At 37.6% G+C, this 144,179-nt stretch overlaps 3 protein-coding genes, 8 non-coding genes and 2 pseudogenes across 17 annotated transcripts in view; 9 read left to right on the forward strand and 4 right to left on the reverse strand.

Moving 5' to 3' along the window:
• Positions 1-31,147: 31,147 nt before the first annotated feature.
• Positions 31,148-59,054, reverse strand: LOC106873864 (ATP synthase mitochondrial F1 complex assembly factor 2). The gene is made up of 8 exons (XM_089358987.1): positions 58,924-59,054; positions 55,175-55,219; positions 52,943-53,088; positions 48,227-48,324; positions 41,015-41,095; positions 38,364-38,476; positions 36,058-36,173; positions 31,148-32,408 (listed from the first exon to the last, which is right to left on the reverse strand). Exons 1-8 carry the CDS (start codon positions 59,033-59,035, stop codon positions 32,256-32,258), a joined length of 864 nt encoding a protein of 287 aa, XP_089215113.1. The 5' UTR covers positions 59,036-59,054; the 3' UTR covers positions 31,148-32,255.
• Positions 59,055-59,079: 25 nt separating this feature from the next.
• Positions 59,080-111,223, forward strand: LOC106873867 (glucose-induced degradation protein 4 homolog). 7 transcript variants are annotated; one of them, XR_001409931.3, is made up of 8 exons: positions 59,080-59,370; positions 80,414-80,581; positions 82,008-82,109; positions 92,367-92,497; positions 94,637-94,755; positions 96,979-97,133; positions 99,948-100,109; positions 108,888-111,223. XR_001409931.3 is itself a non-coding variant. In XM_014921385.3 (6 exons), the coding sequence occupies exons 1-5, from the start codon at positions 59,227-59,229 to the stop codon at positions 94,698-94,700; spliced, it is 609 nt and encodes a 202-aa protein (XP_014776871.1). In that variant the 5' UTR covers positions 59,080-59,226; the 3' UTR covers positions 94,701-94,705; positions 108,888-111,223. The 7 variants fall into 7 exon arrangements, 3 of the variants coding, with proteins under 3 accessions (XP_014776871.1, XP_089215126.1, XP_089215118.1); XR_001409930.3 differs by lacking the exon at positions 99,948-100,109; XR_008264944.2 differs by lacking the exons at positions 96,979-97,133; positions 99,948-100,109.
• On the reverse strand, positions 79,919-80,014 carry LOC128250124 (U6 spliceosomal RNA; annotated as a pseudogene).
• Positions 111,224-125,316: 14,093 nt separating the features above from the next.
• LOC128250069 (U6 spliceosomal RNA) lies at positions 125,317-125,423 on the forward strand. The gene has a single exon (XR_008266185.1). It is a non-coding gene; the product is annotated as a U6 spliceosomal RNA (small nuclear RNA).
• Positions 125,424-127,007: 1,584 nt separating this feature from the next.
• LOC128250070 (U6 spliceosomal RNA) lies at positions 127,008-127,114 on the forward strand. The gene has a single exon (XR_008266186.2). It is a non-coding gene; the product is annotated as a U6 spliceosomal RNA (small nuclear RNA).
• Positions 127,115-128,660: 1,546 nt separating this feature from the next.
• Positions 128,661-128,767, forward strand: LOC128250071 (U6 spliceosomal RNA). Its single transcript, XR_008266187.1, has one exon. It is a non-coding gene; the product is annotated as a U6 spliceosomal RNA (small nuclear RNA).
• Positions 128,768-130,062: 1,295 nt separating this feature from the next.
• Positions 130,063-130,169, forward strand: LOC128250073 (U6 spliceosomal RNA). Its single transcript, XR_008266189.1, has one exon. It is a non-coding gene; the product is annotated as a U6 spliceosomal RNA (small nuclear RNA).
• A 1,112-nt stretch (positions 130,170-131,281) lies between these two features.
• On the forward strand, positions 131,282-131,388 carry LOC128250079 (U6 spliceosomal RNA). The gene has a single exon (XR_008266203.1). It is a non-coding gene; the product is annotated as a U6 spliceosomal RNA (small nuclear RNA).
• A 6,557-nt stretch (positions 131,389-137,945) lies between these two features.
• LOC128250099 (U6 spliceosomal RNA) lies at positions 137,946-138,052 on the forward strand. Its single transcript, XR_008266222.1, has one exon. It is a non-coding gene; the product is annotated as a U6 spliceosomal RNA (small nuclear RNA).
• Positions 138,053-139,260: 1,208 nt separating this feature from the next.
• On the forward strand, positions 139,261-139,361 carry LOC149137741 (U6 spliceosomal RNA; annotated as a pseudogene).
• Positions 139,362-139,636: 275 nt separating this feature from the next.
• Positions 139,637-139,743, forward strand: LOC128250086 (U6 spliceosomal RNA). Its single transcript, XR_008266210.1, has one exon. It is a non-coding gene; the product is annotated as a U6 spliceosomal RNA (small nuclear RNA).
• Positions 139,744-140,833: 1,090 nt separating this feature from the next.
• On the reverse strand, positions 140,834-140,935 carry LOC128250150 (U6 spliceosomal RNA). Its single transcript, XR_008266271.1, has one exon. It is a non-coding gene; the product is annotated as a U6 spliceosomal RNA (small nuclear RNA).
• Positions 140,936-143,096: 2,161 nt separating this feature from the next.
• The window catches only part of LOC106873868 (SUMO-activating enzyme subunit 2-B), a 41,472-nt gene continuing 40,389 nt past the window's right edge, over positions 143,097-144,179 (reverse strand). Inside the window, exon 18 of the mRNA XM_014921386.3 lies at positions 143,097-143,365. Coding sequence (XP_014776872.1) covers positions 143,172-143,365 — 194 coding nt within the window. The 3' untranslated portion in view covers positions 143,097-143,171. The remainder of the gene's footprint in view (positions 143,366-144,179) is intronic.

Below are 144,179 nucleotides of genomic sequence, written 5' to 3' on the forward strand. Positions count from 1 at the left end.
AAGGTTCGGCCTTGTCACACTGTGTCACGCTGAATATCCCCGAGAACTACATTAAGAGTACACGTGTCTGTGGAGTGCTCAGCCACTTGCACGTTAATTTCACGAGCAGGCTGTTCCGTTAATTGGATTAACTGGAACCCTCGACGTCGTAAGCGACGGAGTGCCAACAACAACATTATTGCAGGTACAAAAGCCTTATTAATATTTACTGTAGTTAAGGCGGCGAGCTGGCAGAACCGTTAATATGCCAGGCAAAATGCTAAGTGGCATTTCGTCTGTCTTCATTTTCTCAGTTCAAATTCCGAAGAGGTCGACTTTGCCATTCATTCATTCAAGGATCGATAAAATAAATATCAGTGAAGCAGTGGGATTGATCTAATTGGTTTATCCCATCCCCCGAAATTGCTAACTTTGTGCCAAAATTAGAAATCAATATTTACTGCTGTGTAAGGCGGCGAGCTGACAGAATCGTTAATACGCCGGGCAAAATGCTCAGCGGCATTTCGTCCGTCTCATGCTCTGAGTTCAAATTCTGTTGGGGTCGACTTTGCATTTCATCTTATCGAAGTCGATAAAATATGTACAAGTTGAATACTGGATGTCGATGTAATTGACCTACCCACCTCCCCAGAAATCGCTGGCCTTGTGCCAAAATTAAAAATTAATATTTAATGTTGTAAAATCATATTTTGCCAAAATAATATACCCCAATATTGTTGCCTACGCTACTAATAGAGCAAATTCAACTTCGATAGTCGCTATCATAATTTTACTGCATATTTGTAGAAGTTGCGGCCGTTTCGCACATTCATTGTGTGTTATATAGAAAACAACTTGTAGAAGAAAAAAACGCATTTAAATACATGCCTTCAGTCATCATTAAGTATTATAATTATAGATTTAAATTAAATAAAATCGAATGCTAAAAATTATAGGGTGTTTCGACAGCAGTACCAGGATATTAATGAACAGTTTATTAGACTGCTGATGCACAAAAAAGTTCATTGGCTCTCTAATGGTGCATGTTGGATTCGTTTTGTCGAATTAAGTGACTGAGGCATAGAGTCTTTGTAAAAATGTAATTGAAGCCGGATTCTGTCAGTAATTAAAAACATCAAATATTTTTTTGTTGACAAGCATTTTAAAAGTGTTTAATAGAATTAACTTGCAGCTACATGGAGTCAGTATAACACGTGTAACTTGCAAAAATGTCGTTTCATTATTCATCGGAAAACTTGATCTTTCTCGTCATAATATTTCGAAGATGGAATTCTGTTAGTTCTGATGTAACACCAGAGGAGATTGAAAGGTTCAGCAATCGCATCAACCAACTTGAAGTAGAGATGATATAAAATGATTAAACAATATTTGTAACTTGACGTATACGACTGCGTGACGAATCCTTTCAACGCGAATGCTGCCGAAGCTGTGCCAGCATACCATGAACAGCTTTTAGAATTTAACGCAGGCGTGGCTGCGTGGTAAAAAGCTTGCGCTCCGACCGCATAGTTCCAGATTCAGTCCCACTGAGTGACGCTTTGGGCAAGTGTCATCTACTATAGTTACAAAAGTGAGCGTTCTGTGTTTAAACTATAGAAGAGCACTGGTATAAAGAATTAAGATTAAAGAGTTAAACATCTCTGAACTCGAACAAACTAAGTTATGAATGAAAAACGATAAAATTCAAAAGGTTATAATAGAGAAAAATAACCGAAAGAAATTGAACAGGAAGAAAATTCGGAAAATGTCTCAAAATTCTCGGAATATCTTGGAAAGTGTAATGACTGCGGTACATTAATTTCTTCATAAAAAGTTATAACAAAGGTGAAAATATTGTAAAGAAAAGCATCATGATGGCGAATGTGTTATTACTAATTAGAAAAAAAAAAACAAGTAGAAAGTGAAAAAATATACCATTGTATTTAAATATATTTTTTTGTATTTATACATCATTGCGTTTAAACATAGAAAAAGCTGCATGAAAAGCTATTGACGCGTCTGTTAACAAGCAAAGAGTTAATTCAAAAAATACATTACACTACAAAAAGAAATAATGTAATAAGTTTAATTAGAACAATATAAAAAGAGCTGTGACATTATAATTACAGTATAGATAAAATGTAAAATACTTTCACCGTGCAATTCGTCGTTTCCAATCTGTCAGAATTTTTTTCAACGTAGTATACAGTTTCATTGCAGTACAATAATATATAATTTCGAGCGCACAGCTAGTGTAACTAAAAAGAACAGCTGTTTCCAGTGTGAGTGAGCGAGTGTGTGTGTGTGAGTCTGCGAAATATGTATGCAGATGAAGAAAGATGAATAGAATAAATCCAACGTTATTTCTATTTATCTTTTCCTTTTCCTTTTTACTGTCTACTTTAATTTACAATGAAGTCTATAATCTGAATATACTCGATATACGATATAGAGTAAACTATGAATTATTAACCCTTTGGCTGTGTAATTAAATTTCATGTTAGTTATCCGCCAAAAACATAGAATTTATATTCTCTACTTTTGCAATGCATTTTCACTATCTTCTGTACGTGCGGTTTTCATATCCACCACCCCAAAACATTTGATTCTTGCTCTGTAAAGAGATATTTTATTAAATATCTGAAAAAAATAAGGAAAATCTGAAAAATCATCTTTTGTAAAAGGTGTCACTGAGGGTGTCTCCACTTCTCACAGCATAAGGAGAGATGTTTTGAAAGCTGGCAGGTAAAACCGCTTTCCAAAGTTAATTAGTAATAAAATTTCGAGCGGATGTATCCGTTTTCTGCGTTCAGAGGGCTAAATAAATTTCTATTTAATTGTGTAGACATTACGCTTAAATTTTTATTTTCCTTTTCCATTTTTCGTATTTTTATTTCTTTCATTCCCTTTCATACAAAAAATAGAACTAGCCAATCAATATAATGCTCTTCAGAAAACTAGAAATCAGTTGTTCGGCAGACGTTACCATAATGTTAGAAATAAAAGAGATAAAACATTTATGACGAATTAATGAGAAATTTGCAGATTCTATAACCGGTGTATAACTTTAGATTTACACCTGTGCTTAAGAATGAACCTGGTTATGTAACTGTCTCTACAAAAGTGTGAAATATTCCAGAAGTTTAGCCTGTTGTATGAACAGCTACATACGTGTAGATACACAAATAAATGTACATGTATGCACACACAAGTGAAAACACAAATTTGCATACGCAAGGCATACATGCTTGCAAACATGCATGTACACGAATGCGTACGTGAGCAAATACATACGAACATACATACAAATATGCCATACTTTTCTCAAGTTCAAAATGTGAATTTATTTTATCACCCACATTTCAACGATGGTACTTTGAATCTCTGTTAGAGACCAACTCCTTCAAGAAGACTTTAAACAATTATCAAAAGTCAACATACATACATACATACATACATTGTTGTTGACACTCCGTCGCTTACGACGTCGAGGGTTCCAGTTGATCCGATCAACGGAACAGCCTGCTCGTGAAATTAACGTGCAAGTGGCTGAGCACTCCACAGACACGTGTACCCTTAACGTAGTTCTCGGGGATATTCAGCGTGACACAGTGTGACAAGGCTTGACCCTTTGAATTACAGGCACAACAGAAACAGGAAATAAGAGTGAGAGAAAGTTGTGGTGAAAGAGTAAAGCAGGTTTCGCCACCACACTCTGCCGGAGCCTCGTGGAGCTTTAGGTGTTTTCGCTCAATAAACACTCACAACGCTCGGTCTGGGAATCGAAACCGCGATCCTATGACCGTGAGTCCGCTGCCCTAACCACTGGGCCATTGCGCCTCCTACATACATACATACATACATACATACATAAATTCATACAATTTGCAAAACTTCTCTAAAGTTCAACATGTAACTCTTTACTGTTGTTGTTATCCAGCGCTGGAGCTTAGATTTTTTGTTAGAAACCAGCTCCTTTATTGGAAGAACTCAAATAATTAAACAAGAAAGATAACATAGGCACATAACTACTTGATTAATTTCATCTAAATTACATTTCCATAAAAGTGCCTTCTGTACGAGTGAGAAATTGGCTCTTTCGATATTAGAGTGAAGTTTAAAAACTAAAATCAGAAGAACAGGTATACACAAAACATGGTGCCGGTCAAAAGTAGCCATGCAACTGCTGAGGAACCTTCAAAATTACGTTTTAATATTTTCTTCTACAATTTTACCGGCCTAATTCAATTCTAACCGTTATTAGTTGTTTATTTTGTTACGTACATAGAAAAGAGAAGCATCTTTTACTGAGCAACTTAGCGCTATTTAAACCAGATTGTATACAATACTTTACACCGAGTAGGATTTTGTTTTGACAATTATGGATGACACTGATAGAAACATCAACACCACCAACACTACAAAGTAGTAAAGTTCCTTCCTGAGTAATATAGACTCAAAGGACCGATTTCCCGGTTTCCGTGACGTATATATCCTCCACGTGGACGGGATGCGGGTCTGACACAGGATTACTCATTTTCGCCAGCTGAGTGGACTGGAACAATGTGAAATGAAACGCTTTGCTCAAGAACACAACACGTCGTCTGGCCCAGGAATTGAAACCACAATCTTACGATCATGAGTCCAACACCCTAACCACTAAGCCACGCGCTTCCACCAATACCAATAGTACTACCGACGGTACTACCAAATCTGTGAGCTATTTAAACTGGTCTAAGTACCCTGTTCATTTCACTTGGTCTTTAATTTCAAGTCAAGATTTATTCTGATGCTATCAAAAAACTCCGCGAGAATCATTTGATCGTCTTTATGAAGCAGTTAAGGAGATTGTTCTTGAACAAACTTAACCCAAACTTAAACCACTTCACATCTAAAACAGCTTCGACAACAAATATTTTTCGTTACTCAAAAAAAAAAAAAATTGCTTGAAATTGTAATTTTAGCTCCTGTAATTTCAATCGATTTTTTGAAGACATCCGACTCTAGCCAAAAGATACCATAGAAGAGGACGATATAAATGTAAACAAACCGCAAACTTCCTCTCCACCATTACTGCCATTCCTCAACACTCCTGTATTTCTGCATAACAACAATAATGGACAGAGACTAACGTAGAATACATAAACTTAAAAACAATTTGCAATTAGAGTCTGAAGAGAATTATTCGAAATTCTCAAAACTGTCTTTAGACAACAAGCTGTTTTTGACGAGAATTAAAAACAAAAGACTAACCACGCTTATGTCAGAAAATATCGATAATATCGCTAGAGACCAGAAACATGATAACACATATCGGACCATCTATACTTATCTGTATACATCTCTTATCGCTCTTAAACAACACCTTGGACAGTGGGTCTCAAAATGAAAAATACCAGCCACTACCTTCACCCCTAACATCCACTCCCACCAAAACAGAAATATTTCGGAACCCTCTCCTTCTTTATTTATGAGAAAATACAATTTGAATCCATATTATTCTTCATTCTTCATCATGGTGTTTGACAAATTAAAAAGTTTGGGAAGCATCTTAATTTCATTATACATAGCAGTTTGTCCACCACTTTTCGATCCTCTCACCCCTAAGAGAAACACTGGAAACGCATACAATACACGGGGAGATGAAGTTATTCAATGTCTGCCACCAAAGTAGATAACAAAAATTAGAGAAAAATATCAATAATCTTCGCTGCAGAAACGGAAATTTAGACGCTAACACAGCATTGATGGAAAACATTACTTTATTCACACACCAACTAGGTGTTATGAAAACAAAACTTACTAAAATGTACGGAGCTTTTTTATCATTTCACATATTTATGGGGGAAATAATAACCTTAATGAACGAACTCAAGACCTTGAGAAAAAATATTCCGTTATCGTAAAAAGCAGTTTCAAAGAACCAGTATCAACCAAATTGCATCGAAACCACTCTCCGCATACTAGGGGACAAAAAGAAATATAAAATCTTTAGAGTCTCTTTTCGATATTAAAATCATTTGGGACTAAGATCTAAGATGAAAAGAAGATTTCAATTGTAAACATCATAACTGAATATAACTGGTGAAAATACTGGACCAACATCAGCAGTAAAACATATATTATCGACTTCAAAACATTTACTAAAGTTGTAGAAAAGAATATAATGGGAACGCATTCAGGAGTGACTGGTACAAGATGTTAAACGTTTAACAGATCACCATTTGCGTCCGTTTAGATAAAGAACAAATTGACGTAACAAACTGACTCACCATAGCATGGACACATATAGAAGCTAAGGATGTTAACACTGACTATGCAGAAAACTATACGATTATAGCTTGCCTTTGACTTAAAAGAATTTTTAAAGAGAAAATAATAAACTCGACGCTTCACAAACGTTAGACGAAAGCAAGCCATGAAATTGATAAAAGTGAAGATAGGAGGGATTTGCAAAATGTCAATTTTTTATTTTTCGTTTTGATGCTGGTTTACATAGTGCTGCCTCGATAGAAATCCATAGCGAAGTTTGGATGTCACAGAGAAGAGTTATGTTTGTGAATGTTTTGTGACAAGTAAACAGCCCGATGATAGTAGCGTACATTTATGTCTTTATGAGAGACAGACAGACAGACAGGCAGAACGTCACTAAAGAACATCTTAGGGAGTGATTGTAAACGAAGTAGTTTCTTTTGCCAGAAATAGTAGCTTAATGTTTGCTGTTTTGAAGGTTTTGTCGTGAATGCGCATTAAATAAAAGACTTAAAATGTCATTTTAATGCAACAAATAAGAAATGTGAGTTTCTATCAAAGAGAGATAAAGTTAGGCTATCTCATGCATCATGGATCAAAGTGACACGCAAGATGTGGCTATAAAACCGAGAATTGTCGGGTGAGACCCGAGATTTCGGATCTTTTCAGTATGACTGCCAATTTTCACAAATTCAAAGTTTATTAAAAAAAATTTTAATTTGGTGCATTAATGTAGTATTCCGAGCTAAATCTCAAGAGGTATTTTACTTTTTCGAGAAAAAAATTTTTTTTAAGTTATAGAGGTTTAAAGTTTGATAATTTTCACCAAGTCAAAAAACAGGATTTGCATATTGTCATTTTGTGCGTGGTGTGTTTTAATATGAAACTATAAATGAATCAACTTCTGCTTTACGCACGACATATAACCCCTCATAACATTTTTTTATTCTTGTGAATCTTTAGAAAATTTTTGTGAATCTGTATTCTACACTCAGGAGTTCATGCAAAAACCAAAAGTAAATTAGTAGGGGTGCGTGATTTAAAGCCTATTTGGCTGTTATTTTTAGCACATTTTAGCAGTAGAACACAGCATCGACGCATGTGATTTCGCGTAGAATATATTTGTCGACATGTGCTATCTCGCAAACAAAAGAGTTCGTGTTTGGCTTGGAAACAGGCATGAATGTGTCTATGGCTTACGATTGGCTAAAATTACCCAAAATGATCAAACATTAAAAGCTAATAACTTTTTATTTATTGATTTATAGCGAAAATGAATTTCAAAGCAGTGATTGACATATAAAACCACATCATTACACCGAATATGAAATCAATTCGAGCAGGAATTGAAGAGATTGGAAATTGGAAGCCAAACAGAAAAGATCTGAGATTTCTAGGTTTTATAGCTACTCAAGAACTTTTGAGAAAGTTCTCTCGGGATTTTAACACTAAAATTAGAAAAGTTTATTTTGATCACTGCCGACGCCAATTATATCTGCCATCGAAAGTAATTGACAGGCATGGTGATCAACTTGCATAGTTGCCCATCCCTAACTGCGTCAGAATTACCAAATATGGCAAAATTGACGAAACGTAGATTCGAACTAAAACCGGAATATTGTGGAATCAAATCCAGAAAACGATATGTTATGAATTCTAAAGGAAAGATATCAACCAACCAAATGAGTTCTTATATATTTGTTAATACAAGGTCATACGTTTGAGGGAGAGGGTGAACTGTCGATTAAGTCGCCCAGAACTTGACTGCCCCAGAAAAAAATGAAAGACCAAGTTAATCCTGATAGGATTTGAACTCAAAACAGAAAGGAGTATGACTAAATTTTGGGTTCATATTTTGGCACAAAACCAGAAGTTTCAGGGGAAGGAGTAAGTCGATTACATTGACCCTAGAGCTCAACTGGTACTTATTTTATCGACCCCGAAAGAGTGAAAGTTGATCCCGGCGGCATCTGAACTCAGAACGTCAACACGAACGAAATGAAACTAAATATTCTTTTTTATTCTGGGCACAAGACCCGAAATTTGAAGGGAGGTGGCCAGTCAATTAGATCGACTCCAGTACGCAACTGCTACTTAATTTATCGACCCCGAAAGGATGAAAGGCAAAGTTGAGCTCTTCGGAATTTGAACTCAGAACGTAAAGACAGACGAAATAACGATAAGCATTTCGCCCAGCGTGCTAGCGTTTCTTTTTTTTATTGCCCACAAGGGGCTAAACATAGAAGGGACAAACAAGGACAGACGAATGGATTAAGTCGATTACATCGACCCCAGTGCGTAAGTGGTACTTAATTTATCGACCCCAAAAGGATGAAGAGTAAAGTCGACCTCGGCGGAATTTGAACTCAGAACGTAACGGCAGACGAAATACCGATTTCTTTATTACCCATAAAGGGCTATACAAAGAATTTTTTAAGACATCACAAAACATAAAGACAGTACAAAACGCAAACATAAAATCGGGGTAATTAAAATAAAATGATAATATGCAAGAATGAAAAAAATGAGGCGCAATGTCCACTCGATCCCCGAAGTCGGGTGGTTACATTTATCCAGTTTTTCACTTTTACTTAAACATCATGTATACATTTTAACGGTTTTGCAACTCAAAAAATTGAAATACTCGCGTTATTTTTCTTCCATTAATCACTGTTACTTCCGTCTTTATCAACTGCAAATAATCAGTTTTAGCGGGTGGTGTCTCCAACAACCACACCCGTTTCGTTATTAAATTTTCACCAAGTTCTTTTATGTACTCCCAGTAGTTTTCCTCGTGTATCAAAATGCATTTTTCAGCACATTTCTCTGGCATTTTCACTCTTATTATTTCTCCCAACCTCTCGACTTTTCTCTCCATCTGCTCGCAATTCTCGTACTTTATCAAAACCCCCTTGTATTTCACATCTTTATCCGTTCTCTCCTCCTCTTCTTGTACATTATTAGTTTCTGGCTTTTTTTATCTTGTTTTTGTTTTCTGTTGACCGTTCCTTTGACTTATTTTTCCTTCGCTTTTTAGGGTTAGTAGCTCCATTTTCGTTCTTCTCCTTTGTTTTCTCTGTTTCACACTTGTCTCTCTTTTATTTCCTCAGTGTGGTCTACAATTTTTCCTCCTCTGCTTGTGCTTTCTCTTGCTGTGGCTGTGTGAACTCATATAGGGGGCATTTGGTCTTCATATGACCTCTTTCCCTGCATATGTAGCAATTTGGTTTCTTTCCCTCGACTACGACATTTAACGTTTTCTCGTCCTCCACTTTTATCTGGTATGGAATTCTTTCTATGTCCTCGAATGTGGCAAAAAGCCACATTTCGAGTCCAAATCCCCACCATTTGCACACTTTTGTTTTCGCCACTGATCCCATTTCCGGCTCCTCCTTCGTTGCAGCCAGCACTGTTACAACCAACCACTCTGGTTTAATATCTGGTGTAACTCTGGGAATTCGTATTTTTACACTTCTTCTTCCTCTATAGCTTGGTAGCAATGCTATTTTCTCACTTCTTAATATGTTGGTTGCCTCTTCTATAGTGGCGAACCTCACCTCAACCGTACCGAACTTTCTTCCTCTGTTGATGTACGTGGCTTCATTGACAATTTCACCCAGGCACTCCTCGATTTCTTCTTCCGTCACCATTTCAATTTTACCGGTTTCGACAGCCTGTGTACGATACACTACTGTCCTCAGAATCTTACTTTCTTTAGTCTCTTTTGGGGGACACAATCTGTACGAGTCCCCCTCAACTTCTATCAAATTCCTGCTTCTGGTCACCTCCTCCATATCCAACTTGATTAACTTGGCTTCCAGCGGCACTGGCTTCCTCACCGCAGTGGCTTTGGCGTAGCTCTCCATACTGGAGACACTACCACTTGCCATAGCTGGGGAAAATGCAGCAGCTCACGTGAACTGCAACCGTAATAATTCCACAAAAATCACAATTATTCACCGAGACAGTTTTCACAAAATAACACATCAGTATTCACAGAGCCGTTATACCGCGAAGCATTTCGCCCGGCATGTTTACGTTTCTGCCAGCTCACCATCCTTTCGCCCAGCGTGCTAGCGTTTCTGCCAGCTCAGCGCCTTCAATTGAAACTAAATATTTATTTCTTTATTGCCCACAAGGGGTTAAACATAGAGGAGACAAACAAGGACGGACAAATGGATTAAGTCGATTACATCGACCCCAGTGTGTAACTGGTACTTATTTAATCGACCTCGAAAGGATGAAAGGCAAAGTCGACCTCGGCGGAATTGAACTCAGAACGTAACGGCAGACGAAATACCGCTAAGCATTTCGCCCAGCGTGCTAGCGTTTCTGCCAGCTCGGCGCCTTCAATTGAAACTAAATATTGTAAGGTATCTTCGTGTTGCTATGAATTATTTGGAAATTTTCTTAGGAGCTCATGTCAGAGGAATGATAAATAATTATTAAGTGATGTTAACTAGTGCCATTAATGAGGTGTTGATTACAGCAACATTAAGCCTGTTTTTACATGTAAGGAAAACTTTGGAGGTTTTTTTCTCCTCCACTTCGTTCTCACTCATCTAAATTAATTTTAAAACACTGTCAACCATACTGGAGTCTTTTGGCCAGGGGAATGGGTTCTTTTTTCACGTTTATTGATGACAAATAAAATTTGAACTGCGATAAAAGAAGCGAATGAACTTTAAATCAAATAAAAAGAGGGAAAATATTGATAAACATGATTGATGACAAGGTCATTCGGGTTTCTTTTTTTTGTTTGTTTGTTTTTCCTTTATTATTCTCATTTTTGGTTTCCTTTGCTTCTTAGAAACATAGAAGAAAAGATCCGTTTCAAATAACCGAAATACGATAACACCATTTGATTAATATTCTTTAAGAATCAAAGCAAGAAGAAAGGAAAGAAGAAGAAGAAGAAGAAGGAAGAAAGGAAGAAAGGAAGAAAGAAAGAAAGAAAAAACAAAGGAAGGAAGGAAGAAAGAAAGAAAGATTTCAAAAGTTCTCAATGAAATTAATAAAGTATAAACATAAATACCTGCAATTTTTATTTCTGTTGCTGTTTGCGTTTTCCAGCTTTCTGTCTTTTTAACGGAAAGCCACATTGTAATTAATAGCAAGAAAAGTCGAATAAAAGATTAGGCAGTAGAATTTTTCTAAGTGCAGAGAAATGTCTCAATGACATGCGTGAAGTCGGACTTAGTACCATTTTGTGATTGAGTTTGTGGGGTTTGCAGAGTCATAGAACATCTAAATATCCATCTGGGATCGATGGATGTTATTGTCCTGGCTCCTAGCATTTGTTGTTGGCACTCCGTCGCTTACGACGTCGAGGGTTCCAGTTGATCCGATCAACGAAACAGCCTGCTCGTGAAATTAACGTGCAAGTGGCTGAGCACTCCACAGACACGTGTACCCTTAACGTAGTTCTCGGGGGTATTCAGCGTGACACAGCGTGACAAGGCTGACCCCGTGAATTACAGGCACAACAGAAACAGGAAGTAAGAGTGAGAGAAAGTTGTGGTGAAAGAGGACAGCAGGGTTCGCCACTATCTCCTGCTGGAGCCTCGTAGAGCATTTAGGTGTTTTCGCTCAATAAACACTCACAACACCCGGTCTGGAAATCGAAACCGCGATCCTATGACCGCGAGTCCACTGCCCTAACCACTGGGCTATTGCACCTCCACTTGTCTTTAACATAACACTATGTCTATGGCCAGTACATTTAATTCTCATCGTCTTAGTTCGCCTCATTGTCAATATGGAATGAGACGAGTGGGCGCAGCTTTAGGCACTGGCGATTTGGACGGCCGACTGGACATTCAGGCTGTTTTGGCCACAATGCTTCCGAGCACTTGAGATAAATACGCGCACACATGTAGAAATATACGCATTCACATAGAAAGAGTGAAATGGAAGGAGGGACAGACAGACAGACTACAATTCACTAATTGAACATGATTAACATAACTACGTTCCCTTTCCTCATACACATGAAGAGAAATATACTCACACACGGGAAAAGCGATAGATAGATAGATAGATAGATAGATAGATAGATAGATAGATAGATAGATAGATAGATAAAGAGAGACCGAAAGTGAGAGGACGAGAGAAGCATTAAAATGAATGAAAGTTTGAAACGTTTGATGTCAAATAAGTCAGCGTCAAATCAGAACGCCAAATAGCCGGCAGCGCCAAAACGGCAACGCCAAAATATCTCTTACTCGTGTCAATCATACGTGATCTTGTCTCTTACCCGTGTCAATCATACGTGATCATGTGACCGATCAGGCTATCAGATGTTGTTACACATCGCCGGTCACAATTGGCTTTTGCATTGTTTTGGCCTTCAAATGAAGCCACTAGGCGAGCCGGCCAACAATCCCACCTGATCGAAGAGGGACTGGAACAATATGAAATGAAGTGTTTTGCTCAATAACACAACGCGCCGCCCAGTCAGGAAATCGAACTAACGATCTAGCGATTGTGAATTCAACAACCTAACCACTAAGCCACGCGTCTTCACACTTGTGTCGACAGTAGCCCCAAAGTTTAACTGTTTACTACTGGAAACAGTAGCAAGCATCGTAAAATAGTTGGGTATTTTTGTGGTTGTTTTTAGTTACTATCACCGAATCTGGATTCCGTTGTGGGAGGCGAGAGTGGGTTGTGGAAATACTAGCTACAAAGCATTCTTTTAAATTCTGTTAATTTATACTGAATGATAATTTTGAATGGGTTTTACAAGTTTAAAAGTTTACTGCACTACTAAAAACTGTTATATTATTGCGGCTCACAGTCGAGTACTGCTCACAGACCCGGACACACACACACACACACACACACATATATATACACACACGCACACGCACTCACACATACACACACTTGCGCGCACATACACACGCGCACACACATGATTTGTGCATTGCAGAAGTATGAGCAATTTATTAAATAGAAATTTTAACGACAAAATCTTATGTTGGCCCCCAAGGGTTATATGGACCCACATTGAGAATCACTGGTTTAAGTTGTCCTTGGCGCCACAAGCAAACACCCTCTCGATCCTCTCTCACTTAGCCACGCCGAGGAAGTAAGAGTTCGTGGGAGAAAAGGCTGCTCTAGTATTAGGTTGGTACTCGTTTTTAGCGAATTAGACTCGAGAAATGTGAACTGAAGCCTCTGACTCAAAGACACAACACACTGCTCGATCCAGAAATCGAACCAAAGATCTTAAGGTCGTGAGCCGAAAATTCAAACCATTATGCCACGTCTTCCCATATACGAACGAAACACTCTTTAATTACATTATTCTCTCGCTGTGCCTTCGTCAAACCAACGAGAACTTCTGTGTGGTAACTTAACTTGTTAGAAATAGTAACCAAATCCCTATTAGGTCCTAACCTACTGTCTTAGGAAAAGAAAAAGACGCACTAAGTAATAGGATCCTAGATGTACCCTGCCATCTGAAGAAAGGACTCATTAGATTATGTAGTCCCGGGTTCCATGCGCGTAGAAAAGGTGGGGTAGTCACGGCTGGAAAAACTTTGATCATAAGTTTACTCAATCAAGGATGAGTTTATTCTTTTATTCTTTTACTAGTTTCAACCAGATGCTGGGGCACCGCCTTGAATTCTTAGTCGAATGAATCGACTCCAGGACTTTATTTCGTTTTCTTAAGCCTGGCACTTATTCTATAGTTAACTTTTGTCGAACCGCTAAGTTATGGGGACGCAAACACGCCAACACAGATTGTCAAGCGGGGTAGAGGGACAAACACAGACACACACACATATATATATATATATATATATATATATATATATATATATATATATATATATATATATATATATATATATATATATATGTTAGGGACGACCGTGCGAACTCAAAAAGGAGATATGGTGACGAATGGAAGAACAGAGGACTCCTTTTATTTAAACGTGTCACACGGTCGAACATACAAATATATATCAAATGATGATATACAATGATATGTTATGCGTCGATAACATAGATGACCAGTAATGAAAGACCACAACCGAAATAAGATGAATAACAGAGTATATTTATTGTAGCGTTAAAGATGTATGTCTGTGTGAGAGTGTGAATGCGACATATAAGAACATAATCAAAGACAGGCCGTCGTACAAAGAAAAGTGTGTATGTGAGTGATACATGTGTGTATGAGTGTTTACAGCAGATAGAAAGAGAGTCAATAACACGTGGACAATTATACCAGATCGTTAGTACACTATAGGAAAAGTTCTGTATGTGAAAGTGAGTGAGGCTGAGTTTGGCAGAGTTGATCACTAGTTGTGATGTCGAGGCATCGATGCCTAGCCGTGATTCTTGTTATACAGATGTTCGTTGCTGGCTGTGGTTCTCTTGTCTGTTTGTTTACTGTGGTGAAGCTAAGTCACCTAACAGAATCGAAGAGAGAGATGGGCCGCGGTGTTTGGTTTGGTGTACATAGTAAATCGTGTTGACGCTGGTAGAGATTGTTGCTGGTTAGTAGTAGTCGTAGAATCGTGTTGGTCATGATGATGATGCTGGATAGTAGTAGTAGACTCTTGTTGCTGATGTGGCGACGGCGGAGGTCATCGTGGCTGGACGAAGCTGCTGAAGTGGTCGTTGGAACTGCTGCTGCTGTCGTGTGGTACACGGAACAGTTCTCAAAGAGAAACTGGACCGAGACGAATTATTGGGTATGAGTTGATCTATATATAGCGTTAAGAGGGCTCCAAATGCCTTTAGAATTTTACTCCATCACGTGACCTTATTAGGGGCCGTGATTGGTCAGTTAGCGTTCTGGCGGGAACGGTTCGAAGAAGTTGCCGATTCGAATAATGATCAGTCACGTGATGGACAAGGAATGGGTTCTCTACTACGCTCGCATTTATTTATATTTAAATGAGAAGATTGTATGTAATGGCGATAGTAGTTTGTATCTAATGGCGGGAGGTAGTTTCACTACATATATATATATATATATATATATATATATATAAAGTGTAGTATATTGCCACTTAAGTGTGGCTGACCCCTAGGGGTGGATGTTACTGTTGCTTTTAGCCCCAGGAGGACATCTCCTCCAGCTGGCTTATCGACACACGACTGTGTCCTGTTTGCCAAGGGAGTTATCCCTCTCACCACGACCAGCAGCACGAACGTATCCGGATTTCAGGGTTATTTCCCTTCTTCGGCGTTCGACAGCTGATGACCTTGGTGAGAGACCTTGGTTTTTCTCTCTCACCAAGGTCATCAGCTGTCGAACGCCGAAGAAGGGAAATAACCCTGAAATCCGGATACGTTCGTGCTGCTGGTCGTGGTGAGAGGGATAACTCCCTTGGCAAACAGGACACAGTCGTGTGTCGATAAGCCAGCTGGAGGAGATGTCCTCCTGGGGCTAAAAGCAACAGTAACATCCACCCCTAGGGGTCAGCCACACTTAAGTGGCAATATACTACACTTTATCGTGCAGTTACTGTTAATACTTCATTTAGAGAATTAACATTGCTTGTTTTCACCTTTTCAATATCAGTGAAGAATGTCACTGGAAAAGAAGATATAAGATTTTGCCAGGTTTTTCTCTCTCACCAAGGTCATCAGCTGTCGAACGCCGAAGAAGGGAAATAACCCTGAAATCCGGATACGTTCGTGCTGCTGGTCGTGGTGAGAGGGATAACTCCCTTGGCAAACAGGACACAGTCGTGTGTCGATAAGCCAGCTGGAGGAGATGTCCTCCTGGGGCTAAAAGCAACAGTAACATCCACCCCTAGGGGTCAGCCACACTTAAGTGGCAATATACTACACTTTATCGTGCAGTTACTGTTAATACTTCATTTAGAGAATTAACATTGCTTGTTTTCACCTTTTCAATATCAGTGAAGAATGTCACTGGAAAAGAAGATATAAGATTTTGCCAGGTTTTTCTCTCTCACCAAGGTCATCAGCTGTCGAACGCCGAAGAAGGGAAATAACCCTGAAATCCGGATACGTTCGTGCTGCTGGTCGTGGTGAGAGGGATAACTCCCTTGGCAAACAGGACACAGTCGTGTGTCGATAAGCCAGCTGGAGGAGATGTCCTCCTGGGGCTAAAAGCAACAGTAACATCCACCCCTAGGGGTCAGCCACACTTAAGTGGCAATATACTACACTTTATCGTGCAGTTACTGTTAATACTTCATTTAGAGAATTAACATTGCTTGTTTTCACCTTTTCAATATCAGTGAAGAATGTCACTGGAAAAGAAGATATAAGATTCTGCCAGGTTTTTCTCTCTCACCAAGGTCATCAGCTGTCGAACGCCGAAGAAGGGAAATAACCCTGAAATCCGGATACGTTCGTGCTGCTGGTCGTGGTGAGAGGGATAACTCCCTTGGCAAACAGGACACAGTCGTGTGTCGATAAGCCAGCTGGAGGAGATGTCCTCCTGGGGCTAAAAGCAACAGTAACATCCACCCCTAGGGGTCAGCCACACTTAAGTGGCAATATACTACACTTTATCGTGCAGTTACTGTTAATACTTCATTTAGAGAATTAACATTGCTTATATATATATATATATATATATATATATATATATATATATATACATATATACGACGAGCTTCATTCAGTTTCCGTCCACCAAATCCACCCACAAGCTTTTGGTCGGCCCGAGGCTATAGTAGAAGACACTTGCCCAAGGTGCCATGTAGTGGAACTAAACTCGGGACCATGTGGTTAGTATGCAAGCTTCTTACCACACAGCCACGTAGGAGTATGGGATAAACATAGTTAGGGATAACCAACAACATTCAGGCTTTCGTTCTCCATTTATCGGGTAATTTGGGAGTTAGAATTCATTCTATATCCCTGCTTCTCTGAGCTATCATGTACTTAGCCCTTCTAAGCCCAGTCGATACACCCATTTTCCTTCTTAAAGCCACTCTTACGATGCCTCGTTCCCCAAATACAGCTCTAAACATTTCACCCAATTCTTCAGTTCCACTAAAGAAACTTTGCAGACATTTGAGGGGAAGTCTTCTTCTTCTTCTTCTTCTTCTTCTTCTTCTTCTTTTTAGTCTTCTTCTTTGTCTTCTTGTTGTTTACCCCCACATCATTCCTAAACTAGAGCGTCTGTGATGGAACATCCCATAACAACTCATGTCATTCATTTATTTAGATTTACTGTACCTAGAACTATATTATATAATGTTTATTTACTTTCCCAGTAAGATAGAATGTGATTTGAGGAAGTTTTGGCTGCTATTTCCAGTGATCATGAAAAGACCATCTCCATCATCGTACGAACACCATTCACGTCAATTCCACCAACTCGAGTGAACCGGCAAAAGCAACAGGCTCTGCCAAACCTTCACCTCCTCTTCCTCCTCCTCCTACCCTTCGCGCTCATACGTGCATTTATATTAATTAATTTTTAATTAATTTAAATTCTGGTGTTATCTCCTCTGCCTTTCTTGCTTGGAATCAATCATTAAGATAGCGCTGAGAAACAAACATTAAGATAATGTTTGTTTCTCAGCACTATGAGATTGATTGAATTTTATCGCTCCACTACAATAAATAAATATGGTAGCGCCTACTTTACAACGTAAACAAAATTTTGTCACAGTGCATTCAACAGTATCAGTACTAACAATATTCATTGTTTGGTCAAGCGAAATATGTTACACTACCTTATATGAAATTCACAAATACATTACAACTGTAACTACTTGACACAGGGCTGGGTTAAGACCCACTGAGGCCCTAAGCGCTTAAAAGATTCTGATGCCCTCCAAGTATATGTAATTCAAAATATGTTGTCGGCACTCCGTCGCTTACGACGTCGAGGGTTCCAGTTGATCCGGTCAACGGAACAGCCTGCTCGTGAAATTAACGTATAAGTGGCTGAGCACTCCACAGACACGTGTACCCTTAACGTAGTTCCCGGGGATATTCAGCGTGACACAGTGTGACAAGGCTGGCCTTTTGAATTACAGGCACAACAGTAACAGGAAGTATGAGTGAGAGAAAGTTGTGGTGAAAGAGTACAGCAGGGTTCGCCACCATCCCCTGCCGGAGCCTCGTGGAGCTTTTAGGCGTTTTCGCTCAATAAACACTCACAACAGCCGGTCTGGGAATCGAAACCGCGATCCTATGACCGCGAGTCCGCTGCCCTAACCACTGGGCCATTGCGCCTCCACAATTCAAAATATAAACAATAATAAACCATAAAATAAATTTTTATTTTTCAAAATAAAATAAAACTAACAGTAAAATAGAAAATAATGTTTATTTTTGGATAATAAAAGTTTTCTCCTGTTTTTCTAATTGCAAAGTCTTTGATCAGATTTTCACTACGACCCATGAGCACTTCAAAATTATATTCCCGACCATATAAACCACTTCGAATATTATCTAAGCAAGTTTAAAGTGATTTCTTCTGTGCCAGAAACCATTTGCCCTTTCTGTGCCCCCCCCCCCATTCCCCTTCATACCCTAAGCACGTGCTTATTTTGCTTAATAGTTAATCGAGACAAGTTAAATAATATTATTATTTACTAGCTGGCTCCGTGCCATCAAAAATGACGGCTAAATGTAGTATTTTATTTACTCTTTTACTACTTTGCTTGTTTCAGTCATTTGACTGTGGCCATGCTGGAGCACCACCTTTAGTCGACAAAATCGACCCCAGGACTTATTCTTTGTAAGCCTAGTACTTATTCTATTGGTCTCTTTTTGCCGAACCGCTAAGTTACGGGGACGTAAACACACCAGCATCGGTTGTCAAGCGATGGTGGGGGGACAAGCACAGACACACAAACACACACACACACACACACACACATATATATATATATATATATATACGACGGGCTTCTTTCAGTTTCCGTATACCAAATCCACTTATGTGGTTGGTAAGCAAGCTACTTACCACACAGCCACTCCTGCGCCTATTTTATATATAAATAAGGTACAAAATAAGGTACATAATAATCACAGATACAAACATTCTCATACTTTCCTTGTTACACGCACACACATACACACGTATACTCACAGAGTTGAAACGCTGTTTGATTTTTCTTTTCAGCGTTGAAAGTTCAACATTCTATTTCCATTGCACACTCATACACACACACACACACACACACACACACACACACACACACACACACACACACACACACACATACACACACACACATTCACATACCTTCCTTTTACATACACACACATATACTCACGCAGAGTTGAAACGCTGTTTGATTTTCATTTTTTTTTCACCGTAGAACTTCCATCATTCTACTACCAAGTTTGCCATCACCCCTTCCTTCCTTCCTTATTCATCTATCACCCTTCTTTTCTCATTCATATGATGTGACGGAGAAATACACAAGAGTATTATTATAGTAGATATCTATTGAAAATATATAAATATACCAACCGTTGATGGTTTGGTCATACTCAAAATGTTACGCTGTTTTATACGGAGTTACTACAAGGAGTGCTGAAAAGTTCCTGGCTTTAAGGATGTGTGTGTGTGTGTGTGTTTGTGTGTGCAATGGAAGTGGAATGGTGAACATTCAACACTGAAAAGAAAAATCAAACAGCGTTTCAACTCTGTGTGAGTATGTGTGTTTGTGCATGTGTGTGTGTGTGTGTATTTGCATCTGTTTGTCCTCCACCTCTGCTTGACAACCGATGTCGGTATGTTATATCCCTGTAACTTAGCGGTTCAGCAAAAATAAACGATTGAATAAGTACCAGACTTGAAAAAGAATATGTACTGGAGTTGATTCACCCGACAAAAAAAATGCTTGAAGGCGGTGCCCCAGCTTGGCCGCAGTCTAATGGCTGAAACAGATAAAATATGAACGATAAAGATGTGGCCAGTATCTGGATATTCTTTTCTACTCTAAGGACAAGGCCCGAAATTTTTGGGGAGGATGCCAGTCGATTAGATCGACCCTAGTACGCAACTGCTACTTAATTTATCGATCCCGAAAGGATGAAAGGCAAAGTCGACCTCGGAGAAATTTGAACTCAGAACGTAAAGACAGACGAAATATCGATAAGCATTTCGCCCGGCGTGCTAACGTTTCTGCCAGCTCGTCACCTTAGGTGAAACAAATATTCTTTTCTACTCTAGGCACAAGGCCTGAAATTTTGGAGGAGAGGGCCAGTCAATTAGATCGACCTCAGTACACAACTGGTACTTAATTTATTCACCTCGAAAGGATGAAAGGCAAAGTCGACCTCGGCGGAATTCGAACTCAGAACGTAAAGGCAGACGAAATATCTATAAGCATTTCGCCCGGCGTGCTAACGTTTCTGCCAGCGCGCCGCCTGAGCCAGTTTCTGGATATTGATAACTATTTTAGCAGCCAAAACCTGGCAGAAGTTGGGAATGTGTGCACCGATATACGTGAACGATGTTCTTTGCATTTCGTTTTTCAAGTAATTGCTTTGATATTTTGCTTAACCTCTGCGTCGGTTGCAATTAGTTTTTCAGGTAATCCGTAGCTTATTCAACATACTACTGCTGCTGTTGCTGCTGCTGCTGTTAATTGTGATGAGGATGGCGAATGGGAGGGAAAATAGGAGGATGGGAGATGAGCTAGAGGGGGAGGGGAGGGGAGGAGGAGGAGGACGTGGAGGAGGACGACGACGAGGACGAGGAGGAGGAGGAGGACGTGGAGGAGGACGAGGACGAGGACGAGGAAGAGGACGACGACAACGCTGATAATGATGACGCTGATGATGATGATGACGACGATGGCGCTGATGATGATGATGATGATGATGACGATGATGATGAAGACGACTACAACGACGATGATGATGATGATGATGACGATGGCGATGATAATAATGATGACAATGAGGAAGATGAAGATGACGACGACGGCGACGACGACGATGGTAACGACGACGACGCTGGCGCTGAAGATGATGATGATGGTGATGATGATCGTGGTGGTGGTAGTGGTGGTGGTGGTGGTGGTGGTGGTGGTTTTTGATGGTTCATCTGATGCCGTGTGACACAAACGGCTTCCATATATTCATGCCAAGTGTTTCTGTCCAGAATCTAATCTTCGACTACGCGCATGACGTGCTCTCTCTCTCTCTCTCTCTCTTTGTATTGTTTTTCAACCACGTATATCTTCCTCTTCCTCCTCCTCTTCTTCTTCCTTCTGGCCAACACTTCGCAGTGCCCCCATAATATTCTATCTCATTGGATACGTTAAAATGTCTCCATTTGTTTCTCATAAGCCAGAGATAACTTTGGTGACCTCTCTTATTCTTTCAATTCATATAACAAAAACATTGGAAAGTTGTTTGGTCTTTTTTTTTTTGTGGGGGGGTTTCGTTTTCTTTTTGCTTCGAAATCATTGATGAAAAAAAAATGGCCGTCCTACTTACAAAAGTTTCTGAGATATCGGAGAAAACACTCAAACAATTGAACTGTAAAAAAAAAAAAAAAGAAAGCAACAACAGAGGCATATAATAATGTCTTTGATAGTTGGATACGTTGAATTCAGGGATTGGGTGGAGTGATTATAGGCGCGCACCAAAACAAAACAAAAAACAAAATTAACTAAGACACAGAAATAGTTCGTATTAGTTTAAAGAGGCACTCAGCAAAATGTTAGTTATACTAAACGAATCAGAGATAGTTTCATATAAAACAACGAACAGTAAAGCAATTTAACAACAAAAAAAATGTGAAAAAGAGAAGTAAAGAAAAATAAACACATTTTTTTAAAAATCGATGAATAAAAAAAATGAAAATCAATTTTATTTTTTAAACATTTTACAATCAAATTATATTTTAAATTTTTATTTGTTTTTATTTGCTCTCTCTCTCTCTCTTTATCTCTCTTCCCCCTCTCTTTCTCTCTCTCTCTTTCTCTTTCCCTCTCTCTCTCTTTATCTCTCCCTCTCTTTCTCTCCTTTCTCTCTTTCTTCTCTTTCTCTTTCTCTCTCTTCCTCTCCCTACTCTCTCTCCCCCTCTCTCTCTCTCTCTCTCTCTCTCTCTCTGCTGCATTCAAATAATTCAGTTGTTGTTTTTTTTTTTGTCTCTCCTAACTTTAAATAGTTTTTCAACTATTCTTGTTGTTTGGCGAGTGTTCTTTCCGTTGCAACAGTGTTCTGTGATAAGTGCTATTGCCAAGTTGGCATACAATTATGGTTAAGTCAATAATCTAGACGTCTGTCTGATAAACGTCGCACTTTCAATCCCACCAACGCCGCCACGGCTAATTCATTGCACGGTCATGTGGTTTAAACCAGCCAATCAATGACATTCCTTTGAGAGTGACACAGTAGAGCTATGTTGACTGGATAGGAACTGTCGACCTTCCGGTCGTTAGATTGCCATTCAATCAACTAGGCTGGAGACGAGGAACACTCGGAAGACTAACCCAACGAAAAAGGTCCCACGCGGCCATTTGACCTTACAAGTTTATAGTCAAATGTCGCCCTACCATCTTAAAAATGGAGGGATACGCATCATAGTTGTGTTTTGTTTAATGCGCTAAATAATAAATAAAAGGAAGAATTATCTTCAACAGTGTTTACTGATAACCCTTGACCCGACTAAAGTCTTGTGACTAGATTTGGCCAACAGAAACTGAAAGAAATTCGTTGTGTGTGTGTGTTAGAGAGAGAGAGCGTGTGTGTGTGTCTTTGTGTTAGAGCCTGTCCTCACATAGCTTAACAACCGATATTGGTTTATTTACGTTCCTTTAACTTAGAGGTTCGGCAATGAGACCGATCGAATAAGTAGCAGACTTTTAAAAAAAATAATAAAGTATTGAGGTCGATTCTTTCCATTAAAACCGTTCAAGGTGGTACTCCAGCATGACCGTACCTCCAATGACTGAAACAAGTAAAAAAGAATGAAAGAAGGTAAGAAAAAAAAAAATAAGAACACTAAACATTTCTAAAAAACAAGATGAACAAAACCAATTGCAGCGTAGAAGATATTTGTAAGCCATTCAAGAACACACAAAAACCGTTAATTTTCATTTGTGTCAAAATATTTTCGTCGCTTTGAAATCGCAACCTGTTCTCTGACAAAACTTGCGGTAGATTTTGATAAATGCACCCAAAACGAAAACCTCGGATTTTTTGCGTGGAACCAACTACCCTGACCTCCTAATGTACCGTAGATCCCTTATTTATGTTCGGAAAAAAAAGTGGGGATGGGGGGGGGGTCGGACCTGCTCTCCATCCCAGGATCATTGGAATTTTTTTTTTTTCGTTGAATGAATTACGGCGACCTTCTAATATGCCACAAAACACTTTTTTTGTCCGGAAAACGGGGTGGAATCCTCGGAAATTTCACACCACCCCTTCCCTGAATCATTGAAAAATGCTTGTTTTTTTTGTTTTGTTTTTTTCGTTGAATGAATTACGGTGACCTCCTAATATGCCACAAAGCACTATTTTGTTTAGAAAACGGAGGTTGGCGTGAGGTGGAACCCTCGGAAATTTCACTTGTCAAAATTTGCCCCAAGTTTTGCCAGAGAACAGGTCGTGGTTGCAAAGCGACGAAAATATTTTGACTCAAATGAAAACTAAATGTTTTTGTGTGTTCTTGAATGGCTTACAAATATCTTCCACGCTGCAATTGTTTTTGCTTCAGCACACGATCTCAGATCAAGTCACTTGCTATGCAAGTACATCTCCATAATAATGAACATAATATACATAATTGTCATATGCATGTTACGTGCGTAGATGAAGAAATAAGAGAAGAAACATTTATCAAAAAATAGGAGTGGAAATGTTTGTATACGTATTAGAGTATAGTTGGTGGTTGAAACAAGAATAATCTCTTTAAAAGAAAACTGTCTTATTAAACATAGATCTAGAGGCACAAGATCTCCAACCACAATATGAACATATTCTTCGAGAGAGTTAGGTGAACACCATGGTTTTTATAAGCCCAAGATGTTCTAGAACGCTTCATGAGTCTTTAGTCGAGATTTTTTTTTTTTTTTACCTTTACGACTATCACCGCCTATCACCAACTGACATTGCAGATGATTAGCTGAATATTACAGAATATAGTAAGGCGGTGAGTTGGCAGAATCGTTAGCACACCGAACAAAATGCTTAGCAGTATTTCGTCAGCCTTTACATTCTGAGTTCAAATTCCGCCAAGGTCAACTTTGCCTTTCATCATTTCAGAGTCGATGAAATAAATACCAGTTGAACACTGGGGTCGATGTAATCGACTTGACCCCCTCACCAAACTTGCTGGCTTTGTGCCAAAAATCGAAACTAATATTACAGAATATAGTACTGTTATTCAACAGCAGCAAGACATGGTGATTTTATTTGCTAGTGGAAGGTGGCGAGCTGGCAGAATCATTAGCACGCCGAACAAAATGCTTAGTGGCATTTCGTCCGTTTTTACGTTCTCTGTTCAAATTCCGCCAAAGTCGACTTTGCCTTTCGTTCCCTTTCAAGGTCGATGTAATAAGCATCAGTTGAGCACAGGAGCCGATATAATCTCCTAAAATTTCAGGCCTTGTGCCATAGCAGAAATGATATTATTCGCCGAGCTTACACATTCAATGTTCGCAATCGAGGAAGGTTGTCTGCTATAACATGATAATGTTGGTCAGAATATGATATATGAGGTTATTAAGTAGACAGGGTGGTGACGACTGCACTTTTTTTTCTTCTCTTTTTATTGTTTAAAAGAGGATGGAAAGGACAACACCTTTGGTGCATCTCTAAATCTTTTATCTTTAATCGATATTAGTCATGGGACTGTGGTCATGCTGGGGCACCGCCTTGAAGGATTTACATAAACATATCGACTTCGGTCCTTAATTTTTTAAACCTGGTACTTATTCTATCGGTCTCCCTTTGCTGAACCACTAAGTTACGGGAGACGTAAGCAAATCAACACTAGTTTTCAAGCCTCGGTGGGGGTAAACATATTTCAAGTAGGAAGTAGTAAGAAGAAGGATGTCATAATACCAAAACATGTCTGCAGTTGTCTTTTGTACTTACCTTGTTTCAGTCATAAGACAACGGCCATTTCTGAAACTCCGCCATAAAGGGTCTAGTCAAACAAATCGACCCCAGTTCTTATTTTTTTAAGTTTCGTATTTATTCAATCGATCGCTTTTGCTGAACTACTAAGGTTTGGGGACACAAACAAACCCATACCGGTTGCCGAGCGGTGATGGGGGACAAACACAAACGCATACACACACGCAAGCACGCACATTTACATATGTATATGTGTGTATGCATGACAGGCTTCCACACGTCAGCCCAGGGCTATAGTAGAAGACGCTTGCACAAGGTACCGGGCAGTGGGACTGAACCTGAAGCCATGTGGTCGCAAGCGGGTTTCTTAATCGCACACTATATCTGCGCCTGTTCCACACGGTTATGCCTGCGCTATAGTTTTGCCTTTTATCTTCTATTTGTTGCAGTCCATAGACTACGGCCATACTGGGGCACCCCCTTAAAGAATTTTAGTTCAATGAATCGATCCTAGTACTTTTATAAGCCTGGTACTTATTTTATCGGACTCTTTTACCGAACCGCTAAATTAGGGACACGTAAACATACCAGTGAAATAAAATCCACTGTGTAACATATTGTTGATATTGTTGATTTTTGTTCCGTGAATGTGCGTGTGCGCATGTATGTGTGTGTGTTTGTTACTCCAAGTCAGCTTTAACTGAATGAACTCGTAACATGTTGCTACTCAGTTAAGCTACATGTTGGATTTCTCAGGGGATATAAAACAGAAACCTTCAGGTTACACGGAATTTCCTGACAACAGAACTCAGTTCTTATTTCTCATTTTCTCAACTCTCTTTTTTGACACTAGAAGGCAAAAGCAAGAATCATCAAGATGAAAATTTATTAATTTTTTTTTTAATTACATTCTTGTATAGAAAACTTTAACAATTTACAAAACAAAATACCTGAATACTAAAAAAAAATTCGGTTGATAGTATTTGTCTAAGAAGCCTATTTTATGGATGATATTGTCGTTCAAATTTGATCGCTCTTTTGTGTGAAGTAGCTGTATCGCAGAAACGGATCTGTATGCACCAACTGATGTTGGATGAATAGTACTGAGAAAAAGGAGTCATCTCTGCAAGTTAACAGTTCTATGTCCAGTAATTTCAAACATTTTCATCTCTTTGAAATTTTCTTCATCATAAGACGATTGAATGCTCTCTTGATTGTTTCAACAGCTTTATTAATGCCAGCATTTAATCTCTGTAGTTCATCTAAAGTTACCGGTGAATCCAATAACAACTTAAGATGCTGAGTAAAATGCTTAGCAGAATTTCGTTCACCTTTACATTCTGAGTCCAAATTCCGCTGGGGTCGAGTTTACCTTTTATCCTTTTGGGTTCAATAAAATAAGTACCAGTTGAACACTGGGGTCAACGTGACTCATACCCTTCCCAAAATTGCTGGCCTTGTGCCAAAATGTGAAATCAATATTTCTGGAGTATATTATTACTTGAGATCTACAAAATCAATTGATAATTGTGCTCACTTCTTTTAATGATATTGCCAAAACATAAATTTTTCTTATGCAATAAAAGCTAGTTGTTGCAGATCGATATCATTAACTACATTTAAGGTGGCGAGCTGGCAGAATCGTTAGTATGCTGGGCAAAATACTTAGCGGCATTTCGTCCGTCTTTACGCTCTGAGTTCAAATTCTGCCGAGGTCGACTTTGCATTTTATCCTTTCTGGGTCGATAAATTAAGTACCAGTTGCATACTGGGGTCGATCTAATCAACTAGCCACCTTCCCAAAAATTTCAGGCCTTGTGCCTATAGTAGAAAGGATTATTAACCATGTTCATGATACAAGAATTTATATTCTGATCATCATCCAGAAATGTACCTTCAAACTCGTCATGGACTTTGTAAAGGCCACATTAACTTCATCGCAATTTGATTCAATTTCCTTATAAAGGAACAGCAAATGTAGCAAAAACAGCCAGAATTGATACTCGCGTTCATACTCCACCAAATTTAATCCTGACACTTGTACCACCAGCTACGACTTCAACTACATTTGTGTTTCAGAACTGAGGTTAAATTCAGAAAGTTTTGTTTGCAGAAGTCCGACATTTTTTCAGCAGGTGAACTTCCATAAATTCTAATCATTTCTAAATTCCATAATTCACCAAATGTGTGAGCATTTAAATTTAAATATCTCCGATCACACAGTTATTCATCGGAAGAAAGACTGAATTTTCAGAGTTCCTCTAATCACAAATTTTTCAGAGTTCCTCTAATCACAAATTAATAATAACTTGCTCTCTTAATCACAATTTTTCTCTGAAATTATTTTAATGTCGAATCATGTGTTAAATGAGGGCAATTATTTGATAAATCCAAACATGTAGCTGCAATAGATTTCTTCATGAAAACGCACTTTTAATTGTTATTATTCATGGGAAAAATCCATCGATAACAACTAATTTAGATACTATTTATTGTATAGTTTCATTCTGTTTTCACCCATAAAGAACGTTATTTTCTGCTGGTCGATACTTTGCCAAATGAGGTTTGTCTATTTCTGAAAAATTGTCTTCATGGATGCTCTTTTAGAGGCATAAAAGACCGCTTCTTGAACCATCGAAGTATTTTAAGATGGTTTTACAAGTTATAATTTGTTTTTAACTCAAGATTTCCCGAGAAATAAAATACAGTCATGGGAATTTTTGGTCACATTTTTAGAGAATTCAGGACACGAATATCCTCTTGGCTGGAGGGTTTAACTCAGTCGTCTATTGTTGCAGATAAAACCATGCCTTAGCTTACCGAGAACGATACAGCACATTCTGTCGTCTATGTGTAACGTGTATGTTGTAGATGTCATGTATGTAGCATTAGTACCTCTGCTGACATTTAGTTATATTTTATATTCTCTCGTGTTACTGCAAAGAAAGAAGACAATCTACTTGATACTTGGCATCTTAATTTTTGACACAGGTTTCTATATCATTGATGGAGAGTGGAGATAGTTGAGCAGTTGTTTCTGATAGTGTGGGGGGGCTGTGACTATGATGTCATTTAACCATGAGGCTATGTATACGCTTCCTGAAAGTTAAAAAGGGTGGGTGAAAGAACGGATGTTTGTAGTACTCTATTCAAAGAAATTGTTAAGTTGTTGTATACTGCATAGAGTTGATGTCCTAGAAGATGCTTTGCAAGCCAGCTTGCTTGTATGTCTTAAGGTGTTTCTATATGAATGAAGGCGCGGGGCTTAGTGGTTAGGGTATTCGGCTCACGATCGTAAGGCTATGAGTTCGATTCCCGGCGATGTGTTGTCCTTGAGCAAGACACTTTATTTCACGTTGCTCCAGACAACTCAGCTGGCAAAAATGAGTTGTACCGGTATTTAATTTTAATTTTTAATAAATTGAATTTAATTGAGTTTTTACCTGTAAATTTGGATTTTTATCCCTAATATTATTATTATTATTATTATTATTATATATATATATATATATATATATATAAGACTGTTAATTAAATATTTCTCTCATTGGCACAAAGCCTCAAATTTTGAAGGACGGTATATTGGGTCATATTTTCATTGGCATGGATGTGTGGTTAAGAAGCTCGCTTTGCAGCCTAGTGGTTTCGGGCGCAATCCCACTGCGCGGCATCTTGGGTGTCTTCTGCTGTTGTCCCGGACCAATCAAGGTCTTGTGAGTGAATTTAGTAAAAAGAAACTGTGCGGAAGCCTAGTGTGTGTGTGTGTGTGTGTTTAACACCCCACCCTATCGCTTGACACTCGATCTTGGTTTGTCTGCGTCCTTGTAACTTAGAGGTTCAGCAAAGACTCACAGAATACGTCCCAGACTTTGAAAATAAGTACTAGGGTTGATTTGTCAGACTAAAACCCTTCAAAGCAGTGCCTCAGCATTGCCGCAGTAAAGTGACTGAAATAAGTAAAAAGGATACTTTATGCGTGTTACTCCACTAAAATATTACTTCTCATAATTGTTCTGAATCTTTGAAAAGCATTACTCTTTTACTTGTTTCAGTCATTTGACTGCGGCCATGCTGGAGCACCGCCTTTAGTCGAGCAAATCGACCCCAGGACTTATTCTTTGTAAGCTTAGTACTTATTCTATCGGTCTCTTTTGTCGAACCGCTAAGTTACGGGGACGTAAACACACCAGCATCAGTTGTCAAGCGATGTTGTGGGGACAAACACACATACATATATACATATATACGACGGTCTTCTTTCAGTTTCCGTCTACCAAATCCACTCACAAGGCTTTGGTCGGCCCGAGGCTATAGTAGAAGACACTTTCCCACAGTGCCACGGAACCATGTGGTTGGTAAGCAAGCTTTACTGGTTTCAGCCACAGGATCAGGCCTTGCTGGGGTACCGCCTTTCTAACAGACATGAATTATCACTCTACAGTCCTCTGCTTTACATACTGAGTTATCGCGAGACACATGCAACTTCTTTTTTAATTACACCAGTGTGCACCTTATTACAAACTATCAGTTAACTCTATGGACTATTTCACAACTTTGACGGGTCCCATCGAAGTAATATGTTGATCAGTAAAACTCTTTATCAGCAAACGCCACTGATAAAATATGTTCTGCTCTAATAAATTTCTGATGTAACAATTGGAAACTAAGGCAGCGAGCTGGCAGGATCGTTAGCACGCCGGACGAAATGCTTAGCGATATTTTATCTGTCTTTACGTTCCGAGTTCAAATTCCGCCCAGGTTGACTTTGCCTTTTATCTTTTCGGGGAGTCGATAAATTAAGTACCAGTTGCGTACTGGGGTCGATTTAATCGACTGTCCTCCTCCCCAAAAATTTTGGGCCTTGTGCCTAAGAGTAGAAAAGAATAATTGGAAACTGATAAAGCAGCGAGTTGGCAGAATCATTAACACGTCGGACAAAATACTTAGCGGCATTTCGTCTGCCTTTATGTTCTGAGTTCAAATTCTGCTAAGGTCGACTTTGCCCGTCATCATTTCGGGGTCGATAAAATAAGTACCAGTTGAGCACTGGAGTCGATGTAATCGACTTTTCCCCTACCCCGAACGCGTTGGCATTGTGCCAAATTTGAAACCACTAATTGCAGAAGGAATATGGATGAGACTATATTCTGTAATTGGCACCCACAGTTTTCTTTTCTGATATTTTTATTTCTTTCACATAAACAATTGTAGTAAATGTCATATTGTTTCACTTGTTAGGATACTATCAGCTTTAATGAATTTGGTGGTATATTAGAGTGATCTCCCCTTGACTTTTTTGTTTTTGTTTTTGTTTTTAAATTCTCTCTGTAAGAACTGACGTGGTTTGATATTATTCAGGCTAAATTCGGCCCCGAAAGAACAAATTGACCGGCCCGATTTCTTTTTTTTTTTTTTGTGAAGCTTATTGTTCCCCATCTATGTAATCCAATATGTCCCCTATCAAGATGATAGCAATTTGAGAAAGATCAGACTTCTAAATCTAACAGATCACCATAGAAACGCCCTCATTGAGTACTTATTTTTTAAGTTTGGTATTTATTCTATCAGTCTCTTTTTACTGAACCACTAAGTCATGTGGACATAAACAAACCAACACCATTTGTGAAGCAGTGGACACACACACACACACACACACACACACATATATATATATATATATATATTTATATATATATATATATATATATATATATAATGATAGGCTTCCATCGTTTCCTTCTACCAAATTCATTTGAAAGGCACTGGCTGACCTAGGGCTATAGTAGAAGACATTTTCCCAAGATACAATGCAGTGGAACTGAACCACAAACATATAACTTCCCTTCATATGATATTTTCAGCAAAAAGAAAAATTTGATACTTTAACAGAAAAACATAACCAGCATTTATACAAAAACTGTTGGAAGAATTTTTTATTCTGAAAGAGTCATGTTTATGTTACCAATTGGAGTAGATTGGCACTGGATTTTGCATTTATTTGTTCATCCAGGCTCATTTTTTCACTATAACGTCCTGTGTTCAAATCCTGGGGAAGTAGATAGAATCGATCTATTTGTTTATCCTATGCTGAATCATAAGAATATATCAGGGCCAGTAATCATTTAAATATAAAGTGGATGAGAGACAAATGTGTACCAGGATAAGATGCAGGTCTAACATGAGAGGCCTTTTTTTGACATGAATTTTGTTTTACACAACACCACAAAACTGCTGCTGCTGCCTATGCTAATGTATGATACCATTCTGTGATACCTACTCACAGCTAGATAGACATAGATGCCAAAGTCACACTATTTTGGCCATGGATACACACAGCACAAATGTCAGGATATGGACTGCTGACCTCTTGGTGGTTATCAAGTGATTCATTGATTCATTCATCTATGACTTAAATAAAATTTAATACCTTTAATATATTTTACACTTGATTTCATCAGCAACTTTTTTTCCTTCCAAATGCTAATTTATTCTTTACAAGCTCAAAAACCACTTGTTCAAATTCATTCATTTAATGCATGCAAATATTTTAACATGTCTCTACAGCCATGCTAATACAGTTGGATAAGATTAAAATTTAAGAAATTGATATGGTATGGTATGGTATGGTTATTTCTTAATCTGCTCAATCTATCAAGTGGGGATGATACCTACTTTATTGATGATCAAAAGGAAGCAAACAGGTAAATCCTTAATAAAAAGGTACAGGAAAAGACAATAATAGAATTTGAACTTATGACAAATAGGATCAGTTATTTAACATCTTACCCCTCATCCACTGGTACAATGACAAAACTGATCCCCTAAATCTTATTGCAAAATATCACAGACAAGTCATTTTGCATTGGCACAAAAAGTGTGTAGTCTTTCCTCACAAAGAAATTCTGCCCAAAATATGTTTCCAACAAATGAATCTCTGGCAAGATATATTCTATCTTTTCAAAACACTATTCTTTGGCATTCTCTACTCAAAAACAAGTTCCCTTTGATGTGTACTACACAAACGCTCTCATTTTTGCTGTAGTTTTTTGCTTCATAGAAGCATTCTCTGAAGACCAATGTGTGAATAAAACAGCTGCTGCTAAACGTGCTCGGTTTTCATAGAGATCCAGGTCATGGTACCATTCCACACTACCCCACTTCTGGGTCTGAAATACAAATAGCAGAAAATATGTTTTTAAAAAATATGAATAATTAACATAATATAATTTGTATGTATGTGTGAGAGTGTGCATGCATAGGTGAATATATATGTATATGCATGTATGTTTGTGAGAGAAAGTGTGTGTGTGTGTGTGTGTGTGTGTGTGTGCACGCAAAAGCTATAAACTGGAATTGGTTGGACAAATCTTCAAACAACATTTTCCCCCATGTCTTTCAATTTTGCATAATTCCATCTCTGCAGCTAAATCTTCTCTCGATACTGATGTAATCATTTATTTCTCATAATATCTAACACCAACAGATGATTTTTTTTTTTTTTTTTTTTTAAACAATATGTGTTATCCATTCACACACATTCATGCCTATAGACTTGCCTTCTCTATGCACTAGCTACTGTATATGGTACACAGTCATATAAACTGCCTTGAAAATTATTTAATAAATACAATAGCAAATATAAGTTATAAGGACTAAAAATTTTAAATCCAAAAATAAATCAATTAAAAAAAATCAAAATTAATTCTGTTGTATCTGGGGAGAGTCATTTTCTTATTGTGCCTTAAAATTTAACATACTCACCGGTAAAATTTCCACTTATTTTTCTTTTTATTTTCCTAAAATTTTCGTTGCGTTTTGCAACCTTATCAATAGTCTTGGGACAGTCGAGACTATTGATAAGGTTGCAAGACGCAACAAAAATTTTAAGAAAATAAAAATAAGAAATAAGTGGAAATTTTACTGGTGAGTGTGTTAAATTTTAAGGCACAATAAGAAAATGACTCTCCCCAGATACAAAAGAATATGCTTCAACACACGAAATCACATAAAAAATCTTGCAAACCAAATCCAAAAACGAAAAATTAATTCTAATAATCAGATAATTTTGAAAGTTATATGCTAAAATGTCTATTCTCCACAAACAATCAAGCCAAGTTTCTAATTTATGGATATCTTCCTCCTCCCTTCCCACTAGTCTCAGGGGCCCTGTAAAGGGTCATGGGCACTGCCTGCTTCCTGACTAACAGATAAAAGAAAAATAAGATTTAACGTTTCTGTTGCCATATTAAAACTTACTAGAAAGTATTTTATATATAAGGGACATAATTCCCAACAAGAAAAGTTATTTGTAGTGTTGTTATCATCAATAATATTGTCTTAATGTATTGCATTGATGATAAAAGACACATGGGAATATTAGATGCACCCTATTTTAGCAGCAGTCGTTGCATATCTCAGACTGAGTTTCAAACTGACAACTTTACACTCACTGCAGTCTCATCTCCCGAGGGAACTTTTCTGACAAGGAGACTATGGTAGCTTGGTCAAGCATTGAGGTGCCCCCATGATGGACTCATCCAGAAGGCAATAGCACCAGATCCTCCCCCAGGTTGGCATAAGCTAAGACGTGGCTCACAACAGTCAACGAAGATATGGAGCTCTTTTCTAGCACCTCAAGTTTTGGCGTTCATCGCTGGAATCGGGAACAGCTTCAATACACCGCAGAATCAGCCGCTAATATGATGTGATGAACTCAATAGGAACCAGCTTAAACTCTCCTGGATGAATGCCAGAGTAACAAGAACAACTTCAGCACTACATATTCAGAAAAAAATGCTAGTGATTCTCAACCAGTTTTTAATTATGGATCCCTTAAATTACTATTTTATTCAGGTGGACCATCATAGCCATTTGATTTTAAAAACTAGTTTTACAGATACTTCTTTCAACATTCCTATTTTGTTTCTCACACATTCCCTTGTATAGGCTGAGCTATGTAAAACACCAGCGAAACAAACCTAGCTGCTTCTTACAATAAATATATTTAAAGTAAAATGTTGTTGCCAGTGCCACTGGACTGGCTCCCGTGCAAGTGGCACGTAAAAAACACCTTTTTGAGTGTGGCCGATGCCAGTACCGTGTGACTGGCACATAAAAGCACCCACTACACTCTTGGAGTGGTTGGTGTTAGGAAGGGCATCCAGCTGTAGAAACTCTGCCAGATCAGATTGGTGCAGCCTTCTAGCTTGCCAGTCCTCAGTCAAATCGTCCAACCCATGCTAGCATGGAAAGCGGGCGTTAAACGATGATGATGATGATGATGATGTTTTCATAGGCCCATAAAATATTACTGTGGGCCCCTAAAAATCTTACATGGACTACAATGGGTCATATGGAACCTTGTTGAGAACCACAGATTAAGTGCATTAAAGCATGTAATATTTAAAGCAACTTTGCATATAAGACCTGGAAAGGATTTTTTGAGACATTTTTGTGGGGGGAAAAAGTGCATCTTATAGGTCAATGAATATAGTATTTTCCCATGATGGCAAGAGTTAGCTGGGTCTGTTATACAGCATGCTGCCATGTATTCACAAGTCTAAGAATTCTATTAAGGAATTTTCTTGGGCAGATAAATATTTCAACCCATTCAGAGTTCCATGCCAAAATAGGGGAAAATCCTTAAATGAAAATTATTAGTCTACCAAATTATTAGTCTACCAAATGTTTTCTAGGGGATTATTTATTTGACCATGTTGTTGTTTAGCCCCAGGTCAACTCTGACAGAGCAAAACATGACCAAAGTTGTTCCAGCCACAACTATCACTTTCATTATACATCATAGTTCCATGTCCACTTCCTAGGTTGGCATGGGCTGAACACTTGTTACTGCATTTCTAGATGAATCAGAAGACGACGTCTAGTTTGGTGTCTATGGCTAGATGCTCTTCCTAACACCAACCAGAGTATGCTATCTTAAGTTCAAACAGAGAATCTTAAACTGCATTATCTAATATGCACTTTTTAAAGAAAGTCTGGTGTAATTTGACTGCCATTTCTAGCAGGTTAAGCTCCTACATAGCAACTCTCCATTGATTCACTTAATTAGTCAGAGTCAGGCTCTATTTACATTCAAATAATACATGTAGCAGTCATTCTGAGACACATATGCATGTATAAACATATATATAGGGTTAATAAACATAACAGCTCTTTGTAAAGCAACAATCATAACTTTAATCTGCAAATAAATATGTTAATAAAAATCAAAATATTGTGATTGATTTTAATTGAGAAAAGCACACATCCAGATCAAATAATCAAGCTCCCAGCCAACCAACCCTACAAATTTTACTACTACTACGAGTAGTACTACTACTACAAAGAATTTTAACGCTAAAGAGGAAGACGAGATAATATTTGGGACAATTCACTAAATATAGAAATGGAATACATCATCATCATCATCGTTTAACGTCCGCTTTCCATGCTAGCATGGGTTGGACGATTTGACTGAGGACTGGTGAAACCGGATGGCAACACCAGGCTCCAATCTAAATTTGGCAGAGTTTCTACAGCTGGATGCCCTTCCTAATACAATACATATATACGAGGGGGTGCTGAAAAATTCCTGGTTTTAAGGGTATCGTGAAAAGCCTGATTGGAGGCCCAACCTTCCAAGTTCTTTTACAGGGCTTAGAAAAACTGAAGGGTTGCTGCAATAAGTGTGTGAATCTGAGAGGGCAATATGTTGAATAAAATCATAATTAACTAATCTACCTGTATTTTCTTTTACCCAATACCAGAAACTTTTCAGCACCCCATCATAACAACATACATATAGTAAGAACATACCTGAAATTCCATCTCCAAACGGGAAAGATATACAGCATCATTCACAGTCAGGTGGCGCTCGACTAAACCCATAGTTAGTATCAGAGACTTCACACATTCAACAGCACTGAAAATCCCTGCAGACAAATAAAAGGTTAAAAAAAACTATTGAAATACATGGTATCGACGTTTCCCCCCCCCACACACACACACACACACACAAGAATTCACAGAGCAGATGCTTTCGCACCAGTTTTTAAAGTGATAAACAAAAAAGAGATATACTTCATGGGTTGGATATTTATCTATTACCTACTCTTTTACTCTTTTATTTGTGTCAGTCATTTGACTGCAGCCATGCTGGAGCACCGCCTTTAGTCGAGCAAATCGACCCCAGGACTTATTCTTTGTAAGCCTAGTACTTATTCAATCGGTCTCTTTTGCCGAACTGCTAAGTTACAGGGACATAAGCACACCAGCATCGGTTGTCAAGCGGTGTTGGGGGGGACAAACACAGACACACAAACATATACACACACATACATATATACATATATATACATATATACGACAGGCTTCTTTCAGTTTTCGTCTACCAAATCCACTCACAAAGCTTTGGTCGGCCCGGGGCTATAGTAGAAGACACTTGTCCAAGGTGCCACGCAGTGGGAATGAACCCGGAACCATGTGGTTGGTAAGCAAGCTACTTACCACACAGCCACTCCTGCGCCTATGTAACTTTTGTTCAGGAAATATTGAAACCAATATTGCAAACCTACAAATCTCTCATCAGTTCCATAGTGCTACCACTGCTTACAGTGGTGAGTTTATACCATGCGATGTGACTTAGTCATTGACAGTCAGTAATCTTGGTCATGGACACATGCTGTGACTGTGACAGAGTACTGAAACTGACAACAACACCAGAGCTAATGATTGAGTATCCTATCAATATCAGGTTGCTTGTGAGCACTAAATGGTAATGAATGACCCAGTACAACTTGTTATATGGTCAGGTCATTGGTGACTAAACCAGCAACCCCACCAAGCTTGCTTGAAGACAAGGGAGATTTTTGGACACCTTGTGGGATGAAAAACAACTCATCTAAAATGAAGATGAAGTCAGGAAAGTCAACAACCAACAAATTTTGTGTAAATATGCTTATTTGTAATGTATGCAAAGACTGGACTTCTTAGTTGATTGCATGGAAGAAACATACCCACCAACAAACAAGTTTCAACGAGCAGAAAGGTAATATCCAGCAACATCACTCAAAGCCATGTACTTCAGAGATAAGTGGACATGTAGATCACCCAGAACATCTTGTTGCATCCTTGATAAATTCCCCCTTATCTTGGCAGCCTTGCCACCAGTCCAGGAGGTCAGAGATGAAAGACTGAGATTGGTCATCCAGGACAGCCTCCTTCACTATAATCCGAGTTCAATGCAAGTCAGAATTCAAACTTCTTCACAAATCGACAGCAAACCTTTCATCGCAATGTTCAGGATACCACATGCATCTGTGACTATGAAATACTGCCTACTCTAGTTTCATCATACACAAGGTATAGTATAGGCTAGAGCAGCAGTAAATATCCAGTATACACTGTGGGTCAATAAGAGGTGGAGTCTTGGTCATCTTCAAAGACACAGGCAAGCAACATATCCTATCAACTGAATTATTCAAATCTTACATGATGGCTAGATGTCTAAAAACAAATACAACTCTGAAACTATTCTTAATCCATTCTCTTTTTACCTAAATCCATTGCTGGTAGATATCACAGCGCACTGGAATTAAACCCAGTTTCTAAATCTCTGAACAGTTCTTAAATATTCCTCATTTTATATAAGACCACAGACTTTTGCAGGTTTTAGTCAGGTTTTAGTTCCTTTCTCTCTCTCTCTCTCTCTCTCTCTCTCTCTCACACACACACACACACACACAGACACACACACACACACACACACACACACACAGCAGCAGCAGCAGCTCAACTGCCTACATAAAGGATCTGCATATCTACAAGGTACCAAATTTTATTCATCAAAAGTGCAGTAACTTCATAAGGAACATATCATAGATAACTGTTAAGGAACATTAGCTTCACTAGCAATGATTCTTTTTAATCTCTTAGATAAGGAAGCCTATATGTTGTAAAATAAATTCCATGTTACTACCATTTACATTGGGTTGTTTATCACATGGAGCACAAATAGACATTAATATGAAAGAACATCAAGAGAATATTATTTGGTCATGCAACAGTTGAGAAATTCAATAAATTAAATAAGGGAAAATTTAAACATCAAAAGTAACATCTACCTGTTAACCCCCACATGGTGTATGAATTCAGTTGTGTGTGTATTCCACCTATCGTAGCATCTGAGATGCAAGGCAAAGCAAACGTTGTAGTCGTCTCAATTGGTACGTTATATCTACAATCATAAAACAACCCACGTCAGGATTACATGAACAGGTTACACGTTTACACTTCTTTAATTCACAGTTAAAACTGGCATTTCATTGGGTTTTTTTGCCTACATAAACATTTACATAAAAATATACACAGAGGCATGCATGTGTGTATGAGTTAGAATGAGTGGGGTGGATATATAATTAGGATATACTACTAGTATGCATTTATTCATATTTAGTATACCAATTCTCCTGCTTTTAAGTTAGCTCCTGTGTAGGGCTCTTCATTAGGCTTTGGGCCCAACAATGACACTTCATGCATTGAGTACATATTAAATTTCATTAAACTTGAACAATATTTTTTCAAGCAATGAACAATTTTCATCAAGACAATGATATAATTTGTTGACTAGGAACTTATTGCAAACCTGCATTTTTTGTCTTCCCATTCAGGGGTCAATACAATTTTTTTTTTTTCTGTCTAACCTCTTTCTTTCTCTCACTCTCTCTCTCTCTTTCTGTTGATTGTTTTCAACCATCACCTTCACCAGTACCACCACATCTGCCATACACACATCATTCAGACTTCTGAACCACCACCATCAATACCTTTGGTTTTGTTACCTCCCCCCCACCACCACCACCATCACCACTGTCTTTCATAACACTTACTCTCTGACCGCCTTAGCTACCACTACCACCACGATCATCACTGCCACCTCCACCTCTATCACAGCTACAGCTCATACTATTACTATCACCCCATTGCCACCGGTCAGTATGTTAGTTCAATATGTTAGTTCGGTGTTCAGTCCCTCTTTCTCTCACATACCCACTCTTTCTCTCTCTCTATTATTACTCCCACTACCACCATCAACACTACTACTTTTAATAAAAACATCATCAACTCTCCCTAAATTTCTTTGTCTCTCTTTCTCTCCCTCTCACTGTCTTTGCCACCGCCCTCACCGTCTCTATGCCTACTATTACTCTCACCCCAGTATGAGCAATAGTAGAAGTGTCAATGAATAGTGAGAGAGGGTAAAAGTGTGACACACTGACACACAGGGTTTAGTTTTCGCATTTATTATATTAGATATTTTGTAGTTTGTCTTGTAATGTTCAGTACATCTTACTCTAATAGCTATGGTAGACCTTGCTTAAAGCAACCACCCTATCTCACTTAAAGTGGCCACTCTAACTCCTATCCTCCATCTCAGTTGGGGAGACTCATTAGTCTTGCAAGTTACAAAGTAACCTCATTAATGTTGGTGCCACAATAAAAGCACTTAATGCACCCTGTAAACAGGTAGGCATTAAGAAGGGTATCCAGCTATAGAAACATTGTTAAAACTGCAACACTGGAGGAAGATGTGGTATTCCAACCCACTGGATTCTATCAAAACGTCCAACCCATATCAGTATAGAAAGCAGACTTAAAAATGATGACGAGGAGGAGGAGAATGATGATGATGATGATGATGAGATGGCTAACCTTGATGGTGACGGTTGAAACTTTACTGCAGCAACAGTCTCTATTGCTGGGTAAGGTACATAACTCCTGCTTTTCTAAGTACATTTGATTTGACAAACAGGTACTATTATTTTCTACTCTAGGTACAAGGACCAAAATCTTGGGGAAGGGGACCACTCAATTAGATCGACCCTCATATGTAACTGGTACTTAATATATCAACCCCAAAAGGATGAAAGGCAAAGTCGACCTCAGCAGAATTTGAACTCAGAACATGAAGACAGACGAAATACCACTAAGCATTTCGCCCGATGTGCTAATGTTTCTGCCAGCTCGCTACCTTAAACAGGTACTATTCTATAGCATGGTGGCATGCTTAGTAATAGCAAGAACATCTAGGTGTAATATCAGTTACTCTCATGAAAACCATTCCACTAATGCTACCTTATGAAAATTGATCCAAAACAGTACAAAAGCTATTCCTATAAATGTTTAAATTTAAGCAATTTCTGAAATCTAATAAATTCCACTGAGAAAATTTAATGTTAGCACTTTAAACTACCAAGCGTTTTTTCTATTTATTTCATTCTTTATGCCTGCCACCTTCAAATCAATACTTCTTCCTTTTTTTTTTTTTTTTTTGTCATCATATAAATGCAGGCATAGCTGTGTGGTTAAGAAGCTTGCTTAACAATTATGTGGTTTTGAGTTCAGTTCTGAATGTCTTCGATTATAGCCCCAGGTCAACCAATGTCTTATGAGTGAAATTAGTAGATGGAAACTATATGGAAGTTCACTGTGTGTGTGTGTTTGTCCCTACCCACACTATTTCACGACTGGTGTTGGTTTGTTTACATCCCCGTAACTTAACAGTTCAACAAAAAAAAAAACCAATGAAATAAGTACTGGACTTAAAAAACAGTAAAAACTAAAAGAAATGTGAGGTAGAAGATTGCCAATGTATCACACAAGAAGGAGAAAAAACACCAGAATATGAACAAAAACTGTTCACAAAAAATTAGATATTCTACTGCAATTGTGACTTCTCAAAATTTACCAGGTAAAATGACAACAAATAACTTACCGATTTTTAAACCAGTCAATAATTGGATCCCACTTTTGTTTCTGCAATTCCAATAAGTCCTCAGGTTCAGACATTCGATAACTGCAAACCAAAACTATGAGATTCAGTGTTTATGGATAGATAGAGGAAGGTTTTTAAATTATCTATTTCCAGCATTCAGATTACTCTATCAAACATAATGCTTACTTATTCACATTGTTTTGAATTAATCATGCATCATCTTGTAGCTTTGAGATTTTGATGGTAAGAGTGTTTATTTTCAGAATGACATTTTAGGGTAACTGTCAGAGGTAGGATCTGGACAGACTGAACATAAAACAGAATATTTTGGCCAGATATGGCGGGTTAGAATGCGAAAGGGTTAACAAATAAATTCTATGAAAACAACAATATACCAAAAGAAAGACTTCTAGCTTCATCTAGCTATTTAGTCTGTTTCTTTTTTAGTTTTTTTTAACAAGTGCTGATGTGCATGTGTGGTTAAGAAGCTTGCTTCCCAACCATGTGGTCTCAAGTTCAGTCTCACTATGCAGCACCTTGGGAAAATGTCTTCTACTATAATCCAAATCCTTTCAAAGCTTTGTGAGTGGATTTGGTACATGGAAACTAAAAGAAGCCCATATCATCATCATCATCATCATCGTTTAATGTCTACTTTCCATGCTAGCATGGGTTGGACGGTTTGACTGAAGATTGGCAAACCAGGAGGCTGCACCAGGCTCCAATCTGATCTGGCACGGTTTCTACAGCTGGATGCCCTTCCTAATGCCAACCACTTCGAGAGTGTAGTGAGTGCTTTTTACGTGCCACTGGCACGGGAGCCAGTCACACGGCACTGGCATCGACCACGCTCAAATGGTGCTTTTTATGTGCCACCAGCATGGGAGCCAGTCAGGTGGCATAAATATATATATACACATACACACATGTCCATGTGTATGTGTGAGAATGTGTATGTATATATATATATATATATATATATACCGTTGTCTTGACATCATGTGATGATCATAAATGAGCCTCGCCATCATCATACAAGCAATGGTGCTTGTTTCCAGTCTGCCATGAGAAACATGTCTGGCCAAGGAAACAGGAGAGAATTGACAACTTGAAGGGCATCTGGCTGTAAAAAACCTGCCTCAATAAATTCCATCTGATCCATGCAAGCTTGGAAAATTGAGGCAACATTAAATGATAATGATAATAACAACAAATTCTAAATTAACCCTTTCATTACCATATTTATTTTGAGACCCTCTGTGTTTCTTTCAATTAATTTTAAATATAACAAAGAATTTAGTAAAATAACTTAGTTATCATTAAGCTAGTGTTAGGAACATAAATTGAGACTAAGGTTCGGTGGTAGATTTTAATTCAAAACTTTTGAAAACCAGACATGTGTACAACAGAGCCAAAGACGGTTTCAGCTGGGTTGGTAATGAAAAGGTTAAACAAGAAGTAAGTTTGTAGCATTTATACTGTTAACAGTACAGTAAAACAGACAGTCCATCAAAATGATAATGGTATCTTTTATCTTTTACTTATTTCAGTTATTAGGCTGTGGCCTTGCAACTGCACTGTCTTGAAGAATTTTAGTCAAACGAATCAATCCCAGTACATTTTTTTTGTTTTTTTATAAGACTGGTACTTATTCTGTCAGTCGCTTTTGCCAAACCACTAAGTTACAGAGACATAAACACACCAATACTGGTTGTCAAGTGATGGGAGTAGGGGACAAATACAAAGACACACACACACATATATGTATATACATATATATAATGTTTTACCAAAAGGGAAAACTATAATTGTCACTAAGTATGACTAGGGAGTTAGAAACACCTGCATTACAAGAAATAAGAGCTAAAATGCGCTAAAGCTGTAGTCAAAGCACTTAATTGTATACATATATACTGACAGGGACTATAATTACCCAAAAACATCAATCAACAATTATATATATATATATATATATATACATATATATATATAGATAAAAAAAAGTGTAGGTGGCATACAAGTGGGTATATATTTATAAAAAAGAAGTTTGAAAACGCCAATATATAAAAAATGAATTTTAATTTATAATTTTGTCACAGATATTTTTAACATGTTTAAGGTTTGTTTTTTCAAGAACCGAAACATGTTAAAAATATCTCTGACAAAATTATAAATTAAAATCCATTTTTTATATATTGGCGTTTTGAAACTTCTTTTTTATAAATATATATGTATGTGTATATATATATATATATATATATATATATATATATATATATATATACGAACACACATAGCTACCATCATCATTGTTTATGGTCTGTCTTCTATGTGTGCATGGGTAGGGGTAGGACGGTTGACAGGAGCTGGCCAGGTAGAAAACTATATATATATATATATATATATATATATATATATATATACATATATATACATATATATATATATATATATATATATATATATATATACATATATATATATATATATATATACATATATATACATATATATATATATATATATATATATATATATATATATACATATATATATATATATATATATATACATATATATATATATATATATATACATATATATATATATATATATATACATATATATATATATACATATATATATATACATATATATATATATATACATATATATATATATATATACATATATATATATATATATATATACATATATATATATATATATATATATATATACATATATATATATATATATATATATATATATATATATACATATATCATCATCATCGTTTAACGTCCGCTTTCCATGCTAGCATGGGTTGGACGATTTGACTGAGGACTGGTGAAACCGGATGGCAACACCAGGCTCCAGTCTAATTTGGCAGAGTTTCTACAGCTGGATGCCCTTCCTAACGCCAACCACTCAGAGAGTGTAGTGGGTGCTTTTACGTGTCACCCGCACGAAAACGGCCACGCTCGAAATGGTGTCTTTTATGTGCCACCCGCACAAGCCAGTCCAGGGGCACTGGCAACGATCTCACTCGAAAATCCTACGGGAGCCAGTCAGGTGGTACTGGCAACGGCCACGCTCAAAATGGTGCATCTCATGTGCCACCCGCACAAGAACCAGTCCAGGGGCACTGGCAACGATCTTACTTGGCTTGCCGGGTCTTCTCACGCACAGCACATTTCCAAAGGTCTCGGTCAGTAGTCATCGCCTCGGTGAGGCCCAATGTACAAAGGTCTTGCCTCACCACCTCAGCCCAGGTCTTCCTGGGCCTACCTCTTCCACGGGTTCCCTCAACTGTTAGGGTGTGGCACTTTTTCACGCAGCTATCCTCATCCATTCTCACCACATGTCCATACCAGCGCAATCGTCTCTCTTGCACGCCACAACTGATGCTTCTAATGTTCAGCTTTTCTCTCAAGATACTTACACTCTGACGGGTATTCACATTGACATTACACATCCAACGGAGCATACTGGTTTCATTCCTTGCGAGCTTACGTATGTCCTCAGCAGTTACAGCCCATGTTTCACTGCCATGTAGCATGGCTGTTCGTACGCATGCGTCATACAGTCTGCCTTTTACTCTGAGTCCCTTTGTCGCCAGCAGGGGTAAGAGCTCTCTAAACTTTGCCCAGGCTATTCTTATTCTAGCAGCTACACTTTCAGCGCACCCACCCCCACTACTAACTTGGTCACCCAGATAGCGGAAGCTATCGACTACCTCTAGTTTTTCACCCTGGAATGAGATAGAAGTTGTTTCCTGTTTGTTTACAGTCTTTATTGCACCTGAACATCTGCCACAAACAAAAACTAACTTGCTAGTTAACCTGCCTTTGATGTTGCTGCACCTCTTATGTGTCCATAGCTTGCACCGGGTACATCTTATAGAGTTACTACCTACTCCTTTTCTACATACTGAGCAGGGCCATCTACCTGAATATACATATATATATATACATATATATATATATATATACATATATATATATATATATATATATATATATACATATATATATATATATATATATATATATATACATATATATATACATATATATATACATATATATATACATATATATATATATATATATATATATATATATACATATATATATATACATATATATATATATATATATATATATATATATATATATATGCGACAAGCTTCTTTCAGTTTCCATCCACCAAGTCCACTCACAAGGCTTTAGTCAGCTGGAGGTTTAAGAAAACACATGCCCATGGTGTCACATGGCTGGGAAGCAAACTTCTTATCACACCGCTATGCCTCCGATTAAGAAGCTTGCTTTGCAATTATATGGTTCCAGGTTCAATCCTACAGTGCAATAATCTACAACAACTGTGAATTGATCAAAGCCACATGGTGTGTATATGTTTTTGTAAGTGGGCATAAGACGAACGAAACTGCTATGCTGAGCGAAAATACGTTGTGCAAATTTAGTTCTGTCCAAGTTATGTCCCTTGATGCCAAAATTACTTGTTTTCTATCTTATATGAGATCGATCGACTATCGCAGGTTACATTCCAAAAGCCCCTGCAATAGGTGAAAATTCACAAAGTAGAAACAGTACTGTAATGTATATTTTGTTTTATTATTTTTATAATTTGTATATATTTATTTCATTATGAATGCAAAACAACACCATAAAGGAATGGATGTAAGCTTAAATAATAAACCATGATAGATGAACCGCAATACAGCAAGGGATTACTATATTACAGTTCTGAAGTCAATAACAATCAACTAAAACCTTTAAAAATGGTGTCCCTATATGACCCCAGTCCAATAACTGAGACCAGCAAAAACAAACAATGCACTAAAGAATAACAATTAAATATAATCTACTGCAGTAAAGAATTGTGAAGGAAATGGTAAATTATTTCATTCACACTGATATGAATGACATTAGCAAAAGTAGACAGCTCAAGAGGGAATTGAAATAATATATAGAACATCATCATCATCATCATTGCTCTAACGTCTACTTTTCCAAGCTTCCATGGATCAGAACAGAGTTTATTGAGGCAGGTTCTCAAGGGCTGGATGCAGTTCCTCTACCTGTTTGCAAACTCGGTAATATTCCTTCATTGCAGCAGGGAGATGACACAATCGTTAGCATGCCAGGCGAAATGCTTAGCGGTATTTCGTCTGCCGTTATGTTCTCAGTTCAAATTCCGCCGAGGTCAACTTTGCTTTTCATCCTTTCGGGGTCAATTAAATAAGTACTAGTTACACACTGGGGTCGATGTAATCAACTTAATCCCTTTCTCTGTCCTTGTTTGTCCCCTCTATATTTAGCTCCCTGTGGACAATAAATAAATAAATATTTCTTCATGGCAAGAATGACAACCATTTATAAGAGTCATGCAGTGTCAAGACAAGGAAACAAACTCATGCACACACACACGATGTGCTTCTTTCAGTTTCCATCAACCAAATCAACTCACAAGGCTTTTACTCAGCCCAAGACTATAGTAGAAGACACTTGCCCAAGAGCCATGAAGTGAAAGCTAACTCAAAACCATGTAGCTGGGAAGCACACAGCCACTGCACACACTCTTACTTTCTGTCTCACTCTCACACACACCTGATTCTTTTTACAAATCACTAATAGTAAGGCAGCAAGCTGACAGAGTCATTAGCAAGCTGGGCAAAATGCCTAGCAGCACTTTGTCTTTGTTCTGAGTTCAAATTCCACCAAAGTCAATTTTGCCTTTCATCCTTTGGGGATGGGGGGGGGGCAATAAAATAAGTACCAGTTGAGCATTGGGGGTCGATGTGATCAACTTACCTCTCCCCCCAAAATTGTTGACCATCAACCAAACTTTGAAACTAATGGCGCATAAAATGACACAACCAATTTTTGCCATTTTGATCATTTGAAATGAATACATTAAAATGTTGAGTAATGTGTTTATGCTGATGACATAACATTTCAAACATTAAGAGAAACACATACTCTTTTACTTTTACTTGTTTCAGTCATTTGACTGGAGCACCGCCTTTAGTCGAGCAAATCGACCCCAGGACTTATTCTTTGGAAGCCTAGTACTTATTCTATCGGTCTCTTTTGCCAAACAATTAAGTTACGGGGACGTAAACACACCAGCATCGGTTGTCAAGCGATGTTGGGGGGACAAACACATATATATATATACATATACATATATACGATGGGCTTCTTTCAGTTTCCGTCTACCAAATCCACTCACAAGGCTTTGGTCAGCCTGAGGCTATAGTAGAAGACACTTGCCCAAGGTGCCACGCAGTGGGACTGAACCTGGAACCATGTGGTTGGTAAGCAAGCTACTTACCGCACAGCCACTCCTGCGCCTATGTTAAACATTTAAACCTTTCTAAGTTAATATTTGCCAATGTATCTTTTACCTTCCACTCGTTTCAGTCATTGGATTGCAGTCATGCAGGGACAACCAACTTGAGGATTTAGTCAAATAAATCAACCCCAGTAATTATTTTTAAGTAGTCTGGTACTTATTCTATTAGTCTTTTTTTTATTGCCAAAGCATTAAGTTTCAAGGGTGTAAACAAACCAACAACAGTTGTCAAGAAATAAAGGGGGACAAACACAAACACACGCAGTTTCTTATTTCTTTATTGCCCACAAGGGGCTAAACATAGAGGGGACAAACAAGGACAGACAAACGGATTAAGTCGATTACATTGACCCCAGTGCGTAACTGGTGCTTAATTTATCGACTCCGAAAGGATGAATGGCAAAGTCGACCTCAGCGGAATTTGAACTCGGAACATAATGGCAGATGAAATACAGCTAAGCATTTCACCCGGCGTGCTAACAATTCTGCCAGCTCGCCGCCTTTTGGTAGACAGTTTCTGTCTACCAAATTCACACTTCACACACAATCTACCATTCATTGAGAGAGAGAGAGAGAGGGGAACCCCAACCTACCTCTGCTAATTAAGTCACCATGAGAAACAAAGACAGGATGGTCAAAGCTAGAATGCCTTAGATCAAAGTTCTGTCTGATCAAGGTTAAGATTAAACAACAACCATCTAGTCTAACTAGAGTTTTTGGACATTAGCAATATAAACTTTGAACAACAAATGCTGAATCCAACAGACCATCAGTCTCCATTTGGTGTAGTAGTAATAGTAATAATAGGAAACACAACACAGTATTGCTTACCACAATGTATCTGTTTCCAAATAATGTAGAATTGACCGGATCAGATCTGTTTTAGAACGTTGCAATGGGTTGTCAATAGCTGTGTTACATAACATGGTCTAGAATATAATAAAAGAAGACAAGAGTCAATTGATAGGGATTGTATCAAATATTATATGCAAAGCACCAGACATCACCATACACAATTACTATGGAACTATAATCTCCAGCAACTGCTACAAGGAGAACCTTTTACAATGCTGCAATAACTGTATTAAAGATACATATCTATTCAAAACCAAGAAATACTATACCCCTGATTAGTTATTAACATCCTTCAATCTCCAACTATAGAATATTACTTTCATATCCTGATGGCAATAACTCATCTTCTAGATCTTATAAGTTCTCATCTTCTAGATCTTATAAGTTCTCATCTTCTAGATCTTATAAGTTCATATCTGAACAACAAATGATTTTTCCACTTAAAATACGGAAATATAGAAGTGTTGTGTGCTCAAAGTGAAAGGAACGTGCAGGTGTGGCTGTGTAGTAAGTAGCTTGCTTACCAACCACATGGTTCCGGGTTCAGTCCCACTGTGTGGCACCTTGGGCAAGTGTCTTCTACTATAGCCTCAGGCTGACCAAAGCCTTGTGAGTGGATTTGGTAGACAGAAACTGAAAGACGCCTGTCGTATATGTGTGTGTGTGTGTGTCTGTTCCACCCCACTATTGCCTGACAACCAATGTTGGTGTGTTTACATCCTTATAACTTAGAAATTCGGCAAAAATGACCGATAAAATAAGTACTAAGGCTTACAAAGAATAAGTCCTGGGGTCAGTTTGTTTGACTGAAGGCGATGCTCCAGCATGGCCACAGTCAAAATGACTGAAACAAATAAAAAATAAAAGAAAAACAAAGACACTAAGGAAGATTTGAGGTGAAGCAGTGATCTTAAAACATATCTCATGAAGGGGACAACAAAAAACTATACTGATTGGCAACACTGCCAGAGTGGACCCATCCACCCATGTAAGTATAGCAAAACATGTCAAAAGGCTGGGAGACAATATATATATATATCTACTGTCCAGTCTACATGTGATGCCTCCTCCAACTCTTTGTTATTCATCCACCTCTCTATCACTCATCTTACAATCATATCTCCATCATTCACTCACTGCATATGCTGCTGGTATAACTAAAGATCAGAGTGAGCCTTTCCTACTCACTGTACTATGCTCCCTGCATACCTAGAGAAGTTACTGAATCTATCCAGCCTTATCATCTCTCTGACAATCACTCTTTTCTTCCTGTTCCTTCTGTTATGATGCCTATGTAACAAAATAAGGTATTGGAACTATCTTTATTCAATCCCCTCCCAAACACCATCCTTATCATTATCTCTTTCGTCAATGCCAAGGTTAATGTATAAAAAACTGCATCAAACCTGCTTGTACCCTAAACACCCTACCATCACCCTATCAATATGTCCAGTCATTGTTTCCTCTCCCTCTTTGACCACTTGCTATTGCTATCTATTATTCACTCTTACTGATATCCATTTCTACCTCCATTACTATCCTGCATCCTCTCTCTCTCTCCTCCTCCTCTACTTTCTCACTCCATTCAATTTGTTTCTACCCTCACACTGTTGCTCATCAGTCTTTTCCTCCCATTGCTCTCTTCTCAGTTATGTTGCTTTGAGTGAATGAACACCTCACAGAGCAGTAAGGACTCTTTAGTTTTATGAAATATACGGCAACCTTATTATTGTTGGTGTACAGCAAAATGCACTCACTACACTCTTTAATATGGTTGTCAAACAAGTACCATAGGTTGAAAGAATGCTTTAGCCTTGTCAAGAAGATGACAACCTCTCTAGTGCTGGTGCCATGATAAAATGCATTCAGTTAACTCTGTATAATGGTTAGAAATAGGAAGGGCATCCAGCCATAGAACCCAGACCAAAACAGAGTGTACATACAAGATGTGGTCCTCCAATTCCTCTAGAATGGGCAGCAACTCTGGATAAGAACCAACTTCATCCATGCCATCACAGAAAATGAACATGTATTGATGATGTTTATGGTAATGGTAGAGTTGGTTATGATAATTATGATGATGGTGGTGATGAAATGCTAATGAAGATGATAATGATGATACGGTCTCTGACCCATTGCTGTATCATAACCTCGATTTCCTTCTATTACTATTACAACAGATTTTACTTTTTGTTTTGTTTTTGTTCAGAACTTGCTACCTACCACTCCTAACTTCTACTCCAAAGTTACTTATTGCTTCCAACCATCCCATTTTCATCTCATGTACAGTACTTCACTCCCTAATACATAAAAGCCAACAAAATTTTCATGTAGCCTTTTATTCTAACAATCACCATTCCATAGTATTCCATTCCACCTGTTTCCATAAAATGCTTAACTCCAATTCTTTAAACTTCATATTCACCACACTACTCTCATTCTTTCCTGTCAATATTCGAGACAGCACCCTGGTAGATAAAGCAATTAAGGATATGAAGCCAGGAAAAGCTCCCGGCCCATCAGGAATCACTGCTGAGATGCTTAAAACATCTGGTGGTGTGGGCTATGGCCAAGTCATCCGTATTGTAAACCAGGTAGTTCATACACAATGACTGGCATAGCAGCACCATAGTCAACTGCTACAAGGGTAAAGGTGATGCTTTAGATAGAAATAACTACAGGGGTATCAAACTGCTGGATCAGGTGAAGGTCACGGAGAGGGTCATAGCCCAACTAACTAGGGAGAGAGTCTGCTTAGATGAGATGCAGTTCGGTTGATGCTATATTCCTTGTACAGCAACTGCAGGAGAAATACCTAGCCAAAAATGAACTCCTATATTTGGCTTTTGTGGACTTGGAGAAAGCCTTTGACAGGGTCCTCGATCTCTTATCTGGTGGGCGATGGAGAAACTGGGGATTGACGAATGGTTAATAAGGGCTGTTCAGGCCCTATACAGAGATGCCGTCAGTAGGGTTAGGATTGGAAATGAGTATAGTGAAGAATTCCGGGTAGTAGTAGGGGTCCACCAAGGATCAGCCCTCAACCCCCTCTTATTCATAATAGCCCTCCAGGCAATAACAGAGGAATTCAAGACAGGTTGCCCCTGGGAACTCCTCTATTCTGATGACCTGGCCCTCATAGCAGAATCACTACCAGAACTAGAGAAGAAACTTCAAGTTTGGAAGCAAGGTTTAGAATCGAAGGGCCTTAGAGTCAATGTTGCAAAGACCAAAGTTCTAGTAAGTAGGAAGGCGAACACATCACACACCCCTTCAGGTAGGTGGCCCTGCTCGATCTGTAGAAAAGGTATAGGTAGAAACTCCATAAGATGTACCCAGTGTAAGCTATGGACACATAAGAGGTGCAGCAACATCAAAGGAAGATTAACTGGGAAGATAGCTTTCACGTGCAGCAGATGCACAGAGGCAATAAACACCACAGATGCTCAGAAAACAGACTCCATCACATGCCAGGGGAAGAAACTAGAAGTAGTTGATAGCTTCCACTACCTAGGTGACCAAGCCTGTAGTGGGGGTGGATGCTCAGAGAGTATTAGAATAAGAATCGCCTGGCAAAGTTCAGAAAGCTTCTACCTCTACTGGTGACAAAGGGCCTCTCGCTCAGAGTGAAAGGTAGATTGTATGATGCATGTGTGCGAACTGCCATGCTTCACAGCAGTGAAACATGGGCCATGACTGCAGAAGACATGCACAGGCTCGAAAGAAATGAAGTTAGCATGATCCACTGGATGTGCAATGTCAGTGTGCACACACGACAGAGTGTAAGCGCCCTCAGAGAAATGTTAGACATAAGAGGCATCACTGGTGGGGAGTGGCCTTAACATTTCTGCAGTGGAGGATGGGTCTTCTTGAGTACAGCAAACCACCAGGTATCTTGGTTTGCAAAAGAGACGTTTGCGTTGGTATGGTCATGTACTGTGGATGGACAATGAGAGCAGTATGAAGAAGTGCCACTCCCAAACATTGGAAGGAATCCAGGGCAGAGGAAGATCCAAGAAGACATGGGATGAGATGGTGAAGCATGACCTTCAAACGTTGGGCCTCACAGAGGCAATGACAAAAGACCAAGACCTCTGGAGGTATGCTGTGACTGAGAAGACCAGGCAAATAAAGTGAGTCCACTGCTGTAACCTACACCAGTGTGGCATAACCAACGCACTCAAAAGTACCTTGGATCGTAGGGTGACATGCTGTGCTTGAGGAGACCTATTGAGTCAAGTACATCAACATCAGCAATATCAAAATCAAATCAAATGGAAATTGCAGTTGTGAGCCCCGTGTCGGTAGCACGTAAAAAGCACCATCTGAATGTGGCCGATGCCAGTGCCGCTATGACTGACTTCCGTGCCAGTGGCACGTAAAAAGTACCATCCAACCATGGTCAATGCCAGCTCACCTGGCCCCTGTGCCAGTGGCACATAAAAAGCACCCACTACACTCTCGGAGTGGTTGGCATTAGGAAAGGCATCCAGCTGTAGAAACACTGCCAGATCAGATTGGGGCCTGATGCAGCCTCCTGGCTTCCCAGACCCCAGTCGAACCATCCAACCCAAGCCAGCATGGAAAACGGACGTTAAACGATGATGATGGACAAAACCTACTTTACATAAACACAAAAGATTCCATGAAAAATATTAAAGCACACAGAAGAATATACTGAAGTTGACATACCAAATTCATTTTGTTTTGTTTGATTACATTCTTTTGACCATTCCATTCAGTAGCAACAGCTAAGGCCAAGCTTTCATTAGGAACAATGAAGACGTTACCAAGAGGTGTCCGAAGTTTACGCTTGTCGAGGTTGATTTCAAACTGACCTGAAAGACAAGAAAAAAAATAATGAAGATTTGGGAAAATCTCATCAAATACCTAAATAATAATAATTATAATTTCTAATATGGGTGCAGTGCCAGAAAGTTTGGGGAAACAGAATTAATTAAATGGACTTGGATTTTAACAGCTACTTTAATTTATCAACCTAGGAACGATAAAAGGTAACAATGACATTGGCAGGATTTGAACTCAGATTGTGAACAGTTGTAACAAATACAGGAAGAATATCTATATTGTCAACACCAAAAAACCCAAGATACCTGGTGCTTTACTGTACTCAAGAAGACCCATCCTCCACTGCAGAAATGTTAAGGCCACTCCCCACCCCGGTGAAGAGGACTGGCCTTCAAGAGACCTGTGCCGGTGACACATAAAAAGCACTCATGACAGTGCCACATAAAAGCACTCATGCTGGTGCCACTTTAAAAGCATCCAGTACACTCTATAAAGTGGTTGGCATTAAAAGGGTATCCAGCTGTTGAAACGAAGCCAAATCAGACTGGAACCTGGTACCACTTGCCAGCTCTGGTCAAACCATCCAACCCATACCAGCATGGAAAACAGACGTTAAAGGATGATGATGATGATCATGATGATGATGACAATGATGATGATACACTTACATAATTGCTCCTACCCCCACTGACTGACATGAACAAATCAGAGTTCAGCAGCCAACAAAAATAACAAAAACAGCAATTCACATTACATATACACTGCACAACAAACTGATGAAGCAATAACACCAGAGACACCATCATCATCATCATCATCATCATCATTTAACATTCGTTTTCCATGCTAGCATGGACTAGATGGTCAGACAGGAGCTGGCAAGGCCTGAAGCTGCACCAGGTTTCATAGTCTGTTTTAGCTCGGTTCCTATGGTTGGATGCCTACCATTTTACAGAGTGCACTGGGTGCTTTTTATGCTGCACCAGTACCAGTGATTTTTACATGACACCAGCAGCAGTGCCCTACATGGGTAAGCATTACCACAATGATTTTAGGATATTCGTTCTGTTTTTCTCTATTGTAGCTGACAGGTCATCTTGAGTACAACAATGCACCACATACCATGCCATATACTTTGTCACCTTCTTCATAAGACTCAGTGTCTTGAGACTGGCCTTCAATACTTAGACAAAAATTGTTGATGCCTTTCAGTTAAATGCAAAGAACAATAAGTAACAACATAATGCCAGCATGGCTGTGTGATTAGAAAGATTGCTCTGCAACCACATGCATGGCTTTGGGTTACATCCCATTGCATGGCACTTTGGGTAAATGTATTGTATTATAGCTTCAGGTTAACTAATGCCTTGTGAGCAAAATTTGATAGACATAGAGAAGCACATATATGTAGAGAAATTTGGCTGCTATTTCTAGCAGGCTGAGTAACTATATAGATACACCCTCAGATATTCGATAGAAATACCAGATAATCTGAGAATATTAACTGTGATGCACTCTATCCAAGAGAAAACTTATCTCACAGCCACTTAATGCTATGAAAGTAGTGAAGCATTGACCCTTAAGAAGCATTTTTTGACACAGATTTTACAGCAACAGATATGCTATAACCAGTGGTGGACTGGCTAGGTAGCCAGCTTGCCCGATGGCAAGTGGGCCCCTGTGCCATTAGAATCCATATATGGGGGAGCCTATCCCCTCAAGTCTGAGAATTTTTTATTCACTCCTGGAAGAATGCATTAATTATTTCAGCCTGGCTGTGTTTGTAGACAGTTGAAAAGAATACTTTTAACAAAAAAAAAATTTAATGATAGTATTGTAGTTGCAGGTGGGCCCCCTTAGTCTCCTGGCAACCAATATTTTTAGACCCAGTCCACCACTGGCTATAACAGTACCTAGTTTTGTGCTCTAAGTTAATGCTATGGGCGGTGGAATCAAACTTGTAATATACTGAAACAACTTTAAATATAACTTCAAATCAACAATATTCTAAATCAACTTTAACAATCTTCTAACAACACAGCCTTATACCTAAGTAAAAATCATTATTAACTGAACTATAAGAAGGGAAAAATAGATTAGAGGTAAAAAACTCACCATTATTTTGAGAAATTGTTGCAGTCTTGTAAAATTTTTTCAATTCTGTAAAGAGATAGATAAAAAAGGGAAAGCACTTAAAATTACTGATAAAGAACTCAATTTGAGATTGGGTTAAGAACAATAATTTACATAGAATAATTTTAAAACCTATACACCCAGTTTAAAATCACCTGATTTTAAAAGGAATCCATTTTAGTGCAAGGATTTAGTCCAGGTCTATGGACTGAGAATGACCCACTCCAAAAATAACTTCTTCCTTTTCCCTCACTAATTTCAGGGTCCCTGAAAAGGCACATAGACCCTACTTATCCTCCACTGACTAAACTAAACAAAATTTTTTTTTTAAATTACTTGATGGCCGCTTCACATTGAGAAGTTTGAGCCAGTTGATTAGTTTTCTTTTCATCAGCAACATCATTTAATGTTTATTTTCCAAGCTGACATGGGGTGGATGGTTTGACAGGAGCTGGCAAAACAGGAGTTGCACCAGGTTCTATAGGCAGTTTTGACCTGGTTTCTACAGCTGGATTTCCTAACACCAACCACTTTACAAAGTGTACTGGATGTTTTTTTTATGTGACACCAGCACTACTGATTTTTATTTGGCACCATCACCACTGCTTTATACATGGCACTATCACCAGTGCTTTTTACATAGCACCTGCACCTGTGCTTTGCACATGGTACCATCATCAGTGCTTTTTGTGTGGCACCATCAACAATGCTTTCTTAACTGTTAGGGAACGAAATGGGGAGGGAAAAGGTTGACAGGGTAGAGGACAGTGAATTGGCCAGATGAACAGGGCATCAGACAAAATGTTTTGCAGTGTTGGTTACATTTCTACATGTTCTGAATTTAAATCCTGACTAGTTCAAAATTACTCTTCATTTTTCTGGAGCCAATAAGATAAGCACAATTCAAGTTGTGGGAGCTAGGTAGACCATGTACTAGGGTACTGTTAACAACATTAAGACTGCCACCAAGTTCAATGAGGAATTTAACTCTTCAGCATTCAAATTATTCTGTCAAAAGTAATGCTTATTTATTCACATTGTTTTGAATTAATCAGATATTATTTTGTAGTTTTGAGATTTGATGAGGTAACTGTTAATTTTTTAGAATGATATTGTAGGGTTGATGTGACCAGTATGAACATAAAATAGGTTGAATATTTTGTCCACATATGGCTGGTTTAAATGATGAAGGATTAATGTATAAATAGATGGTCACTAAGATTCTGCCTTCAATAAATGATATTGAAGACAGTTTTATAAGATGATATAACACAAAGTTTTGGGATTTATTGTTCTTGGAAACTTCTATATGCAGTAACTTGGTTTTCAACTATTATAAAAACTGATCCAGTGCAGAAAGAGACATGTCAGTCAGTCCTGTCAGATAACTTGTGTGAGTGGTAATAGTTTGTATTAGGAAGAGCACCCACTATTAAAAAACACATCAAAAACTCAAGTCAAATCAATTTAAAACCCTAATTGCACATACAGGACTAATACCATGATAGCACTACATGGCTCAGTGGTTAGAGCATTGAGCTTGCAATCATGTGGTTGTGAGTTCAATTCCCAGGCTGGGCTTGTGTTGTGTTCTTGAGTAAGCCACGTTATTTCACATTGCTCCAGTTCACTCAGCTATAGAAATGAGTTGCAACATCACTGGTGCCAAGCTGTATTGGCCTTTGCTTTACCCTTGGACAACATTAGCGGCGTGGAGATGGAAGACTAGCATGCATGGCCAACTGTTGGTCTTCCACAAACAAGCTTGCCCAGACTTGTACCTCAGAGGGGAACTTTCTAGGTACAATACCATGGTCATTTGTGACCAAAGGGGGTCTTTACCCTTTACTGCACAAAGTAGTATAGTGGCCAAGTAGGAATATTAGACCATGTGTGAACACCCTTCAAATCACCATGTCAACTTTCTTTCTTTCAGATACAGAACCAAACGACCAAAACACCATCAGAAACTCCTCTCTCCCTGACAGACTACACCATCAATGTATGTATATAACAAATGGTAGGTTTGGAGAGATTGTGGAGATGTCATTGACTGAAGACAGTCCTGGCAACCATCTATTGATGTGTTAAATTCCTCACGAAACTTTTTGGCAATCCCAACTTTGTTAATAGCACCATAGTGCATAGTTTGTGTAGTTCCCATAACCCTGACATTTAACTGGCCCTTATTTTATTGACTCTAGAAGAATGAAGGGTAAATTTGAACTAGGCAGGATTTGAACTCAGAACAAATAAAAATGTAACTGCACACTTCAAATCTCTTTCCAATCTTTCCAGCTTTACCTTTAATTTCCCAATGAGTGAGCAACAAGCTCACTCATTGATTCCAGACTGATACTTTTTGGAAGATCGTAAAGGTTGCTATGTTCGTGTCTATTTCATTACCTGAGTATGTATATCAATGTGTTCATTCACATATTAAAGTCACTTGTACTGGTTTTCTTAAGAGACATAAGATTATATACAATTGTAGCTATAGCAATGAAGTGAAAATGTTGAAAGAGATAATCGAAAATAGAGTTTGCATCTATTACGTTTTAATTTATTTTTAACTAGTCATAGAGAACCTATATTGTAATGGAATAGTAAAGAGGAGTTGTGATATTTTTACTTTTGCCGGTCAAGAACATTGGTTTCAAATGGGAAAAACACGTTTTCGCAGTTCTACAGCAAATGAAAGACATGAAGGATGTCCTTCACCAGAGTTGTTACGATGAAACTAAATCTGGGGGCTGTTTTAGCGATCCCTGATTAAATCCTTAAAAATAAAACACAACTCCAAAAGCTGTCTCTCTTCTAACTAGTCTAACACTGAAACAACGAAATCATAATAGTTGTTTAGCATAAGGTTAATAGTGAGCAACAGGCCTATGATAAACAGCATTTCAGTTGTTACCATCCCGACTTCCTAGGAATATCTAAAACTATTTTATCTAATGTGTCATGCTTTTCCTTTTTTCTAAGACAATAAGGGGTGTGATTTGAGGGATATTTGGTAAGATCTTTAACAGGACAGGCAACCACATAGAGGTTCCCTAATATAATTGTAGGTTTGTGTTTTGCTAAAACAAGCAGCGTTACACATGTATAAACATTAGGTTTTCTAACTATATAAATAGATCATCAAACACGACTGTTACAAGCCGACTGAGGGGTCAAGGACACAGCAATGACGAAGATATAATAAACTTTTAAACCGTGTCTAACGACAAACACAAAATTTGATCGAGGACAATATACAAATATTCGAAACCCTATATATATATATATATATATATATATATATATATATATATATATATATATATATATATATATATATATATATATATATATATATATATATATATATATATATATATATATATATATATATATATATATATATATACACACACACACACACACGATAGTTAAGAGTGCAAGTACTTTAGATAACAAGGCAAGGCTCGCTTAACAGGTTACTAGGTTTCGATTCCAGATTAAGGATATTTCAGTTCCCATGCACTATTTCCTGGAAAGGGCTTGAATGTCATGATTTCCCTATTTCCTTCTTACTTTGAATGTATCCCCATAAAACCAAAAGTCAAGAAAGCAATATTTACAAGTTTTTAGAGAACCAAAGACGATCAACGTAAAAGTGTATTAAAATTTCTTTTTAAGAGAACGATAACAGCGCAGAAATAATTTTAGTACAGGAGTCACTATACCTTTCGAGTGTAATTTCCTAGTAAATACAGTGTTTATGGCATTAGAGAGAGGAAATTTCTTGAGAAAGGGATGAAACCGTTGCAAAACACCGTTAGCGGCAGCAGAAGCCATGTTGAAAAAAAGAATAAGCAAGTTGGTTTGTAAAGTATCATTTAATTGGTTAATCAGGCCGGAAGTAGGCGTAGTAACCAATTGATGTTGGCGTTACATAGCAGGCGTAAAAATCTTCTAAGTGGAAGACGTTCATTCTTCCGTGTTTATGGTGTAAGTAAACAAACCTAGCAAAGTGCTTCTAAAAAAAAATGCCGCAAAATATCATAGACCCTCCACCGCCCGAAAACCATCATCTTGCTGGAATGCCCACAAATCTTTTATACAACGGCTCTCGATTCAACGGACATCAAAAAAGCAAAGGCAATTCATACGATGTTGAAGTGGTTTTACAGGTGAGAACGATAAGTTACTGACTAAATCTATCTTATTCTGCCGAACAATCTGGTTTGTTTTAGCATAAACCTTTTGCCTGTTTCCTCCTATATCATAGCAATCGCATTATTACAGCATCTGCAGTTTACGTTCACCACTGCATCATTTGCTCTCCGATGTAATTTGAAATGATAAATTCTATGTAAATGTCAGCTGTCTCTAACATCATCGTTTTTCTTTCTCTCTTTCTCTCTCCGCACACACATACATACACACATTATATATATATATATATATATATATATATATATATATAATACATACTTTTGTGTTTTTGAATTTGTTCTCGATTATTCTTGTTTTCAATGTTTTTGGTCATCTTATTGAATTAGAAATATGTACTGTGTGTGTGTATGTATATATATATATATATACACACGCAGACACATATATATATATATATATATATATATATATATATATATATATATATATATATATATATATATATATATATGCATGTATATGTGTGTACGTAGTCACAGTCTGAGTAATGTGAATTTGAAAATACAGGATCAGTAATCGCGAAATGTCTGTTTCCTTTCCTTGTTGCTTTTATGAATAAATTTGCTTTGGATTGTTATCAACACTGTCTCAGATGATGTTCACGAGTTGTAATGATAATTATCCTAAGTGTGTCCTGTGATACGATCGTCCTTCATGTCACAGTATCTCATATCAATGTGATGTCTGTCCATTGAAAAAAGGCATTAATAGACATCAGCATGTGTATCTCTCTCTCTCTATATATATATATATATTTAAACATTCTCATATATATATATATTAGAATGTTTAAAGCTGTCATTTGCTCAATGTTTTTTAAAACACCGTTGATGGATTGGTTCTGTTTAATAAATGCACAACTGTACCAGTTATGTAGCTGGAGGTGAAGACTGTAGATTAGAAAATGTTAATCTCACGGAAAACCGTTTTCAAAACTTGGCTTCGACTCCCTTCTATAGGAGCTGTATCACTTCACGATTTTATTATTATTAGTTTAAATAATGCGACTATGCCTCATGGAAAGATTCATGTTTATCACATTTACATGAGATAAATTAGTTTTATCATGTGTATGGAAATCTAGAACATACCTCGTATTTATAAATCTTTCGTTCGTCTTTTACCTGTAGCACTCTACCTGCTGATAGTTGCTTGTTTAGCCTATCAAATTTCTAGACTAGAACTTTGTAATAAGCAGATATTTTTCTCTCTTCTGAGAGAGTTTTTGTTTGTTTGTTTTTTAACCTTTTTTAAAAAATGATTTCGCGGGTAATTAAGTGTGAGCCGGTTTCGTTTATAACTTGCACTTTGAACAAAGTGGGGGTAGGAGTCACGACGCGATCGCTCGACTTGCTAGAAATTGCAACCAAATTTTCCTGAAAATCACACCGTACTATTCTAAATAGAATTGACACATTGGAATGTGTGATCCAGGGTTAACACTTGAAAAAATAATTATTATTATGGGATTGTTACCGCTTAAAGACTTATCAACAAAGGTCACCTGATTTGGGCCTGACCTGAATCAGGACAATAATTCTTACATAAACTGAGTTGGTCTCTCTCTCTCTCTCTCTCTCTCCCTCTTTCTCTCTCCCTCTCTCTCTCTCTCTCAGCAACATACTGGGTGTACTTTTCTTGAATATTAAAATTTACTTCATCGATCCGATCAGAGTATATTACTTTTTACATTCACAAAATGTTTACACATAATTTTTTGAAACACTTATTAAAAATATAAATTAGAGTAGAATACTTCCAGCAAGAGAGAAAATTTTCTCACTGTTTGGTAGATTATTTATTAAGTTTTCCTCGTGTGTGTGTGTGTGTTCATTTAAGCCTTCCATGCTTGCATAGATTAGAGCGGGTTTTGTGGAGGCAGATTTCTTCAGCTGAGTGCCCTTCCTGTCATTAACACTCACCTGTTTCCAAGCAAGGTAATATTTTCTCATAGCTAGACATGTTTTTTTTTGTTTTGTTTTTTCATGGAAGACTGACAACAAACAACCTCGCTTGTATGACGATGATGCTCATTTACAACCATCACGCAATGCCTAAACAAGGGTACACATAAACACACACATACACGTACGCACAAGTGTGTGCATACATACGTACAGTGGGCTTCTTTCAGTTTCCCTCTACTAAATCCACTCACGTGGCTTTGGTTGACTTGGAGCTATAGCAGAAGACAAGGTGCCACGCAGTGAGATTTAACCCTTTAGCATTCAGATTACTGTGTCACCTGTAATATTTATTCACATTGCTTTGAATTAATCTTGCATTATCTTCAAGATTCCAATGATGTGATTATTTAGTTTTAGAATGACATTGTAGATTGAGGTGTGAGAGACCAGATTCAGTCAGTTTGGACATAAAACAGATAGAATATTTGGGCCAGATTTGGCTGGTTTAAATACTAAAGAGTTAACCTCTCTTAGATGGTAAACAACTTCTTAACCACACAGCCTCATCTCCTTCAGTTTGTGTGTCATCAGCATCATTATCATCATATAACGTCCGTTGTCCATGTTGGCATGGGTTGGATGGCTTGACCAGAGCTAGCAAGCTGGAGATCCGCACCCTATTTCCATAATAACATGTTTCAGTAGAATATACCAAAAGGAACTACCAAAATTTTTGAGTAGAATTTTAGTAGGATATTCATTCTCAAGTAAATAAAAAAAGACTTACTGAAAGTGCAATACAGGAGGATTGAACTTGAAAGCACACAGCTACAAAGCAAACTTCTTAACAACGCAACCAAAAGTTTCCTATCAGACCACTCCATTTAAAACATTCTTATCCCAGTAGTATAGTCGTGAGGGTGGCACTTTTCGGTTTGCTGTATAAGCCGTATTGCTCCCAGAATCAGGAGGAAAACGCATGGGCTGCTCTGGGTGGCACACATTCTAACTACTCTGCTATCTCTTCCTTCTGTGCATTGATCACTTTTCTATCATACAGATAACACCATCCTCACTTTTCTTTAATCTCCTACATTACACTTAAACACTTCAGTGTTTGCACTGCTTTCATGGAAATACTTCAGTAGGAACAACACAACCAGTTCTCCTTTGACAGTACTTAGACATTTACTACACAAACAAGGAGACAATCTTGCAACACTGCACTCACTCTATTCATGAACAACACTTAGCTACAACTAGAAGACTAGCCTTCTTCTTCAAAACAAGAAAAATTATTGTCCTGAAAAGTAGCTAACTTTCTGCAAAGCTCAAATTAAACCCACAATGTTGTATTGTTCATATATCTGTGGTGGTGTTGCTATTACAAACATAAACATCCTAGACAACATAGTAATTTATCTAATTGACAGATTCACTTATCACCAGCATACCACAATCATTTGCTCACAGACCATTGTTTTATCTTCCTGCCTGTTCTACTGCTATTATAATGCCTTATACCAGTGGTTCCCAAACTTTTTCATGCTGCCACCCCCTTGGCACCCAGACCACATACCTAACGCCCTCCACCAACTCACCACCACAAATATAGACCATTTTCTGCAACAAATTCAAAACAACTGTATTCCACAAATAAAACCTAACCTAATTAACCCATTGTTTTTACATTTGTTGCCTCCACTTCAGCACCCTACTGAATCTTTTCACTTCCGCAAGGGGCCACTACCACACCACTGCCTTATACTCTACAGAATTAGCTATCTACTTATACCCTACTCCTGCTCCCTCAACACACCTATTTCTCCTCTTCTTATGTCCCTATAGCCCCTCACTCTCAGACTGCACACTAAATACAGTCATTCCTCTCCAAAATCTCAACCCTGTAGAATTGCCTCTCGGGCAATGTTTTACTACACAAATGTCACTTTGCTGATGTTTCAACCAAATACTCTCTGAGTGAAAGAACTTAGCTATGAATGTATGCTAGATGCTGCATTTCCACTTCAAAAGAACTAATATAAAAACACTAAAGAATAATTCACTCTGTAAAATAGTCAACTCTGTAAAGTTGTTGGTGTTAGGAAGGGCACCCAACCATAGAAACCATGCCAAAGTAAACAGTGGATCTTAGTGCAGTCCTTTAGTTTATCAGCTCCTTATCCATCCAACCCATGCCAGCATGGAAGACGGATGTTAAATGATGATGATGACAAATAATTATCTTCACCATCAACGTTGCCTTTCATCCTTTTGGGGGTCGATAAATTAAGTACCAGATGCATACTTGGGTTGATCTAATCAACTGACACCCTCCCCCAAAAAAATTCAGGCTTTGTGCCTAGAGTAGAAAAGAATTATCATTACCGTTTAATATCCATGTTCCATGCTGGTATGAGTTGAACCATTTGACAGGATCAGATGAGGGTCCAAGGACTACCTCATACTCTAGTGTCAGTATTGGCATGATTTCTACACCTGGATACCCTTCCTAATGCCAATCACTTTACAGTGTGTATTGGATGCGTTTGTGTGTGTGTGTGTGTGTCACTGGCACTAATGAGGTCACCATGCAGCTCACAAATCTGCAAAACCCAAAGAAGAAGGAGGAATGTCTTTATGCTAGATGGGAGTTAAGATGTGAGAGAAGGAAGTGGAATAGAGGAGCTACATGGAGAAGAAAGTGTTGTAGCGGCGCTACATGGCTGCTCACATTTAGGGGAGAAGTGAGAATGAATCAGTAGTAGCTGCAAAGAGGTAAATAGTAGTGTAGTGTTGAGATGTCTAGGTGCTACCTCAAGGGATGATGTGAGTGGTGACAGAGAAGCTAAGAGTGCAAATGTGTAGGGCTTACAAGAGTAAATGATGGGAGTAAGAGATAGGAAAAATGGGAGAGGAAAAGTAGGCAACATCTGTAAAGATTGGGTTGGGCTGAAGAGTGGCTGGACAGAAAGATAGATATGGGGAAGGGAGATGGCCAGTGATGCAGGAGTTGGAGAAGATACAGGAATGCAAACAACAGGATAGTAATGATGGTACAGTTGGCAGGAGATGGAGACGAAATGACATGTTTAGGTTGGCTACAGGAGAGAGGGAGAAAAACAGAGAGGCATAGTGCATAAGGAGAGATAATTTGGTGGTCCAGTGGTGGGAGAGGGGATGATACAAAGTTGTGTTAGGTGCTATGTTAATATAATGAACTTGTATACAGTATTCAGGTGCTCGACAACTCATCAGAAAAAGTAACCAAAATTGTATGGGAAATGAACTGTGAATGAGTCTTTAAAAAAAAAAACACGGGGCAAGGAGCATCAGATGTTGGTGAATTTCAGGAAGCAGGAAAGTTTTGAAGAATGTAGTGTCTCAACAGCTAACAACTGATGCAGGTAGTTTATTCCATACTTCAGTAATTCTGAGTTCAAAATTTGCCATGGTCAACTTTACCTTTCATCCTTTCAGGGTTGATAAATTAAATACCAAACAAGTACTGGTGTCGATGAAATCAACTAACCCCCTCCCCCAAAATTTCAGGCCTTGTGCCTATGGTAGAAATGAATATTAGATATGGCCATAAAGCTTGGCAGATCTATAGTCTTATCCCTCATGCTAGGTGCAAATAAATAGTAGATAGAATAATGCTTGTTGTGGTGTGTAAGTTCAGTACAGTTTAGAAATCTATTGTGCATCAAAGATAGGCTCATGTAAGAGAAACAATTAAAATGGTATGGACACCCATCCTAGCATGGAAATGGACATTAAATGATAAGAGGAGAAATATTTGAGGAAACAGCAATGTGAATTAATAATGAAAAGTAACCAGAGTGAGAGTAGATCAAAGCAGATTTTTAATGACACATAAACCCACATATGTCTATTGTATAGGATTTTGAGAAAATGCTCAATAACTCAACTTACTATTATGTTTTTTATCATAGCTTTATATTAACAAACAACAGCAGTCTTTTGTGAAGCACATTCCTAAAATAGTTTCTCAACTAATTCTGTTTTATCAATACTTGTTATGTAGCCAATGTAGAATAATATTTTACTTATAAACTTTGTTAATAGGATCCTTTATATAATAGCAGTGCGTTGGGTGAATGAGTTAGTCAGACAAAATACCTTGTGGTGTTTAATTACATACCTCTACATGAAGGTTGAGTTTTACCTTTCATTCTTTGTGAAATAATAAAGTACCAGTAAAATACCATCTTTTATCTTTTACTTCTTTTGGTCATTAGACTGTGGCCATGCTGGGGCACCACCTTGAAGAATTTTTAGTTGGATGAATTGCTCTCAGTACTTTTTTTTTTTTGTCAGCCTGGTATTTATTCTATTGCTCTCTTTTGTTGAACTGCTAAGTTACAGGGACATAAACACACCAACACCAGTTGTCAGGTTGTGGTGGGAGGCAAACACAGACACAAAGACACTCATAGATATATATTTATATAACAGACTTCTTTCAGTTTCCATTTTCCAGATCCACTCACAAGGTTTTAGTCAGCCCAAGGCTATAGCAGAAGACACTTGCCCAAGGTACCATGCAGTAGTACTAAACCCAGAACCTTGTGGTTAGGAAGCAAGCTTCTTACCACACAGCCATGCCTGCTCAGGATAATCAACCGTTTTCCTTCTATCAAAAATGTGTCACCTTTTGCCTAAATGAGAAAACAGTATTATTGTTCTCAATGAGTATAGTTCTGAAGAGATTCCTTACCACCTTTAACCCATTTGATACCAACCTGGCTGAAACCGCATCTGGCTCTGTAGTACAAATGTCTTGTCTTCATAAGTTCTGAATTAAAATTTTCCACCAAACCATAGTCACAATTTATGTTCCTAACACTAGCTTAATGATAACTAAGTTATTTTTACTAAATACTTTGTTGCATTTAAAATTAATTAAAAGAAACACAGAGCATCTCAAAATAAATACGGTAACAAAAGGGTTCAGGGGCATTTAAGAGCCATAAAGTGGATGGCGAACAATACATTTATTTTAAATTTCATTGTGTTTGTATGATTATGAAGCTTGCTTCCCAGCCATATTGTTTTAGGTTCAGTCCCACTACAGGGTAGTTTGGCATAGTGTCTTCCACTATAGCCCCCCCCCCCAGGTCAACCAAAGCCTTATGAGTGGATTTTGTAGAGAGAAAACGAAAGAAACGCATTGTGTGTGTGTGTGTGTTCTTTTTGAGTTTGCCCTTCACTATTGTTTGACACCTGGTGTTAGTTAGTTTAGGTCCCTATAACTTAACAGTTTACCCAAAGCAATCAATAGAATAAGTACCAGATTTAAGAATAAGATTTGTTCGACTAAAGTTCTTCAGGGTGGTACCCCAGCATGGGCAGAGTCCATTTACTGAAACATGTAGAAGATAGAAGAGTAAAAGTTGGTTGTTAGTATGTGTCCAAATGTTTTAGGTAGAAATTCAGTAAGAAAGGTTGAATAAGACTTTGCCTGAAATTATATAAAAATTAATATATTGTGTAAAATTGTCAATTTATTGATCCAAGCAACTTATGTACGTCTTTACTCTCAAAATACAGAGAGAAAAATCAATCAATAAGAAAAATGTTTTCAGATTATGTGTCTGTGTATGAGAAAAAAAAATCAGATATTGAGTGGAGCAATATGTCAATAAATACCTAAAGGTTGAACTCAGAACGAGATGGTTGGGTGCAACATTTTGGATGCTGAGGATTTAACACGGCTGACTGGAAATTCAGTCCGATTTAGCCACAGTACTTTTTGAGTACACACACACACATATATACACATATGCAGCAATATACACCTACAGATAGAAAGAGCGAGAGAGAGGCATTACAATTTATTGACATGATTGATATAGACACTTTCTCGCTTCTCATACATATAGATAAATATACTCACACACATAACTTTTTTTTTTTTTTATCCTTTAGCTCCAGCAAAGCTATTCCAGACATACCTAGGACTGTGGAGTTTGTATGCAAAATTATTGACTCTGACTCCTCAGTTTTTGTTACCTCTGGTTCTGACTCCTCAACTTGTAATTAGAATAATTGTACATTCTTTATGTTGATTAATAGTATACAACTTACATGACCAAAGTAGGTTACTTTTTATCACTATTAACCCATTACCTCCCATAATTCTATTAACTGGAATTTTTTTATGAAACTTTGATTTCTAGCATAAAACAGCCTTAGAAACACGCTGGAATGATCAAAATAACATTTCAAAATAACATTTTAAATAGAAATAAGCGAGACATTGGGTGAAAAATTAGCAAACCTCATTTGAATATCAGAGAAATATACCTGGTAGATATAGCAAAAAGGTTAGATATGTGTAAATATTGACAGATAATTACGAAATTTGTAATTTTTAAGTGATCTCATATGAGATCACTGGTGCGTAATGGGTTAAAGTTTACATTTAAAGGTTATAGCTGTGATGTTATATTATCTATCAAAGAACTTTCACTTGATAATAACCCTTCGGCATTTAAACTGGCCCAAATATTCTACCTGTTTTATGTTCAAACTGGCCAGATCTGACACCTTGCACCTACCCTACAATGTCGTTCTAAAAATAAACAATCATACCATTAAAATTTCAAAGCTATGAGATGATGCACAATTAATTCAATACAATGTGAATAAATAAACATTACATTTGATGCATGGTTTAGTGGTTAGGGCATTCAGCTCATGATCGTAAGGTCATGAGTTCAATTCCCAGCGACACGTTGTGTCCTTGAGCAAGACACTTTATTTCACGGTTTCTCCAGTCCACTCAGCTGACAAAAATGAGTAGTACCTGTATTTCAAAGGGTCAGCCTTGTCACGCTGAATCTCCCTGAGAACTAAGTTAAGGGCACACATGTTCATGGAGTGCTCAGTCACCTACATGTTAATTTCACGAGCAAGCTGTCCCATTGATCGTATCAGCTGGGACCCTCGTCATCGTAACCGACAGAGTGCTCCTACTCCTACATTTGGCAGAGTAATCTGAATGTTAAAGGGTTAAACATAAACACAATGGGGGTTAATCTCACTTTGCAACCACGTAGTTTTGGGTTCAGTCCCATTGTGCAGCACCATGGGCAAGTTTGTCATTGTCCCCACCACCACTTGACAACCATTGTTGGTTTGTTTACATCTCCATAACTTAGTGGTTCAGCAAAATGAATTAATAGGATAAGCACCAGACTTTAATAAAAAATAAGTACTTGGGTCAATTTGTTTGACCGAACCCTTCAAGGAAGTGCTCCAGCATGGTCACAGTCCAATAACTGAATCAAGAAAAAGATAAAAGATAAAGAGACACTACATCTATTGAAGAGGGATTAAATAAAAAAATCCATATCCAAAGTTTACTAATCTTAAAACCAGAATTGCTTCTACTAGGCCCTCTTTCATTGGAGCCATTAAATCTAATTTGAATATTTTCAAATTAGTAATTTTGAAATTAATCAAATTAGTACCTGTGAAATTGAAAGTTTTAGTGCGTTATATTACATTTTACATTTCTTCCCAACTGCATGGTTTCAGGTTCAGTCCCACCGCGTGGCACCTTGGGCAAGTGTCTTTTGCTATAGCCCCGAGCCGACCGAAGCTTTGTGATTGAATTTGGTAGGCAGAAGTTTACTGCCGTGTGTGTATATGTCTGTGTATGTGCTTGTGCCTCTCTCCCATAGAGAGAGAGAGAGAGAGAGAAAAAGATTTCAATTTATCATGCAATACTCAGTTTAATTATCAATCTTTATGTCAACCCCTGATATTTTTCGTTATGGAATCGATGAAGCAAAGCTTCATACTTTTACAAGTACAATGCATTAACCCTTTTGTTATTAAACCCCGTGAGACTGCCCTTGGTTTTGTTATGCAAACTCTCTGTTTTAAAATGATTTAAATTTTAAAAATCTTCCATCAAAATTTCATGGAAATTTATGTTTCAAACATCAGATTAATAATGACAGAATTATTTTACTAAATTCTTAATTATTTTCAAAATTAATTAAAAGAAAGGCAGTGTATGTCTACAGAAATATGATAATGAAATAGTTAAATATATTGGTTTCAAATTTTGAAACAAGGCCAGCAGTTTGGGGGAATGGGTTAAGTTGACTAAATTGACCCCAGTGCTCTACTGCTAGTTATTTTATTGACCCCTAAAGGATGAAAGCAAAGTCAACACCAACAGAATTTGAACTCGGAGCATAATGACAGATAAAATGCTACTGAACACTTTGTTCAGCATGCTAACAATTCAGCCAGCTCACCACCTTAAAAGGGTTTAAATATTTTAACCCCTAACTTAACTATTTTATATTCTTCTTTGAAAAGTTAAACACATACCCTTTTCTTGACATCTATTCTTTCTTTTTCTTTTATTCTTTTGCTTATTCTTTGTAAGCCTGGTACTTCTTCTATTGGTCTCTTTGTTAAACCACTAAGTTACAAGGACATAAACACACCAACATCGGTTGTCAAGTGATGGTGGAGGGGAAACACAGACACACAAACACACACACACACATATATACGATGGGCTTCTTTCAGTTTCCATCTACCAAATCCACACACAAGGCTTTGGTCAGCCCGAGGCTATAGTAGAAGACACTTGCCCAAGGTGCCACACAGTGGGACTGAACCTGGCACCATGTGGTTGGAAAGCACACTTCTTACCGTACAGCTGTGTCTGCGTTTGCAGTTCTATATGAACTTTTGGAGAAGAATGCTTTCAAGAATAGTTCATAAAATACTGGTTTCACATTTTGGCACAAGGCCAGCAATTTCAAGGAAGGAAGAAGTTGATTACATTGACCCCAGTGTTCAACTGGTACTTATTTTATTAACCCCCAACAGGAGAAAAGGCAAAATCGACCTCGACTGAATTTGAACTCAGATTGTAAAGATGTGTGAAATGCCACTAACCATTTTGCCCTGTATACATTGTATTATAGGCACAAGGCCTGAAATTTGGGGGAGGGGGATAATCAATTACATCGACCCCGTAATTTGAACTCAGAATGTAGCAGCAGATGAAATACCAATAAGCATTTCACCCAGCATGCTAACGACTCTGCCAGCTCCCCACCTTTTGCTCAGTATACTTACGATTCTGCCAGATTGAAGCCTTAGTTTGTAGAAATATTAAGTTTAATTCAATATGAACTGGTCATCATCATCACCATTTTGATATTCACTTTTCCATGCTTGCACCGGTCAGATTTTCTAAAGCAGGATACTCTTCCTGTTGCTAATCCTCACCTGTTTCTGAACATGGTCATATGTCCTTTAATTCTTCAAATATGACTACCTCAATGACCAGACATCTTTACATCTTTACTGAAATCGAAATCGAACTAAATTCGACGACTGGCACCCATGCCAACGTCGTCTCCTTCATTGGACACAAAACTCAGCTTGCGAAGACTTATTGGGGCAAGCGAAAGCGAAATCGGGATAGCACCTGTGCCCAGCGTTGCCTTTCTGGCACTTGTGCCCGTGACATGTGTAAGGATTTTCGTGCGAGATCATTGCCAGTGCCCCTGGAGTGGCTCTTGTGTGGGTGGCACATAAAATACACCATTTTGAGCGTGGCCATTGCCAGTACCGCCTGACTGGCCTTCGTGCCGGTGGCACGTAAAAGCACCCACTACACTCTCTGAGTGGCTGGCGTTAGGAAGGGCATCCAGCTGTAGAAACTCTGCCAGATCAGATTGGAGCCTGGTGTAGCCATCTGATTTCACCAGTCCTCAGTCAAATCGTCCAACCCATGCTAGCATGGAAAGCGGACGTTAAACGATGATGATGATGATTGATACGATTAACTGAACAGCCTGCTTGTGAAATTAATGTGCGAGTGGCGGATCACTGCACTCTTCAGACATGCACATCCTTAACCCTTTAGCATTTAAACCAGCCATATCCAGCCAAAAGTATTCTGGCTGTTCTATGTTCAAACTGGCCGGATCTGGTCTCTCACACCAACCCTACAATATCATTTTAAAAATTAACAGCTACCTCATCAAAAGCTTATAGCTACAAGATAATGCATGATTAGTTCAAAACAATGTGGGTAAAAAAGCATTAATTATGGCAGAATAATGTGAACACTAAAGGGTTAATGTAGTCCTCAGGGAGATTCACTGTGACATGGAATGTAACAAGGCTGGCCTTTTTAACTGGCTTCAACCATCAAATTACAGCTCAAAAATATGCCCTAACCCACAGCAGCCATTTCAAAGTGTTGATTCACTTGAAGTTGAGAAACTGATTTCAAATTCTTTTATTTCTTTCTACTGTGACCGAGTAACAACGCTATTTTCTAACTCTTAAAAATAACTAACTTTATTTTTCCGACAGCGTGCAGCAGACCTGCAAAGTACACAACTCACACTCTCTCTCTCTCTCTCTCTCTCTCTCTCTCTCTCAGACACACACACACACTCTCTCTCTCTCTTACACACACACACACTCGCACACTCATACACACACAAATACACACTTTTACACACACACACTCTCTCTCTCTCTCACACACACTCACACAAATACATACTTTTACACACACTCACACACTCTCTCTGTCTCCCTCCTCTCTCTCTCTCTCTCTCTCTGGCTGGCTGGATGATGAACAACAAGCTGTTCACTACAAATGGTTTTTACATTTCCTTTTCACTTCTGTTTCTTTCTCAGATTGAATGACAGACATACCAGTCAGTTGCATATTATAAGAGTGTCTACTGTCACTACCACCACCACCACCACTACTATTAATTTGTATTTCTGTTGCTGTAGTTAAAAGCTAGTGTTAACATGTTTAAAGCAATGAGCATAAAAAGATCTAATTAAAATTAATTATATGATGAGTAAAAGACATATGCTCAATGACTACTATTTATTTTAATCATTTAATACAATTATGGGAAACAACTTAAGATATATTTCAGTCTTATTAAACCTCATTATCATGCTTACTGAAATATTGGTTTCACATTTTGGCACAAGGCCATAAATTTCAGGAAAGGGGATTGAGTTGATTATATCGACCCCAGTGTTCAACTGGCACTTATTTTATTGACCTTGAAAGGACAAAAAAAACAAAGTAGACCTCAGTAGAATTTGAACTCAGAACATGAAAATGGATGAAATGCTGCTAGGCATTTTGCCCAGCAGGCTAACAATTCTGCCAGCTTGATGCCTTAATGCTTGCTGGAATATTGATAAGAGAATCATTATATAAATGTACAATACTGTATATGAGTAGATGTGAAATATATTTTAAAATAAATGACAAATGTTTATTATTGCTATACCTCTGCTTAACCCATTACCTCCCATAATTCTGTCAAATGGAATTTTTTTATGAAACTTCTGATTTCTAGCATAAAACGGCCTTAGAAACACGCTGGAATGATCAAATTAACATTTCAAAATAACATTTTAAATAGAAATAAGCAAGATATTGGGTGAAAAATTAGCAAACCTCATTTGAATATCAGAGAAATATACCTAGTAGATATAGCAAAAAGGTTAGATATGTGTAAATATTGACAGATAATTAACGAAATTTGTAATTTTTAAGTGATCTCATATGAGATCACTGGTAGGTAATGGGTTAACTGGGCTATAGTCATCAATAGCTAATTAGCATATAAGTAGATGCTTTTTATATGGTACTGGCACTACTAGTAACCTCACAAGTGTTGGAGCCTTGGAAAATTTACTCAGTACATTCTATGAGACGGTTTGCATTAGGAAGGACATCCAGTCATAGAAACTATGCCGAAGCAGGTGTTACAGCTTGACTCAATCCCCTGGATTATCAACTCGTGTCAAAACATCCAACCCATGCCAGCATGGAAAATGAACATTAAACAATGATGATGTGGTGCAACCGGATAGGTTTTTACAAAAACTAATGACATCGAACTTGTAAAGAGAAATTGCAAACAAAATAATTAAAAGAATTAAATAGTTGGAAAATATTTACAATTAAGACTTCCTCCATATTTTTTTTTTCTTTATGATGGAAAATGGGAAGCTTTTGTCCCTTCAGGTTCACTAATTGGAACTAGCAAGAGAGCTTATATGTGACTGTTCAATGCTTAGCCTGCTAAAATAGTAGCCAAGTCTCCCACAGATTACAGCCTACTGCCTTAAGCAAAAGAGGGAGACATTGAATGTTGTAGTTCATGATACTTGGTGCCTCATAAAAAGTTACCGTATCAGGACAATTACCCCTCTCCCTTGGTTAATTACCCCCTTTCCAATATATTAAGAAGTTTTAAATCATCATCTGTTGTCCTCAGGGGTCATTGTCCTTGGGAGGTTATTCTCCATGGGGGATGAATGTCCTGGACTCAAAGTTACACTTTTGATAATAGATTGATTCAAAATATAACCTCAAATGTAAGCACTACACCTCTGTCCATCTCTTTTCATTACTCTGTAATGGTGAATTGGTCATCACATTGTCTTCAACTAGCAGCTCTTGTTTGGTTGACAATTTTAACCAAACACAAGCTAAATCTATACACTGGTTTTTATTATATCTTTTTTTATATTAACCCTTCCGGGTTGCATCCCTTTTTAGATATTTGTATGGACTAGTGTCTCTAAGTCACATGTTTGTGTGTACCTTAGACTACATTATTCAAAGTATCCTCTTTCATAGGTACATAGATACTTATTGATCCTTTCTGTCCCCTTTTACCCTGTTCCAATGAGTTGTTGTGCACTTGAGCACTGTTTATAACAATCTCATCATCATCATCATTATTTGAAAGGTGGTGAGTTGGCAGAATCATAAGTGCGTCAAGTAAAAGGCATTTCGTCTGCCTTTATGTTCTGAGTTCAAATTCCGCCAAGGTCAACTTGGCCTATCGTCCTTTCAGGATCAATAAAATAGGTACCAGTTGAGCACTGGGGTCGATGTGATTGACTAAATCTTCTCCCAAAATTTCAGGCCTTGTGTCCATAATAAGAAAGAGTTATTATTATTACTTTGCCTTTCATCCTTTTGGGTTCGATAAATTAAGTACCAGTGAAACACTGGGGATCACTGCAATCAACTTGTCTCATCATCATCATCATCGTTTAACGTCCACTTCCAAGCTGGCATGGGTTGGATGGTTTGACTGAGGACTGGCAAGCCAGGGGGCTGCACCAGGCTCCAATCTGATCTGGTAAGGTTTCTACAGCTGGATGCCCTTCCTAACACCAACCACTCTGATAGTGTAGTGGGTGCTTTTTAGGTGCCACCAGCATGGGAGCCAGTCAGGCAGCACTGGCATCAACCCTGCTCAAATGGTGCTTTTCACATGCCACCAGCTAGGGACCCAGTTAGGCAGTACTGGCATCGACCAGATGCTGACATCCGTGCTGGTGGATGCTCATATGGTGCTTTTTACCTTCCACCAGCACGGAAGCCAGTCCAGTGGAACTGGCATCGACCACACTCAAATGGTGCTTTTTACGTTCCACCAGCACGGGTGCCAGTCAGGCAGTACTGGCATCACCCACAACAATGATTTCACTTGACTCAACAGGTCTTCTCAAGCAGAGCATATTGCCTAATGATTGTAGGGTACTCTTAAATGGACTGGTTATGCAACACTGGCATAGGTCTCACTTGGCTTGCCAGGTCTTCTCAAGCACATCCTCCTACAAAATTTCATGCTTTTGCCTGTAGTAGAAAGGATGATGATGATGATGATGATGGTGATAACATTTATTTTACATGTTAGTATTCATAACAGTCAGTAGTGTAAAATACATTCAAATATTGATTTCTTACATTAGTATAATGCTAGAAATTCGGTGGGAGGGGAAAGGAACAGTCAATTATATTGAGCCAGTACTTGACTGGCACTTCACTTTATCGATCTCAAGAGAATGAAAGGCAAATATCAGGCACAATTTTGTTTTCAAAACAATTTATCTTTCACTCTCATATTCAAAATAAATTTCTTATAATCGTGTAATGGAATGAAAGTGTGGATTACATCAAGTTTAACCTTCCATCTTTAATGTTACTTCTGTTGGCATTTAATTTGTGTTATAGTATTGGTTATATTCAAGAACTGATTATGAATTTTATATGAATATGCTCTACACTGTAGCATAATAGCAACTTAACAAATTATATATATGTGTGTGTGTGTGTGTGTGTGTACATGCCTATATATCATATATACATATATATCAATATATATATATATACATGTACACACACAAACACGCAAACATATGTATATATATATATATATATATATACACACACACACACACACACACACACTCAAGGGAGAGCCAAAAGGTAATGGAAATAAAGATTGCATTATTTTTTGATTCACCTTCGTGTGTGTGTGCGTGCATGCATGTGTGTGTACATGTACACACACACGTGTGTATATCATCATCATCGTTTAACGTCCGCTTTCCATGCTAGCATGGGTTGGACGATTTGACTGAGGACTGGTGAAACCAGATGGCTACACCAGGCTCCAATCTGATTTGGCAGAGTTTCTACAGCTGGATGCCCTTCTTAACACCAACCACTCAGAGAGTGTAGTGGGTGCTTTTACGTGCCACCCGCACAAGGCCAGTCAAGAGGTACTGGCAACGGCCACGCTCAAATGGTGTATTTTATGTGCCACCCGCACAAGAGCCAGTCCAGGGGCACTGGCAATGATCTCGCTCGAAAGTCCATTACACATGCCACAGGCACAAGTGCCAGAAAGGCGACGCTGGGCACAGGTGCCATCCCGATTTCGCTTTCGCTTGCCCCAATAAGTCTTCGCAAGCTGAGTTTTGTGTCCAATGAAGGAGACGACGTTGGCATGGGTGCCATTCATCGAATTTAGTTCGGTTTCAATTTCACTTGCCTCAACAGGTCTTTGCAAGCAAAGTTTAGTGTCCAAAGAAGGAAAGGTACGCATAAGTGGGCTGGCTACACCCCTGGTAGAGGCCTTGTATTTAGGTCTCACTTGGCTTGCCGGGTCTTCTCATGCACAGCATATTTCCAAAGGTCTCGGTCAGAAGTCATCACCTCGATGAGGCCCAATGTTCAAAGGTCTTGCCTCACCACCTCTTCCTTTCCTATTTATGTAAGGGAAATTTGAACAAATTATTTATCATGTATGCGACCCATCAATTTTGCTATCCTAATTCTTGCCACTGGTCTCTTTGACACGGTTCAAATGAGATGCAATAAAAAAAAAAATTGAGCAGAAGTGGAATCAGATGTAGTGTGCAAGAGAGAAGACTGCATTCATATGAGCATATGATGAATATGAAAGGGGTCAACTGTATAAGAGGATCTTTTTTAAAACGGGGGCCACATTTTTCATTAATGTTTTACGTAGTGTCTTTGGTACCGAAAGACTTTCAAACTTCGTATACTTATCTATTTTGTGTTAGAGAACAGAAAAATATTTTTGTATTCGAATTTATTTCATGTAAAAAATTGTCTTATTTCGATAATTTCATTCTTCGTTTTATTTGCTTTTTTCTTTTTAAATTTGCTGTTTTACCCTAACCCTAAAACCGATAGAATTGTTTCAGAATCGTTTGTTTATGTAGTCGGCACTTAATGTATATCGGCTGAATGGACGTCAGTGATTGGTTGAAATTACAGAAATACGACAACTTTAACATGGAATAACTTAGGGATTTCTTTTTTTTTTTAAAGAAGACTAAGAGAAAAAGATGTTTTATATGACACATTCTACCAGTGTTCCAAGTTTCAAAGTGTTTCGTTAATGAAAAATGTGGCCCCCGTTTTAAAAAAGATCCTTAAATTCTAAAATAATCATGAATTTAGACTAGTCTCATTAAACACCTGTAACTTTTTTTATTTATCAACATATTAATGTGATATTTGGAGCATAATTTAAAAAAGGGTTCTTAATCAATTCTATTGCATAATTTTTGTCTCAAAGTTCTCCACGTACTGGGGGGGGGGGTACTGCAAGTGTCTCTCACATGTAAATATTGGTTCAGCTTCACAAATCGTACTCGTTCATAATACTGGAAATATATTCATCGCCAAAAGGTTCCTGATCGCTCCAGTAATTTGTTATTCTGGGTAACTGTCTAATATCCATAATAATATTTATGGCAAAAAATGCCCGTATTTCATCTAAAGTTGCAGGAAACCGCAAGCTATCTTTTTTTTTTCCGGTTTGTTTACATTCTGCGTAACGGTTTGTTTCCGCAGTAATCATTTCAAGCAAGCATGAAAAAGAAGTCTAATTGTTTCACTTCCTGAGAAAGACTATGGGTAGACCCTGTTTCCTCAGAAAAATTGTTAATAAAAACGTTTTTTTAAATTTTTACTCCATTCTGGTGTAAAATCATCCTCTCTGTCGCCGTCGCTGCTTTCAGAATCTCTGCTTTCAGTTTCGGATACAGAAATATCCGATTTATTATCGTTCACCACGTGCTTTTGTAGCTCATTCATTCTTTTCTTCGATATCTCCATATCTTCTGTTGAAAAACCTTCAAATTCGGAATCACTGCTTGATAGCATGAAACTCCTCTCCATCTTCAAAGTTGAAAAAAATTAACGCCGCAAAAAATGTGGAAAAAAATCTTCCAAAATTCCCTGAGTTCAAATATCACGCCAAACAATGTCGGAGACAATAACTTAACTGTTTGCAAAGTGAAATCAGGTGTTTTAACGAATGTATTAACGAGATTTGGGTTCAAATATACATTTAAATAAACAATGGGTACGCTCGGCCGGCTACGGCCGGGTTAGTCTTATGAACCAAAATTTTTTTCGGCCGGCTACGGCCAGGTTAGTAACGAAAGGGTTAATAGGAAGGGGACCCGTGGAAAGAAAGATCTGATGTTGTGTCACACAACAGAGTTGACAAAGAACTGGTGATCTCTGCATGGGAAGACTCACCTACCCTTGCAGGCAGAACAAAACAGATGTTAAAATTGTTTGTTTGAGTGTGTGTGTGTTGTGTTATCACTCTTTTACCTGTTTCAGTCATTTGACCGCGGCCATGCTGGAGCACAGCCTTTAGTCGTGCAGATCGACCCCAGGACTTATTCTTTGGAAGCCTAGTACTTATTCTATCGGTCTCTTTTTGCCGAACCGCTAAGTTGTCAAGCGATGGTGGAGGGACAAACACATACACACACACATATATATATATATATATATATATATATATATATATATATATATATATATATATATATACATATATATGACGGGCTTCTTTCAGTTTCCGTCTACCAAATCCACTCACAAGGCTTTGCTCAGCCCGAGGCTATAGTAGAAGACACTTGCCCATGGTGCCACGCAGTGGGACTGAACCCGGAACCATGTGGTTGGTAAGCAAGCTACTTACCACACAGCCACTCCTGCGCCTATTGTCATCAAACATTTTACAAGCCTTGTAAGTGGAATTAAGGAGACAGAAACTGCAAGATACTTGTTGAATTGATGATACCTGTTCTGGGGTGGTAGATTTTATTTGGCATCCAGTTTAATCACCACCACCTAACACTTGGGTACCCTCAGTAGGGAGTTCCCTCCATGGTTAAACCAGATCTAAGGACTAAGGATATCTTGATAGCTTCGTGCATCACTTGCTACTGCACCAAGACAAGAAAGTTATGGTTTCTTATTCAATTTCTGCTACCTGTCTTGGAGGCCCCAGGAAAAAGACATGGGTGCTGCTTTCCTTCTTTTGAATAAACCATTTTACACACACACACACAGACACACACTCACACCCAGAATGCCTTGCAACCTTTAATTATTTTATCTTTCTACATTTAAGTTCAAATCCTGCCAACCCGAAGTTGACTTACTGTTATTGATTTCTTTCAGTCAGTTATTGAACTAAACATCATAAAGTGGTCACTCCCATTGACTAAAGCTTTGAATATAACTAAATAAATGAATAAGTACACATCTTTTATTTTTCATCTTTTATTTGTTTCAATCATTAGACTGAGGTCATGCTAGGACACAGCCTTAATGAATTTTTAGCCAAATGAATCAACCCCACTCTTTTTTTTTTTTTTTTTGTAAACCCAACACTTATTCTATCAGTTTCTTTTGCTGAACCACAAGGTTATGGGGGCATAAACACACCAACACTGATTGTCAAGCAGTGGAGGGGGACAAACAAAGGTACACATGCATAGATATATTCTTTTACTTGTTTCAGTCATTTGACTGTGATCATGCTGGAGCACCGCCTTTAGTCGAGCAAATCGACCCCAGGGCTTATTTTTTGTAAGCCTAGTACTTAATCTATAGGTCTCTTTCGCCAAACCGCTAACTTACAAGGACGAAAATGCATGTGCATCGGTTGTCAAGCAATGTTGTGGGGGACAAATACAGACACACAAAACACACACACACATACACACATATATATGACAGGCTTCTTTCAGTTTCCGTCTACCAAATCCACTCACAAGGCTTTTGGTCAGCCCGACATTATAGTAGAAATTGCCCAAGGTGCCAGGCAGTAGGACTGAACCTGGAACCATGTTGTTGGTAAGCAAGCTACTTACCACACAGCCACTCCTGTGCCTATAAAATATAGAATGCTTTGCAAATCTGCATGTCAACCTTGCGCAGGGACCCATGCTAATCTTCTCTGTACTTTTCCAGTTTTAGAATATGTACTACTGTAGCTTCTTTTAGTTTCTGTCTACCAAATTCACTCGCAATTATTCGGTTGGCCTGAGGCTATAGTAGAAGACATTTGCCCAAGATTCCATGCTGTGAGACTAAACCTGGAACCATGTGATTGAAAAGGAAACTTCTTACCACACAGCCATGCCTGCACCCCCACATACACATAAGCTTTGAATATGCAACATATGTAATATACAACTCACTTTATATTCCTTATCTATCTATCTATCTATCTATCTATCTATCTATCTCTCTTTGTCTTTTTATCTATCTATTTAATTATCTATTTCTCCTCCATTTGATTTGAATTTTACTAAATCTGTGTTTGTGTTTATCAAAGGATTTCAGTTCAATGATCTAAAACTTCTTTCTGCTGTCTATCTTTATCAGTATGTTGATCTAAAGAATGCTTACCTATGTGGCTATCTGAAAATCAAAGGGCTTACAGAAGAATATCCAATACTTACAACATTTTTCGACGGTGAAATCATCAGTGAAAAGCATCCATTTTTAACTCGTAAGTGGGATGCTGATGAAGATGTGGACAGGAAACACTGGGTATGTAAAATTCTCTCTCTCTCTCTCTCTCTCTCTCTCTCTATATATATATATATATATATATATATATATATATATATATATATATATTTATCTCTTTCTGTTGAGATAACAACATGATTTGGATTTCTAATGACCTTATCAGTAAAGCATAAAATTGAAACATAGCCATACTTACCTCCCTTACTTATCAAGAAAATGATGTTTAATTGATGATTGATACTGCTTTTTCCTTGCTGAATATGTTAAGCTTTTTAAATATGTTTACACTAACTTAATTAGAATTAAATAGTATAAAGACAATGATAATAATGTCAGGAAGATTTTTTTTTTCCTATCATCATCTAAGAATGATATCCTCAGGGAAATTAGTGGAAACTTAGAACATTCAGTCAAGGATGAAAGTATCATCATCATCATCATTTTACATCTAGTTTTCCATATTGGCTCAATTAGGCAAGTTGACAAACCAGAATAGTTCTTATTTGGAGTCACTGCTTTAATATGTGTGTGTGTGTGTATCCATGCGCACATATGTGTGTAACTGAGTTTTCAGTATATCCATAAGTTTCATAGGTGTAAAGCTCTCCTGAGATATAATCATCTCTCCTCCTCCTCCTCAAACATCCCCCCACCACCACCACCACTTAATCAAGAGGACCTTCCTCTTTCCCTTGTTCCCCCCCCCCATTTCCCTTTCCTTGTCCTTTCCAGTCTTGCAAGTTACTTAGCAACCCCATTTGTGTGAGTGGCAGGAAACAAAACATCCAGTCCACACTATAAAGTGGTTAACATTAGGAAGGGTATCCAGCCATAGAAACCATGCCAAAGCTGACATGGAGCATGATGCAGCTCCCTGGCTGGCCAGATCCTTTCACATTATTGTTGGATGGTTTGACATCTATGCCAGCATGAAAAACAAATGTTAAATGATAACAATGATGATGATATGCCACTTTTTACCTCTTTCTGATTCTACCTGATCATTCCCATCCTCCCTTCTAAAATGTGAGTAGTCTTGTAGTTCCTCTTAACCCTTTACCTACCAGTGATCTCATATGAGATCACTTAAAAATTACAAATTTCGTAATTATCTGTCAATATTTACACATATCTAACCTTTTTGCTATATCTACTAGGTATATTTCTCTGATATTCAAATGAGGTTTGCTAATTTTTCACCCAATATCTCACTTATTTCTATTTAAAATGTTATTTTGATCATTCCTGCGTGTTTCTAAGACTGTTTTATGCTAGAAATCAAAGTTTCATAAAAAAAAATTCCAGTTAATAGAATTATGGGAGGTAATGGGCTAAGCAAGAAACCTACTAGACCTAGTACATGAGTAAAAAGTCTAATACAGTCCCTATTCATGCCCTGAATATAATATATGATTAAATTATTGTTATTTCTCTCTTTTCACAGGGGAAATTTTTATCATTTTTTAAATTAGCAAAAAGTTTTAATTCCGACACATTTGACTATGATGAACTTCAAAAGACAGATTGTGTATTTATGCGGTGGAAGGTAAGTTATTCCAAATGCTACATGTAGCCATGCCTTTCTACTTCCTCCTCCTCCTCTCTCTCTCTCTCTCTCTCTCTCTCTCTCTCTCTCTCTCTCTCTCTCTATACAGTCTCTCATTCTTAACTCTGTGATACCTATGTTAAGGAGTGCATTTAAAGCCAAAAGTAATACAAGCAGGTGCTGAAAGCTTCCTGGCTATGGGTAAAAGAAAATACAGGAGGATCAGTTAATTACGATTTTATTCAACATATTCCCCTCTCAGTTTCACACACTTATTGCAGAGGTCCTTCAGTTTTTCTAATCCCTGTGAAAGAACTCAGGAGGCTGGGCCTCCAACCAGGTCATTCACAATACCCTTAAAGCCAGGAACTTACCAGAACCCCTTCATATATGAGCAAGATGTGGAATCTCTGACTTGTCTAGTAGAGCAGTAATTTGTCAAGTCAAAGACAGCATGGGTAGCAGACATAAAATGGTGATGGTGTCCGCTTAGTTTATTTAAGTGTCACTAACTTTGTAACAGCTACCAGATATATTATTTGTTTGCATGCAATAATAGTTATTCAAATGCATTATAACTTTAATGCTCATTGGAGCTTTAGATTTTGTTGTTTTGTTCTTGTAAAAGTTCAATGTTTGAAGCACCAAAAAATAATTTTTCCTTCTAATTTTGACACAAGGCCAGCAGTTTTGAGGGGAGGGTGAAAGGTTGATTATATTGACCCCAGTATTTGACTGGTACTTATATTATTGAAAGGGTGCAAAGCAAAATTAACCTTGGTAGAATTTGAATTCAGAATGTAAAGAGCAGGAGAAAAATGCTGCTGTGCATTTTGTGTGACATGCTAATGATTCTGCCAAATTGTGATGCCTATTAGCAATATATCACAGAGTTAAGAATGAGAAACAGGTGTTTTTTATCATGGCGCCAGCACTAAAGAAGTTGTCATATCCTCAACAAGACTAAAGACTCCTCTTTACTTCTCATCGCTACTTACTCATTAAGGCTTTGTAAGTAAAAAGTTTGCTTCCCAACCCCACAATTTCAAATTCAGTTCCACTGTGTTGTACCTTGGGCAAATATCTTCTATTACAGCTTCAGGAAAAAAGAAAAGATGGCCACCACAGAAGGAATGCTTTTAATCATAATATTGCTCAACCAAGGCTAAACAACAACAATTAAAAGAAGCCTAGCAGTGGAATTCATTGATATTTCCAAAAATGTGGCAAAATAAATCTAAAGACCCTGTCTTGGGTGAAATAACAGTGCTAATTATTGTTGGTTGAACAGATTATTTCATTCAACACGAGCATTTATAATTTTTTCTTATTTTGTTAAAATGAGGATCAATGTATATGTCACATTGCTGTACTTAAGAAGACCCACCCACAACAGCATAATTGAGATCCTAAAACCAAAGAGTCACGTAAAAAGGACTGATACTGGTGTCAAATAAAAAGCACTGGTGCTGCTGCCACATAGAAAGCGCTGGTGCTGGTGCCACATAAAAAGCACTGGTGCTGGTGCCTCATAAAAAGCACTGGTGTTGGTGCCACATAGAAAGCACTGGTGCTGGTGTCACATAAAAAGCACTGGTGCTGGTGCCACATAAAAAGCACCCACTACACTCTATAAAGTGGTTTGCATTAGGAATGGCATCCATCTGTAGAAACCAAGCCAAAACAGATTATGGAACGTGGTACGGCCCCTGGCCTTGCCAGCTCCTATTAAGCCATGCAACTCACCACAGCATGGGAAACAAACATTAAATGATGATGATTGCTGAATCCTTTAGCTAAGGAACTGAAAGTTTAGAATTAAATGTCCTTCCTATTCACACGCAACATAACACTTATAAAAGCTATGTTTTTAAAATACACAAGCTGGTAATCCAATATCTTATTATTCAGCTATTTTACTCATATTTGTTTATCTTCAGATGACATAAACACCTTATCTGACATCTTTGTGTCTTATCTTTGTCAGCAATAGTTTATTTCTTATGTCATTTTGTAACAGATTGAAGCTTTCTCCCTTTAAGACATATATAATGTGAAAGTGTTCTTTAGAGAGAGAGTGTGTGTGTGTGTGTGTGTGTGTGTGTGCATGTCATTACTCTAACGTCTACTCTTTTCCATGCTTTGCATGAGTCAGACAAAATTCATTAAATCAGATTTTCTATGGCTAGGTGCTCTTCCTGTTGCCAACCCTCACCCATTTCCAAACATGGTAATATTTCCCCTTGTCTTTTGAACACAAACAGCACAGTGGCAAGACATGTTTTCGTGGAAGGTTGCAAATGAACAGCATCATTCGTGTTACAGTAACAATTAGTATGGTGCCAAGAAAAGGAGACATGAACATACACGTATATCTAAATTGAGGCAGTGGAACAGGTAAAATCCAGGCTACGTATGTTTCCTAGCTAGCAGATCCTCTCGTGTAATAATTACTCACCGAGGAGTATTCAACTAGCTACACATCAGGCCAAACATACCTTAATTATATGAAGGTTATATTGTCATTTGGGAATCTTGTTGCTAACCGTGAGCTATACAAAAATTTCTCAGCTATTAAGCTTCAATATGGGAAAGCCTACAACCTGATGCCAATAAATTATTATTGTTCCTGAATATTGCTTTTTATACCTATCACAGACTGCTCAAAGCTTACAAAGTTCCGACATTTACATGTGTGTGTGTGGTGTGCTCCTTTCAGCTTCAGTCTATCAAATCTAATCACAAAGCTTTTGTTCATCCCAAGGCTACAGTAGAAAGCACCCAAGGTGCCACATTGTGGGACAATCCAAACCCTGTAGATGTGAAGTAGCAAGCTTCTTAACCATAAAACCATGCTTGTGTATGTATGTATGTGTGTGTTATTATGTATGTATGTAGAACTATTTTAAAAGAGTAGGATATGGTTTATGAGAGATTTAGCTGCTATTTTTAGTGGATTCAGTGACTACACAAAGGCTTCCACAGGAATATGTTAGCCAATTACTTTTACCTCCTCATCTGGTGCCGCTGAGTTTTCCTAATTATCAGTTCATAGGTACTGAATAAGTATCTTCTGGCAATATACAGGTTTTCTCTTGGAAGATTCTTCTAATTTGTGTAGAGCTAAATATAGGCTTCACACAGCATTGGTTGGCCCAAGCTATATAGTGGGAGAAAATAAAACAACTCTCTTTTTTTATTTCCTTTGCAATTATATTTGCTCATTGTTCAACTTGATTGTGTCTGCATAGCTGGAAACATAGATAGGAGTTAATACCTTGCAGAGTGTGACATTGCCAAAAGGAATCCAGGTAGCAGCATCCCAGAGCTGTGAATCACTAGTTTTGGAATGCTACAGACAAATCTAATTCCATGAAATCTGAGATAAGCCCAATCCAAAACCAGCCTTCACAAAGTCGACATGGCTAGCATACTTAACGGAGCCAACAAAAATAATTTCAGTTAACTAAAATCACTTCTGCAGTGTTGACCAATAAATATAACTGCTTCAACTAAAGTATTAATGAAATTTGTTCATAGAGAAGAGCAACAACTCTGAAATTTTAATTAAAATATATGGTGGCAATTCCAGATAAATTTCATTCAAATTAGTAAACTTAATCTCTGTGTGCTAAGTCTTTTCCAGTTCTTGTCAGATCTTGTGATAAAGGTATACAAGAAATGTACATGAGCTGATCCAGGTGTGACTGTGTAGTTAAGAAACTTGCTTCCCAACCATATGGTCTTGGGTTCTGTCCCACTGTGTGGCACTTTGGGCAAGTGCCTTCTACTATAACTCCTTGCCAACTAAAGCTTTGTGAAAGGATTTAGTTGACTGAAAGAAGACCATCATATCGTGATGGCACCTGTGCCCAGTGTCGCCTTTCTAGCACTTGTGCCGGTGGCACGTGTAAAGACTTTCGAGCGAGATCGTTGCCAGTGCCGCTGGACTAGCTCTTGTGCAGGTGGCACGTAAAATACACCATTTTGAGTGTGGCCATTGCCAGTACCGCCTGACTGGCCTTCATGCCAGTGGCACGTAAAAACACCCACTACACTCTCAGAATGGTTGGCGTTAGGAAGGGCATCCAGCTGTAGAAATTCTGCCAAATCAGATTGGAGCCTGGTGTAGCCATCTGGTTCACCAGTCCTCAATCAAATCGTCCAACCCATGCTAGCATGGAAAGCAGACGTTAAACGATGATGATGATATACGTATAAATCTGACATGGGCGATTCTTTCTTGTCTTGGGATTCACAGTAAAACGGCTGGGTGGAACTGCACAAAAAATTACACAGATGTGTTGAATGATCCAGTGGTGATGCTGGGCTTTGTATTTTTTTCATAGTTCTCATGGTTACTGAGGTAATCTACTATAATAATACTCTTGTGTTTATGAATGAGAAAGAAAGGAGTGATAGATGAATAAGGAAGGAAAGGGTGATGTCATACTTAGTAATGGGATGATGAAAACTGTACGCTGAAAAAAATAGATCAAACAGTGTTTCAACTATGTGTGAATATATGTGTGTGTATGTAATAGGGGGGTATTGAGTGTGTTTGTGTGTGTGCGTGTGCACGCGCAATGGAAGTGAGATGGTTTGTCTTTGTTCACTTAGTATTTGGGTTTATTTTTTGATTTGGTTGAATCTTGGTTGGTGTTTTTTTTTTAGTGTTTTTTAGTGTTTTTTTTTTTAGTGTTTTGACAGAAAAATCTCATTCTAAAATTGTTTTTTAACATAAGCATGCCCAAACAAGAGTAGGTTTTACAGCCACATCATCCAAACCGACTGGGTGAAGCCGGGCTTAGCTGCTAGTATATATATATGTATGTATGTATGTGAAGGCACATGGCTTAGTGATTAGAGTGTTGCACTCACGATTATGAGATCATGTGTTTGATTCCCAGACCGGGCATTGCATTGTGTTCTTGAGCAAAGTACTTCATTTCACATTGCTCTGTGATCATTTTGTCATCTGACATGTGCAGGTAGTGTCAATCTGATGGAGGAAATGAGCTTATGTGTACACAAACATTTGATCACTATAAACAAAATCATCTGTGTGGTTGTTCGGTAAGAAATTGTTGAACCCTCATACATTGTCTAATGACGGGAAAGTCCATTATTATGTATGTATGTGTATGTGTATATGTATATATATATATATATATATATATATATATATATATATATATATATATATATATAAGGTAAACACCCCCTTCGGTCATGAATGATCATGGGATTGCACCTAGAAAGTTCACCTCTGGGCTACAAGTCTGGGCAAGGTAGTCTATGAAAGACTAGCAGTCACCCATGCATGCCAACCTCTCCTTTCCATGCCACTGATGTTATCCAAGGGAAAGGCAAAGGCCAGTACAGCTTAGCACCAGTGACATCAAAACTCATTTCTACAGTTGAGTGAACTGGACCAAGATGAAATAAAGTGTCTTGCTCAAGAACACAACACACAGCCCGGTCCAGGAATTGACCTCACTACCTCATGACTGTGAGCCTGACGCTCTAACCACTGAAACATGCGCCTTCATATACATAATGTGTTTGTGTGTGCTTTTGTGTTTCCTTGTCCTGACGTCACATGATGATTGCAAATGAGCATCATCACCATACAGTCCTTTGTGACAAACATGTCTAGCTGTGAGGAAATATTACCTTGCTTGGAAACAGGTGGAAGTTGGTGATAGGAAGGACATTCAGTCATAGAAAATTTGCCTCAACAAATTCCATTTGATCCAAGGAAGCATGGAAAAGTGGATACTGGATAATGATGATTGGCATAATGACTTCTAATGACCGAGGGGAATCACATAAAGCACAGTTGTTGGGTGAGTGTAACATAATGTAGACAGTGAAGCAATGAGAGAAGAAAGAGAGAGAGGGAGAGAGTTTCAGAAATGGTCAGATATAAATTCTTTTATCTTTTACTTCTTTCAATCATTGGGCTGTGGTTATGCTAAGATACCATCCTGAAGGGTTTTGTCAAACAAACTAACCCCTGTACTTTTTTTTTTAAGTTCGGCACTTATTCTATCAGTCTCATTTGCCGAAACCACTAAGTTACAGGGATGTAAATGAACCAACATCAGTTGTCAAGAAGTGGAACATACACATAAGTAAAGGCACACACACAATGGGTTCAGTACTTAGAAAGATTGTTATTTGATTCTAATTCTATAAAAAGCAAACACATATACAAACACATGTATATATAAATATATATACAACAGGCTTCTTGGATTGAGGGTCACTCTGTATATTCTTAAGAAATTTGTCAATGCTTCATTGTTACTTAATTCATTTTTCGCTTTTCTTAATGCTCTCTTAAAAGTGTCCACAAATCTTTCTACCTGCCTGTTTGACCTGGGGTGGTAGTGTGGAGTGAAAATATGCTTTATCACATGCCTCTTACAGTTCTTGAATTCATACCCAGAGAACTGCGCTGTTGTCTGAAACTAATGTGTCAAGGACATTATATTACGCAAACAATTCATATCAGACTTTATAGTTGTCTTAGAGGTTGGTCTATAGCGCCTGCAAACCTCTAAGCCACTTAGTACAGCTATTTACTATGATTAAGTAGTAAGCGTCGTTTACCGGTCCGGCATAGTCAATGTGTAACCTAGACCATGGGTTCTCTGTCTCTGGCCATGATTAATATTTTACCAGCAGGGCTTTGGCTACGAGTGCACAGCCTTGGCATGTTCTCATCAAGTTTTCAATATCTTGGTCCATAGACAGCCAATAGACATAACTACTCATCAGAGCCTTCATCCTTGCCATTCCTGGATGTCTGCTGTAAAATTGTTGCAGTACATCTTTTGTAGTTAGAACCACCACTCTTTGGGCATACATCAGAATATTATCACAAATTGAAAACCTGCTGTCATCTGAATTTTTATTTTGTTAATTTTTTTAAAGCTTCTTTCATTTTCATAATATACTCATCACCTACAGCTTTCATTCTTATATCCTGTGCAGTCACTGGTAGTTCTTGGATAATCTTCATCATAACACTTTTAATTTCACTTTCTGCCTGCAGTGCAGCTATAATAAGTCTCTTCTAGTAGTTCCATATTTTTTGGAATTGACTGATTTTTTTTTTCAATGGAATGTATTGCATTTTGAAATTATAGTTCAGTAATATTACACCCCAACATTGCAGGCAGTTCACAGTATGAGTTGGTAACCCTTTTTTAGACCCATAAATCAACAGCAAAGGTCTATGGTCTATTTGCAATAAAAAAATTTCAGCCATGCAGAAACCTGTGAAATTTTTTAACAGCAAAAATAATTGCTAAGGCCTCCTTTTCAATTTTACTATATCTCTTCTCTGCAGCTATTAGCAAGCGCAAAACATGAACCACTGGTTTTGTACTTCCGTCTTCATATTTATGAAGTAGAACAGCACCTAATCCATGCTCAGAAGCATCAGACACTACAATGATGTCCATTTCGAGATGATAATGTGCTAACAACAGGTCTGAGATGAGAATTTTTTTTATTTCTTCAAAAGTGGCATTTACTCCTTTTTTTAATAAGTCATTCAATGGAGCTCTTAACTTGTGCATATTAGGAATGTAATTTTGGTTGTAGTTTGCCAGCCCAAGAAATGCTTGTAAAGTTGGAATATTTGTCAGCGCAGGCATATTCCTTATTGCATCTACCCTTGATGGGTCAGGACGTCTACCACTTTTATCAATTATTTGCCCTATGTACTTAATTTAGGGTAGAAAGAATTCGCATTTTTCTTCACTCAAAGTGAATCCAAAAACTTTAGTTCCACATGCTGTTCGCGAGAATTACTCTTGATCAAAATATCGTCCAAGTATGGGATTGCAAATTCACAATCAGATAGCATAGCATCCATGATTTGCTGGAATATTGTTGATGCCGCTTTTAATCCAAAAGGTAATCATGTATATCTGTACAATCCTCTGTGTGTATTTATTGTCAAATACTTTGAGCATTTTTCATTTACTTCTCTCTGTAAATAGGCTTCAGACAGATCTAATTTGGGAAAAAATTTTCCACCATTTAGCTTTGAAAAAATGTCCTCTGCAGTTGGGGTGGATGGTGGTATGTTTTTAAGCAGTTGTTCAATTCTGTAGAGAAATCAGCACACTGCCTTTTTTTTTTTTTTTTTTTAATACATACCGTGGGTGCTGCCCACTTTGAGTAACCCACCTTTTTGATGACTCCACTCTTTTTGAGTCTGTCCAACTCTTCATTTACGGTTTGAATTGCCCCAAATGGCACTTTTCTGTTTGCTTTAAATACAGGTACAGCGCTTTCACTTACTTGGAAATAGGCTTCTGTCTTTCTACAGCATTTTATTTCACTTTTTTTCTTCAGTTCTTCCAAAGACTTGTTTTTAACGGGACAACTATTTATGTTATTGCAGTAAAGGTTTATGGGGCGATACCAAAAATCAAACAGTTCTAACCAATCTATGCCAAACAGATGGATTGTATTATCCACAATGAATAATTATGCTTCGCTGTCTCTCCTTGAAATGTGACATCGATACATGTTTTGCCCATGAAATGTAATTTATCACCCATTACACCACACACTATTTTTGCTGTTTTACGTAATCTTGGTTTACCAGTTTCCTTCCAAGTATCCACATTTATAATCAAGATGTCACTACCTAATTTGGTATTCACATCATTTATTTTTATGAGCATAAGTCTTCTTGTTTTTCCATTGCAATCACTCTCTGCTGAAAACACCTTAGAACTTTTTGTGTTTGAGTCTCATAGTCTTGTTCTACAATGAGAACTCCTGTGTCTCCCAGCTTCTGACAACTGTAGCACTTTTTGTTTTTAAACGGACAATCCTTTTTGTAGTATAGTCCTCCACAACCATAATACAGATTAGGGCCTGACACATTTTTTTATTGTACTTTCCGGGACAACACATTTGAATTTTTGCAGAGTCTTTATCTTGTATCTTTTTCACATCATGTTTAAGATTTACCATAGTCTGACATTCTTCTGCAGTGGTTTATAGAGATAAATCCTGGTTCTCTTGCTCCATTTTTGAGAGAATCCTTGCCTGAATTTCTTTATTTTCGAGTGCTATAAGTCCTTGCACAAAGATAAGTGATTTGAACTTATCCTGAGTGAGAACCTGAAGTTTGAAATTTTCACACATACGGTTCACTACACCAGCATAGATGATAAAATCATCCTCCTGATTCTTTATTAAGTTCCAACACTCCATTCTGGTGTTGAATAATGAACTTCTATCACAAAAATTTTTTCAAAGCAGTTCCACAATTTCTTAGAAACCAATCTCACTCGACTTTTTGGGCAGAATAAAGTTTCCGTAACACTCATCTTCCAACTATGACTTGCACTCATTAAAAATTTCCTCATGTCTTCTATAATACACAGGAAACGTAATATCCTCCTCCAAATTATACATAAATTCAGAAATTGCATTAGCCATGCCATCTGGTGTAAACGAACTTACTGGATTTTCGGACTTCACCGACTGTAACTCAATTAATTGTTGTTATAGTTTTTGTTTTGTTTTTGCAACTCTTGTAGTTGTTCCTGTTGCTTCCATTGAAGCTGTACTACTGCAGCTAATAGGTTTTCTATGACACAAAAGTTGTCAAATAACCAATGTGAGTTTCGAATGATCCTTGTCACCAGATATTATATCCTTATGAATAAATGAATACACTGCAACAGTGTATGGCTGTGTGGTAAGTAGCTTGCTTACCAACCACATGGTTCTGGGTTCAGTCCCACTGCATGGCACCTTGGGCAAGTGTCTTCTACTATAGCCTCGGGCCGACCAAAGCCTTGTGAGTGGATTTGGTAGACGGAAACTGAAAGAAGCCCGTCGTATATATGTATATATATGTGTATGCATGTGTATATGTTTGTGTGTCTGTGTTTGTCCCCCCAACATCGCTTGACAACCGATGCTGGTGTGTTTACGTCCCCGTTACTTAGCATTTTGACAAAAGAGGCCGATAGAATAAGTACTAGGCTTACAAAGAATAAGTCCTGGGGTCGATTTGCTCAACTAAAGGCGGTGCTCCAGCATGGCCACAGTCAAATGACTGAAACAAGTAAAAGAGTATTGATAAGAGATCAGGAGATGACTGGTATGGGTGGGAGGATGAGAGATATACAGAGGCAGAGATAGAGAGGTAGAGAGAGAGAGATTTTTATTAATATCTCTTTGTTATATTTATGTTTGTCTGTCTGTCTGCAGGAACACTTCTTAGTGCCAAACCACAAGATTACAGACATAAATGGAGCATCATTTGCTGGATTTTACTACATCTGCTTCTGGAAATCTAATTCTACCATTGAAGGTTATTATTATCACCGAAGTTCTGAATGGTAAGTTGATATCCTTACAGTTTATTTTTAAATCAGATCAATTCTAACAATATTTATGCTTTGTTTGAAATTCATCTTCTTCTTCTTCTTCCCTCATCCAACATCTTAGTTTTGTATATCACAATATCATCAAGTTAATACATTCTCAGTTTATATTTTATGCAAAACATAAGAATTGAAGTAAATGTAACAGTGTGGATGTTTTAGCTGTGAGGGAAAATAATAACAATATAAACACATTACCTTTTATGCTTTTGATGTGCAGATAAAAGAGGTGAGGGAGACACATGATAAGCTGTTTCCTTCAGCTAGTCAGTAGCAATAGAATAGTTACCTGTTATAAAAAGAAGTCATAAATCTAGTTATAACCATACTGGATAGCTTAATTTGCATATTTTTGCTTATAACTGCTCATCATTAATTAAACAATGTATATTTTAGGTATATAGGTGCAAGAGTGGCTGTGTGGTAACTAACTTGCTTACCAACCACATGGTTCTGGGTTCAGTCCCACTACATGGCACCTTGGGCAAGTGTCTTCAGCTATAGCCTTGGGCCGACCAAAGCCTTGTGAGTGGATTTGGTAGCCGGAAATTGAAAGGAGCCCATCGTGTGTATATATATATATTTATTAATGAGGGTAGAAATTGATATTAATCAATTAAAACCAGTGGTCTAGCATATTAAAAAATCCGAGGATTAAAATTATATTACATACAAAAATAAGAGGAATGACCAGCAAATGTGGATTCCTATATGCTAGAAATAGATGCCGAATCATCTAACCACGAAAAAAATATGTTCTCAGTAGAAAATTTAGCGACACAACAGACTGTAAACGAGCAAGACAAATGAAAAAATACTAAATTAAAAATCGATTAACCTACGTACCATGGTTTCACCTGTTAAAATTTACATAAGTAAATATCTGCAGAATCAGATATTTACTTATATAAATTTTAACAGGTGAAACCATGGTACGTAGGTTAATCGTTTTTTAATTTAGTATTTTTTATTTTTTCATTTGTCTTGCTCGTTTACAGTCTGTTGTGTCGCTAAATTTTCTGAGAACATATTTTTTTCGTGGTTAGATGATTCGGCATCTATTTCTAGCATATAGGAATCCACATTTGTTGGTCATTCCTCTTATTTTTGTGTATATATATATATATATATATATATATCTGTGTGTCTGTGTTTGTCCCCTCACCATCACTTGACAACTGATGCTGGTGTGTTTACATCCCCGTAACTTAGTGCTTTGGCATAAGAGACCAATAGAATAAGTACTAGGCTTACAAAGAATAAGTCCTGGGGTCGATTTGTTTGACAAAAGGCGGTGCTCCAGCATGGTCACAGTCAAATGACTGAAAGAAATAAAAGAGTGAAAGAAAATACAACATGACTCAGAAGGATTGAAATAAATTTAATTATTAGAAAGCCTTAGCTTATTTAATTGCTTCATCTTTAACCCTTTAGCATTCAGATTACTCTGTCAAGTGTAATGCTTATTTATTCACATTGGTTTAAATTAATCATGCATTATCTTGTAGATCTGAAATTTCAATGATGTGATTGTAGTAGGTGTGAGAGGCCAGATCTGCCCAGTTTGAACATAAAACAAGTAGAAAATTTGGGGGCTGGATATGGCCAGTTTAAATGCTAAAGGGTTAAATGGCACAAAATATCAACTGCAGTTGTAGACCCTATCAATCGAGCTGTTGTATGGTATAGCTGACAAACCAGAGGTTTCTGCCAAGCTCCAGTATGGTTTCTACTGCAGGATGCCTTTCCTTGCACCAACCACCGGACTGAACGTACTGGACGCTTTTTACATGGCACCAGCACCAGTGAGGTCACCAAGTAACTTACAAAATAAGACACCCCGCCATCCTTTCAATTGAGGGAGGTGGCTTTGTGCCAGGTGATGAGAGATATGATAGAGGAACAAAAACAGATGTCTTGCTGTAGAGGAGATCCATTAGTATGAATAATTTTGACAGCTAAAATAAGGTTTTGTTAACTGAAGATGTAAAATGACTATATTTACTCCATTTAATACCACTTTATTTATATTTCCTATCAATAACATTCTTTCTTTATTTCTGCATTATTTTATTTTTTTTGTTTTTGTTTTAGGTACCAGTCCTTAAAACTGGAACACGTCAGTGAACAGAGCGCCCCTGTCTATGCATTCCGATGACAAGTGTGAGTTCTCAGTGTGGGCATAGTGCGTATGTGTCTAACTGCTTGCCTAAGTGAGTGCATGTTTGCTGCCAAATAAAAACAACAAAAAACAAACAAAAAAGATGCCCTCCTCTTGTCCCACGCCCCTCTTCCCCCAGCCCACCACCAGCTGCTAACTCTATTTCTTCAAGTGCCATAAGTGGTAGCCTCCTGCATCATGCTAGCAACAGCATACTACTTACTATACTAGCATTAAACTGGACACTCTCCTTTGTCTTGATTCAGTCACCTAAAACATCATTCGACTTCACTTCCAGAAGTACATCCGTGTGATATCTTTTACCCATTTTTTTTTAACGTTTAAACTTTGTTTGTTTGTTTTTTTTTTGTTTTTGTAATTAAAAGAAGAAAAAAAATCCTCCAAATCTACAACATTAAACCCACCCACCTCAAACATAAAAAAAACAAAATCTACCATATTTATAGAGGGAGGAAAAAAAAACAAAATTATATATATATGTATATGTATATATATATATATATATATATATATTCTTTCTTTTTATTAATGATGCAATGTTAGTCAGGTTAAGGTACTGGGCTGCTAGTCACACTGTCCAATGGTCAAACCTTACTACTGTCGTTGTGTTGTGCTCCTGAGCAAGGCACAAAATTCTTGTTTCTGTTTGCCTGACTGAAAAAATAAACAGCAACATTCACACTGCTATTTCATTGTTGAATGGTTAATTGAAGAAAGGGCATCCAGTGACAAAAACAATTGCTCTATTTTAAACAAAAAAAAACCATCCCATCCATGCTTGCATGGAAAAAGCAATGGATGTAAAATAGTAAAAGATAAAAGGGACTCTTTATTCTCAAGACTCAATGGAAATTTCATTGTTTTGTCCATTTAATTGTTTTTGTTTTGTTTTTGTTGTTTTTTCGTCCACCTTGTTGAAAAAAAATTACAAAACAAAATTGGTATGAAATTTTATGTACCCTCATCTATCAAAATCTGGATCTTGTTGATGCAGATGTCTAGCCAATGTGCCAAGTTCCATTCTCATCATTACCTTTGTTGCTATTAAAATTTTTAAAAGAAGGAAAAAAACATCTCTTTTTTTTCTTTTGTCCTTTTTTTTTGCAATTTAAAAAACCATTTCTCCTCTTCCTGAGATCCTTGTTCTTCATTCCTCTTCAAATCTTTTACATTTTTTTAATATCAAGGTTAATGTACCTGACATCATATGCAATGCATTCAAACCATATCCAAGAAAAGGTGATCTTCCAGCTATAGAACACATTGGACACTTTCTGACATCCCATAGTCCCTTTTCAGTTGTTCCCAGGCTCCATCTTTTTCTACAGTCACTGCAGCAACATTTGCTTCATTGAACTTAATGATTCTTCATCACCATCTAACACTAATTATGCACCTTGTTTTCTTTCTTTTCTTTCTTTTCTTTCTTCAGTTATTTCAACTGATCCCATACTAAAAACATTGCTCATTATATATCAACCCCATAACTATGAGGGGTGTGCTGAAAAGTTCCTGGTTTTTGGTAAAAGAAAATACAGGAGGATCAGTTAATTATGATTTTATTGAACATATTCCCCTCTCAGATTCACACACTTATTCCAGCAGTCCTTCAGTTTTTCTAAGCCCTGTAAAAGAACTCAGAAGGTTGGGCCTCCAACCAGGCCTTTCACAATATCCTTAAAGCCAGGGACTTTTCGGCACCCCCTCATACACACTTTGTTTTCATTTTCACCTGAAGCTATCAATGTGCAATGAATCAAATTGTTGAGCATTAATTCACTTCACTAATCCAGTGAGAGATTATAAAAGTTATGGAAACTCACTACCCTACCCCTACTTCTTCTGACAAAAACAAACAAAAATCTCATTTCCCACAATTCCATACTATTGAAACATTTTTTGTTTTTTGGGGTTTCTTTAAGCAACATGAAAATTTGAAATGTATTCCTTGGAGATAAGATGATTTAATTGAATATTATTATTACATTTTAGAATTAGAAGTCAGCAAAAGTTTTTGGTTGAGGACTAGACTAAATACATAATATCATTCAGTTTTGTCGTTCTACGTTGTCAATTTTACCTACTTCACTGGAGTAGGTAAATTACCAGGTTTAAATAAATGCCATGTTTGGGGGAAAGGAAGAGACTAATTCAATAGCTATATAATTATAAATGAGTAAGAAATTACTAATATTATGTTTTCATGGCATTTGCCATATTGTAACAATAAGTTGTCTTCTTCTCAACTTTTCAGTTGCCTGTGAAACCTAAACCATCAGCATATACCTGCCAAGCCCTTCTATTCCATGCAAGCCTTTTTATCAACTTCCAGTTCATTGAGTCTTGGTGGTTTCCAGGAAATTAGGATCTTCTGTGCATCATTAGACAGCATTAGTGTCATTTCTTTGTGTAAGGACCTCAACTTTTTTTATATTTTGAGGTTAGAGGGTGCCTCAGCCTCCTTAGAAGGGTCCTGACCAGAGGATATCTTCAGTCTCTGAAGTAGAGAGCTCCCTTACATAAGACTGACAGGCCCTGTTTTGTCTTGTGTTGAAAGCAGCAGAACTATACCAACGCTCAATCCTGTACCGGTCATCAGCATGCAAGACGAGAATGTTGTAACTGTAAACCAGCAGTTGGTGCCATTTTTTATATCCCCTGGAGAGAGTCCTGCATATAAACTGGGCAAAAATAAGTTGAAATCATTTCACCTTACTTAGCTTGGAGTGGAGAGCATGATCATTATGACTTTATACTTTCTATGACATCATAGCTAAAGAAGGGGCCCTTACTACAGCCACTTGGCCTGCTAGATGTTGTAGCTAAATCTGCCTCAAACACAGCCTACTATCTTCCATAAAAAAGGATATATTAACAATGTAGCCCTCTATATTATATATTCTCTTTTACTCTTTTACTTGTTTCAGTCATGTGACTGCGGCCATGCTGGAGCACCGCCTTTATTTGAGCAAATCGACCCCAGGACTTATTCTTTGTAAGCCTAGTACTTATTCTATCGGTCTCTTTTGCCGAACCGCTAAGTTACAGGGACGTAAACACACCAGCATTGGTTGTCAAGCGATGTTGGGGGGACAAACACAAACACACATATATATACATATATATGACGGGCTTCTTTCAGTTTCCGTCTACCAAATCCACTCACAAATATATATATACATACATGAAGATGTAGGGTGGGGATGAGTTTACATATATATATATATATATGTAAAGGTGGGATGCTTACAGTGAGAATCCTTTGATCATAGGTCTCTTGATTAAAGCTAGCCTTGGGTTGAACAACAACAACAACTCATTTCATGGCTTGTTTTTTGTTGTTAGTATAGCAGAGACAGTACAACTTCTATGTTGAAAAGCATCTGGTGTAATGACTTGTTACATTCAACCATTGATTTCTCAGGGGTCAAGAAAGTAAATTAAAATAAACAACTGTAATATTTCACACCAGAGTCAGTTACTACATCCATCTTAGCATGCTTATTGAAAGGAGTTGAGTTTTCGCACTGTTTTGCATTGTTTAAGAATATTTAATGAATCCATATGAAATAAAATCTTGTCTTCAAATATTTCAGGATAAGAAAATTTTGCGCAATCACTAGTGAGTTAGCCAAAATCTTTGCATATCTGGTACTCAGCTTTTATATGCCAAATTCAAATCCTACCAGGTTTGACATTTCCATTTCTTCCCTTCTTGGATCCCTGAAAAAATACCAGTAATACACTGTGATCAATGAGAAACCTTAGTCTTTATATAAAAACAAGACAGAAATTACATTATTGTTACTGTTGTTATTTAATTTTGTCTTTCATCTGATAGGAGACTGGTCTCAATATGTTTTAATACTTAGTTTTGTCCATTTTTATGCAGATTCTTCTTAGATCATCATCATCATCATCATCATTTAACATCCGTATTCCATGCTGGCATGGGCTGGACGATCTTAACAGGAGCTGGTCAGCTGGAGAGCTGCACCAGGCCCCAGTTGACTGTTTTGGCATGGTTTTCTACAGTTTCAATGCCAGTCACTTTACAGAATGTACTGGTGTTTTATACATGATACCAGTACACATGCATTTTACATGGCAACAGCATGGGTGCTTTTTATGTGGCACCAATAAAATATTTATCAGTCACATACTAAGTTGGTTTAATTGTGCCTTATCTTCCTCAAAATATTCATCCCTGAACACTGGAAAAAATTCTCTGCAGTATTTGCTCCAAGTTTTTACATTTTGAGTTCAAGACCTATTGGGGCAAGCGAAAGCGAAACCATCAATGGCACCTGTGCCCAGCATCGCCTTCCTGGCACGTGTAAAGACTTTTGAGCGAGATCATTGCCGGTGCCGCCGAACTGGCTCTTGTGCCGGTGGCACGTAAAATACACCATTTTGAGCATGGCCATTGCCAGTACCACCTGACTGGCCTTCGTGCTGGTGGCACGTAAAAGCACCCACTACACTCTGAGTGGTTGGTGTTAGGAAGGGCATCCAGCTGTAGAAATCAGATTGGAGCCTGGTGTAGCCATCTGGTCTCACCAGTCCTCAGTCAAATCGTCCAACCCATGCTAGCATGGAAAGCGGACGTTAAACGACAATGATGATGATGATGATGATGATCTTGCCAAGATCAACTTTGCCTTTCATCCTTTCAGAATCAATAAAATAAAGTATCTGTCTAGTACTGGAGTCAATGGGTTCGACTAACCCCTCTCCTCAAAATTTGTGACCTTGTGCTGAAATTTGAAACTATAAGGAACAGACTGAGAGTATTAAGGGCCCTCAGGCATAACTGTTTACCGGGCCCCTTAGCATTGATATCAGTAGAGTTAACATGTAGAGTACGGACCCCTCATAGCTCCGGGCCCTCGATCAGTGCCCGATTGACTGATAGCTCAGTCTGCCCTTCAGCTGATAGAATCATTAGCACATCAGACAAAATGCTTAGTGGTATTTTCTCAGGCTTTTACATTCTGAGTTCAAATCCTACTGTAGTCAAGTTTGCCTTTTATCCTTTCAGCATCAAGGAAATAAAGTATTAGTCAAGTCCTGGTATCAATGGTATTGACTGATCCCATTCCCACCAAAACTGCTGGCTTTGTGCCTAAATTGAAACCATAATTATTATAACTACTACTACTATTACTACTACTGCTACTACTACTACTGCTACTACTACTACTTTTCCCTTTTTACTTCCAGCTTTATATCCTGTAGAGTTAGGTCCTAACTATGGTCATGGGGTGTTACAGAGTAAGATGTCACTCAGTTACTTTGCAATCACATGGCCTTGAGTTCAATCCCACTCCAAAACCTTGTGAATGGATGATTTGATAAGCAGAAACTGGAAGCAGTCCATCATATGTGTGTATATTTATGTATATTGTCATCATCATCATCATTTAGCATCTGCTTTCCATGCTGGTATGGGTTAGATGGTTTGACTGGAACTGGTAAGCTGGAGAGCTGCACCAGGCTCCAATCTGATTTGGCATGGTTTCTACAGCTGGAGGCCCTTCCTAAGGCAAACTACTCTAAGAGTGTAATGGGTACTTTTTACATGCCACCGGCATGAGTGTTTTTATGTGCCACCAGCACAGGTGCTCTTTTGTACCACTGGCCTGAGTGCCAGTTACAGGACAGCAGCATATCGCCAAAAGTCTCGGTCATTTGTCATCTCCTCTGTGAGGCCGAATGTTCAAAGATCGTGTTTCACCACCTCGTAACATGCATGTGTGTCTGTGCATTTGTTACATTTGTGTCTATGCTTTGAGATGTGTTGCTGTTGTCACTTCTATTGACAAATCATCCACTCGCTTTGCACCTTCAAAGATATGTGGAACATGATTCATTACTTGAAAAACAGGTAAGGATCAGTGACAGGAAGAGCATCCAGCTGTCAAACAATGTCTCGATATTTTCATCTAACCCATGCTATCATGCAAAACAGACATAAACAAATTATTTCCAAAGTATTACTTGCCATTTGACAGGTAATATTCAGAGTATACCGTGGTTAATTTCAGGAAATGTTACCTAGGTATTATCATCATCATATTTAGCGTCTGCTTTCCATGCTGGCATTGGTTAGACTGTTTGACTGAAACTGGAAGCTGGAGAGCTTCACCAGGTTCCAATCTGATTTGGCTAAGTTTCTATAGCTGGATGCCTTCCTAATGCCAACCATTCCAAGAATATAGTGGGTGCTTTTTACATGCCAGTTACATGACACCAGCATCAGTCACAACTACGCTTTCACTTGGTTTGACAAGTCTTCTCGAGCACAACATATTGCCAAAGGTCTCGGTTAATAGTCATTGCCTCCGTGAGGCCCAACGTTCAAAGATCATACTTCACCACCTCGTCCCATATCTTCCTGGGTCTACAATATTTATATTACTTTTCCAAATTTCTTAGTCCTTATACAAAATAATGGAATCACACTAATTTTAAAATAAAAATATTCATTAAATTCAAACAAATTTCTCAGGCATATGCATGGCTGTGTGGTTAGAAGTTTGTTTCCCAACTGTGTGGTGTAGGGTTCAGTCCCACTATATAGCAGCCTGGGCAAATGTCTTCTGCAAAGCCCTGTGAGTGGATTTGGTGAATGGAAACCGAAAGAAGTCCAATGTGTACCTGGGTGTGCCTTTGTATCTCTCTATATTCCCCACTGTTTCATAACCAGTGTTAGTTTGTTTACATCTCCATAACTTAGCAATTCTGCAGAAACTGATAGAATAAGTATCAGACTTCAAAAAAACAAACAAGTATTGAGGTCAATTTTTTTGACTAAAACCCTTCAAGGTTGACTTCATGCAGTCATTGGACTGCATGGCTGTAGTCCAATGATTGAAACAAGTAAGGGATAAAAGATATGTTATCAGGCATGGCTGTGTGGTAAGAAGCTTGCTTCCCAATCACATGGTTCCAGGTTCAGTCTAACTGCATGGCACCTTGAGCAAGTGTCTTCTACTATAGCTTCAGGCCAACCAAAGCCTTGTGAGTGGATTTAGTAGACAGAAACTGAAAGAAGCCCATCATATATATGTATATGTTTTCCCCCACCCACCCACCATCACTTGACAACCAATGGTGGTGTGTTTACATCCCCGTAACTTAGCAGTTCAGCCTAAGAGACTGATAGAATAATTACTAGGCTTACAAACAGTAAGTCCTGGGGTCGATTTGTTCAACTAAAGGCAGTGCTTCAGCTAAATGACTGAAACAAATAAAAGAATAATAGCAAAAGACTGTTTACCTATCAATTGATTACAAGAGTTGTATCTGAAACTACCAATCGTGGCAAAAATATGTTCCCAGCATAACTTGTTATATGACACTCTAAGTAGTATATATAATGACCAAGAGAGATAAACCCATTAGGATTATAGTTATCTCCCTTTAGGGGACACACAAACAGAAGCAGATGGAGACACACTGTCAATTATGTTATCTTTTACTTGTTTCAGTCATTAGACTGTGGCCATGCTGGGATATCACCTTGAAGAGATTTTACTCAGGATATTTTTTAAAGCCTTGGTCTCTTTTGCCAAACTACTAAGTTATGGAGATGTAGATAAACCAACACTGATTGTCAAAGTAGTGGGGGACAAACAGAGACACACACATATATATATATATGTGTATATATATATAACAGGCTTTTTTTCAGTTTCTGTCTACCAAATCCACTCACAAGGCCTTGTTCAGCCTGAGACTATAGTAGAAGACACTTGCTCAAGATACCATGTAGTGAGACTGAACCTGGAACCATTCGGTTGGGAAGCAAACTTCTTGTCACACATTACTGAAATAAAGTATTGAATATAACCGAGACAATAGAAAACCCGACTAAATATACCATAGTATTTAACAATTGCTTCATATCCAAGTTCAAAGTACAAATCCCACAATACCTCATTCTCCTTTTAATAGTCTCATCATCATCATCATCCTTTAGTGTCCATCTCCCATGCAGGCATGGGTTGAACGGTTTGACAGGAGCCAGCCAGGCAGAAGACTACCCCAGGCTACTGTGTCTGTTTTGGCAAGGTCTTTACGGCTGGATGCCCTTACTAACACCAAGTCTTTTTAAATAATACTCAGTAATATACTTGGGGTCATTACAATTGACTATATCTCTTAATTTTAATCATTGGTTATCTACCAAAGTATAAATCGTCGTTAAGACTGACCAGCCTGGTGCAAGAACAGTCCATTAAGCAAAGTTCGGTTCTTCATTGAAACTAATCTACTTCATTTATGTCAGTATTTCTTAAGGATGGAAACTTGTGAATAGTAAAAAGGAGTAGACAAATTGATATGTTTAATAGAATTAGATTGTTTTAAACATTTTTCAGTTTGTCGAACATCATAGCAAAGAAGGAATTATATGGATGTAGAGGGTATCAGCAATCTTGGAAGGAATGCTGTACAGAGAACGTCACCTTTTAAGTGCATGAAGACTAAAATGGCAGATAAGGCAAAAGAACCCAGCATGGGTAAATGGTTCAGAAGGCATTACAGTAAGATGTATGGTACATCTAGAGTACTCTCTTCATGGAATACAAGCTTGTGGCCAGTCTCTATGGAAGGGATTGGGACCCTACCATGTACATAATTGCATCCATAGTAAATCATGGATCTTTGACTAACTGAATAGAGATCTTTGATATTCAACTTGCTGAGAGCAGAAAGCAGGTGGTGGACCAGCTGAATCATTAAAACATCTTATGGTATTTAGTTATAGCTCTCTATATTCTGAGTTCAATCCTACCTAGGCCAGCTTAGCTTTTCATCCTTCTAAAATCAATAAGGTACAAGTCGAGTCCTGGAGTTGATTTAATCGACTAAATACTTCCCTAAAAAAATTGTCCCTATGTAAAACTACATTGAATTTATATGTATTTGGTAGTGGGGCAGTTTAAATGCCTTATATAAAATTAGCCCTTTTTCTCTAGTTTGCCATTGTTGCTTACAAGAAGACAGTGTGTTATTGTTGTTTATCTCCAATAAACCAGACCTATGATCAATATGATTCCAGCCATGACTATCCTGTCTTTCTTTCCAAGTATAGTTTATCTAGAACCATATGCAATATGTTTTTAACGTACTTTTCAACTATAGAATGTGACTTGACACATTTGGCTGCTATTTCTAGCAGGACCATGTAGAGATTCCTCTGTTGACTCATGGACAGTGAAATCAGTGCTGAATGTACTGAGTGAAGCTGGTATCATCATCATCATCATTATCACCATCACCACCATCATCGTCATCATCAGCTTACATCCATTTTTCCATCCTTAAAATAGCCTGGACAAGTCTTTTTCTGCCACCATATCCACTGTAGTCTTTGTCATCCCAATCATGAAATTCAGCCACTTGAGATCAGCTTTTACCACTTCTTCCCATACTTACCCATTCGACAGGTTCCTTTCATTTGGCACTTCTTTACCCAATTGTCATCTTGGGTATACATCACATGTCAATCTCAGTTCAGTCTTCTCCCTTTTACACCCAACATTTTATTTCTCTTACACCCAGTTTTCTTTTTTCTATTTTCTTTTTTTTTTTTTTTTTTTGTCACAGCTCATGTGTGCTCCGTTATTCATGTGCTAACATAACACATTCATTGGAGCATGCTTACCTCATTTCTTTGTTTGCAAACATCATACATCCGCTGCATGAATCAAATAACTAAGTTCCTCTTCCATGCAACATTGCACTTCATACACAAGCATACAATTCTCCCTCCACTCAGAGAAAGAATCCTTTTGTTGTCAACAAAGGTAATAGCTTCCTGAACTTCTTCCATCTTGTCCCTACACAGGTTGCTATGCTTTCAGAATCCCTACTACCACTGCTAATTAGTCACCTGAGAAACAGAAGCTATCAACTAATTTAAGGAAACCTTTGAAAAAGTTAATTTCAGAAGTGCTTTTCTAACTACTCCTTTATAGTATTTTATTCAAATACCTTAAACCCTTTAGCATTTAGAACCAGCCACATCCAATCCGATATTCTACCTGTTTTATGTTCAAACTAACCAGATCCTGCCTCTCACACCTACCCTACATTATCATTCTAAAAATAAGCAGTCACATCATTGAAACCTTAAAGTTATGAGATAATGCATGTTGGGCCTATTGCTCCTTACAAAATCACACACATGCATGTGTGTGTGTTCACACACTACACACATATATATGTTCATGAATGTGTATCATCATCATCCAAAGGTGCCATCAATATCATTGTTTTTGAGTCCATTTTTCTATAGTGTCATGTTGGGTTGACAGTAGCTGAGTCAGTTCTTTTTTGAGTTAAGCTCTCCTAGACAGATCAGAGGATACATCTCCAATTTGGCATGTTTTTCCACATTTCGATGCTCTTTCTAATACCAGCCGCATTACAGAGTGTATTGGTGTATTTTTGTCATGGCAGTAGCACTAGAGAGGTTGTCATGCCCCTAACAAGGCTAAACAGTTATCTCAACTGTGTTATCTCTACTCGGTTCTTCAGCCACTTTACAGAGTGTACTGAGTGGAGTTCATTTTATTGTGACAACAGTACTTGTGGAACTGAAGAGACTGTACAACTCTGATGGGGAAAATAGGAAAGGGAGTAATGACTTTAAGCAAGATATTGAGAAAAGGTGAAGTATGATAGGAATAACAGTTCTGTGGTGGTGGTGGTGCTGGTGGCAGTGGACAGTGTAACAAAAGAGAAAGTGTTGAGAGTAGTAATTTTCTTTTAACATTTTTGTCCCAAACAACACTCAAGCTCTCTGTAGCATAAGGGACCACAAAGAAGGGGGCCAACAAATTCAAAAGAAAGCTTAAAGGATTGAATATCATAGAGCAGAGGAAAACGAGACAATGTTAGTGAGTTCTAGAGAGCAACAGTTCAAGGAAAAATGCTATTAGAATATAGAGGACTTATGAATTATTGGAACTTCAATAGAAAAATGGTATGCCTGAAAAGAGAAGTGGGTGACATTTAAACCGGCCAAAAGTATTCTGCCTATTCTATGTTCAAACTGGCCAGATCTGGTCTCTCACACCAACCCTACAATATCGTTTTAAAGATTAACAGCTACCTCATCAAAATCTCATAGCTACGAGTTAATGCATGATTAGTTCAAAACAATGTGGATAAAAAAGCATTAATTATGGCAGAATAATGTGAACACTAAAGGGTTAAAGGTCTTGACAGCGAGTACTAGATCAGAAAGTTCATCAGAGCAATCATCATCATCATCATCGTTTAACGTCCGCTTTCCATGCTAGCATGGGTTGGACGATTTGACTGAGGACTGGTGAAACCGGATGGCTACACCAGGCTCCAATCTGATTTGGCAGAGTTTCTACAGCTGGATGCCCTTCCTAATGCCAACCACTCTGAGAGTATAGCAATGACCATGGAAATACTTATTGAAAAGGCATAACAAAGCTGCATTTCAATGATGAACCAAAAACTTCAATCTAGGAGAAAGAAGAGAACCCACTGTGTTAACATGATTTTGAATTTGATCAAGTGATTTAAGACTCAAAGAAGGTGCCAACTCAAAGATGACAGCAGCATTCAATACAAGGTCAAATGGTGGCCTTATAGAGATACATCATACTCTCAAGCATAAGAAATTTGCAAGCATGGAGGAGAGATCCAACCTTTTTGGAAGCTGACATAGTGATTGACCAAGCAAATTTATTCCAAAAGAAACCCCTAGTCAAAGTCAAGAGGTCAGATATTGAAACTTTCTGGTAGGTCAACCCTGCTAGCAATCGGAGAAAGAAATGGCTACCTATGATGATTAATTGACATACACTTTGTCTTGCCTGCATTAAAATTCATCAGCTAGTCATTATCCCTCTCCATAATTATGCAAAGATCATTCCCAAGAAAGACAGGTTGATCAAGACTGCTAATTTTATCATGACAAGAGTAAACAGCAGTATCATCAGAATAGATGGTGAATCTAGAAATATGATCTGAAAGTTCCTTAATGAAAAGGAGGAAAAGAATAGGAGCAGGTACAGAACCTTGAGACACTCCTGCATTGATAGCATATGACTTTGCTTGCTGACCATCATGTTGTTGTTTAGCCCCAGTTTAGCCCTGACTGAGCAGACTTATGATCAAAAGCATTCCACTTGTAACCATTTTTTAAAAATTCTTTTACTTGTTTCAGTCATTTGGCTGTGGCCATGCTGGAGTACCGCCTTTAGTCGAACGAATCGACCCCAGGACTTATTCTTTCTAAGCCTAGTACTTATTCTATCGGTCTCTTTTGCCGAACCGCTAAGTTACGGGGACGTAAACACACCAGCATCAGTTGTCAAGCAATGGTGGGGGGGACAAACGCTTACATACACACACACACACATATATATACAACAGGCTTCTTTCAGTTTCTGTCTACCAAATCCACTTGCAAGGCTTTGGTCGGTCCGAGACTATAGTAGAAGACACTTGCCCAAGGTGCCAGGCAGTGGGACTGAACCCGGAACCATGTGGTTGGTAAGCAAGCTACTTACCACACAGCCACTCTTGCACCTAAACCTGATCATCTTTTTATAATTCTTAAGAAAAACAGTCTGTTCAAACCCTTCAAAGGCCATTAGGACACAGCATTCCACAATTTCCCCATGGGGTGCTAGCACCTCAGGCTGGAAAATATTGCATTAAACTAATCTGCATTTTAAAGTTTTTTCTTATCATCATTCCATCTGTTTAATATGCATGTTTTTTATGCATGGCTTTTATGGCCACCTTGCTTTTCTTTCTTTTATAGATGTGTGTGTATATATATATATATATATGTGTGTGTGTGTTTGTGTATATATATATATATATATCAAAATAATCACCTTATTTTGAAATTGTATGGATAATACCATACTAAATTCTGGTGCCGAAACTTAAGCACCATATTCACCTGAATCTATATATATATATATATGTATATATATATACACACACACATACATACATATGTATATATATATATATATATATATATATATATATATATATATATACCTTATTTACATTTGACAGATATTTGTCCTCATCTTGTTTGTTGTTAACACAATGTTTCAGCTGATATTCCCTCCAGCCTTCTTCAGGTGTCTTGGGGAAATTTCGAACCTGGGTTCTCATTCCTAAGGTATTTTTCGATGTTGTTGTTATTATTATTATTATTATTATTATTATTATTATTATCATTATTATTATTATTATTCAGGTCACTGCTTGGAATCTTGGGGTTACTAGCCCGCGCTCATAACCACTATGCCATATGCCCATGGGCATATGGCGTAGTGGTTAAGAACATGTGCTACTAACCCCAAGATTCCGAGTTCAATTCCAGGCAGTGACCTGAATAATAATAATAATAATAATAATAATAATAATAATGACATCGGAAAATTCCTTAGGAATGAGAACCTAGGTTCGAAATTTCCCCCAAGACACCTGATGAAGGCTGGAGGGTACATCAGCTGAAAAATTGTGTTAACAACTAACAAGATGAGGACAAATATCCATCAAATGTAAATAATGTACATAATTCCTCATCTCTTAAATATAGAACTGTAATATATATATATATATTATGTATATAATTTCATATTGGGGTGGTCTTGACTTGTTAGTCATCGTTTTAATGAATTAACTTATTATTTCTAACATACATTTCTCATTAAAAAAAATATTTTAAATATTTTTTTTTAGTTACACTTCTCTTCCTTAATTGAAGCATAGTTTTACATTCTTTATTAACCTATAGTTATTTTCCATCACTAGAACAATATCTGAATTGTGTTAGCAAAATAGGTTATTAAAATTTTCATTTACTTAATTTGTAAATTACTGACTACAGTTGAATGAAAGAAACTAGTAGAAAAATAAAAAAGAAATATTTATTTGAAGTTTAGCTAAAGTAAGTACACATATAATAATGTTTGAAAATTTACATATGAACTATACTTGCACTTTAATTAGTATTTGATATCGATTTATAGATTGATTAATTTATATATTCATTTCATTCTTTCTTTTTACCTTGTCTAGTTTCTGTAATCCTTATTTTAATGTCCTCTTCATAGCCATAACAGCATTTTGATTTCTTCACAGAAAACTGCAATTGGGAACCGGCCGTCATTGAATAGTCTGTGAAGACCTTTGGTGAACATGTCAGTCTATATATTTGAATATATATATACAGCCTGCTGTGCTCCCTCTCTTTTTTTCCCTCCCTATCCGCCACTCTTTACTACTCGAAAACTGGTGATGACAGTCCTGCTTCCGGAGACTGGAAGGAGCATACACACATATACACACACCTGCAATTTTAGGCAAACTTCCTGTGGACATTGGAGTTTTGTGACTGGCTAGTTGGCTGGTTGTCACTCTGTACCCTTAATGTCTTCCCTTTTCTCACTCTGTACACATTTACATAAATGTACACACACATACAAACATATATATATATATATATATATATATATATATATATATATATATACTCCTCCCCAGCTCTCCATTCTGTGAATTAACCCTAGCTGCTGATTTTAACACCCAAAACCATTTTTATACTGTGACATTTGCTTGACTTCTTTTGCAAAAATGTTCGTCTTTGTTAATTATTATTTGCAAGGCATGAATGTCACTCGGTCTCATTCCTCCCCGACTCTCCTTTATCCAAAGCATTTTCTACACAAGTAAGAAATTATTTATGATCAAACACATGCTCTCTCTTTGTTGCACACACATATGAAATATCTCTCACATACACGCACATACAATCTCTCACACATTCACACACATATACAAGCTCTCTTACATACATACACACACACATATACAATCTCCCTTACATACACACACATATACAATCTCATATACATAAACATGGAATCTCTGTCATATACACATATATACTATTTCTCTAACATACACATACACATACATACATTCGCTATCCCTTTTGTAGTTACAAATACACACATAAATCCTTTGTGTCTACATACTAAACACACAGGTAACAAATCATTATTTCTACTGTTATATACACAGTTGTAAAAGACAATTTCTGCTAATTTTGTTCCTGCTTCTTTTCCTCTTACTTGTGTTCATATTTTGATTCAGTTTTGGTTTACAGAGTGGGAGAGAAATAGCTTAGATTTTTTTTCGTTTTATTTAGAATCGCAGTTAATGGGATGAAATTTTAACCTTTTATTGTTTACATTCTGTTTTTAAGATTTAAGTCAGAGGAAAATCTCAAATTCTTATAGGGCTGGAGATTCTTAACTGTTTGTGGGGTAGGGGAAAGAGTTACCATGGAGCTTCTTTGATTTACTGAATATTTTCATAAACCACCACTTGAGCATAGAAATCAATGAACTTACATCCAAAATGAAATGAAACTAATTCAGTTAAACATCAAATTATGCAAACAATTAACAAAACAATTAACCCTTTGCCTATCCAAAGCATTTTCATAAGTTTGTTCTAAATGTCCATGCTTGATTTCAGACTTTTAGTTAGCCCTTATTTCACACATTCTAAGTAATATAAAGCTTTCCTTTCATAAATCCTGAGTTATTCTGGTGGTTTAAAAGAAGTTGGGGATGTGTATCATATACGATGCATGGATTCCAGGGAAATATGTCTTGTGTGTCACACGTGAGATACAGGTCAGGCAAAGGGTTAAAATATGCAAATGCGTAAATACATACCGACAAACTAATATTTAACACTACTGTAATATGTGGTAGATGGTTTTTGTCAAGGACCATTTATGGTCCAGAGGTCACCCCGTTTGGAAGCACTGTTATAGGAAATTGTGAAATGTCCTTTATTTATTAGTTGCTGAGAGATGTTAGATATTAAATGATTTTGATAGGAAGTTGCCTAAAGAAGCTGGTGGGAAAAGCTCTTCAGGAGATTTTAGGCAAGCCATTTTTGGATGATTCTTATTATGCAGGATCATATTTTTTTTTTTTTTTTTAATGATATTCATCCTTTTCATTAATATTAATTTATTTTTGTGCTAAGGTTATTTTAAATAATACATTTATTTGTATACATTAAATGTAAATGTTGACATAGATACAATTTAAACAGAAAATGGTAGGGACAAGTTGAACATCAAGTGGAACCTTGTTTTGTTTGAAGTTCTTTGTTGTTTTGGGTTGTTTTTTTAAGTGAGGTGCAGTAACACAATATCTATCTATATCCATGTTTACATTTAGTAATCTACAAATTAGATTATTCATTTTTATTGAAATGATGTTGGATTATTTAACCATTTCACATTACCCTCTCCTAACACAAAACATTTGTTCCCCAAACTACCTTCTCCTCTCCTAGTTCCAGTTATATGGTAAATAGTGAGGAAAAAATTATCATGGCAGATACAAAAAATAATAATGAATTTATTAATAGTAATAAATTGTATTGTTTTACAACATGTTTTTTTTTGTATTTTTATGAAATAAAATTTGTAAAAGATTATGAAATGCATAGTATAATCCACGGTGCATTTTACATTATATATATATATATATAGTTGTGTGCAAGCATATTTAACCTGTTTGTGTATATTCAGATGTGGAAAGACAATACCCTGCACAAGTTGTTTCAAGATATTGCCTATAAGAAGAATTTCTTCTCTCAAGACATCTTGTGCAGTGTATTGTCTTTCTATGTCTGAGTGTATATGAACATGTTAAATATTCCTGTACATAACTATACTTCATTCAAGACTGCTTAGTGCACAACTTATAAATATATAAGTACATACATACATATGTTTGTATGTATGTATGTATGTATGTATGCATGTGTGTATGTATTTGTGAATATCTCTATATGTATGTATATATATATATATATGACATCAAGCAAGGTGAAAGTGTTGTAATCATCATCATCATCGTTTAACGTCCGCTTTCCATGCTAGCATGGGTTGGACGATTTGACTGAGGACTGGTGAAACCGGATGGCAACACCAGGCTCCAATCTAATTTGGCAGAGTTTCTACAGCTGGATGCCCTTCCTAACGCCAACCACTCAGAGAGTGTAGTAATGGCTACCTAAAAATTTTAAACATACACGTTGCTATCTTCAATATTCTTTTTTTATTTTATTTTGTGTTAATAGGTAGCAGAATTCATTCCACCTCTCTGCGTTCAAATTCCACCAAGGTCATCTTTGCTGATAATTTTTTTCAGGACTGATAAACAATGTACCAGTCCAAGGCAGCTGATTGGCGGACTTGTTAATATTATTAAAGCAAAATATCTTCCAATATCTGTTCCAGTTAATGTGTCAAACTGACAGAGTCGTTAGCATGCCAGACAAAATACTTAGCAGCATTTTGCTCATCTTTACATTCTGAGTTCAAATACCACTGAGGTTGGCTTTGCCTTTCTTCCTTTTGGGGTCAGTAAAATAAGTACCAGTTGAGTGTTGCAGTTGATGTAATCAACTTACCCTCTCTCCTGAAATTACTTGTACCAAAATTTGAAACCAATATGTGTTTCAGTTCTTTGCATTCTGAGTTTAGATTCTGTCAATAGCCATGGCTGGCCAACTGACCACAGGAGTGCACCTACTCCACCCTCTACCTCCTTCACACACACAAACACAAAACTTGTAATTGGCCCATCTGGATAATTTAGGGCCTCTGTCAGTCAATGTTGACCACATGTCTATACATATATCTGCACAGCCTAGTGTAAGATTTTTTTCTTTAGGAAGAGTAGCGGTTACCCATACATGCATGTCTCTCCTCTCCATGTCTCCAATATCTATCAAAAGGAAAGACCACCAACTTGGGCTGATACAACTTAACATTGGTGTCATCACAAGAATTGGTATCAGAATACAAAGAACCAGGACAGATACTGCAAGGCATCTCATCCAGCCCTTTAGCAGTTCTACTAGTCCATTACCCTAGATTAGTACATTTTTATCAGCCCTGAAAGGATAAAAAATAAAGATGAATTTGACAGGATTTGAACTCAGAATGCACAGAATCAGAGGAAACACTGCAAGACATTCTATCCCACACTTTAATGTCTCTACCATTTCACTGCCTTAGTGTCCATAATTATGCTTATAGCCAGCATAAGTTCAACCAGCAACTACAAGCTGAGGTTTCTTTGTCAGTGGATCAACCACAGTTGAATGGAGTGGAATTATTTTGCAGTGTAAACTATCTAACAGTTTCTTTGTACATCATTGATTTTATGCTTGACACAATTCCACTGCAGCTTTGACACTGTGTAACCATAACACTGTCTCAAAATCAAACAAAAATGAATATCTGTGTGTGTGTGTGTCTGTGTTAGTTCTCCTCCCCACCATCACTTGACAACCGATATTGGTGTGTTTACGTCCCCGTAACTTAGTGGTTTGGCAAAAATGACCGACATAATAAGTACTTGGCTTACAAATAATAAGTACTGGGGTCGATTTATTCAATTAAAGGTGGTACTCCAGCATGGCCACAGTCAAATGACTGAAACAAGTAAAAGAATAATGGCTTGTGTGGTGTGTGCGTGTGTGTTAACTCTTTTATTTTCAGTTATTGAACTGTGGCCATGATGGGGTACAACCTGTGAAGATTTAGTCCCAATACTTATCTCAGTTTGGTATATACTTTATCAGTCTCTATTTATTGAATTACTAAGGTTAAAGAGCCTTAGCATAAACAAAACTATTGTTTAGACAGGGATAAACATAGCTACAAATACACACAAACATGTACACATAACTGCTTTTGCACAATTTCCCTCAACAAAATAACATTCAAAATTCACAAGTTTGTAGTTTCACCATCATAGTAAATTGTATTATTTTAGTTACTGCTCTATAAAGAGTAATATAACATTGAACTGTTGTTTATTCTCTTCTGAATACACTGATAACAATATTAATTATTTTAAGATTAGATTGTTCAATACACTAACCTTATTGACTGTGTGATTGATCCATGTCAGTCTTGATTTCAGGCGTAGGAGTGGCTGTGTGGTAAGTAGCTTACTTACCAACCACATGGTTCCGGGTTCAGTCCCACTGCATGACACATTGGGCAAGTGTCTTCTACTATAGCCTTGGGCCAACCAAAGCCTTGTGAGTGGATTTGGTAGACAGAAACTGAAAGAAGCCCATTATATATATATATATATGTATATGTATGTGTGTGTGTATATGTTTGTGTGTCTCTGTTTGTCCCCCCAACATCGCTTGAAAACCGATGCTGGTGTGTTTACGTCCCCGTAACTTAGCGGTGCGGCTAAAGAGACCTATAGAATAAGTACTAGGCTTCCAAAGAATAAGTCCTGGGGGTCGATTAGCTCGACTAAAAGGCGGTGCTCCAGCATGGCCACAGTCAAATGACTGAAACAAGTAAAAGAGTATTTCAATATCTAGTACATCGTTCACTTAAACGATAAAGGCAATAATACATCTTATCAACCCATTGGTTGGCTGTTTCTCAAAATCTGAAGCACAAGTTTTGTACTTGCACACAAGACATAACCGAAGTTCATCTAGCTATGGAAGGGAAATGAGGTGTGTTTTTTTGTTTTTATTACATAAAATTATCTTCAATACAGTGATGCCTTAGCTTGAGCAAGATATATTTCTCAAAGGTATCTTGATTTCAGAACTGAGTATATGAATTCCTGCATTTCATTAAAACATTAACACTAACCTATTTACTAAGATATGGCAGAGATATTAATTCTTAGAACTGAACTAGTATGTGTGTGTGAGTGAGTGTTTGAAAAACCTGTGATCAGTATGGGCAAGGAATTAATTAAAATATGTAAAGTGACACCAATGAAAGAAAACAAAGATGAAAATATTGTGTTACTTAACATGATCCTAGAATATTTCAGGAAAAATATCCTTTTTCAAATACAAGAAGTAAAATAACCAAAGTCTGGAGAAATGTGTTGCTGTTAGCAGCAAGCCATCCTAGTGGTTCACCAATAAGAACACATTTCTCCAGGCTTAGATTATTTTCCTTCTTTTATTTGAAAAGGAGTATTTTTCCCAAAATATTATGGGATCATGCAAAGTAATACAATACTTTTATCTTTGCTTTTGTAAGAGTTGTTTTTCTTGAATTATCATAAGATCAGTAAATAACCTATGTAAGGTAATAAGATATCTTTATTTGTATTTTTATTCATGAATATCACCTTACACACTTTGATTGAGTCCCCACCTGCATTGCTCAAATGTTCTGGAAACAACTCATTTACACACTGCAATTCTTCAATCAAATTACAGTGCATTTTTAGAGGAGGAAAGACGAAGAAATAAAAGGAACAGTCAAGGTAAAAATCACTAAATGGAACTTGTCTACATCTGACACACACACGTTATAAATGTTCTTAGTTTTATCAAAGAATAGCATGACCAATTTGAAAAGATCTAATAAGGCATTGCTATTCTCAGACAAATTTTAAAACATATACGAGATAGAGCATGGCTTCTATAACCAGTATTTAAATAGCATTATTACCTAAAAGGTAAAATATGGTGAAGCCCTGGGCTTGCATCTACATAAGTACTGATGGCAAATCTATAGTTTAAGCTTTGATATAGACTACAGTTGAGAAACACTTGCCAAACACAACTCTTTCATCACAATTAAGGACCATAGAAATAATTGTACAGCCAACCCTGGCTGTTAATAAACCCTGCCAAATCAAAGTTAGGTCTCATCAGTAAGAAAATACCAAGAAGCATTAGCCCATTAGCATTTAAACCAGCCATATCCAGCTAAAATATTCCATTTGTTTTGTGTTAAAACTGACCAAATCCAGCCTCTCACACCTACCCCACAATGTTATTCTACTTTAAACAATCACATCCTTGAAATCTCAAGGATTTGAGATAATGCATGATTAATTCAAAACCATGTGAATCAAGAAGCATTACATTTGACATAGTAATCTGAATGCTAAAGGGTTAACATTGGTTTCAAATTTTGATACAAGGCCAGCAATTTTAAGGGAGCAGGTAAGTCAATTACATTGACTCCAGCGTTCAACTGGTACTTACATTTTGACCCTGAAAAGATGAAAGGCAAACTTGACCTCAGTGGATTTTGAACCCAGACTATAAAGAGCAGGAGGAAATACTGCTAAGCATTTCATCTAACTCACAAATGATTCTACTAGCTCACCACTTTTTAAAAACATTAATATTATTAAAGTATATTTATTATCCTGTGATATAAACCTGTGAGCTTATTTGTTAGTCCTAGAATATACAAGATAAAGACCTAATTCAATAACATTGATAGTTATTGATTTTTAGTATTTGATATCTAGGGTTTTCCTCATTAAGGCACTTGATTTTTTTTTACTTGTACACTCCTTTAAATAGCACAAAGACTTAGATATGATATTTCATGCTAGGAAGACTCTACGTTTTGACAGAAGCTCAGCCTGGATGAAAAAGAGAGACCCAGGGGGTACCTTTATTGTGAGCAAGAGGGTACCTTCAGTGTGGCAGCACTGACATCTATGATTCCATTGGACTATCATCTTAGATGTTTTAAAAAGAAGATTCCTCTTCGCTAGTTTTGCTCTCTGTACAGGGACAATGCCCTAGCCATTTCCAACCACATTAATGGGAACATGTTAGGTTAGGAAAAGACATTATAGAGACATTCAGATTTTTTGGCCTAAAAATTGTTAGAGACACAAATCTTACAATAGTCAGCTTTCTAAATACCATTCTAAACCTTAGTAATGATTCTTTTAGGAAACAAAATCTGAAACTCACATACATTAACATAGGATCCTGCCACCCTTAGTATTCAGAAACTTCATATGAAAAACATAAGCTGAAGAACCTCCAACTTAACATACAAGAGAAACATCTTCTATAGGATGGTTCCTTACTACAATAATGTTCATGATGCCAATGGGTTCAAAGGTTAAACTACCTATGATCCCAGCCAGGGAATTGCCAGAAGATCAATGCACTGGAGGGTCAGTTGCTTTGCATCCTCAGCATTTATAATATAGGTAAGATCTTGCTCAATTTGATGCTGGCATGTTCCAAAAGAACACAAAGAGAGGAAATTGTTCAACAAATAGACGGGTAAGACCACCTATAACTGTACACTTAACAAGAAACAAAATTATCTCATATAAACCTGCCCTTACTGTGTGGCTAAATATCAGGAAGGAACCCTGCAATGGCCTACTGGATGGAACATGTAACATCGGGGTCATCATTTACAGGGCTGAAGTTAAACCTGCAGACAGAAACCAGAACACAAACCTAAAACAATATATAAGATTGACTAATGGCTCCTTCAAGCAAAGATTTCACAACCACACCACTTCATTCAGAAACACTGAAAAACACAAAAGAATTAAACAAATCCTTCAAGCTGCATCAAAATTTGACATCAACTGAAAGATTAAAAACAATCTAAACCATACACAAATGCTACTAAGAGAAGCAAGCTCTGCGCAGCAGAAAATAGCTTAATCCTACTAAACTTGCAGAAACAAAGTTTGTATTTTAATGGCAAGACAAATATTAATACTCAGGCATTTGACACCTTCATAAGCTCCGTCTTTCTAAAGCATGCTCTTTACCCAAATTACCCTCAGATTCAGCATGAGTCTTCTATAGATCTTAGTTGTACAACTGTAGGGATTTATTCTCTAGAATGTTTCCCAAAACCCTTCTGTATTTTCTGTTTTTTTCCAAGTGTTCTTTTCCTTTCTCCTCCCCCTTTCCCTGTGTAGTTATCTCTCACTCTCTTTTTTCTTTCCCCATCATTCCTTTAATATTTAATGTGTATAAATTCAAGTGTGTGTGGGTAACATATATGTGGTTGGGATCCTATAAGTAAACAAAATAGCAAATGAAGATAACTCCTTCCCTTACATCAGAAGCATACGGAATATAATAATGGAGATAATTCCCATAAAAAAAAAAAGCAGTACAGGCTCTTCCATTTCCAAATTAAAAGAATGTACAATTTTTTTTTTCCTGTGGTTCAAATTTCCTCCATACATGCTCCTAAAAGTGTAAGAGACAAAAGAGCGATCATAACAGTTGATTTCAAAGTTCTTATCACTAAGATATCTTACAGCCTGATGAGTATCTGAACCTTATTTAAGTACAAAAGAAATAGTTGCTGCTACCATTTTGTCCAAGAATTGCAATATGTTTATGAACTTATAATGAATTCTTCCAAAGCAAGAGCCTACTGGTATTTGCCAGAAGAGAATGGACCACCAGTGGATCTGGCTTTATGGAAACCATACTGATGGTCAAATAAAATATTTAATTATTTCCATCTATGGTTTAATCAAGCATTAATCAATGAACATATATTTAAAATGTAGATAATGAAGAATCCATAACATAGAAATCAAAAATAGGTAACCATTAGTAATGAAATTCATATCACCAATTTGATGATTTTTTTTTTTTTTCCTCTTCTTGAGCTAATCAACCCCAGGACTTATTCTTTGTAAGCCTAGTACTTATTCTATCAGTCTCTTTAGCTGAACCGCTAAGTTACGGGGATGTAAACACACCAGCATTGGTTGTCAAGCGATGTTGGGGGGACAAACACAGACACACAAACATATACACACACTTATATATATATATATATATATATATATATATACACATATACGACCGGCTTCTTTCAGTTTCTGTCTACCAAATCCACTCACAAAGCTTTAGTCGGCCCGAGGCTATAGTAGAAGACACTTGCTCAAGGTGTCACGCAGTGGGACTGATCCCGGAACCATGTGGTTGGTAAGCAAGCTACTTACCACACAGCCACTCCTACGCCTGATAGTTATTATAACAGTAAGTTGGCATAGCCATTAGCACATTGGACAAAATACTCATTGGTATTTCTTCTGATCCATTAGATGCAGCATTTAAATCCTGCCAAACTAACCTTGTCCTTCATCTTTTGGACTCAATAAAATAAAGTATCAGTCAAGTTACTTGGATCAATGTAATTGACTAGCTCCACCCCTCAATATTTTTGGCCTTAAGCCAAAATTAGAAAGAATTGTTATCATCATTGTTATTATTACAACCCTTACATGCTATATCAGTTAGCAGGGATGTTGTCTTGAGGTTTAGTGACAACAAGTCTTCTCAAATCTCAAGAATCTTTCTTAAGATTTTCTTTGCAGAACACAGTATTGAAGGTTGACAATGCAAGTTAGCATTATTATTATTATTATTATTATTACTATTATTGTTATTATTATTATTACTATTATTGTTGTTATTATTATTATTATTATTATCATCAATATTCCACCAAGGTTGACTTTGCCTTTTGTCCTTTCCGGGTTGATAAAATAAGTACCAGTTGAGCACTAAGGGTTGAGGCAATCAATCAGCCCCTTCTCCCAAAATTTTAGGCCTTGTACCTAGAGTAGAAATAAAGGATTATCATTATTATTTAGGTGGTGAGCTGTGAAGACCCATGACTTTGTCTTTCATCCTTTCAGGGTCAATAAATTAAGTACCAGTCAAACACTGGGGTCACTCTAATTGATTAGCCCCACCTCTCACAACATATCAGGCCATGTGCCTGTAATAGAAAAGATTGAGGTGAAGAATCAGAACAATAAAAGAATTATATCCTGCAATCAACAGACCCATTTGTCCAATCCCAGGTAAACCCAAAATCATCATTGTTCCCATTGTGACTTCATATCAAAATCCATTCCTGGACTCAAATTACATTCACACATCCATTGCAAATAGATGCAGCATCTTTATTTTTAATCTTTTCTTTTTCTTTTAAATCCCTTCCTTCAAACAGTCATATGTCAATATCGACAGAAGTGACCATTATTATCATTATTATTATTATTATTATTATTCAGTAGATTTATTTTTATAACGCGCTTTCACTTCACTACTGATTATTATTATTATTATTGTTGTTATTATTATTATTGTTGTTGTTATCATCATCATCATCATCATCATCATCATCATCATCTTCTTCTTCTTCTTCTTCTTGTTCTTCTTCTTCTTCTTAAGTTTAGTGGATTGGTAGAATTTCGTAGAACATCAGAAAAAAAATCTTGCATTCTTTGTTCTGGCTCATTATGTTCTGAGTTCAAATCCTGCTGAAGTAAATTTTACCTCTCAGCCTTCTGGACCTGATAAAATAAAGTACCAGTCAAGTACGAGAGTTGATATAATTGACTATTCCTCTTTCCACTTCTATATAAGTACCTAATCTTATTTCACCCAATTTTGAGACTTGTACTTATTTTGGAAAAAAATGATGATGGTGATGATGATGATAATGATGATGATAATAATTGTTACTGTTGCTATTGTTATTGATATTATTATTATTATTATTTAAGTTGTTAATTTGTATGTTTTTAAAAGAACCTATACCTTTGTTGATCTTATTGTATATATGTATACGTATATGTGTGTGCGTGTACATACAAACATACATACTCACACACACTTTCATATGTACACACATATACAATGGAGAGGTTTCAAAGTCGTATCCCAAACAACAACGGCAGAAACCATGATTAGGTGGAATTCTCACCAACAGCACTTTTTTTGAAATCATCTTTTTCTCCCCTCCGAGTTAATGTTATTGAAATAAAATTTCTGTTGAAATTCATTGTCTTTGTTCTTGTAATATCATTGAGAAAGGAAAAAAATAAACAAAATCAAAGGAAACTGGTGGTGATCTGTGTCAGTAAAAATTATACAAAGGAAAAATAAAATCATAAGTTCAGAAAGGTTTGTATGCCACAAAGAGATGAGAAATCTGATGTTTTGAGACTGACTCTTTACTACAGAGAAAATAAATGTTTTAACTTAGATAACTTAGATTGATTTCAGCCATTATTGGCCCAGGCCATGACTAACTCAATAGCACCACCTGGAAAAGTCTTTTAATTAATTATTTTGGGACACCATGGACCACTCAAGCAGAGAGTTGTTGTTGGCTGAGACATATCCAGGTGTAGGTGGTTTATCTGGTGTTTCCTGGAGGAATTTGTCCAGGTACCATTTGAAGGTTGTGGGGGGTTTTTCTACTTTAATTTCTTTCAGGATAACATTGAAAAGAGCAGGACTATTTGCAGTGAAGAAATTGTGCTGCAATGTTCCTATGTGATGTTATCTCAACCTCTGTAGAGGACACATTGCACGGGGGCCTAGTCTTGGGTGAATTGTAAACATAATACCAATATCATTTGGATAATATTGGTGGAATATTTTCTACATACTACAAATAATGTAACGCACATGACAGCATTGCAGAAAATAGAGTTTCAGCTGTTTAAGTAGAGCCTAATAATCAAGTCCCATCATGCTATCTATTTTTTTGTGATTATTCTCTGGTTTAATTGAAAAAATTTGATAGTAACTAGGTTATCTTTTTCTTTGTTTTCTTTTAAATGACGAATCAGCCTTGAAATATCAGACACTTATCTTCCTACAGCTTATGGACTTATCTAAATTTGTGAATTTGAGAAACTGTGTGTCTAGTTTGATGAAAGTTCTCAATCAACAAACTATGTGCATAGGGTTTGAATCTCTAGTGTAACTATTTCACCTAATTCTGTTAGGAAATGTATGAATGAATGTCAGCACATTTTTTTACTTTCTCTGTTGTAAATATTTAAAGAAGCATCAAATACCAGTGCAGTTTCTACTTGTCTTTTATGCTGTTAGGCAATACCATCATTTGCAACAAGTCATGAAGTGATACTTTTTTATGGTATTTCATGTAGTATCATGCAACTCTAGTCTATCAGCAATTCTTTTTGGCCTTCTACACTAAGTATTCTAGTCTGCACTTAACTGTTCTTCATGTAGAATGTACATTTGGGAAATTTCCTAGTATCATTATATTAAATTGTTTAATCAGTGAATAATCTGAAAAAAAAAAGGAGAAAATTAAATTATATCCTCCCAGTCATTTCATGGTCTTCTAATTACATACACATATTTTAACAAAGAACGTCAGTAATATAACCAGAACATGTTTCGAATTGTCATTATATTTGCCCAAAGATCAGATTTATTCATATTGCATTAATTTTTAATCATTTTAATTGTCAAAGGTCTCTTCATCATCATCATTTAACGCCCGTTGTCCATGCTGGCATGGGTTGGACGGTTTGGCTAGGGCTGGCACACTGCAAGGCTGCACCAGACTTCAGTCTCATTTGGCATGGTTTTCTATGGCTGGATGCCCTTCCTAACACCAACCACTCCGAGAGTGTAATGGGTGCTTTTAAATGCCACCAGCATGGGTGCCATTTGCATGACATTGGTATCTGCCATGTCTGCGATTTTACTTGGCTTGATGGGTCTTTTTCTCAAGCATGACATAACGCCATCATGCAAACTAATGGCATTTCCCCATAAAAATTATTTTTGGTTAATATATCAACCAGTATTTAATCATGTTTAATCTCCAGGTAAAATAGCAATGCAATGAAATAATAAAACCATTGTATAGGTGTAGCTCTGGATGCATAACCAAGAAATTAGTTTTGTAAATAGATGGTTTTAGATTTGACTCCACTATGAGGGACCATTGGTGAGTATGTTCTACCACAGTGCTGAATCAAATAAAAGCTTTGAAAGTGAAATTTGGTAAATGGAAATGGCATGGAAGCATATGGGATACTATAACATTTCTCAGGTGGTAGAATTAATCCCATACCCAGTCTAAAATGACCATCTGCAATTTCAGAGCACTTTATGGAGTCATCTCTGTTTTCAGGGTTGTCATCTTCAGACTGAGGATAACTTTTCCACTTCTGAATTGAAGAGAAGAAAAGTGGTACATATGCAACCCTTCTGCTAATTAAAATCTCCAATAATATTCAACATACTTTTAAAAAAGATATACAGGATCATGTCATATGGTAATATCGTATGACTGAAACTAAAATAGCTTATTGAATGTTTTTGAACATGGGTCTGTTTTGTTGGAGATGATATGGGGGCTCAGAAATATATAAAGGAAAATAAATAAATTCCATCGTTTCAATTCTTGGGCTATAATTTAGATATTCAACACCATGTAAAATTTATTTATGAAAGTATAACTCAAGGAGGAAGTAAAAGATAAGAAGCATGACAATGTACGGAAAGACAGGAGGAAATCATAAATGTTAACATGAATAACTAGCATGACAATGTGAATATTCAATTTAGATATCTTTGAGGTTGTCTTTGACCTTCATTCTTTGGTGTCATTAAAGTCTCTACCTACCCTGTAAGTGTGACTATGTAGTTGTTAGTATAGCCTCAGGTCATTCCTGATAGAAAAGATTTATGAATTCCAGTTGTAACCATTCTGTCTTTTCATCGATTAGCAACAGCATTGCCTAATGTATCATTCTTTATTTTAGATGGTTAGGTGTGATTTGAAGGAGTGTGGACATTGGAATTAGACGCTGAGGGAAAATGGCTGTAACTTTTTTATTTTTTTATTTTGACGGTTTTCGTTTTCGATAATGTGTTCTATATGTCACGGTCATGCGATTCCACCTAAAAAAAATTTTGGACCCAATCCCTCCCCCACCCCACCCCTATACACGGGGGGTGGCGTTCTGGCGATTTTCATTTTTGACATTGTGTTATGTCCAGGTCGTACGAATAGCCTTCTCGCAACTTAGATGTGAAAATGAACGGCTTACATTTATATTGAAACAGAAAAAGGATCATATGTGGAGTCCCCACCACGAAACTTGATATGCTAGAAATAACAGCTAAACGCGGACAATCCAAATATGAAAATAAATATGAAGGAAAAAATGCGCTTTGGCAAACGGGGTTGGGGTTAGGGTTAGGGTAAACCTAACCCTAACCCTAACCCTAACCAGATTTGGCTGTTATTTCTAGCATGTAAATAACCTGCTTGGTGAGGGGGTGGAATTGAAATTTTTCAAACAATTTTTTTTCAGAATCGGAATCTCCATAGCCTAAAACATGGGATTCCGTAAAAAAAAAAAGAAATAATAAGGGGGGGGGGGGGAAAGGTTCAGATTACATATAGTCCATCTGGACCTGCGGGTTAGGGTTAGGCCCGACCCTAACCCTAACCCCGTTTGCCAAAGCGCATTTTTTCCTTCATATTTATTTACATATAGACCAATGCAAGATTTGGATTGTCCGCGTTTAGCTGTTATTTCTAGCATATCAAGTTTCGTGGTGGGGACTCCACATATGATCCTTTTTCTGTTTCAATATAAATGTAAGCCGTTCATTTTCACATCTAAGTTGCGAGAAGGCTATTCGTACGACCTGGACATGTAGAACACAATGTCAAAAATGAAAATCGCCAGAAACCACCACCACCACCACCCCGTGTGTGTGGGGGTGAGGGAGGGATGGGGGTCCAAAATTTTTTTTAGGGGGAATCGCATGACCGTGACATATAGAACACATTATCGAAAACGAAAATCGTCAAAATTAAAAAACAAAAAAGTTACAGCCATTTTCCCTCAGTGTCTAATTCCAATGTGCACCTGAAGGAGATTTAACTGCTAATCCTAACAGATCGACCGACAACAAAGAGGGTCCCTCATTAGCTCATGCATTGGATGGTGGACGTCAGCGATAGGTAGCACACACAAGTTAGATTTTCTGTTTTAACAGGGATTTTTCAGATTTTTTTTTTCTTCCACAGTGCCCTTGAAAATGATGGGGGGCATCTTTCTAGCAAAGAAAATTTGCGAAATGTGATGTTAGCTGATTTTGTGAACACTACTCGTTTAAAAACAATGGGAGAAACATTTTCGTTTAAAAGAGAAAAAGATTTTCCAACACCCTGTTTATGAATTTCTTTCTTAACAATACACATGGCATTACTTTTCTTAAAAACGTTTTTTCATTACCCAATTAGATGTGTTTACGGAGAGAAAATATGAAACCAAGAAACAAGGAAGGTATCAGATGGTCGTGAGATGAGCTAAAAGCATCTTTTTCCGAAGACGCTCCCCACCCCACAAAAAAAGTACCGCGAAAAAATATCTGAAAAATTGCAACTTGTGTATACTGCCTATAGCTGACGTCCACCATCCAATGTATTCTTTTTTTTAAGAATGCATTCCGTTCATTGGATAACGTACTCCAAGATATAAAGGCGTTTTAATAATAATAATATCCAATGAAAATAAAGCAACAACAAAGTTTCAGCCCTTCCCATTCCGATGTCGTGAGTAAAGGATAGACTAAATAATGTAATCAAAAGTGCATTGTAATTGAAATGGGGACGGGTTGTGCATTACCTTTAAAACAAACAAACTTTTCCTTTCGTTCTGGGCTAAGCTACCACTAAACAACAACACAGATAGAAGAAATCCTACAACGATCTCGTAACTAGGAATAAACTATATCATAAAAACATTCCACAATTTACTATATCATTATTATTATTACAAATATGCAAATGAGGCAGCTTACTATGGTTAAGTGTACTAGATAGGGCATGTATATATAGCGAGGCTTAGCGGAAGTTGTTGTACTAGCTACGGCGGTACATATTCTAAAATTGGAACGATACAGAGAAGATTAGCATGGCCCCTGCGCAAGGATGACACGCAAATTCGTGAAGCGTTCCATATTTTTTCTTACTATTTCTACTGACATGGATATCCATTTTTTTCTTGTTGTCATTCTTTTCTCTTCCATGAAATTTATTCGCATCTTCCGTAACTTTCAGAAATTTCATCTAAAACTGTATAGTTCCAGTGAATATATACAGAAATTGGTGAACGTAACGAATTCCTACGCTAGCCATTCAAAAGTGCTTTTATAAGTTTCTTTGCTTCCATTAAATTCCAAGTACAAGTACTGCAATATTTTTCAAAATAAATACAGAAAAAGTTATAATAATAACATATCAAACAAAAAAACAACAGCGATCTCAAAATATCGGGTTTCCCCATACCAATTTTTTAACTTCGTTTTTAATTTCACGTTTAACACTATGACGATTAAAATTGTTAATATTTTTTCCTCGACTTGTTAATTTATAAAAGTTATCCCCTCCGCTATTTCCATTCGGACTCCAAACTTGTCGTTCAATTGCGCATGCGCGTATGCAGATTTCCAATCGACTAGACGACAGACAGGGCAGACTTCATGTGGTCGTTCGATAAACTAGAAACAAGGATCAATTCTCCTTGAAATCACGTGGTTCTAACGACTTATAAAACAAAAGATACATCGGACATTATATATAGTCCGCCAGAGATTCTTTCGATTTTTGATCAAAAAATAAAAGTGTAAATATTAATGATATTAAGCAACGACCAATTAGACGTGTTCAATATCAGGTTTCGTTTTTTCATAACTTCCTCGAATTATGAAAGTTCAACAACACTACAACTATGAAAATGATGAGAATTTATTGTATTTGTGTTTTGGTAAAGCTTCATCATGGAAACCCTTTATCAAATGCATTCATTCAATGAAACGTGTACACCTGTTTCGGTTGTGTACTCTACACTACATTATGGCATGAGCTATTCTTGAGATAAAAGTGAAATATTCCAGTTTTTCCAAGATATGATGGACTTCATGTGTACTCAATCGTTATCTCTTTTCATGAAGCGTTCACACTGGCATAGTTTTGACAACTTCAAAGAGCTTTCCTTGTGCCTAATTTGAATCATCAGTAGTTTTCCTATAAAAAAAATAGCTACTACTAAAGCAGCGCGGACCCGAACGCGCAGTCGCGCGTCCGCGCTAGCTAGTCTTGAGTGGTCGATCCTAACCCTAACTCTATCCCTAACCCTAACCCTAACCCTGTCCCTAACCCTAACCCTAACCCTATCCCTAACTCTAACCCTATCCCTAATCCGCGTGTGCAAATGAATACGTGTTTAGGGTTAGGGTTAGGATCGACCACTCACGACTAGCTAGCGCGGACGCGCGACTGCGCGTTCAGGTCCGCGCTGCTTTAGTAGTACCAAAAAACAAATAGACCGAGCGAAATATGCATTTGCGTACAAAATATATGATTTACAGCGTTTTAACGTCAACAGATATGTTATGGATAATCGTAACTAGCAATGAAAAATATGATAAACACCTTCCAGAATTTACTATATCATTATTATCATTACAAATATGCAAATGAGGCAGCCTACTATGATTAAGTGTACGAGATAGGGTATGTATATATTACGAAGCTTAGTAAACGCTATTGTACTAGCTACGGCGGTACATATTCTAAAATTGGAACGATACAGAGAAGATTAGCATGGCCTCTGCGCAAGGATGACACGCAAATTCGTGAAGCGTTCCATATTTTTTCTTACTGTTTCTACTGGATAGCCATTCTTTTTTCTTATTGTCATTCTTTTCTCTTCCATGAAATTTATTCGCATCAGCCGTAACTTTTAGAAATTTCATCTAAAACTATATAGTTCCAGTGAATATATACAAGAATTGGTGAACGTAACGAATTCCTACCTAAGCCATTCAAAAGTGCGGTACTACTAAAGCAGCGCGGACCCGATCGCTCAGTCGCGCGACAGGGCTAGCTAGTCGTGAGTGGTCGATCCTAACCCTAACCCTATTCCTAACCCTAAACACGTATTCATTTGCACACGCGGGTTAGGGTTAGGGATAGGGTTAGGGACAGGGTTAGGGTTAGGGGATAGGGTTAGGGTTAGGATCGACCACTCAAGACTAGCTAGCGCGGACGCGCGACTGCGCGTTCGGGTCCGCGCTGCTTTAGTAGTACCCAAAAGTGCTTTTACAAGTATCTTTGCTTCCATTAAATTCCAAGTACATGTACTTCAATATTTTTCAAAATAAACAGAGAAAAAGTTATAATAACATTTAAAACAGAAAAAACCCCAGCGATTTCACAATATCGGGTTTCCCATACCAATTTTTTAACTCCGTTTTTAATTTCACGGTTAAAATTGTTAATATTTTTTCCTCAATTTGTTAATTTTTAAAAGTTATCCCCTCCCCTATTTCCATTCGGACTCTAAACTTGTCGTTCACCTTCGCATGCGTGTATGAAGATTTTGCAATCAACTAGACGATAGCCGGGCCACACTTCATGTGGTCGTTCGATAAGCTAGAAACAAGAATCAATTCTCCTTGAAAGCACGTTTTTCTAACGACTTATATATAAAACGAAAGATACATCGGACATATATATAGTCCAAGAGACATTCTTTCGATTTGTGATACAAACATGAAAGTGGAAATAATAACGATATTTAGCAACGACCAATCAAACGTGTTCAATATCATGTTTCGTTTTTTCATAATTTCCTCGGATTCTAATATTTTCAACAACACTACAAATATGTAGTGAGAATTTATTGTATTTCTGTTTTGGTAAAGCTTCATCATGGAAGCCCTTTATTAAAGGCATTCATTCAATGAAACGTGTACACTTGTTTCAGTTGTGTACTCTACACTACATTATGACATGAGGTATTGTTGAAATAAAAGTGAAATATTGCAGTATTTCCTAGATGTGATGGACTTCATATGTACTCAATCGTTGGCTTTTTTCATGAAGCGTTCACACTGGGATAGTTTTGACAATTTTAAAGAGCCTGTCTTGCGCCTAATTTGAATCATCAGCGGTCTTCCAATAAAAAAAAAATACACCGAGCGAAATATGCATTTGCGTACAAAACACATGATTTTCAAAGATTTAATGCAAACAGATATGATATGGACAATCGTAACTAGGAATGAAAAATATGATAAACACCTTCTAGAATTTACTATATCATTATTATTATTACAAATATGCAAATGAGGCAGCCTATTATGGGTAAGTGTACGAGATAGGGTATGTATATATTACGAAGCTTAGTAAACGCTATTGTACTAGCTACGGCGGTACATATTCTAAAATTGGAACGATACAGAGAAGATTAGCATGGCCCCTGCGCAAGGATGACACGCAAATTCGTGAAGCGTTCCATATTTTTTCTTACTATTTCTACTGACATGGATATCCATTTTTTTCTTGTTGTCATTCTCTTCTATTCCATGAAATTTATTCGTATCTTCCGTAACTTTCAGAAATTTCATCTAAAACTGTATAGTTCCAGTGAATATATACAGAGATTGGTGAGCGTAACGAATTCCTGCGCAAGCCTTTCAAAAGTGCTTTTATAAGTTTTTTTGATTCCATTAAATTTTAAGTACAAGTACTTCAATGTTTTTTTTTAATAAATAGAGAAGAAGATATAATTATAAGATTTAAAAATAAAAAAAAACAGCGATCTCAAAATATCGGGTTTCCCCATACCAATTTTTTAACTTCGTTTTCAATTTCACCTTTAAAACTATGACGATTAAAATTGTTAATTTTTTTTTCCTCAACTTGTTAATTTTTAAAAGTTATCCCCTCCCCTATTTCCATTTGGATTCCAAACTTGTCATTCACTTGCGCATGCGTGTATGCAGATTTCCAATCAACTAGACGACAGCCAGGGCAGACTTCATTTGGTCGTTCGATAAGCTAGAAACAAGAATCAATTCTCCTTGAAAGCATGTTTTTCTAACGACATATAAAACGAAATTAAAAATCGGACATATATATAGTCCGAGAGACATTCTTTCGATTTGTGATACAAAAATGAAAGTGGAAATAATAACGATATTTAGCAACGACCAATCAGATGTGTTCAATTTCATATTTCGTTTTTTCATAATTTCCTCGGATTCTAATATTTTCAACAACACTACGACTATGTAGTGAGAATATATTGTATTTGTGTTTTGGTAAAGCTTGATGAAGTAGACCCTTTACCAAAGGCATTCATTCAATGAAACGTGTACACCTGTTTCAGTTGTTGTGTACTCTACACTACATTATGGCACGAGCTATTGTTGAAATAAAAGTGAAATATTGCAGTTTTTCCTAGATATGATGGACTTCATATGTACTCAATCGTTGTCTCTTTTCATGAAGCGTACACACTGAGATAATTTTGACAACTTTAAAGAACTTTCCTTGTGCCTAATTTGAATCAATGGTTTACAATTAAAAAAATAGACCGAGCTAAATATACATTTGCGCGCAAAATATGATTTTCAACATTTCAACGTGAACAGATATGGTATGGATAATCGTAACTAGCAATGAAAAATATGATAAACACCTTCCAGAATTTACTATAACATTATAATTATTACAAATATGCAAATGAGGCAGCCTATTATGGTTAAGTGTACGAGATAGGGTATGTATATATTGCGAAGGTTAGTAAACGCTGTTGTACTAGCTACGGCGGTACATATTCTAAAATTGGAACGATACAGAGAAGATTAGCATGGCCCCTGCGCAAGGATGACACGCAAATTCGTGAAGCGTTCCATATTTTTTCTTACTGTTTCTACTGACATGGATATCCATTAAATTCCAAGTACATGTACTGCAATATTTTTCAAAATAAATAGAGAAAAAGTTATGATTACATTTATAAGAGAGAAAAAAACTAGCGATTTCACAATATCGGGTTTCCCATACCAATTTTTTAACTTCGTTTTTAATTTCACGATTAAAATTGTTAATATTTTTTCCTCAATTTGTTAATTTTTAAAAGTTATCCCCTCCCCTATTTCCATTCGGACTCTAAACTTGTCGTTCATGTTCGCATGCGTGTATGAAGATTTTGCAATCAACTAGACGATAGCCAGGGCACACTTCATGTGGTCGTTCGATAACTAGAAACAAGAATCAATTCTCCTTGAAAGCACGTTTTTCTAACGACTTATATATAAAACGAAAGATACATCGGACATATATATAGTCCGAGAGAGATTCTTTCGATTTGTGATACAAAAATGAAAGTGGAAATAATAATAATGATATTGAGCAACGACCAATCAAAATTGTGTTCAATATCATATTTCGTTTTTTCATTATTTCCTCGGATTCTAATATTTTCAACAACACTACGACTATGTAGTGAGAATATATTGTATTTGTGTTTTGGTAAAGCTTGATCGAGGAGACCCTTTACCAAAGCATTCATCCAATGAAACGAGTACACCTGTTTCAGTTGTGTACTCTACACTACATTATGGCATGAGCTATTCTTGAGATAAAAGTGAAATATTGCAGTTTTTTCCTAATGTGATGGATTTCATATGTACGCAATCGTTGTCTCTTTTCATGAAGCGTTCACACTGGGATAATTTTGACAACTTTAAAGAACTTTCCTTCTGCCTAATTTGAATCATTAGTGGTTTTCCAATACAAAAAAAAAAGACGAGGTAAATATACATTTGAGCGCGAAATATATGATTTTCAACATTTAAACGTGAACAGATATGGTATGGATAATCGTAACTAGCAATGAAAAGTATGATAAACACCTTCCAGAATTTACTATATCATTATTATTATTACAAATATGCAAATGAGGCAGCCTATTATGGGTAAGTGTACGAGATAGGGCATGTATATATAAAGAGGCTTAGCGGAAGTTGTTGTACTAGCTACGGCGGTACATATTCTAAAATTGGAACGATACAGAGAAGATTAGCATGGCCCCTGCGCAAGGATGACACGCAAATTCGTGAAGCGTTCCATATTTTTTCTTACTGTTTCTACTGACATGGATATCCATTTTTTTCTTGTTGTCATTCTCTTCTATTCCACGAAATTTATTCCTGTCTTCGGTAACTTTTAGTAATTTCATATAAAACTGTATAGTTCCAGTGAATATATACAAGAATTGGTGAACGTAACGAATTCATACGCTAGCCATTCAAAAGTGCTTTTATAAGTTTCTTTGCTTCCATTAAATTCCAAGTACAAGTACTGCAATATTTTTCAAAATAAACAGAGAAAAAGTTATAATAATAACATTTAAAACAGAAAAAAACAGCGAATTCACAATATAGGGTTTCCCCATACCAATTTTTTAACTTCGTTTTTAATTTCACGTTTAAAACTATGACGATTAAAACTGTTAATATTTTTCCCTCAACTTGTTAATTTTTAAAAGTTATCCCCTCCCCTATTTCCATCCGGACTCCAAACTTGTCATTCACTTGCGCATGCGTGTATGTAAACTTTGCAATCAACTAGGCGACTTTTGAAGAGCTGTCCTTGTGGCCTAAGTTGTATCATCTGTGGTTTTCCAATAAAAAATGTAAATAAACTTCGGTAAATATACATATGCGCACGAAATATATGATTTTCAACATTTTAACATAAAGAGATATGTTAAGGACAATCGTAACTATGAATGGAAAATAGATAAACATCTTCTAGAATTTACAATATTATCAGTATTATTGTCTCCCGAAAGCGGATGGACGTGTCTCCCGAAGCTCTGTAAGTTGTTGCCGTTTTTACCCGGAAATCTTTTGAAATCTGTTTTAATTTTTATATATTGTTGTAGCCAAGCCAACTAGGTTCTTGCGGAGCTAGTCGGTTAGGCGAGATTTCCCCCATTTAGGGGTGAATTCTTAGTTTGAAAAACTTCCATTTTCACATTTCACACGTATCATATCTGAAAAATGTCGGAAAAAAAAATAACAAGCTGTTCTCTTCTCTCTGCATCACTCCCCTACAAAAAGAATGACGGGTCAAGTCCTTTTTCACCCCGCCCAATTAATGCCATAAAAGGCAAAATGTCAGTGAAAAGAGCAGCCAGCTGTTCTCTTCTCTCTGCATCACTCCCCGACAAAAAGAATGACAGGTCAAGTCACATTCCACCCCGCCCAGCTGACGCCATAGTGGACAGTGTTCCTGATTCAGGTCTGTTTAACAGACTCTCTGCTGCTGACTTCCCAGCTCTCACTTCCACCATTGCTTCTACACCGGAGAGGGAGGAGGAAAAAAAGAACAAAGTAAACAACACCAGCAACAGCACCAAGACCACAACCAGTAGCCATTGTAACGGTTTCGCCTCCGCAGCTAAGCAGAGCTCAGAAGAAATCCAAGTGACAATGGCAGAAATAAAGAATGCCAAGGAATTGTTAAGAAGGGATGGCAATAATGTCTTCCTTAACACACCACAAGCATTAATACAAGCAACGAAAAGAAAAACAATAGTATACAAGGTATTCAATACAAAATACCAAAAGATGGAGAATGCTACCCCACAGAGATTGGAGATAGCTCTAAAGCTGATATGGGGCCAAAAAAGCTTCGTAACCAAAGGGAAGCGCTTTGGAACAGTGGAAGTGCGCTTCCCAACGGAAGAGGATGCCATCCGGCACTCTACAACACCGTTAAAGGCGGAAGAATTATTACTCGTGCCGACATACCTTGGTCGACGTGTGACAGAAATAAAAATAAATCATGTGCCACCAGAACTGAACATCTCCTGGCTAGTGGCAGCTATGCTCTTCGACATTGAAGAGACTGCCACTATCCTAAAGGTGAACAGAGTAAAAGAAAAAAACTGGTTGGGCATGGAAATGCATCTCCTTGTTCAGATTGAACAAGATAGCATAAATACCATACCCGACGCCATAAACCTGTCAGATGGCAGTAGAATACACATTGCTGTAGAGGGGCGCAGACCAAAGTTCTACCTCTGCAGCAGTGAAAAACACCTAAAAAGAGACTGCCCCATCTACAAGCAAAGAATGGAGGCAGACAAAAACAGAAAATTGCAGCAACAACAACAACAACCAAAAGCCTCCACACCACCAACACCATCACCACCAGCACCACGAAAAGCGACACCACCATCTCCAGCCATCACCAAACCAACACCAACACCAACACCAAGAACCTCCACACCAAAAAAGATAACAGAACCAGCAACAACAACAACAGAAATTGTAAAAGAATCTTCACCAGATCCGACAAACATTCCCTTTCCAGATCAGATCAGCTCGGATTGTGCGAGCACTGATAGTGAAAAAGGGAAGTGGCACACTGTACCACCAACAAAAAAAAAACGAAAACGAAAGACAAAAGAAACAATTGACAAAGAGGGGAGGCGCGAAAACGGTGAGCTTCCCAACATCATCGGCAACAACAACACACACTCACAACAAATAGCAACACCTCCACCGCAAACACCAGCACTCACACACACCACAAACGTAACAGCCATCAACACAAAAATGAACACTTATTAGACTTTTTAAAAAAACAGTACATATGCAAACTCCACAAATTTCATTATACCCCTACACAATGCACCACCAGCACACATACTCACACTAAAAATAACCCAAGAAAACTATAATAAAATAAAAGAAAAGTTTTCGAATGATGTTGGGTCGCTAGGGAGAAGCTTCTCCCAAAGCCTTTATCGGAATTTAGTGGAAACACCCACACGAAAACATAGGGGAGCCACCCCACCAGAAAACAGTAAGTAGAGCCTTTTCTCCTCTAGTACTTTCCTTTTTTAAAAAACATGGTAATTCTCAGAATCGGAAGCATAAATATGAGAGGCCTCGGGTCGCCTTGGAAACAAGGTCACCTGTTGAACGACCTGAGGTCTTACAGTGTAGATGTAGCAGCCATTAGCGAAACCAGGTTCTCCAACCCGCAGGAACTCGCAGCCCTTTTTGGCGAGTACGAGATTTTCCTATCTCCGTGTCGGCCGGGAGCGGGCGGTGGAGGTACTGCGGTGCTATTTCGGAAAGGCCTAGACTTGAAAATAAGGGCAGTCTTCCTGGATCCGGAAGGTAAGTTGGTGGTCCTGGACGTCGATAGTAGTGATAGCGCTGCTTTCAGACTACTGGCTGCCTACGCTCCGACAGGAGCAGGGCAGTCGGATTATTTCAAACGTCTGGAGGTTTTCCTAGGTACTTCTCGCACTTTAGTGCTAGTTGGGGACTGGAACGCTGTCCTAGACGAACGTATCGATAGGGTGGGTGCGGGAGCATCTAATAGGAAAGGGGGATGCAAGAGCCTCGCCAACCTGCTCAAACGCTTTCAGCTGTCCGACAGGTATCGACTAGACAACCCGAATGTACCAATGTGGACTTGGACTAATCGCATCGGGTCGTCTAGATCGTACGTAGATAGGTTTTTCTGTAGGCTAGCGGATAAGGATAGCATAGGGTGTCCACAATTCAACATAGTCGGCTACACGGACCACAAATTCGTGATCTGTACGGTCGACTTAGATAGGCTCCATAGACAAGGCCCCGGTTACTGGAAGCTAAACACGTCGATAACGGCGTGCAAAGCCTACAGAGACCGGATTAGTTTATTAGTTAAGAGGGCTTTAACCGGGGCAATCATCAACAACAACTGGTGGTTCGCCCTGAAGCGGGCAATTAGAGCAGAATCAATTAGGTTTAGTAAGGCTCTAGCTGTAGAACGTAAGAAAACAGAGCGGGATTTAGTTAACAAACTAGACGAGGCTCTTAGGACAGGCATCGCAACCGACGTGTTAGCAGCGAAGTTGGCCCTCGACCAACACTTTGATGCCAAGCATGAAGGCTGCGTTGTCAGAGCTAAAGCACTTTCGGTAAGCGGGGAGGGGACTAAGGCCGCTCGATGGGCCCGCGTGGGAACAGAGCGACCATTCGGTCTTTGGTGGACCAGAACGACTGCGAGATTTCGGAACCGAAGCAGATGTGTGCAGCCTTTCAGCAGCACTTTGCTCAATTGTTCGGGACGACGGAACAGACTTCGGTGTGTACCTAGACGGCCTGCCGCAACTCTCGACCAGCGAGGCCGAGTGCTGCGAAGGACCCATATCTGCCTGGGAAGTACAGGAAGCGATGAAAGGCTGCACGAGAGGTAGATCGCCGGGTTTGGATGGTCTGCCTTACGAGCTTTATACGTCAATGCCAGACTTGTTTGCGGGCGTCTTGGCAAACGTCTACTGCAACTGGCAACAAAACGGGAGAATTCCAGCTTTTGTTTGTCGAGGAGTGGTGGCTTTGCTAAGAAAGGACCCAAACAAGGGGGACATTATAGGGAACTTTAGGCCCATTACTCTGCTCAACACAGAGTTGAAGATCTTGGCCAAGGTGCTAGCCAAGAGATTGGCGCCTGTCGTGGGCAAACTGATCGGCAAGGCGCAGACATGCGCTGTGCCGACCAGGTCTATCCACGACAACCTCCATCTCATGCGCTACATCATAGAGAGGGTGGGTAACGAAGCTGGCGCGGGTGGGGCTTTGATCAATTTAGATCAGTCTAAAGCCTTCGATAGGGTCGACCATCGATACCTGGCAGCTGTTCTCAAGGCAGCTGGCTTCGGTCCGGTCTTCCGCGGGTGGATAGCTGCTTTATACAGCGGCAGCTGCTCGGTCATACGGGTGAACGGCCATCTATCGGAACCGTTCAACATCTCGCGTTCGATTCGCCAAGGGTGTCCTCTCTCCTCCCTTCTGTATGTATTGACTCTCGAGCCATTACTGCGGAAGTTGGAGGCTTTGAGGGGCGTCCCGCGTGATCTGGGATGTGGAAGGAGCGTGTCTGCCTATGCCGACGACGTCACCGTGATGGTGTCGAGCCACAGGCATATTGACCTGATTGGCGAGACACTAAACGAGTATGAAGCGGTGACAGGTGCGAAAATTAACGCGGAAAAGTCAGTGGGCTTGCAACTAGGCACCTGGAGGGGCAAGTCCAACAGCGTCGTAGGGTGCTGGACAGACGGACCCGTTAAACTGCTCGGGGTCTGGTTCGGTCCGGACCTCCAGTTGGAGAAAAACTGGGAAGAAGTGACGAACAGGGTGGCCAACCTCACCCAGAAATGGGCTGAGAGGAAGCTCTCCTTGAAAGGTCGAGCGGAGGTGGCGAATGCGTACATCGCATCCGTCATCTATTACCGTTTGACCGTCATCCCTTGTCCCGACAGCTGGTTAACCAAGATAGTACGCTTGCTCTTCAACTTTTTGTGGAAGGGTCAGGTACCACTGGTCAGGCGCTCCATCTGCTGTCAACAGCCGCTGAACGGAGGCCTTGGCATGCCGTGGTTGCTGATGCGCAAATATGCGCTCAGGCTACGACATCTCAAGCGTTTCGTGGACGGTGAACAGGTGTGGTCGCCTTTCGTCAGACGCGATTTTCCGCAGCTCGTTTCTTTAACAGAGCTGCAATCCTGGATCAAACGTAGACCGAGAAAGGGCGCTTGGCACCTCGAGTGCCGCCCTCAGTCAGGCGGGCAGTGCGATCGGTAGTAGCTCCACTCTAGCGTTCTATAGAGGGTTAGTGGGAGAAAAGTGCGACGACGTTCTCGGGGAAACTCTAGGCGTCGAGGATAATCAGCTAAGCAGTCTGTTCAGGAGAACTTTCGGGCCGGGGCCCATGGATAATTTCCAAAGGTCCCTCGCCTGGCAGTGCTACCGAGGTGCGCTACCTGTTCGAGATAAACTCTACCGACATGGAAGTGCCGTCAACCGGGCCTGCCCGAAGTGCGCTCAGGACAACGAAACCGTTCTGCACGCACTCGTCCAGTGCCCGAGCATTGCTGACCTGTGGGTCTATATCGAACAGCTACTGTCACGTGTAGGACGGATCCGGCTATCAGCTGGATCCATCGTGAGAATTGACCCGCCGACCTCCTTTAACCAGGAGGGCAAGGCAACTTTCCTATGCCTAGTGGCTGTAGCGAAAGAGGTGATATGGTGGACCCGTTTGAAAAGGCTAAAGACAGACACTTTCCTCTTTGGCCAAGGCCTCATCAACTTTTTCAAGTTCCACTTGAAAAGGAAGATGAGAGTAGAGAGGGAAGTGCTGTCTCATAGCAAATTCGTTGAAAGATGGGTGACTGTTGGAAGAATGGCCAGTATAAACGGACCAATTCTGAGAATACACTTGTAAAAAAAAAAAAAAAAAAAGGTAATGTAAAAGGAGAAAGGGCTCTATACCCCTTTCTTATTTTTTCTGACCAGGCTCCCGTGGTTTTATGGGTTTTTCCACGTGTAACCTTTCCTTTTTCGAAGCCCCCCCCCCCCTTGGGAGTTCTACTTATTTATTTATCTATTTATTTATTATATCTTTCTCCGTTTTCTTCCTCTGTTTAGACGAACTTTCCTACCTTTTCGGACAAAACCTTTTGTAACCTTTGTCCTTATATGTTTTTAATTGATATTAGCCCTTGTGGCCAATAAAACGAATTAATTATTATTATCACAAATATGCAAATGAGGCAGCCAATTATCGTTAAGTGTACGAGAGAGGGCATGCATAAATTGTGAAGCTCAGTGGACGCTCTTGTATTATCTGCGGCGTTACATATTCTACAATTGGAACAATACAGAGAAGATTAATATGACCCTTTCGCAAGGATGATACTCAAATTCGTGAAGCGTTCTATATTTTTTCCTTTTTTTTTCTGTCGACATGCCATTTAGTTATTCCTATCGTCTTTTTTACCTCCCCTACAGAAGCCATTCACATTTCGCAGTTTTTCGGAATTTGAACTGAATTCGTGTTTTCTTATGACGACTGGGGCATTGAATGGACACTTAACACCTTAGAATTTTATTTCATTGTAAAATTCTTCGGATTGTTTACCTTGAAGTCCGACGACCCTACTTTTACCAGAAAAAAAGTCTTACTAAATTACATTTCAAAACCTCAGATATACTTATCCACCATCTAAATTTTTCAATCTTTCTACATTTTTGCACCACTTGGAAGAATGAGTACATTAAGACCTTTTTTTTTCTTTTTTTTTTTTTCAGTATTTTAATTTTGGAAAATATTATCTCTTCAGCTTCCTTTCGGAATATCCAATCCGCTTTGAACTCAAAATTTCCTGAAGTTCAAAAATCCGTCCGCCCATTTGCTCATGTGACAGGAGGGCGGGCTTAATGTGGTCATTCAGAATTTCAGAAACAAAAGTTAATTCTCCTTCAGACAACACATTTCTAACATTTTACAATATATTCCATAAGGCATTCTTTCGATTTGTGATCACAAAATGGAAGTGAAAATATTGACACTATTAGGTGAATTCTTATATTTTCAACAATGATACAACGATAAGAAATTTGTTGTATTGTTGCTCAATTGCTGGGATGGCTTAGGAGTCTTTTTTCAAAGGCATTCAATGAAACGGGTATATATATGTTCCAGTTATCCTACACTACATTATCGAATAGTGTCCTTTGCTAAAGACACTTTGTTGAGATAGAAGTGAGATATTGTAATTATTTCCTACATGTGAAGAATTACATAGGCACTTAGTCGTTCGCTTTTTTCATGATACGTACACAATGATATTAGTTTTGACAACTTATGAAAATCTGGCCTTGTGACGAATTTGTTTCATCACTGGTTTTTTTCTAAAAATTATGTAAGTAGACTTCGATAAATAGACATTTGCATGCAAAATATGAGTTTCTGTATTTTAAAACAAGTAGATATGCCAATGACAATCTTAACTCGTAATGAATAATGCCATAAACACATTTCAGAATTTACTGTCCCATGATAATTATAACAAATATGCAAATTAGCCAGCGTATTATGTTTAACTGTACGAGATAGGGCATGTATATATTGTGCAGCTTAGTGGAAACCATTGTACTAGCTACGGCAATACATATTTCAAAATTGGAACAATACAGAGATTAGCACGGCACGCAAGGATGTGGTTTTCCAAAAAAAAATTTTAATAAATCGATCGAGCTAAATATACATTTGCGCACAAAATATACGATTTTTAAACATTTTAACGTAAACAGATATGGTAAGGACAATCGTAACTAGGAATGAAAAATATGATAAACACCTTCTAGAATTTACTATATCATTAATACAAATATGCAAATGAGACAGCCTATTATGGTCATGTGTACGAGAATTTACTATATCATTATTATCATTACAAATATGCAAATGAGGCAGCCTATTATGGTTATGTGTACGAGACAGGGCATATATATATTGTGAAGCTCTTGTACAAGCTACGGTGGTACATATTCTAAAATTGGAACGATGCAGAGAAGATTAGCATGGTCCCTGCGCAAGGATGACACGCAAATTCGTGAAGCGTTCCATATTTTTCTTACTGTTTCTACTGACATGGATATCCATTTTTTTCTTATTGTCATTCTTTTCTCTTCCACGAAATTTATTCGTATCATCCGTAACGTTTAGAAATTTCATCTAAAACTATACAGTTCCAGTGAATATATACAGAAATTGGTGAACGCAAGCCATTCGTGAAGCGTTTCCTATCTTCTTTCTTACGTCTTCTACGAAAACAGAAGACATTCCCATTTTATAATGTTTAGGAATTTCAACGAAATGTATATATTCTTAGTAAATGAATTGGAACGACGGCCGAGGTATCGAATTGGCACTCAACGCTTTAGATTTTTTTCTTTTTTATTGTAAAATTCTTCGGATTCGTTTAACTTCAAGTGCGGCGATCCCACTTTTGCCAAATGAAGAAAAGTTAATAAGTAAATCAACTTTTCATAACATCGAATTTACTTATCCTTCAGCTAAATTTTTAAATCTTTCTATATTTTTACACCACTTTTGAAAATACATAAATTACATTTGTTTGTTTTGTTTTTTTTAATTATTCATTTATTTTTTCTTTAACATTTCAATTTTGGAAAATATTACCCTTCCTCTGCTTCCTTTTGGAATAACCAACTCAGATATTCCAAAAGTTTTAAAACTCTTCCATGCGTGGATATCTGTTAAGTAATTAGCCAGACGACAGGCGGGCTTAATGTGGTCATTTGCCATACTAGAAACAACTCTCCTTCAAACCACACATTTCTAACATTTTACAAAACGAAGGATACATTTGACAATATATAGTCCGAGAGACAATCTTTCGATTTGTGATTATAAAATGGAAGTGAAAATATCAGACGATGACCAATCGGTCGTGTTGAATAGACAACCCCTCCCGATCCATCTTTTTTTTTTTGTCTTTTCCCATCACTTTCAGATAATGCCGCCGGAACCACAACTGAAGGGATATTAACCCTATGTAGCCCCTCACATGTTGGAAGTAACTACAATATCTTGCTTTTTTTTTTATCTCAACAAGAATACATGCGATACTGTAGAATGTACAATTACTGAAACATATACATTCGTTTCATTGACTGAACGCTTTTCAAAAAGTGTAACGATAAATACAAAAATTATGGAATTAGGCGTGTCATTCTTATGCAGTGGTAATGTCATCGTTGTATCATTCCAATTTTAGTATATGCACTGCCGAAGCTTGTACAATTGATTCGTGCAAGCAACACATTATGTATATAACTGATCACATATGGACAGTCTCTTTTAGGCTTGCTAATTTGCATGTTGAAAACGCTTATGACGACAGTAAATCGTTGAACGCCTACATAACGGATTTAGTTACTAGACACGATTGTTACTTACTGTAGTAGAGGTTGGAGGTTTACATCCCATATCACTGAAGCATCGGGTAATGCTAAGGAGGGTATTTCACTGTGCCACTAATGCCATGGTTTGGGGATGTCTCAAATATTTAAAAAAAAGAACACTAGTCTTCTCTGGCGCAATGTATAGCTGAGAGTGTAACGCCTCTTCTATTTATTTGCCGATATTTTTCGCTGTTTCTTATTGTTTTACTTTTATATATGAAAGTAATATATAAAAGAAAGCCGCTTATTAATTGGAAGTATGCAACTTTTACTAACCGAAAGCAATTATTAAAGTTTGTGAAATTCTGATTTTAATACATTTTTATCAAAATGTGGTTTTTCAAGTTTGTTTTATTATTGATGATTTCAACTACAGAATGTTAATTTTAATTCACTGCAAGATGGTTAGAAGTTCTCTCTCTAACTACTTTCAAGAAACCTCTCAATAAAAACTTCTCCAAATTATAAGTTTAATCTAGCATCAGTGAAATTATGTTGATTCCATTATCCTATCATATTTGTTGTGAGATTTTGAGGAAATAGAAAGCTACAGAAGAAAGTGACTTTCATTTACGTCGTCTCCATTTTCTTTCATACTATCATCATCACCAACATTGCTTCCTTATAACTTTCAGAAAAATGGGTACTTTATAATGACATTTTTCTATAAATACATTTCAGATAGTGAAGATTACAATTATATCAGAATGTTGTGAATTTTTGTTTTCACAAGGGTAATTCAGAGCAGTGTCCAGACAATTCACATGCCTCGACTTTGTTTCCCTGTAACTTCATATTTTCATCCCATTACAATTCTGTTGAAGACTATTTCACTCTTTGCCCACTGGAATTTGTAAATGAAATTTCTCAGGGATATCAATATAATTTGAAAGACATTAGGTATTTAGGTCTTGAGTGGATGATGTGTGTGTATACAAAAGATTAAGGACATGTGTAGTATCACTTTGGTTAAATAATTGTGCATCTTAGACGTAGGTCACAAGTGAAGATGATGTAGGGTGGAGAGGACACATTTTAGTCTTGAGAACATGACAACCTCACAATTGCAGGTACATCTGACCTCAATTAGCACTCATCTGGAATAACACAGTACACTCATCATGAACCACGTTATGCTCATGAATTGATCTGTGATTCTTGTCTAGACCACAAAAGCACAACCCAGAAACTGACAGTCCACAATGCTTAGGACAACTTGGGATCTTGAAACAAAACCTATTCCCCATGTTCTATTGTTCATTTACCACTGATTCATTTAACAGTCTTTTTAAACTAAAATATCAGTGGACGATGCCAGTGTTGCATGTCCGGCCCATTTAAAAGTACTTTGATGCATCTGGCAATATGATATGCTTGAGAAGACCTATTGAGTCAAGTAAAACCAATATCATAGCTGTGGCCAATGCCAGTGGGACATAAAATGCACCATCCAAACGTGGTCGATGCCAGTGCCCTCTGACTGCCTCCTCTGCTGGTGACATAAAAAGCACTATCCAAACGTAAATGATACTGGGGATGCCTGACTGGCTCCTGTGCCAGTGGCACCTAAAAAGCACCCACTACACTCTCAGAGTGGTTGGCGTTAGGAAGGGCATCCAACTGTAGAAACATTGCCAGATCAGATTGGAACCTGATGCAGCCTTCTGGCTTTCCAGACCTCAGTCAAACTGTCCAACTCATGCTAGCATGGAAAACAGAAATTAGATTAAACGAGGACAGATGTATCAAAAATAAGATGCACCCAGTACTCTCTACAAAGTGGGTGGAAGAGCATCCAGCTACAGTGACCGAATCAAAGTATGAGGTGTGATCCCCTGACCCATCCATGAAAGTAGTGGTTCCAAATAATAAATGATTTAGACTATCTGTCCAATCCATGGATGTGGATATAAAGCAATAACCTGTCCATCCATTGAAAGTAAACACAAGGCAACAATGACGAGTATAATGAGTGTAAAAATTTAGAAGAGAACAAAATGGCAGTGAAGGTAGAGTTTATTGAACAACTCCCCATGACTGATGACATGATATAAAATTTTACTGGAATGGTGATTACAAAACTATTATTTCAGAATCAATGCTGCACTCTCCATCAGGTTCCTGTTTTGATTTTTTGTTTTTAGAATACATTTCTGAACTCTGATCAGAGATCTTCCTCTTTCTCTTTAGTGGACTCAGATCCATAGCTTCAGATTGTTCCTCTTCCATGATGATTAAATCATCATTATAGTCAGCAACAGGCAATTCTAGAGAAAAATAGCAGAGCAGAGACAATTTATATAAAATTTCAAAACATTACTAAAATTAACTTTAGACAACATTAATACAATATGTACAGGCATAGCTGTGTGGTTAACAGGTTTGCTTCCTAACCACATGATTTTGAGTTCAGTCCTACTGTGTAGCACTTTGGGCAAACACCCAGGTCAACTAAAGCCTTGTGAATGGATTTGGCAGATGGGAACTGAAAGAAGCCTGTTGCATATATTTTCTTTTCTTTTCAATTAGCATCCATGTTCCATGCTAGCATGTATATATATGTGAATGTGTGAATATTTGTCTCCTTGTCTTGACATTACATGATTGTCGTAAATGAATGCTATTTATTTCCAATATTCAGAAACGAGGGTTGGAGACAGGAAGGGCATCCAGCTGTAGAAAATCTGCCCCATGCAAGCATGGAAAGGTTGATGTTAAAACAATGATGGTGATAAATTAGGCTATGTATTTTTTTGGACAAAAAGAGTAGCCAATATGTGCATAAAATAAATGTGAAAAATCTGTTGCTATATATGCATAGTAACTAAACATATCTTAATCATCCTTTGTTGACTTGCAGACTTTTCAAACACTGCTGGTTTTCTTCCTCCACTTAAACATTTTGGTCTCTGTACCAATAAGGTCATCTGATTTCTGCCTTAACACTTTGATCTCTTTCTACATAAACATATCACACAACTTGTATTCTATGAAGCCCATGGTGTTTTAAATCACCTAGGTATATGAAACAACCAATTTTATCCCCTTCTTTTAAACCATCTTTTTCAACTCTCACTTACA

The sequence above is a fragment of the Octopus bimaculoides genome, chromosome 1 (genome assembly GCF_046866305.1).
Source record: "Octopus bimaculoides isolate indiv1 chromosome 1, ASM4686630v1, whole genome shotgun sequence".
In the NCBI taxonomy this organism is placed as follows: domain Eukaryota; kingdom Metazoa; phylum Mollusca; class Cephalopoda; order Octopoda; family Octopodidae; genus Octopus; species Octopus bimaculoides.

Excerpts from the sequence above, each read along its gene's own strand:
- LOC106873867 (XM_014921385.3), top strand. The coding sequence starts at position 59,227 with ATGCCGCAAAATATCATAGACCCTCCACCGCCCGAAAACCATCATCTT. Across the intron at positions 80,582-82,007 it reads ATGTGGACAGGAAACACTGG|GGGAAATTTTTATCATTTTT; the intron begins GTATGTAAAATT and ends CTCTTTTCACAG. Across the intron at positions 82,110-92,366 it reads GTGTATTTATGCGGTGGAAG|GAACACTTCTTAGTGCCAAA; the intron begins GTAAGTTATTCC and ends GTCTGTCTGCAG.
- LOC106873864 (XM_089358987.1), bottom strand. The coding sequence starts at position 59,035 with ATGGCTTCTGCTGCCGCTAACGGTGTTTTGCAACGGTTTCATCCCTTT. Across the intron at positions 48,325-52,942 it reads AACAAAACAAAATGAATTTG|ACCATGTTATGTAACACAGC; the intron begins GTATGTCAACTT and ends ATTATATTCTAG. Across the intron at positions 41,096-48,226 it reads TTGGAAACAGATACATTGTG|TTATCGAATGTCTGAACCTG; the intron begins GTAAGCAATACT and ends TTTGGTTTGCAG.